Source organism: Ruditapes philippinarum, unplaced genomic scaffold (genome assembly GCF_026571515.1).
Source record: "Ruditapes philippinarum isolate M1 unplaced genomic scaffold, ASM2657151v2 ctg875_1_1_1_1, whole genome shotgun sequence".
Taxonomy (NCBI): Eukaryota; Metazoa; Mollusca; class Bivalvia; order Venerida; family Veneridae; genus Ruditapes; species Ruditapes philippinarum.
The window spans coordinates 1-144,179 of NW_026861939.1; the positions used below are offsets into that span (position 1 = coordinate 1).

A 144,179-nucleotide genomic window follows, 5' to 3' on the forward strand; every position below is an offset into this window, starting at 1 on the left:
ACCCGCAGTTATTGTTCCATTCAGATGGGAGGTTCGGCGTGCGATTGTTCTATATCAATATTACCTGGGAAGTGAAAGGCCGACTTGAATTGAAAAACTGACTAAAAATATAAACATATCTATCAATTCTTTCTTCTATTAATTTATATTCTTTATATTCATGTATCTATGCCAATGTTCTAAAATAAATACAATGTACCAAATTTTATTATCAAATTAAAAATGACTTTCAGCGGACAAAAAACTGCATACAAGTTGTTTACAGTCAAATCTGTGTTAAAGACCGCCGTCGAATAAAGACCACCCTGTAAATATAGACCACTCTTTGGCAAACCTCAATTGATGAAAATACAACAAACTCCGAATAAAGACCACTTGTTTATAAAGGTCATATACATGGTCTCTCCTTCGGATGACTTATATTCACAGGTTTGGCTGTATATATAAGAAACTTGTGTTGAACTGGACAGTAGATCATTTAATTGGCCACAAACAATTCATACCAATCACACATTCTGTGATAAAAGTTAAGGTTTTATACCTTTATGTGTAGATAAAAAGGTAAAGGTAAAGGTCTTGTTTATTATAGTGTCACCCCTACTGAAAGGGCCAGCCATTTTGACTTATGAGACACCTTTTGGTTGCATACCATGTACCTCCCAATTCCTACCACTATGCCAGGCGCCAGGCGGGTAGAAATCGGTAACCATTCATTTTAACTACCTCGCGGCTCACGAAGCGACCATTTCGGAACGAGTCCCACGAGAAACATTCATCCTTCAATTAACGCTCCCCGTGGGGCTCGAACCTTCGACCTCCAGATCTGAAGGCGGACGCCTTAACCACTAGGCCAACGGTAGATTTATCAGTCTTTTCACTAAATGAATAGCAATTTTTAGAATAACACAGTTCAGTGGTCCTTGCATGATTCAAACTCTCGGTGGTGACAGTAGTCAAAGAATCGTAACTTAAACCACTTAGTCACAGAAGTCATACTAGTTCTAACCAGAGTCGCGCAGTGTATATTTTATATATAGTCTGCACAATCTCCATTAAAACGAGCTATCCAACTACCTTAAGGAACGTTGGTGGTTCTACTCGGGTGTTTGCTCGTGATTGTAATAATCGTAAGGTCTTCCTGCACCAAGAAAGCCGGACATTGGCTGTACGGCATGTGTCAATGCATATGTCTTTAAACTCCACCAAACCATATAATAGGATCTCCACTGAGGTCCTAAAACTAAAATCAGTTGTTTTATTTTAATTTCGTACAAAGATTAAGCTGGGGCACTTAAAACAGACAGATATGCGAAAGTAATTAAGTAATATATTCAGAAATAAATTTTAAATCGTATTTAATGCTATTCATACCCCGATTTTTAAAAATGTAAAGCTTTGCAAAATTGTGTCATTTAAAAAAATTAGAATAATTATTCTAGAAAAAATACGGATTGAGCGCTTGATGAAATTTTGCACACAAGTTATTGGCCTAGACCTAATTTTTAACGACTGGTCACTTGGATCCAGCAGGGTATAGTTGAAAGAAAACATTGGTACAGTAGATATTAACTTAGAAAGATTTTAACATGACATTGTCTAAATCTTTACTTTGGGAAGAAATATTATAGTTGTTGTACAGAGGTAATTGCTCTTCCAATGGTCGCTTTTCAGAGGTTATATACATGTTTATACACTTTCAATAAATGAAAAATAACAAGCTCATTAAATATATCATATTTTTATTCCAAATAAATGCCCAAAATAAAGCCATCAATTTACATACAATTCGAGACCTAGAGAATAAAAATAACATATACATGTAAACCGTATAATGATGTAAACCATAAAATAAAATTTATCCAAAACAAAAACATTAAGTAAACTGTGTTTTCTAAAAACACAAAAGCTCAAATTTGATAATAAATAACAAATTTAAATCATAGTGAAATTTACTGAATTTTATCAAATTATACTTTTTTAATATAACAAACAAGATAGTACTTATGAATTTTAAAGTGAGCTTTACTACAATAGCTTAAACACTGTCATATCTAGCCACTGGAATATCATAACATAACATTCTTAGACTAAGACTCTTAAAAACAAGCAAGTACTCCATTTGTAAATGTGACGGCTTATTCGATCAATCTTATTAAAACCAGCTTCTAATTTACGAGTGTTAACAAACAAGTGTGGACAGACGACAGACATTTAACGATCCTAAAAGCTCACCCTGAGCTAGCTCAGGTGAGCTAAATATGTAATTAGGGTGGGTCAATGACTTTATTTTACATAACATACCACTATATAATACTATTATAACTACAATATATTAAAACACTAGTCAAACATGAACAAACTGCCTTAGTCTTTATTAATGGTGTTCACATGACTCATAGACATACTGTTTCAAAATTCCCTGAATTTTGCTTAAATTTTAAATTCTGCAAAAAATTTCAATAATTCCCGCCATAAAAAAAATTATTTCCCTGACTATGGAAACCTTACAAAATATTTATATAAGAGATGAACAATTTACCACATTCAAACCTTTAGGATCATCAGATACTTGTGCACACCAAATGGGGCCTTCAACCTTGACCTCTGTCAGGTAACGGGAAAATATCATATTCCTTGTAAGTAAGTAATTTATGCATTAACAAACAAGCTAAGGGTTTGATGTGGAAAAAACAATTGTGACTAGCTTTATTTTCTTCAACAATACATGTTCTTATTTCTGATTAATATTGTGAAACATCAACAAAAAGATTACAACACAAATACAACAAGCAATTATCATAGTATTGCAAGCAATCCATAAGTCCCCTACTGGTAAGAGCCAAAGCAACATTCTGAAGGGCCATTGGCCATTCACTTAGGTTCCTATTTTAAGTAAATTTGTTGAAAAAGTTCTTTAAAAGTGATCACAGGAAACAGTTTTTATGTACAGACAGACGGACTGAAGGACACTCTAAAGTTATTTTTTAAACATCCCTGTAATCAAAATATAACCTTTTTTAAAATCCTATCATGATTGAAGAAGTTGGAGTAAAAATTACCAATTTCTCAAAAAAAAATCTAAGTTCAAAAGGGGCATAATTCTGGAAATAGTCTTGGTAGAGTATTGAACACTCACAAATGTTGAGTGACAATAAGAAACATTTACATGAAGTTTGAAGTAGATACATTCAGAAAAAGAAGTTATTAAAAAAACAATGTTTTTTTTCATGAAAATTTTAAGTTCAAGGGAGATAATTCTGATAAATTTTGTGCTAGAGTTGTAAACCTTATCACATATGATGTGGTTGATGACAAGCAATTTATATATAAAGTTTGAAGAAAATACCTTAAGAAATAAAGAACTTATAGTGAAAAAACTTAAAAACTAGAATCAGAAATCTTGAAATTCAGTCTATTTGTTGCCATAGCAACCAGAATTTTCAACATAGGAAGATAAGAAAAGAATGTGCATAATTTCTATACTGCCATCTACCCATATGTCAAGTTTCATAGACATATTTTCAGTACTTTTTGTGTTATCACTGGATCCAGGTTATGTGTAAAATTTGCCATATTTTCAGTCTATTTGTTGCCATAGCAACCAGAATTTTCAACATAGGAAGGAAAGAAAAAGACGTGCATAATCTCCATACTGCCATCTATCCATATATCAAGTTTCATAAAAATATTTTCAGTACTTTTTGCGTTATCGCAGGATCCAGGTTATGTGTAAAATTTGCCATATTTTCAGTCTATTTGTTGCCATAGCAACCAGAATTTTCAACATAGGAAGAAAAGAAAAAGACGAGCATAATCTCCATACTACCATCTATCCATATATCAAGTTTCATTAAAATATTTTCAGTACTTTTTGTGTTATCGCGGGATCCATTTTGTGGACGGACGGACTGACGGACGGATAGACGGACGGACGGACTGACGGATGGACAGACAGACAGAAGGACAGACGGACGGAGGGTAAACCTAAAGTCCCCTCCGGTAAACCGGTAGGGGACTAAAAATAAGCTATCCTATCACATGTACTTCTATATCTACTGGCATCAAGCACTTATCTGTAAAATGTCTTCAAGTACTAATCTTAAGAATATCTCAACTGGCATCAAGCATTAATCTGTAAACTGTCTTCAAGTACTAATCTTAAGAATATCTCAACTGGCATCAAGCACTTATCTGTAAAATGTCTTCAAGTACTAATCTTAAGAATATCTCAACTGGCATCAAGCACTTATCTGTAAAATGTCTTCAAGTACTAATCTTAAGAATATCTCAACTGGCATCAAGCATTAATCTGTAAACTGTCTTCAAGTACTAATCTTAAGAATATCTCAACTGGCATCAAGCACTTATCTGTAAACTGTCTTCAAACACTAATCTTAAGAATTTCAATCACAACTGGCACCTAGTAATTATCTGTAAATGTTTTTCAAACACTTATCTTAAGAATAACTATCTCATTTGGCATCAAGCACTTATCTGTAACTGTCTTCAAACACTAATCTTAAGAATAGCTATCTCAACTGACATCAAGCACTTATCTGCAGATACAACATCAAAAACTAGCAAGTAAGTAAACCTTATCAAATTACAACAAACACTAATCTATAAGCACAAATTAATCTGTAAGTAAAACTGTATCAACTGGCACCAAACACCAATCTGTAAGTGTAGCTTAATATATAAGTACAACTATATGAACTAAGCACTAATCTGTAAGAATAACTTAATCTGTAAGAATAACTTTATCAAACACTAATATGCAGGTAAAACATATCAACAGGCATCAAATAACATTCAATAGATACAACTTAATCAACTGAAATCAAAAACTAATGTATATGTTAAACTGTCTCAACTTAAATCAAACATATGTCTGTAGGTACAAGTTTATCAGCTGTATATGCTTGCTTATATAACACATAAATGTTTGAAAATTACAAATACATGTACCATAAAAGAAGGCAAATACATAAATACCTAATTAATCAATTCTCAATAAACAATATGTATAACTAAAACACATAATACAATATGTAATTTTTTGGTGGGTGTTTAATAACATGCCCTGTTAAGAGCATTTGACTCTGGCTCCTTTTTATTTTCAGATAAATCTACAGTCCAGGAGATGAAGTGAGATTTCAACATGTAAACATAAATTCATGTTTTTGTTTCATGACATTGAAGAAAATCTTCACATAGTGCCTTACAAATATATTTACATGTTGTTACTTAAGCAGATAATATAAATTATTTAAATTTAACTGACTTAGAGTAAATACAAAGAAAAACAAAATATAAAGACTGGTGCAATCCAAATCCTGAGTAAAATTAAAGACAGCGTACATGTAATTGTATTAATAGCCATATATTCCAAAGTGTTTCAAATATAAAATGCAAGGGAGATAATTTACCCTTAACCTTAACATAAGTTCTCCACAGCAGCCCCAAAAATAAAACTGTTTTATCTTCAGTGAAGAAATCAACAATATTGATTAGTTTCTTGTTAAAAGAAAGGTTACTGTGTAAGTGGATATTTCCGAATGTCAAAAGTTAGCAAATCTAAAGTAACAAACATTTTGCCCATGGAAATATTAGCAGATCATCAATCTCCGAGTAGTGTGAGAACTAAAAACAGGTTGAGAGATATTAATGCTGGAGGAAATTTTAGCGATTTACATCCATTAGCAAAATTCCTTTATTTCCACATCGCTAACTGAATCACTTACACAGTAAATGATCATTTACATGAATACTGTTCAGTTGGAGGTAGATTTTTATTATCTTTTTTTTTTTTCTTTCAAAAATTTCTAATTTCAATACACATAATATTTTCCCCAATTTTAACCAGATTTTTTTTGCCAAATTAGATGGAAAAAGATTCTGGCAGCTTAATTTTAGCATAGTTATATCACATAACGACAGTTATAAATTTAGAGCAAATACGACAGTTCTAAATTAAGAGCAAATCAGTCAAGTAACCAGTTCTGGTACAGGACCAGTTCCGGTTTCTTCAATGCCACTTTCATTGAAATATTTCTAGCATTTGAATTTTTTGTGGATTATATAATGCCATGTGTATCTTACCATTTGTTCGCAGCTCTGTTTCTTATAAATTGTTGGTTTTCTAGAAATAACTAGACCTATCACTGAAGGTGATTAATACCCCCACCAGCAACTGTGACTTTTTGAAAAAAAAGTAGTCTGAAGAAAAATTTGAACACAAACTATCAACTGTGTACAAAGAAATATTTCAATTAATTGTAACCCCAACTGGGGTCTCCAAATAAGCTTGCTTTTCACAAAGTTTGATTACAATATCTCATTCCTAACTCTAGTTATTGTCCGGAAACCATTTTTCTATTTTTAGTAACACTGTAACGGTGACCTTGACCCTAAGGGGTCCAAATGCAATACCAACCCAGGTCTTCATATAAGCTTGCTATACACCAAGTTTGATTACAATATCTCATTCCTAACTCAAGTTATTGTCCGAAAACCATTTTTCTATTTTTAGTATCGGTGACCTTGACCCCAAGGAGTCCAAATGCATTACCAACCCAGGTCTTCATATAAGCTTGTTATACACCAAGTTTGATAACAATATCTCATTCCTTACTGTACTTATTGTTCGGAAACCATTTTTCTATTTTTAGTAACGGTGACCTTGACTTTGACCCCAGGGGGTCTAAATGCAATACCAACCCAGGTCTTCATATAAGCTTGCTATACACCAAGTTTGATAACAATATCTCATTCCTAACTCTAGTTATTGTCCGGAAACCATTTTTCTATTTTTAGTAACGGTGACCTTGACCTTGACCCCAGGGGGTCCAAATGCAATACCAACCCAGGTCTTCATATAAGCCTGCTATACACTAAGTTTGATAACAATATCTCATTCCTAACTCTAGTTATTGTCCGGAAACCATTTTTCTATTTTTAGTAACAGTGACCTTGACCTTGACCCCAGGGGGTCCAAATGCAATACCAACCGGAGTTGCCACATAAGGTTGCTATATACCAAGTTTGATTACAATACCTCATTCCAAACTCAAGTTATCGTCCGGAAACCATGATGTGGACCGACCGACGGACCGACCGACCAACCGACCGACAAGCTGACTCCTATATACCCCCCCTAAACTTCGTTTGTGGGGGTATAATGACATTAAACGAGTCGGAACAAGTCATGTGCCGAACTGGACCACTGATAGTACATGTTCATTATACAAAACCTAACAAGTTAATAAACAATTCATATAAAGCCCAACACCCATAATAATACAAAATCAGAGGTAAAAAGAACAACAGCCCTGCATGTGGTGTTAATACTTATCTGTAAAAAGGGCAACAACCACTAGTATCAATTACCAACTTTAAGAAAAACTTTAAGTTGATAAAAGGAGCATAACTCTAAAGATAAAGCTTTCAGAATAATGCCCCTTGTTTCACAACTGCACCTTTTCATAATTAGCAAATATTCCAAGTTTCATATTGATAACTTTTAAATAAAACGTTTGAATAATTGGCTACATAAAAGTTTTTGCATGAATACAACAACAACGAAATAGTGGACATAATAACTAAACCTTTTTTCAAAACTGACGAGCTGACTGGGATGAAAAAAACTGCGTAAAACGGCAATAATTATTAAAATCAATTTTGCTACAATATGAAACAAACTTAAAATGTCTTCAAATTATTTTTTGTTTATTTGATTGCCACAGGCTGTTTGTATTTTCTCCACAGTGGCTGGTGAATCTAGTTCGAAATAACCGTGTAGACCAATCTGGGAACGTGCTTCTTGAACTGCGTCCTTCAAGGCTGATATTACTGACATTGCCAAAAGCAAAGGAGGCTCTCCAACTCCCTATAAAAGATACATGTATATAAAAAGTAATATATCTTGCTGTAAGTACTGGCAAAAACAATATTTTCAAACATAAAAAATTATGATTCCCCAAATGATATGTAAATTATGTATGAACAAGCATTTGATAGTATTGCGGGCAATACAGTAGTCCCCTACCGGTCCCTCAAAAAAGTTCTTTAATTGTCATACACTCCTGTGTATTGCCATTTATAATGAATTTGAGGATGAAGTCTGTATTTGAAAATATCGACCACAAAACATAATAAAATAAGTTTGTCTATATCACAGTAATGTGTTAAGTTTCCATGCTTAGTAAGGAAATTATGTTTATACAACCTTGTCATATTATTACGATGTGGGATTTTAAAGTAAATCCTATAAGGATTAAAGAAGTTGGAGTGAAAATACCAGTTTCTCAAAAAAAAATCTAAGTTCAAGAGGGACATAATTCTGGAAATAGTCTTGCTAGAGTATTTAACCTTCTCAAAAATGTCGAGTGATAATAAGAAACATATATATGAAGTTTGAAGTAGATACATTAGGAAATAAAGAAGTTATTTAAAAAAGACAACATTTTTTCCCCTAAAAAATCTAAGTTCAAGGGAGGTAATACTGATATTTTTTGTGCTAGAGTTATAAACCTTGTCACATATGATGTGGTTGATGACCAGAAACTTATATTTAAAGTTTGAAGTAAACACCTGAAGAAATAAAGAACATATAGTGAAAAAGCTGAAAAATTTAAATCAGAAATCTTGAAATTCAGGCTATTTGTTGCCATAGCAACCAGAATTTTCAACATAAGAAGAAAAGAAAAAGATGTGCATAATCTCCAGACTGCCATCTACCCATATTTCAAGTTTCATAAAAATATTTTCAGTACTTTTTGAGTTATCACTGGATCCAGTTTATGTGTTAAATTTGCCATATTTTCAGACTATTTGTTGCCATAGCAACCAGAATTTTCAACATAGGAAGAAAAAAAAAAGACGTGCATAATCTCCATACTGCCATCTATCCATATATCAAGTTTCATAAAAATATTTTCAGTACTTTTTGCGTTATCGCGGGATCCAGTTTTGTGGACTGATGGACTGACAGACAGACGGACAGACAGACGGACGGACGGAGGGTAAACCTAAAGTCCCCTCCGGTTAAACCGGTAGGGGACTAATAATACAAGAGCTATTTCCAGTACTTACAGCTTTTCCTGGCCTCTTACCAGTACTCTCCAGTTGACCCAGACTTTCTTTAACCAGTACTTAAGCCATCTGATTTTCTGTTAGTAGCTGCATATATTATTCAAGTATAATTTGTCAGCTAAACAAATTATTACAAATAAGTACCTGAATCCACCATGTTTAATGATTTACTGATAAACAATTTCCTAATGTATTAGTCGACCCTTTCAAACCAATGGCACAAACATATTATTTTTAAATTTGTATAGTATATAGAGTGAAAGCCTTGGATAAATTCCTTCAATTGAAATGACATTATGACAATCCAAGTCTAATGTTGAGTGCACAGGTAAAATTCATAGTAACTTAAAGTATCTATAGAAACATAACTAATTCAACTCCAGTTGACAGCTATAAAAAAAGAGTGTAAAGTCACTTTTGTATGTGATTGATTGAAGAAAGTTAATAAAATTTCACCTTAGAAGAATAAGCAGTTGTCACATAGTTATGGTTCTTGAAGAGTGTCACATTAAACTTTCTCGGAATACTTCTCACATTCGGTATCTTGTAACTCAGTGGACTACAGTTCCGTATCTTTCCTGTGGCATCAGGCTCGATGTCCTCTGTTGTCACCATACCAAGGCCCTAAATAACAGAAATGATACATTAATATGGATGTAACAATTTCCTACTATGATTATTAATAATATTTTATTTTAGTTTGATTGTGTGGGAAGAATCCGTTCTAAGAAGCAACAAGTACTAAGCAATAAGTGTAAAGTTTCTTGCTCACAGAAACAACAACTTGTCCCTGACTGGATTTGAACCCATGAGGCCAACAATCCTTATATTACTTGTCTGATGTATTTACCAATCCTTGGCTTACAAAGGTTGGGGAGGGGAGAGGGGCCTTCATAATAACCAATTCTGTATATATCCATCAATCACCCTTTATATTTCTATATGATTTTTTTTTAATAATAATTATAATGATAATGCAAATACATTTCTCGAACTCTAGACAGCTTAACCTGTTTGTATACTTTATCACATATACACCATGAAGACTGAAGCATCATTTACAGAAATAACAATGATTTCTACATCAGAGACTGTTATCTATGTGCGCATAAACTTTGTTACAGAGTTCAGTTCATGGCAAATTTTTTGATTAGAATATCATTCCAAAGAATATGATGACTTTGTACTTGAATTACTTTTAATTGCACAGCACTTTAACATCTGTGGATACCTTCTTTATCTGTAATTTTCTCCCACTTTTTGAAGAAAACAGTCTAAAGTTGCTGGTTTTTTATTTATGAACTTATTATCAATTACAATTTGCAAAATCATTAGTTAGTTATGCAAGTTATTGACTGGATATATGGGGAGAATATAGCCTTGCTGACATAAATATAATACTCAGATAGCGCCTGACTACATATAACAAATATAGGCTAGCATCTTTCGTCATATTTATCTCATTTATAGGCTATATTCTCCTGTATACATCACCTGCAACTTTTATAACCAATAATAATAGACATGGCCTTTATGGGAGCGGTGGACTAATGGTTAAGGTGTTTGCCTCACAACCAAGGGATCATGGGTTCAAGCCCTAATTGGGTCACGACCATGTTTCTTCGTATGACACCAGTACTGGCTGCTTCCAGGAAGCGGACTTGAAAGTGATTTCACAAGTTGTCATTTTTTCCACACAATGTTCAATTCCATTTTAAGTAATGAACAATTAAGAATGAATATGTGTTGTTAATTAAATACTCAAATATTTTTTCAGGTACTTTCAGCATTGCAGATAAACTGAGTGAGATAAGATACTGAGTTACCTGTATGAAACCACCCTCAAGATAAGATAGTGAGTTACCTGTATAAAACCACCCTCAATCTGTCCAACATCTATAGCTGGATTCAAACTTTTACCAACATCAAATACTATATCAGCTTGCAATACCTATAAATAGAGCTAAGTTTCAATAACAAACATAAAGGACAATAAGAATACATTTTAATACGAATACAGTAAACTCCACTTATAACAATATCACATACAATGATATACAGCTGAAAACAATGCTGTTGCCATGGTCCCGATTCTTGTTTTTTTCAAATTGGTTGCTTCTCCAATGTAACGATTCCCATGCATATTGTTATAAGCAGAGTTTACTTGCTGATAACATGGTCCCAACCCTTTTTTCAAATTGGTAACCTCTTGGATATTACAATATACCTGAATCTCATTATAAACAGAGTTTACTGTATGCTGAAATAAGACCATTATTTTGATGATTTTTTTTTTATTTCTATAGGATTTAACCCCTAAAGTGATGAAATCTTGAATGCTTGAATTTGTACTCAAGGTCTTCTTTCACCTTTTAAAGTCACCCTATGTTTCTGTGATTTATAAAACTTAAAACAATAAAATTCCTGAAACAGCATGTAAATAGTTCAACCTAGGACTGTATACTAAATTGTAAATGTTTCCAGTCCTACCTGGTTTTCCCCAGTAAGTACATCAATTTCCACTTCTGTACAGCAGACACCATATGTATAATAATCATAATTCCATCCTGTCCTTTTGTTTCTGTTCCAGTTCACATCTTTTTCTTTCCTTGAAAATAACAGCAAAAACAAATCTAAGTGACTGCATCAACCCCTAGAGTGTAAAATTGTTGTACCACTTGTATTTCTCCTCTAGAATGTATGAAATACAGTATAATCCCTGAAATGTGGCTCTCTGTGGACCAATAACTTCTTTACAACTACAATATCATTTCTTCCCAAAGAAAAAATTTCCACTATATTTTACCTCTGTAGAGCAACACCTCTGAAATAGCAACCAAAATATTTGTCTCCTGAAGGGTATTGCTCTACAGAGGTTACACTACATGTATATACATGTAGTATAAATGTCTATCATTCAGCAAAGCAGCGTTATTTTCACACAATACTTAGTATTCACTCCCAAGGGACACAACTCTGCTTGTCCTGTTTTAACTGTAAATTAATTATACTATCAAGATATCTAAATAAATTATCAAAAAGTTCTCATTTGTGGCTATTTGCTGTGAATTATCATTTTGCCCTGTTTAAATTTGCTCGGTTTAAATTCGTAAGATAATATGATGTTTTTCCAAATCTGATCTGTAATAATCTTATCTGAAAAGCAAAAGCTGTAAGTAGGACAGTGCGTTGGACTATTCTCAGTGCTTGATAGCAAAACAGCCTGGATATTGTAGAATTTTCTAAGGTCAAAAAACGACCATAATTCTGTCAAAGTCCATGTTAGAGTTATGGGACTTAGAATGTGAACTCCTATTATGATATTATGTAAGTGTGTGAAGTTTCAATCAATTCCCTTCAGTAGTTTTGGTAATACCAACTTGCAAGCAAAAACTTAACCAAAGTGTGACACCAACACCTTGGCAAGTACAATAGCTCTACCTACTATTCTTTGAATAATAAATGGGAAAACATCTTAATGCACAGAAATGAGTATATAATGAGGTATAATCATGTGTGCAAATGGAAAAAATGTGATTAAAAATCAGCTGTACAAACTGCTTAATAATGCAAAAATTTAACAGATACAGAACCAAAAATCAAGTTTTTGAAAAACCTACCTAGAAAAACCAGTGGCAACCAGTTTTACCCTGTTAAAGTAGGCCTTCTTGACCTGAAACACAGCATGTCAGGCAAACTTTAATATCAGAAATAAACACAGAATAACAAGAACTATAATAAAATTAATGAAAATTGAAACATCTGAGGAATTAAATTGTGTACAACTGACAGATAATTAAAATCTCTATTCCAGGTGTATTTTCTGTGATCAGTTTGAACCCACAGCACTCAAGTACAAGTGATTACATATAATCTATTGCTCTACCAAGTAGGCCAAAATCATTAACACTTGTAAGTCTGTAATTGTATAAAAACATACCAGTGCAGGCCAAGCCAGGCCTGGATGCTTTGTCCTCACAGGTTCAAGTCTCTCTGACAGAATATTGCAAGCATCCTGAAATGTTTAAAGGTAGACAATACATGTAAAATATCTATTTCTATTTCCTTATTTTAGTTTTATTACAATGAAAGCAGTAACGTATCTTGATTAATGAAACAGCTCACCAGGTTAGAGCAGTCTTAAAAATATCTTTGTTTCCCCTTTCGAAACCAAACTTGGTAAATGGGGGTAGTACAATGTATTGATTTTTGGTTGTAAAGCAGGGGGAGAGGGGAGACTAACACATATTTAATTTAATACCTTACTTCATTATTTTGTTAAAATTTCACAGTTCTGCCAGTACAGAGTTCTAAGATTTAACACTGTATTTAACTTCTCTAGACCAACACCTCTCTACAACAACCAAAATATTCACCCTCCAAAGGTGTTGCATACGGTATTGCTCTGAAAAGGTTGTACTGTAATACAAGGCATTAATTGTTCACCAGCTCTTGAGGTGCAAAATCACAAAAACCATTAACCATAACCCTTGAAAATTTGTTTCGAGGACTTTTTACTTTGTTTAAATTTGAAGTTCAAAAAATCTCATTCTTTAACACTAAAAGTAAATGATAGCTGTCAGTTTAATATGCTTGATTGAAAAAAAAGGCCACGCTCTTTCCCATTGCACTGTAGGACCCGCAACATAATTGTCATGTGAGCTTCAAGTCTGATACATAAGTATACAGCAAATTAACATTTTAACCTTTAACATACTGTCAGCAACAGATTTTACCCATGCCTACAGTGCAGACCAATTTAAGCTGCACAACTTTGACGTCTGATCAGGGTCTGCACTGTTCACTTCTCAGTTAGTCATTTGAATGTTTGTTTGGTTTAACACAGCACATAAGGGGCATGAAAGATGATCTTGGCTAACCTTGGGTGTACAAACTTCAAAGCAACACCAGGAATCAAAACCACCTCACCTGCTGGAATTAACAGCTCTATATACTCCAGGTTTCGAACCCATTTAGACACTATCTTACAATCATGCAAAAAAGTTCCCTAACAATGATAATGGTCTTGTCTAGATTGTAAGATGGATGTTTCCATTTAAAAAACATAGTGTGGGAAAGGTAAATATACATACAAGAACGGCAGGAGCATAGATGTCAGTACCCATACTGCCCCCTGTGAGTGTAGCATTAGGAATCTTCTCTGTGCTGGTATCATTTGTGTAGATCAGTTCAACTGGTATACCAAGTGCTCTTGATGCTACCTGTACAAATAAAACAAGAGCTGTCAGTAGGACAGCGTGCTCAACTAATCTCAGTGATTAATTGTTAAACAAGATCATGGATAATGTAGAATTTTCTAGTTTCAAAAAGGGCCATAATACTGTCAAAATCCATGTACGATTTATGGGACTTGGAAAGCAACTTTCAACCCATTCCCTTAAATAGTTTTGAAGATACAATCTTGCACGCAAAAACTTAACCGAAGTATGACACAGACGCGACACCTTCGCGAGTACAATACTTTTTCTTATTCTTTAAAAAGTCGAGCTGCCATTGACCATAACAAAATAATTCCTCATATAAATATATAATGACCCTGACATTTTCCACACTAAAGCACACACAATTACATAGAACTTTAACTTAGTTCAATTACAATGAAAATTTTACATGTTTAAAATTAATATAAACTCTGTACATTGATTTATTAATGCATACACAAGAATAAAATGCTCCTCTTGTTGAAGCTGTTGTCAAGTGTACATGATATTTTATGGTGATACAGAACAATAATTATAGTCTAAATTCCTTAGGATACATGAGTGTAATCATATATCACATCTATCTTACTTTATACAGTCAAAAGTCTTTGAACTTTTTTAATTTTTATTCTAACAATACCTGTATAAGTTTTGTATTCAGTCCCTGTCCCATTTCAACTCCGCCATGAGCCAAGAACACTGAACCATCTGTGTAAATGTTCACAATGGCTGTCCCCTGAAATAATTGTCAACTTAATTTGATGGGCTGGATAAGATAAACACTTAACATGCTAAATTTCTAAAAGAATCCACCCTGATCTGAATTGGGAAAAGTCCATTCAAAATTGCAAGGATTTTTAATATCAAAACACACACACAAAAAACTTAGCTACCAACAGTATAAAGTCTGGTCAGAATGCACTGATATGCAGTCTTGCCTAGCACTATACTGGTTGCAATAAGGCTAATCATTTAAACCTCCAGCATGTTAAGGGTTAAAAGCAATCCATTGTTACTGATATAAATATTGTAATCATATATTTTTTTATATCAACCAAGGCAAAATCTAGTTTGATACTGACAAATTTATGTAAACAACACTTTTTTTCAAGCTAAGAATCACTTCAATAGCTCATAGTCTTATTAGTTTATACAAAATTTATTTTAGTTTGTGTTTGAAGCTATAATAAGCTTTATATTGAAAGACTCTCAAATCCACTCCTGGAACCAAGCAGTACAGAGCAATGAATGTAAAGTTTCTTCCTAAAGGAAACAATGGCTTGGCTCTGACTAGGTCCGAACCCCACATTCTTTAGATTACTAGCCTTATTGTTACTAGGAAAAATGTCTAAAACCCATTGACAAAGTATTACCATTGTTAGGACAATTTTTTTAAAACAATTACCATACCATAACCAAGAAAAGATAGGTAAAAATCCTTGACATACCATTGCTGAGAAAAAAAAAAAAAAAAAAAACAAGAAATGTCGAACGACACATATGCCCCCCTTTCTAGCCCTTGACTCACATTATTGGTAATTTTGTTAGAGAAACTTGCCATAAATGGGTACATTGAAGTATTCAATTATGGAAAAAAGAAAAATAATGAAGACTTTGCAATGAATAGTTTTCAAGATAATGAGACATTTAAGGCCCCTGTGACCTTGACCTTTGACCTAGTGACCACAAAATCTAAAGGGGTCACTTACTAGTTATGACCAATCAATATTAGAAATATGAAGACTTTGTGATGAATAGTTTTCAAGATAATAAGCGGAAACTATTCTCACATTTAAGGCCCCTGTGATCTAGTGACCCCAAAAGCAATACGGATCATCTGTTGGTTATGACCAATCACTATGTGAAATATGAAGACTTTTTGATAATTTACTTGCAAGATAATGAACTGAAATCCTCTACCATTCAAAGACCCTGTGACCTGGTGACCCCAAAATCAATAGGGGTCATCTACTAGTTATGACCAATCAATATGTGAAATATGAAGACTTTGTGACAAATAGTAACCAAGATAATAAGCGGAAATCATATTTACATTCAAGGCCTCTGTGACCTTGATCTTTGGCCTAGTGACCCCAAAATCAATAAGGGTCATCTACTAAATATGACTAATTAATATGTGAAATATGACGGCTTTGTGATGAATTGTAACCAAGATAATGAGCGGAAACCATTCTGACATTTAAGACCCCTGTGACCTTGACCTTTGACCTAGTGACCCAAAGTCAAAAGGGGTCATGTACTAGTTATGACCAATCAGTATGTGAAATATTTAGACTTTGCAAAGAAATCTTTTCATGATAAATCAGCAGAAACCATTCAGACTTTAAAGGCCCCTGTGACATTGAACCTTGACCTAGTGACCCCAAAATCAATAGGGGTCATCTAATAGTTATGACCAATTTATATGTGAAGTATGAAGACTTTGTGATAAATAGTGACCATGATAATAAGCAGAAATCATATTACCATTCAAGGCCCCTGTGACCTTGAACTCTGACCTAGTGACCCCAAAATCAATAGGGGTAATCCTCTAGTTATGACCAATCAATGTGTGAAATATGACGACTTTGTGATAAATAGTAACCAAGATAATAAGCGGAAATCATATTATCATTCAATGCCCCTGTGACCTTGACCTTTGACCTAGTGACCCCAAAATCTATAGGGGTAATATACTACTTATGACCAATCTATATGTGAAAGATGAAGACTTTGTGGTCAATACTTTTCAAGATAATCAGCAGAAACCATTTTGACATTTCAGACGCCTGTGATCTTGACCTTTGACCTAGTGACCCCAAAATCAATAGGGGTCATCTACTAGCAACTACACCATAATGTAGTAAAGACTTTGTATCTTTGTCAACTACACCATAATGTAGTAAAGACTTTGTATCTTTGTCAACTACACCAAAATGTAGAAAAGACTTTGTATCTTTGTCAACTACACCATAATGTAGAAAAGACTTTGTATCTTTGTCAACTACACCATAATGTAGTAAAAACTTTGTATCTTTGTCAACTACACCATAATGTAGAAAAGACTTTGTATCTTTGTCAACTACACCATAATGTAGAAAAGACTTTGTATCTTTGTCAACTACACCATAAAGTAGAAAAGACTTTGTATCTTTGTCAACTACACCATAATGTAGAAAAGACTTTGTATCTTTGTCAACTACACCATAATGTAGAAAAGACTTTGTATCTTTGTCAACTACACCATAATGTAGAAAAGACTTTGTATCTTTGTCAACTACACCATAATGTAGAAAAGACTTTGTATCTAAGACAATAAGAACTCCAACATAATGTGTTTTTTTTCCTAAAATAATGTATGGAAAAACTCTTACATAATCTAGAAAAAACTCTGTCTATCATTTACCTGATTAAGGAAAACAGCTGGAAAACCTACTCCAAACTTCTCTGTGGTCATTGCGATACCTCTCTTCTTAAATTTATTATCTCTGAAATATAATATAGTCAAACCTGTGAGCAAAGGCCACCCAAAGGAGAGTCTTTATCATGAATTTATTTATTTCATTTTACCAATGAAGGGTTGTCAAAAGTGACCCTTATTTGCATGGTTACCTTTATTCAAAGATGGTCTTTTACAAAGGTTTGACTGCAATAATGTGTTTTTACAAGTGGTCTTTGAAAACATTTAAACTTTACCTTTAACTCTTGTAACCCAAGCAATAATTAAGTAAGATAGGCTAACAGCATAGAGCCAGGTTTTGCCTGAATTTCATCCTATCAAAACAAGCTCAATGCTGTTCCCCACTTAGTTTTAACATTTAAATCTCAAGTTCCCTTCAATTTGATAGGTCCATATTCAAAGGAGGGTAAGAGATGATTATTTATGGAGTTGTATTTCAAGTCATGTCATAGGGTGTAATCAATTATAATATATTTGGTTGTTTTTTTCATAAGGTACTGAAGTAAGATATGGCCTGACCAGTATTCCGTACCTTTTCCTCAATACTTTCAAAGGTCATATGGAGACATTCCAGTATAACTGGGGGAGAAAAACCTCAAGAGCCCCTAATGCAATTATATTTCAGTCATAGGCACCTGATTAGAACCACTGACCTTCCATAAGCTAGCTGGATAGCTTCCCTGGCATTAAAAATGCAAAATTTCTTTCAAGAATCAAACATACAGCGGTGAAAAGTGATTTAAAGTCAACAACCATAACCACTCAGCAAAGGAAGGTCCAAACCCCAAATTCAAAGAGTGACAAGTTAATTTCATAGTTTAAGATATTGTCATTCAGGCAGAAGATCTGTAAAATTGACTGTACAAAATGAACTAGAAACCAATATGTTGATGATAACTTTGCAACCTTTGTGCTAACAATAAAGGGGAGCAAAATCTTCACAGAAAAAACAAAGTATATTATGAATAGCATGATAACATCTATGTAACCTCCCTTTAATATTACGAAATCATTATACATACCTGTTGAAGGCCTTCACACTTTTCAGCCTCTCTTCATATTTACTGTCCTCTTTACATTTAGCCCACAGATCTCTAACAGTGCAATTCTCAAGTTTTAAACCATGTGGATTTGTATCCCCTTCTTTATACATATTTACTTCCCTCACCTTAAAACAAAATGAACATGTACAATATCAATTTTGATGTATAACCCTTTTCATTATAAACTGTAATAGTAATTTCATGTTAAAGGCCCATTTTGCCACTAAAATGCTATTATTTTTATTTCTAAATAGTTTTTTATTTTTTGGTTTCCTACCATAGTTTCCAAAAAGCTACTTATTTGTCAATTACCTGAACCATCTTTGACTTTCGTTGCTTTTTGGTTATAAGTATGTTTATACTGGTTAAGTATTTTGTACAGGAGTTTACATTTTGCTAATTTTCTGAGGAATAAGTTCACATTTAGCACTATATACTTTTTTCAGGTTATAAGCATCCAACATGCTGTAAAACCATTATTCCAATGTAACAGTTATAAAACTCATGTTTGCCCTTTTTTTAAAAAGGAAAAAATATTCATTTTGAGGCATTTTGTGCCTTTAATCATATCAGGCCTTTAAATATGATATCTTACAATCAAAAGTATACATAGAAATTTTCTAAACCTACCGATTTTCTTTAATTTGAAGTAACTATCTTTAACACAACATTATTTACATAATAAATGTAGCACCTTCACTAACTTATACATTATCAGACCATGAAATTAGTTGGTACAACTTTCTAAGTACCAGTACATTAATTCACAAACATTACTAGGTGACATTATGTTGTTTATTTTCGCTGTCAAGTTTAGTTGAATTAGTAATATATCTATAATAACAGTGACTGACATACATTTGATTATGAAAAGACTGCAACACTCTTTTTTCAGTATTGACAGTTACCGGTGCATTCTTTACAATATTTATAGAAATTTACCTTGGTCACGTGGTTTGTTATTTTTTCATAGTAAAATATAAAATTAAACACTAATACAGCACAATGTCATGTCATTGTTAACTGACCATTTACACTTGGATGGACATAATGTCACTTTAACAATGTCATATAATGACAAATATTTAGTGCTAGTGCGATAAAAGAAGAACTTTGCAATTACTCTCTTGTGTTGTCAGTGAACAACAGACTTCCCGTTAATTACTTCAGAATCCTAATTTATGCTAAAATTCTGCATCCAGAGACCATGATTTGCCAATCAAATGTTCCCGTCATGAAGAACATATGAGACGCGTCACAACAAAACCAACATAATGGGTTTGCGACCAGCATGGATCCAGACCAGCCTGCGCATCTGGCAGTCTGATCAGGATCCATGCTATTTGCTTATAAACTCTATAACAAGTAGAGAAACTGATAGTGAACAGCATGGATCCTGATCAGACTGCGCGGATGCGCAGGCTGGTCTGGATCCATGCTGGTCGCAAACCCACTATGTTGGTTTTGTCGTCACACGGCTCATATAATAACTATACCTGTTCTTGACTGATGCCGAGGGTACAGGCAATATTAAATAGAACATCTTCCATTATAAGTACCCCCTGTGGGCCTCCAAATCCACGGAATGACGTATTCGACATGATGTTTGTCCTACAGCTATAACCCTCGATTTTTACATTCTCGATTTTATAACCACTGTCAAAGTTATCTACTGATACTCCTATTACCTGGAAATAGTATAATTTCTAATAAAACAATCATTTACACCTAAGTTAAAGACAGTAAATAAGCAGTGATAATATACACTTTTTGTATCATTAAAATGTATGAACTTATATATTTTTCAGAATCTTTTTTCTTTTTTTTTTTTTTTTTTTTTGAAATTTATCTGCCTTTCAAAAAAGGTTTCCTGTGTACATCACCACAAGTCTGTCTATGAAAATGGAATAAAACATTTCTTCATTGTACAATCTTATTGAATTTCAAAAAAAATATATAGCTTTTCTCTGTATCTTTGATACAGTGTTTAACCAATAAAAACTCTAAATAATTTATGAATGGTTCAAAAACTTTAAATTCAAAAGTTTGTTCTTGAAAGTCAAGGTCATTCTGTGACAATCGTGCTTTATATATATTTTCAAGAGGTATGTTGTTGTGGGTGTTGTCCATGGTCAAGTGGTTGAAGTTGTTGACTGAACGACTTGCCCTTTGCAGTGGTTGGTTCGAATCCTGTCAGGGACTTTGGATTCTTTCATGTTACTTACAGAAAATCGGTGGTTCTACATAGATGCTCACTTGTGACTGAAATAAAGCATAGAGTGAATCTGAGGTATTCCTCTGCCAATAAAGCTTAAAAGTAGCCTTATGACCGTAACGATGTTTGTGGGACAACAAAAATAAACAGGTTTTTTGTTGCACCTCTGTAATGAAGGCTCTTGTTAATTTCATGGCCAAAGATGTTTTAAGATGTTACTTTTTGTTATGTTATTTTGTGTGTGTGGGGTTGGGGTGGAGGGTTACATTGCACTAACACATTATAAGTCATATGGTGACTTTTCAGCTTTAATAGTAGAGAGACTTCAGGTGCCCTTCCATGTTGGAATTGGAACCCAAAGCAGTGTAGGAGTCAACAACCTTCACCACTCAGGCACTGGTGTAAAAAAAGAAATTAGGTCCTACCTGTGACCCCAGAAGATGTTCTAACTATAGAGATAAAAAGAACATTTACAGACATGTTGGAAACAATAAGCCGTTGATACATATAGAACATGTAGGAACATAAAAATAAGGGATAAAAAAGACATCAAACCTCCACAGAATTGTCCAGTGAGTGTCCTCCTTGATTGTATAGCTTCAAATCTAATGCTTTCATTTTCCCTTCCTTATTGAATCCTACCTGTTTTTAATATATGAAATTTAATGTAACATTATGCTCATTTTTTCCCACTGTCAAGTTCAGATGAATTTGTAATATACAAATGTATTCAAACGATAGCCTATTATAATGGTGATTGACCAATAATGGATAATCAACATTTTTTAGGATGAAATATAAAACAACATTAGATGTAATAACAAAAAAGACAGCCTTGCTCTTTTTTTTTATCTCTAAATGTTTAATATTTCATTTATTTTTTCTTCATTATTCTTTTCAAGAGACAAACCTTATATTTTCCAAGGAAAGGATGACGTTTGCCAGAAATCTCCATGTCGATCTCCCGCGGTAACACACATCGCACGGGGCGTTTATATCTGTTACGTAAAAAAAAATGAGCCGCGTCACGACAAAACCAACATAATGGGTTTGCGACCAGACCAGCAGTCTGATCAGGATCCATGTTGTTCACTTACAAACCCTATAACAAATAGTGAAACTGATAGCGAACAGCATGGATCCTGATCAGACTGCGCGGATGGGCAGGCTGGTCTTGATCCATGCTGGTCACAAACCCATTATGTTGGTTTTGTAGTGACGCGGCTCAAAAAGTGTAATCTTGCAACTTATAATTAATGCAGGGTTTTTAATTATGCAAACTAGGCCAAGATTTTGGATCACTTGCTATCTTACCACTTTGTGTTCGAATCTTGTAAAGTGTAATAGCGTGTTTGCTATGATTTGAGTTTAATGAGATAGATCCTTGCTAATATGGCTTGTGATGTACATCTGTACCTACACCAGTAAAATTAAAAAGTTGTAACATGGCATGTACAGTGTTATTGTGGCTTTAGTTATTAAGCACCTGTCTTACATAGGTGTAATTCTAAAATATTTTTATCAAGGCTTTTCAAACTGCTTATACAATCAGATGCTTAAACACAATTGGATTAATTCAGATTTCATAAAAGGAATAAAAAGCTGAGTAAATCGCAATTTCTTATCTAACCTCGATAATGGTAAAATCATAAGTTGTAAACCAGCAAACAGAAATCTTACTTGTGTGCTGCTATAGCAACTGGCACAGCAACCATTGCATTTCTTGTATCTTTCCCGCCAAAACTTCCACCAAGTCGTCTGATCCTGACATTCACTTTATGCTTGGGAACATTTATGGCTTCACATAAAGTCCCCTGTTTCAAAGAAAAGAAAATTATCTTAAATCATGGTTCATAACAAAAGCTGACAGTAGAAGCATGCTCAACTAATCTCAGTGCTTCATAGTAAAAAAATCAAAAGCCTGGATAATGTAGAATTTTCTAAGTTAAACAAGGGCTATAATTCTGTCAAAATACATGTTAAGAGTTATAGGGTTTGGCTTCTAATCTGCTTTCAAATAAGTGTATAAAGTTTCAACTTATTCCCTTCAGTAGTGTTGTAAACCTGATATCAGTGAAATTTTATGATAGTGATTATTTCCTTTATACAACAACAACAACAACTATTTCATACACTTGTGACAATTTTGGATAATTAAAGTAGTACCATTTTTAAATACCTTTGATATAATTTGTTATAATTTGATGTTTTTATAAAAGCCACTTATCATGTGTCAATTATGCACAGTATCAATCAATATACCAGGGTCATAAAGAAACATCACATGCCTGGGGCTATGTCCAGCCAGTGTCTTTTAGCTACTGTGTTAAAGTCTTATCTGTTTGTTAAGTGTTAATTACAATTGACCCATTTAAGTATAATTACCACATTGTACATATTCATTTGTGATGCATACATTATGCCTACTTATGTTGTCTGCTAGTTTAATAATAGTTACATGTCAGAATAAGTTATCATTCTTATTAATCTATGCATATTTTATTCTTTTTAATGTTAAGAAGAGTCATGATTTTGTATGTATTTTGCATTTTATTATTATTGCATTTGGTTATAATATTACTATAACAACCAGCCATATTTGATGTGATAAAACCTGCAAGGGTTAATGTTTAGACCAGAATTCAAAACACTTAATACTTACTTTTCCATCATGAAACTTATATCATAAGAAAGGGAATTTTATGTAGATTATGATTCCATGCTTTATATTTTATTTTATTGTATGAGTTTAAAGATACACAAGTTATTTAAATTTATTTGTTTAGAATTAAAGGGGTGGAGCCTAATTGTTATGTAAACAATGCCTTAGGTGTCAATCAGCTGTCAATCTAAAATAGGGCAAACTCCTAATAGGGCTTATCAGCCAATCAATTTTGCTGTTTTATGTGTTAATATGTTAAACTAATTTTAATTGGCCTGTGCAAATTAGCCAGTAACAATTCTTCTCAAGACCATTATAAAAAGGGGCTGCACAGGGCTTATAGCTCAACTTCTCCAAATCCCTCCAGAGGCGTGCACGTTGCGGAGAAGGCACACGGCAGGTCAAGGTCAAGTCATCTTAAGTACCAGAGGTGATTGGTTGACCTGTCGTGACTAACTCTGGAGGGTTGGCGCTAACGAGAGCCGTTTTTGTTATCGTCCAGTATGGAGCTTGATGCCTGGCCAGTATTGTCGTACTCCTCTACCACCAACGAACGAAGAATAGGCTTCAGGAAGATTCAGCTTGAAAAAGACGTCCCCGATGTGACTACCCTAGTGGACCGGCACGGATGCTATATTCTCGGACAGATGGTTATACCGGCGCCGAGTATAAATAAACTTAAACTGACTGACGGGGTTATAGCTCAATTAGGGGCCTCCGTAGCCGAGTGGTTAAAGTCGTTGACTTGAGATCACAGGTCCCTCACCACTGTAGGTTCGATCCTCACTCGGGTCGAAATCTTTCATGTGAGGAAGCCATCCAGCTGGCTTACGGAAGGTCGGTGGTTCTACCCAGGTGCCCGCTCGTGCCTGAAATAATGCCCGGAGGGGCACCTGGGGTCTTCCTCCACCAATAAAGCTGGAAAAAAAATTGACGAAAAATCTCGGCGGGACGCTCTAGGATGACCCGACTTGAGTGTACGGTCGCCCATATGGGCTTTCCGGCGGCGACCTTAAATAAACGCATCAAAAAAAAAAAAAAAAAAAAATTATAGCTCAATCGGTTAGAGCGCGAGACTTGTAATCTCGACATTGTGGGTTCGATTCCCGGGCTGGCCAACTAAATTACTAATCAGTCTTTCGGATGAGACTTTAAATCGAGGTCCCGTGTATGGGTGCTTAAACACTTGGCACGCTAAAGAACCAGGAGAAGCTTCTGGAATTGGGGCATCTTTCTGTATCTGTAATTGCACTATCCTCCGAAAAATAAAATGACTAATACTCTTCTGGAGGGCTCGCCCATATGGGCAACCGGTGGCGAGTATAAATAAACGCAAATACACACACACACTTATCAGAGTATCTTCTCACTTCCCCTCGGAGCGTGCACGTCGCTGAGAAGGCACAGGGCACCGGCAGAGGATGGAAGATTCGAGTTATAATCGTTTAAGGCGGCTGTTTAGTGATGTTAGCTGCCGGTGTCCTGACTAATGCCGAGGGGAGTGGCCCTACAAAGTAGGCTGAGACGACGAGGATGGTGTACTAGGGTGCGTGAGCCCCTAGTACAGATAGACAGCTTGTAAGGCAGGCCTATAGCTGGCATCAACAGCCCTTTTCAGGGCTAAAAACACCTTTCCTATTGTCACAGGTTACTGTACATTTAGGTTCTCATTGACCGCCGTACAGTGACCTACTTTTCGGCTCAAAATTCATATCTTTGGCTATTACTCCGTGGAAATTGCATGGAGGTAAATTATCACCATTTTGTGCTTCAAAATTAACTCTTTAAGGACATGACTGGTGACATGTCCGGGGTCCGTACTTGACAGCGCAAGCTGCATTTTGTGCCCGAAAGGGCGGATGGACCCTCATTAAGCTTTAACTACATACATACTTATCAGAGTATCAGGAGAGAGAAGAACAGACTAAGATTAACTGTGGAATTTTTGCTGTATAATTACTTTGGTAATTGATTTAATATTAACATTTAATTTGGACACTTAGATAATTTACAATCTTACAGATTTTGGACAATCATTTTGAATTTAATGTACTGTCTTGAACATCAATGTTTTAGAACTTCAACTTGAATAAATGAATATGTTGATCTTTATTCTACTGCTGATGATTATGAACTTTATACTGAATTTGGTCATTTTTGGAACTGCTTTAACAGGAATTGGACTTTACATTTACTTTTATGTATGGGATCAACCATGTATTAGTTTTAACTGTGGAATTGTATGCAGATATTAGATATAAACTATAAAGGCTGGCATATTTTACAATGTACTGATTTTAAATTGACACTTCTTATGAATATTTACACTTGAATAATAAATAGTGAAAACTGTACGTGTGTGAAGTCGTAATTGCAACCAGTTGTGAGGAAATTTGGTTCCTGGCAAACCATACAACAAGCCAGTGGTGTCGGCTCCTGACAGATATACATAACGCCCAAAACTATAATTTGAAAGAACCCCGTAAGCTTGGCGGAACCGCGAAAACCCAGGTTTACGACAGTAGTTTTGGAGATATCAACTTGCATTTAACAAATAGTAAAGCTGAAAATAGTTTCTTACAAAAACCAAAAATTATTAGAACACGCACACCCTTATAATGATGTGCACATTCCAAAAAACAGAAGACAGAGAAAATAATGGGTAATTTCTTTAAAAAAAAAAAGAGAAAAAGATAATTTCTTCAAAGCATAACAAAATTGACGGTAGATTGCTCTAAAACATGCATCTGAGAGAAAACACTAATATCTCTGACACATTATAAAAAAATTATCTATAAAATGGCGATATTTTTAACATGTCTATATACTGACCTGACAGATAAAATGGCAATATCTACAACATGTGTAGATATTGACCTGACAGATAAAATGGAGATATCTACAACATGTGTAGATACTGACCTGACAGATAAAATGGCGATATTTTTAACATGTGTAGATATTGACCTGACAGATAAAATGGCAATATTTTTAACAAATGTACATACTGACCTGACAGATAAAATGGCAATATTTTTAACATGTGTAGATACTGACCTGACAAATAAAATGGCGATATTTTTAACATGTGTAGATACTGATCTGACAGATAAAATGGCAATATTTTTAACATGTGTAGATACTGACCTGGCATATAAAATGGCGATATTTTTAACATGTGTAGATACTGATCTGACAGATAAAATGGTGATATTTTTAACATGTGTAGATACTGACCTGACAAATAAAATGGCAATATTTTTAACATGTGTAGATATTGACCTGACAGATAAAATGGCAATATTTTTAACAAATGTACATACTGACCGAACAGATAAAATTGCGATATTTTTAACATGTGTAGATACTGACCTGAGATATAAAATGGCGATATTTTAAACATGTGTAGATACTGACCTGGCATATAAAATGGCGATATTTTTAAAATGTGTAGATACTGATCTGACAGATAAAATGGCGATATTTTTAACATGTGTAGATACTGACCTGACAAATAAAATGGCAATATTTTTAACATGTGTAGATATTGACCTGACAGATAAAATGGCAATATTTTAAACATGTGTAGATACTGACCTGGCATATAAAATGGCGATATTTTTAAAATGTGTAGATACTGATCTGACAGATAAAATGGCGATATTTTTAACATGTGTAGATACTGACCTGACAAATAAAATGGCAATATTTTTAACATGTGTAGATACTGACCTGGCAGATAAAATGGCAATATTTTCAACATGTGTCTATACTGACCTGTAAGTTCATAAGGTGTTGTGCTGTACAATAGATCTCCAGTTCATTATTCTCTATTTTAGGAATGGCGTACGCAGCATGTGGCTCCATATAGAAATGTTCTTGATGTCCAGTCCTATATTCCCCTGTTATAATAATCATTCTGTTAAATTTAATGTTAGAGGATATTTGTTTTGCATGTAAGATTGTTGAAATATATTTCATAGAGTGAAAACCAAAGTTTCTATTCATTACATGCTTTCTAGGGGTTCTCAACAATCTTTAATGAGTTTTTGCTATGTAACAACAAGCCGTCTTATTCATTATGATGTCACATTGTTTTTGTTGAAAAATAGTTCTGTAAAATTTTCCGAATTTTGTAACATTTTTAAAATGATACTCATGCGCTTCTCATTATCCAACACATTTTACTCACAAGTGTATTTGTGACAATATTTCCACTTATTTAAGATTTATTCTATTCATCCATATTCAGATATAGTCTCGCTACAGTGAAAATTAAATTTGAGCCACGTCATGACAAAACCAACATAATGGGTTTGCGACCAGCATGGATCCGCGCAGTCTGATCAGGATCCATGCTGTTCGCTATCAGTTTCTCTACTTGTTATAGGGTTTGTAAGCGAACAGCATGGATCCTGATCAGACTGCGCGGATGCGCAGGCTGGTCTGGATCCATGCTGGTCGCAAACCAATTACATGTATGTTGGTTTTGTCATGACGCGGCTCATTTTATAATTTCATTGAGAAATCATTTTGTATCAATTGTATTAAAGTTGCATGCCTCCAGATGAGCTGAAAAAATCAATTTATATGTTGCATGCAAAGAATTACTGATTTTGCGTATTTATCACCGTAATTCCACAGCAAGATTAATGCAGTATTGAGTAAGGACTTTTTCTTTGCATATTCTAACATGTATTTGATTTATATGGATTGAAATTGATATTTGCAATGTATATATTTAAATACATTTTCAAAATTTTCATGAAAATAAGCATGAATCTGGATGCATGCTTCTTCAACATGTTGCTGTTGCAAAACAGAAACTGTTCCAACTGTATAAGATTAGCCAGTAAGTATCATTCTTAACCATTGCTAGCATTGAGATACAGTTTTGCAAAAAAACAGCTGTAACTCCTTCTTTATGTCTTATCATTTACAACTAAGCACTGAAAATGGTTTATTTGAAAATAAGAATATCCCTTAAACCTAAAATAAGTTTTATTCCACAATTAGTTATATGATTTTTTGAAACTTTTAGCTAACCTCACCAAAAAGTAACAATTGTGATAAACTTTCCTATTTTGTTAAATTTAATTACCCTAAACATTTCTTTTTTAACAAGACCTGTCAGAAGGACAGTCTGTTCAACTACTCTCAGTAAACTGTCAAAATCCATGTTAGAGATATCAGGTTTGGATAGTGACCTCTTATTATGCTCTCAAATAAGCGTATGAAGTTTAAGCCTCTTCCCTTCAGTAGTTTTGGAGATACCAACTTTAACCCAAAAACTTTAATAAAGTGTAACACTGACACCAACACCAACACTAGAGTCAGTGTGAATACAATAGCTCTTCCAATTCTTCAATAGTCAAGCTTAAAACATGTCCTAGCATTAAACATATAGAAATAAGCCAGGCATATTCAAAATACACATGACGCTTTATTAAATAATCAAAATTACCATTCACAACATGATCAGACTCCTGAAATCCTTTCTCTATGTCCCCTTCCAGCTGGTGGGCACATGGAGCACCTTCATAGAAACTCTGTGCTTCAATTGCATCCTGGGAAAGCAAGCATAATTTCAAAGACATACTATACTGTTCCAACTTAACTTGTTGACAAGACTTGTCGGGCTTAAAATCACTTTGATTCTTTGCCTGTCTATCATTAGCTGTTATGATTTTACAATCAAAATACTAAAATAAAGAAGTAACAATGAAGTATAGAGTCTGCTCAGAGCACAAAGGATGTGCAGCCTGGGATAGCTCTTTGTCTGTCCCATTGCACACAATCCATCAAATAAGACTATCGTTCAGTTCAAAACCGTTTTTTTCCCAGCGGAATTTCTAGGCATCTTATTAAACCCTAAGCCTGCTACAAGCAAATGAGCCGCGTCATGACAAAACCAACATAGTGCGTTTGCGACCAGCATGGATCCAGACCAGCCTGCGCATCCGCGCAGTCTGATCAGGATCCATGCTGTTCGCTTACAAACTCTATAACAATTATGTAAACTGATAGCGATGCTTTTTGTATGCACAGTTCACATTTAATGAAACAATACAAATATATGAGCCTTGTCACGACAAAACCAACATAGTGCGTTTGCGACCAGCATGGATCCAGACCAGCCTGCACATACGCGCAGTCTGATCAGGATCTATGCTGTTTGCTATCAGTTTCTCTACTTGTAATAGGGTTGGTAAGCGAACAGAATGAATCCTGATCAGACTGCGCAGATGCGCAGGCTGGTTTGGATCCATGCTGGTCGCAAACCCATTAAGTTGGTTTTGTCGTGACGCAGCTCAAATGTTTCTACCCTTGCAGCCAGTGCAGACCAAGATCAGCCAGCACTTCTATGCAGACTGATACTGGTATGCACTGTTTGCTATTTAGTCCGTCAGCACACATTCTGAATTTTTCTCTAAAAATGATAAATGGATTTGAGCAGACTGAAAGAAGGACAAGTCCAATGAAGATTTTTAGAGTGATAAAGGTAAAAAAAAAGAAACAACACATTAAAATATATCAACAAAAAGTACCTCAATAGTAAGAATTGGTTTGAGATCCTCATATTCTATTTTCACAAGATATGTTGCTTTTCTTGCAACTTCCCTATTCTCTGCTAATATAGCTCCTATTGGCTGGCCTATACACAACACCTGTAAAAAATAAAAAAATTTATTAACAGGGATTGTTAAATAAAGTTATCATTTAAGCTGGGTTACCAACACAGTAGAAGTCATAATTATGGCGACCCTCCAGGTGCCTCTCCATGCATTTGTTACTTTCTTCGTTCAGTTTTGTTAATATTTTACTTTTTAATTTTAAACATTTTCATGAAAATTAGCATGAATTTGGAAGAATGATGCTTTAAAGATTTTGATATTAAAATTGAGTTCTATTATATTGTAATCTTGTAAACATGTGACTCAATAAGCATTTATTTTTGTAATCATAAAATAAATTCAAATTTATATACGAATATGAGAATCTTTCAACGCTGCCGGTACAGACTGGAATGTCTGTTTCCGGTGGTAACATGGCTCTGCCGAATTTCAGTGAAGAGTTACACAGGAGCTAGACATTCCCATCTATTAGGACAGCGGGTATTTGATTCATACAGCAAAATGACGTCATCCTAAAAATGCACTTCCTTTATAAAAGGTCTTCAGGAATGGCATCATTTTTTAAAGCATGTGACTTTTCTTATACAAAATATGTAAGACAGGTTTTTCTAGCACCAGTTTAAACAGTAAATAATCCTGTCTAATATGCAAGAAAAAAAAATCTACCTCCTTAGATGCAAAGATTTCTTCAGTCTTTTTAATGGGTCCCCACAGATTTGAACCTGGGACATCTCTATGATCAATGTAACTGTGCACACCCTCCATCTTCAATGCCGCACTGGGATCCACACTCAGAATTTTAGCATGAGCTCTACGGCTTAAGACAAGGCTTAGAAACAACTCACCTAGGTTCAAGACCCAAAATCATCTTTTAAATTATCATTTTGTGCAATACCATCACTTTATCTTGAAAATTATAATAAATTAGTTATATTGATGATAAACTTCAAAACCTAATAATTTTCAACCTGGCTTTCAACATGAACAACACTGGGCTTTAATGTTGAAAGTTTTATTGTTTTGTTGTTTTTTTAAATAAAGTAATCTGAAACAATGCTTATGATTTTAAGAACAGTTAAACATGCACTTACAACTATATCCATACTAAATACATGTATATGAATAAAAAAAAACGTTAAAATATGCTTTTATTTCAGTTTTCCTCTTATTCAATTGTACAGCAAACTAACTTTTAGAAAACTCTCCTAGAGAAATCTTATGCCTTCATTGAATACCACTCTTCCTTGTTCAAGGACTTAGGTGATTTTTTTTACATATTGTAAGAGGGAATCATTTTGTCTTATTCCCAAACAATTCAGAATTTCACTTGACAACAATCAAGTTTGAAAGCCACTCTAATTACATCTGCTATTGTCACAAAAATCTTATCTAGAACAATAAATTGATGACATAACAAATATTAACCTTTAATATATTATCTCAGTTTGAAAGCCACCCTAATTACATTTTAAGCTGTTGACACTAAAAAAATCATCAAAAAGTTAATAGATGAAATAATATTCATTACCCCTTATTATGATTTCAGTCAGAAACTGGTGTAAAAGATTACCTTCCATTCTGGGCATATCATCTGTATACACTGCCTCCCCTGACACCACAGCCTCTGATGATACATTTGGTATAGGTCGACCTAATGCATCGTCCTCTGATTGACCCGGCTCTGTACAGGCATCATAGAATTGTGTGGAGGAGCAGGGTTCAAGTGTGAGTGGATCAAGACATGCGGTACCTGGCCCAGATTGACCCTATAAGGGAAATGTTTGATTTAATACATTCATTATGGAAATGTTTGACTTACATAAATGGCCATTAAGAAGACCTCTCTATTCTTTAACATAACTAAAAACAGAAAAATAAGTATGTATGCAAGATGTAAGTATTTTCATGAAAGAGATTATTTTCAAATGAAATTACAATAGCTTAATAGGTTTTAAAAGATGTACACATATGTATTTGAATGTTCTTTCCATCCAAAAATAGATTTTATTGAGTTTCTTACATGTTCAATATTTTTCAACAAGGAAAACATATAAATTGTAATAACAGAATTATTTATATTTTCATTTTTACAATAGTGCCAATGCAATGCAGTGTATGAAAAGGACATCGGTAGAAACATTAACTAGGAAAATTTCTAGTTGCTAAAAAAAAATCAATTTCTTAAAATTCTTATGCAGCAATAGGTATAAAAACTAGAGGATGCTTTTGTAAAAAAGCGCATGTCTCCCCCACTGCACTGTGACCTTGACCTTTGACCTACTGACCCCAAAAACAATAGGGATCATCTGCTCTATAAGACCAATCATCCTATGAAGTTTGAGGGCTGTAGGTCAAAAGGAACTCTAGTTATCATCCGGAAACGAGAAATTGACCAACGGTCACTGTGACCTTGACCTTTGACCTACTGACCCCAAAAACAATAGGGATCATCTGCTCTATAAGACCAATCATCCTATGAAGTTTGAGGGCTGTAGGTCAAAAGGAACTCTAGTTATCATCCGAAAACGAGAAATTGACCAACGGTCACTGTGACCTTGACCTTGAACTACTGACCCCAAAAACTATAGGGATCATCTGCTCAATAAGACCAATCATCCTATGAAGTTTGAGGGCTGTAGGTCTAGAGGAACTCTAGTTATCATCCGGAAACGAGAAATTGACCAACGGTCAGTGTGACCTTGACCTTTGACCTACTGACCCCAAAAACAATAGGATCATCAGCTCTATAAGACCAATCATCCTATGAAGTTTGAGGGCTGTAGGTCAAAAGGAACTCTAGTTATCATCCGGAAACGAGAAATTGACCAACGGTCAGTGTGACCTTGACCTTGACCTACTGACCCCAAAAAACAATAGGGATCATCTGCTCTATAAGACCAATCATCCTATGAAGTTTGAGGTCTGTAGGTCAAAAGGAACTCTAGTTATCATCCGGAAACGAGAAATTGACCAACGGTCACTGTGACCTTGACCTTTGAACTACTGACCCCAAAAACAATAGGGATCATCTGCTCAATAAGACCAATCATCCTATGAAGTTTGAGGTCTGTAGGTCTAAAGGAACTCTAGTTATCATCCCGGAAACGAGAAAATTGACCAACGGTCAGTGTGACCTTGGACCTTTGACCTACTGACCCCAAAAAACATAGGGATCATCAGCTCTATAAGACCAATCATCCTATGAAGTTTGAGGGCTGTAGGTCAAAAGGAACTCTAGTTATCGTCCGGAAACGAAGAATGGACGGACGGACTGACGGACTGACGGACGGACGGACGGACGGACGGACTGACGGACAGGGCAAAAACAATATGTCTCCCCCCGAGGTGGGGGAGACATAATTAAATAAATCATTATCTACATTTGTAGGATATTAAAAAAGAAATATAATGTAGGATATACCAAATCTGTTTTGACTTGATTGTAGAATTTGAAGAAGAAAGCTGTTGCCACGGAGAGCTTGTAGTTGTCAACAGGCTTGCCATTGTCAGACGCAAAATCTTCTGACAAACTGACAATAACATCTTGAAGCAAGTCATCATCCCAAGTCCTGAAAGTTTTAAATACAACTGTATATTGCTCGGTTTTATCACATTTAGTCACAGTCTACAATCAGTGTCATTTAGTCACAGTCTACAATCAGTGTCATTTAGTCACAGTCTACAATCAGTGTCATTTAGTCACAGTCTACAATCAGTGTATCAGTGTGGCGGGAAATTTACAAGACTTTAAGTGTCGACTGTTCTCTGGAACTTCAGGCCAAACGAATCAGTTTAACTCTAAATCTGCTGGAACTGAGAGCGATTAGCCTTTGTAACCAGCATAGAGCCAGCTGGTTTGCACTTCCATGTAGTCTTAAGGCCAGCCTACACATCCATGCAGTCTGACCAGACTCTATACTGTTGGTAGCTCAATTTTGTATTTTGATACTGAAATCCTTTAATTTTTGTATGAACTGTTCCCAATTCAAACCAGGGAAAATCCATTACACAAATTCAGCTGGTTTAAAGTTAATGTGTAATTTTACTATTTCATCATTTGAAGCAGCAGAATGCTAAAGATGAATATGTCAATGTCTGCATGGTTTTGTATAATGTAAAAGATGTTATGTAATAAATCCTTATGAAATAATACCATGCTTACCTCCCCACTGCTAACTTCATTGTCTTTCTTGCCAAAACTGCTTTGTCGGCTATCCCTCCAAAACAAATCCTGAATTAGTAAAAGGGAAACAATTTAGACTGTACCTCATTTGTACATTTGAAGAGGGTGGTCAGTTTTAAACATAGTTTTCTTACATTTGAATGATTTGATTGTGAAACAATTTCTTGTAATTTATGAGCATGGAACTAATGATTGCTGGTGTCAAATAAAGAAATCTGGTTGTGACCCAATTAAGCTCTAACCCATAACCTCTGTTAAGAGGCAGAAACTTTAACCACTTGACCATCACTCCACCTCATGGAAGGTTGATTAACTTGTTTGGTTGTTCCTGTACTGATGACCATCAGATCTCAATGAATACAGATATAGAGACGTCAAAATTGATAATATATGCCAAGTTTTAATAGATGTTGAACAATTTAGTACATAGAACAAATTATTCTCGGTTGAGAGCATTTTACTGGATTTTTTTTTGCTTGCCTGAGTTGGCTTCATACAAGAAATGTTCAAATGTTACCTAAGTTTTTCCACCGTCCTTTTATCTGACAATGTCACAACAAGTCCACAGTTAATGATGGCCAATGAGAATGTCCTTCTCTGTGCTTGTTTGAAGAACTTACTCTTGGATATATTACCCTAAAAAGAAAACAAACAAGAGCTGTTAGAAGGACAGCATGCTCAACTATTCTCAGTGCTTGATAGTAAAACAAGAGCCTGGATAATGTAGAATTTTCTAATTTCAAAAAAGGGTTAAATTCTGTCAATATCCATGCTAGAGTTATGTGCTGTACATAGTGACCTCCTATTTTTCTCTCAAGTTGTGTTTAGATTTAACCCATTCTCTTTAGTAGTTTTGGAGATACCAACTTGCATTCAAAAACCTTAACTTTGTGTTTTAAGGGATTTCAATGACAAAATGGAAAATTGATCTGCCAACAGTAAAGAGTGTTGTCAGACTACATGGATGTGCAGGATGACCTGGCTCTATACTGGCCGCAAAGGCTAATCACTTTCATTTCCAGCAGGTTAAGGGTAAAATTTTACAACTATGTGTATGAACATTCAGAGGGAAGCATAAAGATGGGTGTTTTAATTTTTGTTTTAATTTGTTGAAACTTGTGTAGAAATGAAACAAATATTCTGTACCTGACCACTGTTTGGGATGCACACTGATTTAATGACCTCATTTTCCTGCACACAAAGTCCTTCAATTCCGACTATTCTCTCACCATTAGCTGAAATATCAATAAGATGCCTGACATACTAAATTTTTAATATCATTAATAATAGGTTCACAGCGCATATAGTTTTCATATTCTCTTAGGCTTTGGTTGTATATATGTTTATAAATCATTTTCTACAAAAAAAGGATAAAATACATAAAAATAAAATATTCATGCAACAATAGTCTATTGAAACAAGCATTTGATAGTATTGCGGGCAATACAGTAGTCCCCTACCGGTCCCTCAAAAAGTTCTTTAATTGTCATACACTCCTGTGTATTGCCATTTATAATGAATTTGAGGATGAAGTCTGTATTTGAAAATATCAACCACAAAACATAATAAAATAAGTTTGTCTATATCACAGTAATGTGTTAAGTTTCCATGCTTAGTAAGGAAATTAGTTTATACAACCTTGTCATATTATTACGATGTGGGATTTTTAAGTAAATCCTATAAGGAATGAAGAAGTTGGAGTAATAAATACCAGTTTCTCGAAAAAAAATCTAAGTTCAAGGGGGACATAATTCTGGAAATAGTCTTGCTAGAGTATTTAACCTTCTCAAAAATGTCGAGTGATAATAAGAAACATATATATGAAGTTTGAAGTAGATACATTAGGAAATAAAGAAGTTATTTAAAAAGACAACATTTTTTCCCCTAAAAAATCTAAGTTCAAGGGAGGTAATTCTGAAAAAATTTGTGCTAGAGTTGTAAACCTTGTCACATATGATGTGGTTGATGACAAGCAACTTATATTTAAAGTTTGAAGAAAATACCTTAAGAAACAAGCAATTATCATAGTATTGCAAGCAATCCATAAGTCCCCTACCGGTAAGAGCCCAAGCAAAATTCTGAAGGTTCACTTATGTTCCTATTTTAAGTAAATTTGTTGAAAAAGTTCTTTAAAAGTGATCACAGGAAACAGTTTTTATGTACAGACAGACGGACTGAAGGACACTCTAAAGTTATTTTTTAAACATCCCTGTTATCAAAATATAACATTTTTAAAATCCTATCATGATTGAAGAAGTTGGAGTAAAAATTACCAATTTCTCAAAAAAAAGTCTAAGTTCAAAAGGGGCATAATTCTGGAAATAGCCTTGCTAGAGTATTGAACACTCACAAATGTTGAGTGACAATAACAAACATTTATACGAAGTTTGAAGTAGATACATTCAGAAAAAGAAGTTATTAAAAAAAACAATGTTTTTTTCATGAAAATTTTAAGTTCAAGGGAGGTAATTCTGATAAATTTTGTGCTAGAGTTGTAAACCTTGTCACATATGATGTGGTTGATGACAAGCAACTTATATTTAAAGTTTGAAGAAAATACCTTAAGAAATAAAGAACTTAGAGTGAAAAAACTTAAAAACTAGAATCAGAAATCTTGAAATTCAGCCTATTTGTTGCCATAGCAACCAGAATTTTCAACATAGGAAGATAAAAAAGGATGTGCATAATTTCCATACTGCCATCTACCCATATGTCAAGTTTCATAAACATATTTTCAGTACTTTTTGTGTTATGACTGGATCCAGGTTATGTGTAAAATTTGCCATATTTTCAGTCTATTTGTTGCCATAGCAACCAGAATTTTCAACACAGGAAGAAAAGAAAAAGACGTGCATAATCTCCATACTGCCATCTATCCATATATCAAGTTTCATAAAAATATTTTCAGTACTTTTTGCGTTATCGCGGGATCCAGGTTATGTGTAAAATTTGCCATATTTTCAGCCTATTTGTTGCCATAGCAACCAGAATTTTCAACATAGGAAGAAAAGAAAAAGACGTGCATAATCTCCATACTGCCATCTATGCATATATCAAGTTTCATTAAAATATTTTCAGTACTTTTTGCGTTATCGCGGGATCCAGTTTTGTGGACTGACGGACGGACAGACGGACGGACTGACGGACGGTAAACCTAAAGTCCCCACCGGTAAACCGGTAGGGGACTAATAAAGATTTTTAAAATAATTTTTTATCATTCCACAGAAATTCAGCAGATTACCTGAAATCAGACACACACTGGCATCCAACGCTGTAAACAGTGTGATAATATCTGAGTTGGACCTTCCTGACAGTATACTTCCACTCAATGTCTGAAATATATAATACATGATAAATACATGTACAATGTTTAATAACATTAACCTATACAACTCCTGGATGAAAGGTGTCCCGGGAAGCAGTCTAGAGCTTATGGCATGTTTGCCTTACAACATACAGTGTTGACTATACCAGCAGTACATAGCTATAAATTACTCCCTGAATTTCTGTCTATATACTACTGCCTGATCAATCTTATAAAGCTGATATTGGAATCGCTAAAACTTACAATGGAGAGTTTGGAATTCAATGTTTGTCAAGTCCATTTCACAAATAGACAAGTTAATGGGAAACAAGTAATCAAAGCTTATTATTAAAGCAATGTATTCAACAACAATGTGATATTTTTTGAATTCTAACATGCTCAAAAATACAAAAGATAAAGTCATACAAGAATAAACTCTGTCACACCAACTCAATTCATCATCAAGCATGTAAATGACTTTGATTGTCCCCTTTCACATACGTGCCATGTCCCCGATGTCCGGGACTATCCTGAAAATCAGGTGACTGTCAAGGAGGCGTCCCGGAGATGATTTAGCTCCTAGTAAAAATTTTATACAATCTCCTTTGCAGTGAGAAATAATATATTTGTATGCAAATTTACCTAGAAATCATGGCATATGCGCCTTTCACTATGAAATAAATCACACTAATAGAATGTACGATTTATCTAAATCTTACAGCCACATTCCTAATTTGATCTGCTCCATATCTCCCTACCATCTCCTCTAGTGCTGTAAAATATTCTCTTTTATTTTCTAGAAAAAAAATTACAGTAAAACAGGTTAAAATCTAAATATTATTTTGAAAGCTTTCTTCTTCATATAAGATATACAATACAGTATTCATAACGCTCATCTTTGGGTAATATACTTTTATTTCAAATATTTATTGAAATCTGGCAAATGCTTACTGGATAATTCTAATTTGAATATGTGAATGTATCAAATTTCAGCATAATATATCGTTAAACCACTCTTGAATTCACTTCCTGGAATGATCCCTGGGATGAGAAAATTAATAAACACCTAAACAACTTAAGGCTACAACCACCACTTTTTTATTTCCAAGTCTTTTTCTCCATAATACAAATTTAAAGTGGTATAAGATTAAAAATCTTAACCTATTGGTAAACAATAAAATAAAGAAAAACTCATAAACATGCAGAAAAATTCAATTTACCTGGAATTTCATTCTTCATTCGTTGTAAATGTTGGCCTAATTCAGTCACTGTCACAGCGGCACCAAAGCTGACGCCATCATCTGTTACACTGACCTGCTTTAACTCTTCTATATTACCCCCATATAGTAATATAGGTGACTTGTTGAATTTCCCTAGCTTAATTGATAAAGCTGAAATAATTGAATATACCTAAATCAATTAACTAATCAATTACTTATAATTGATTTTTTAAAATTCATCTTTGTATAATTAACGGTAAATCATATCATTGCTCAATAAGCTAGTTTTCTTGTAATTGTTTTCAGACATGATACCTCCAACAGCTTTCTCATATGTACACACAACCAAGCTGTTAGTTGTTTTTATAAATATTTCATTAATGTTAAATTAACCAATTGCATATAATACAAGAGCAACAAGCAAGCAGGAGCCACATTTGACTTTTTCTTATTTCACAAGGCAAACACATCAGAGGAAGAACATAATTTTGTCTACTGTATTGGAGTAAAATTTCATTTTTGACCCATTTACAGATCAAGGTCATTCTTGAATATCTTAATCTGGAGATTGTACAGGAAAACTTCCATACCTGCTGTTGTATTTCCCATGATTACAGGGGCTTGTGGGTATTTTGTCTTCAAGGCAAGAAGTTCTGACAAACTAGATGGAGAGGCCCAACTCCAACTTGGACCCTCAAAATATACAGACTTTGTGTACTCAGAACTAGTCTGTAAAAAAAAGACTTACAAGGGAAATCAAGATTTACACATAAAACTTATGTGGTTATTTTGATTTGTTCTCATTAATTTCACTATATGGAGAAAAAAGACCTTGAAGGTCAAGGTCATAAAGAGGTTAAGGTCATATTGATTTTTGCTTTTGAAGGCTCTAGTTAACAGAATGAAGCTGCTATGACAAGGTTTAGTGGTATATTGTTATAAGCAAAATTGTTGTCAGCAAAATCATTATTTATATGTGCCAGGTATTTTGTTATAAGCAAAATTTTTATACATAGTATATCGCATTAAGCGAAATCATTACAAGTGGTATATCGTAATAAGCGAAATCATTATAAGTGGAGTTTACTGTATGCAAATTACCTGCAGTTCTGGTGGGAATATTGGTACTTGAGAAGAGCTGCATGCTGGATTCTCAACCTCTGCTTCCTAAAATAAACATACAAGATTAACCAATATTGGCTTGAATCTCAGCAATACAATACAATACAATATTTTTACTGGTAACATATAATGTGCTGGTCAAAAGAACAAATAATACAAGAAATATTGTATAAATCTGAAACTATCTAATTTTATTACTTTTCTTTACAGTTATGTACGTAATTAACAATGCTATGTAAGTTGGTTTGAAATATCTTAATATCTCTCTCTCTGAGACTGTATTAAGAGACTCACTGTCATATGTGACCTTATTCTTAAGGTTTCTTGGAAAAGCACATATCGCCACCTTAGTGCAGTAACGGGTTAACTCCTTATATAATTTCATGGGAGTCAACCCGTTACTGCACTGGTTGAGGATTTGTCAGTCTCTACTGTATTAAGATGATTATTAAGTTAACCAACCTGTAACCCCATGTAACACAGTGTGGATGTACTGGCTAGCAGTCTAGTAACTATTTCTAACAATAAAATAAGGAAAACATTCAACATAGAACAATTTGGAAAAATCAAAAAAATCAAGAAAATGAACTCTTTTACCTGAGTATCTGTCTGATTCTGATTCTTACAACAATTTTCTCCCATAGGGCAACATTCCTGTAAATATATAAATTGTTTATGTATTGTTCATGGTAATTAATTCAATCAAATAGTAGTTTTATGGAAAGCAAGAAAAGCAAAAACTATGTTTGTTGTGCTATGCCCAGATTGTGACCATGACCCTTGACCCTATGACCTTTAAGTGGATCTAGCAGGTAGAGGTAATTAAAGTATGTGCACATGTGAAGTTTGAAGGCTGTATGTGGAAAAACTTTTAAAAAATGCTATATTCAGGGTAAAATTTTTGTGAAAAACAAACAAACCAAATAGAACATAATATGTTCTTCTGACGATTCACAAATCATGAATCAAATAAAAGATAACCTAATCGTTATATGGAAAAAGAAATTACAATGTTGTTTTCAACTTTCAGCTGAAAATAAATATTATCACACATATTATTCAAAAGTTATTTAGCTTAAAATGCCTTTGTCTTTTAGACTAAATTTTTAGATTTTGCATATACATGTGCAATTCCAGAAGCTTTTCCTCAGGTTCTTTAGTGTGCCAAGTGTTTAAGCACTCATATATGAAACCTTGATTTAAGTCTTATCCAAAAGACTGATAAGTAATTTGATAATATGTACTGATCACGATCCAGCGATCGTGAGTTTAACAATTTCATGAACCATATTGTCAAGGTCTGGAATAGCAAATATCTGAGTATCTGAGCAATCATAACAGTCATACTGTTTGGAGAGATAACCAGTAAACACTCAATCACAGATTTTTTGAAATATCTTAATTATCTTTATGGATATGTATAAGTTTGACACACCTAAACAAACTTTGGTTTAAAGATTTTATGCAACACTACAAAAAATACATGTACATGTATTTGAAAGAGGTATACAAAACATGGTATGATAAAGCCACCACTTTAAGTTTTCTTTGATAAAACAAGAGCCATGTCAACATGGCCATCCCCCGCCGAATGTGTTTGCTCATTGGAAGAATGTATATGTAGTAGAGCAGAATAATTCCATTTTAAGAGGTCTTTTGGTAATGAAAACTGATGGCTATAGTGATTACAGATTTGAAACCTATGTGAATACTGATGACTGAAAATAACAAAGGGCAATAACTGAAAAATAATGCAGGGTAGGTTATCATTCTTGTGTGCTGCATCCCTCCTCAGTAAAATCTATCCACCTATGAAGTTTCAAGTTGATACCTCAAATACTTTTTGAGAAAAAAATTGAATTGAAAAATTAAGTATGAAAAATAACAAAGGGCAATAACTCAAAAATTATAAAAGGTACAGTTATCATTCTTGTGCACTGCACACCTCCTGAGTGAGATCTATGCACCTATGAAGTTTCATTTTGATATCTCAAAGGCTTTTTGAGTTATGCTCTGGACAAAAATTAATTTTGAAAAATAACAAAGGGCAATAACTCAAAAATAATGCAGGGTAGAGTTATCATTCTTTAGCACTGCACTCCTCCTCAATGAGATCCATCCACCTATGAAGTTTCAAGTTGATACCTCAAATACTTTTTGAGATAAGCTCTGGACAAAATAGCATGAAAAAAACAACAAAGGGCAATAACTCAAAAAATGTATAGGGAAGAGTTATCATTCTTGCGCACAACATTCCTCCTCAATAAGATCTATCCTTCTATGACATTTGATGTTGATATCTCACACTTTTTGAGTTATGCTCCACTCAGGTGAAAAATTAGGTATGAAAAATAACAAAGGGCAATAACTCAAAAATTATGAAAGGAAGAGTTATCATTCTTGTGCACTGCACACCTCCTGAGTGAGATCTATGCACCTATGAAGTTTCATGTTAATATCTCATAGGCTTTTGGAGTTATGCTCTGGACAAAAATCAATTTTGAAAAATAACAAAGGGCAATAACTCAAAAATCATGCAAGGTAGAGTTATCATTCTTGTCCACTGCACTCCTCCTCAATGAGGTCTATCCACCTATGAAGTTTCAAGTTGATAACTCAAATACTTTTAGAGATATGCTCCGGACAAAAATTTCGGACGGAAGGACGGACGGAAGGACGGAAGGCCGGACGGACGGAGACTATTTCTATATCCTCCGCCGAAAAATTCCTCCGCCGAAAATTTTCGGCGGGGGATAAATAAATAACTGAAAAATCAAACATTAATTTCTACATTTCATATTTTAAGATATTCTTTATTGGTATCTTAATATTTGGTCTAATAAAAGAATGTTTTAAGCAGTTTTTAGAAAACAAAAAGTTAATTCAGGTCCACATAATTACATTAAAAATTTATAAAATTTGAAAAGACCATCAGAGTCGGTCCTGCTCTTATATTTATAAGTCACCTTGAAAGAAAGTTTAAACATAATCTTGTTAACCAAAAGTCTGGGATATCTATGTGTTAAGGTTATCCCCCCAACAAGTATAAAGTAATCAGGACATACACTTTATTATAGTCTCTTTATCTCTTACAAGGAGTGAACAATAAAATAAGTACTAAAATAAGTATTTGAAATTCTATATCTACGACTAGATTTGAAACTTAGAATGTTAAAGCAGCATGCTGCCAGGTTTACGATAAAATTTTAGCACTTTGAAACCCAAGAAAAAATATGCAAAAACAATCCTGTGCAAGCTAGCCTGGTGACAAAATTGTATTGCCTGTCTAAATCTACATCCGCTTTCATTTAATAGTATCAGAATGATTACCTTAGTAAATGGCTCTAGAGCTTGAAGGATAGGTCTGTAACCTGTACAACGGCAGAGATTACCTGAAATACATAAAACAATGGCAGAAATTCATCACCAAAGTTTCTCAATGAAAATCTATCAATACCACTACAAAGGTGTGTCTATTTATAAAATAAAAACCCACCTTGATGCAAAAATATATTAAAAGTGTTTATCATGATGAAATTTCAAGAATTTTGAAAAAATAACCTTGAAAGTCAATGTCATTTAGGGGTCAAGGTTGTAGTTTAAAAACTACAAATTCATGGTTGAGAATATTAATATGTAAACATGTATATTGTTTCTATGTTTGACAGCTCTATTTTACAAAATTAAGATATGCTGCCCAATTTAAAGACAGAAAAGAACAAAATGCCCTTTCCAATTTGTCCCCTTTCAATCTATCATAATGCTACTTTTAACCACTATTGTGTTTCTGTGTAATCACTATTGTCCATCTGTGAAAATACTATTGTCTATCTGTAACTTCATTACATTAATCTTACCTTCGAGGGCTCTCTCAACTTCATCTTTGGAGGGACAGGGATTGTTCCTGAGGAGTGCAAATGCAGACATAACAAACCCAGGTGTACAAAATCCACATTGTAATGCATGAGACTCTATCATCCTTTTCTGTAACAAGAAACAAACATTTACACCAAATTAAGAACCATATCCTTCATAATATACAATTAACAATATACTTTTTAGCTTCATTTTTGAAGAATTGGGACAGCTGTTGTAGTCTCACCCAGGCAATGGCATGGGCACCACACTTTGGTTTAAAATTTTTAAATGTAATTTGGTATCTCTAGAACTACTGAATGGAATGGGTTGAAGCTTCACACTTATATGAGAGCATAAAAGTAGGTATCAGTAACTTTAATGTGGATTTTGACAGAATTTCTTAAAAAATTCTACCTTATCAAGGCTCTTGTCTTACTATCAAGCACTAAGAATAATCAAGTACGCTTTATTTTTAAGGACAGACAGGTCTTGTTTATGTAAGCACTGGTATATTTAGATCATATATGAAACGTGTATACAACAGTTACATATAGACAAAAACAAGACATGCCTTAACGGGCAGAATGTCAGGACTATATTTATAGAATATAGTCTGTGAGACTGTCACCTTACTTACTTGTCCACAAAGGCAACCAACGACTGATGGGAAAGAGCCAAAATCTAAGTGCATTATTTGTCCTCATAAAATATAAGTGCATCAAATATAATAAAATCTTCCTGTATCATTTGAGTTGTATTAATGTACCTGAATCATTTGAGTTGTATTAAAGTACCTGAATCATTTGAGTTGTATTAAAGTACCTGAATCATTTGAGTTGTATTAAAGTACCTGTATCATTTGAGTTGTATTAAAGTACCTGTATCATTTGAGTTGTATTAAAGTACCTGAATCATTTGAGTTGTATTAAAGTACCTGAATCATTTGAGTTGTATTAAAGTACCTGAATCATTTGAGTTGTATTAAAGTACCTGTATCATTTGAGTTGTATTAAAGTACCTGAATCATTTGAGTTGTATTAAAGTACCTGAATCATTTGAGTTGTATTAAAGTACCTGAATCATTTGAGTTGTATAAAAGTACCTGCATCATTTGAGTTGTATTAAAGTACCTGAATCATTTGAGTTGTATAAAAGTACCTGTATCATTTGAGTTGTATTAATGTACCTGCATCATTTGAGTTGTATTTAAGTACCTGTATCATTTGAGTTGTATTAATGTACCTGAATCATTTGAGTTGTATTAAAGTACCTGTATCATTTGAGTTGTATTAAAGTACCTGAATCATTTGAGTTGTATAAAAGTACCTGCATCATTTGAGTTGTATTAAAGTTCATACAAACCTGTATCTCATGTAATCCAGTGTTGGGTTTGCCAACTCCCTCAACTGTTGTAATAGCCAGACCGTGAGCTGCACATAATGGAAACAAGCAAGCATTCATTGTATAGTGTCTACCGAATGTCAAGGCCATTCATAACAAGAACATCATAAAGTTTCAATGAAATATACCTTTATTAGTATTAAAGTAAAGGACCATAAATGAAAACTTAACCTTAAAAGAGCTTCAACAACTCTGACACTGACATATACGATTGGGTGACGACAATTGTCAAGTGAGATTAAAAAAGTGTTGAAGCACCACAGCAAATACTATATTTCGGTATATATCAGGAAAGGCTCTTCAATGATTTCTTCAATGATTAAATGCTTAAATGCTAAAATTTCGCCTTTTTACCTGCCGAAATGCACTTTAAAGATGTCTAATTCATCTCCTTACACTTGTTTATATACGATCATGAATGCAAAAATGTAAGGATCGGCAAAAAGTAGTACTTTTCTACTTTGTGATCATGATTTCTGCTAGAGGTACTGCTGCAACAGTGACTTAAATCGCACATTATCACCCATATTATCACCCCATACTGTCCTGGAGGAAAGGTGAGGTTGCCAGGGTTACAACTCCTTAGTACAATACACAGATTTGGTAAAAGTAAAGGTAAAATGATTCAAACATGTTAAAAAATCCTTGCAAAAACTGTTGAATACTAAACAGTAAAAGATACACTATCTTTCCAGATTTGCCCTGAAACTTGGACACCATGACAGTGCAGGAGCCACACCCTCCATGACCACACCCTTCTTTCGTCCCCGGGAGCAGCACTGATTATCTAGTCAAGGATATGTAATACAGAAGCAAGGATACATGTATATTGCACAATTATACATTGAATTAAATCACCATGTTCCAGATCAATCAAATGAGTTTTTAAAATATCTGACTTATTTAACATCAAAGGAAATATACAGCATAAATATTCACAAAATTGATATTTTTGTTTTGTTTGGTTTTATTGAGCATTAACACAATTAAGGTTATATGGTTCTGAAACAGGAAAGAAGATTTTGACTCAGGTGTTATAAACTTAAAGAAACACTGGGGTCAAAACCACCTTGAACCCATTTAGTCCTCTTACTATCATAAGAGGAAAACAGTGGCTGTAATTCTGACGCCTCATGAGACCTTTAAAGGCAACTCCTCAACCATAGGGGGAGAGTGAAATTTTGAATGTAAATTTGTACTAGACCTGTCATTGATTTTGTTTAAAGCTTAGCAATGATTTATATATCTTCATAATTTCTAGACATTCAATTAATTAATCAAAATTATGGATTTTTTCAAATGTATATCTATTATTGATCAACAGAAAAATATTGATGATACATCGATATTGTTTATATTGATGATAGCTCTAATTTGTACTATAATGCACAATATGACAGCATTTTCTAATACCAAATTCTACTCTGTTACTAATGGAGTTATAAAAATTTCTGAAAAGTCTTCCTGATAAGTTACATACATATATTCTTACAAGATGTACAAAGTTGGTGCAACAGAAATATATACATGTAACTGAATTCTATGAAAGACAAAAGATAAAATGAAAAAATACATCATCAGGAGTTAAAAAATGTTTGTTACACTTATGAACAAGTTATCTGCCCTTTAAAAGACCTAAAACCTCAAATTCAAGAGCAGATAACCCTAATTTTTTATGGCTTAATATGTTCCTATTATAATTATTCTAAGATCATGCAAAGTTTTCATAAATTCTTATACACATTTTGTATTCTTTTTATTATCATAATGTACCTGTAATTTTTCACCTTTTAAACACCTTATTTGTACATCATGCAGCCTTTTTACTCTTGAGGCCAATTAAACACAAATAGAGGAGGAATGGTGCTCTGCCTTGAGGTTTTAAGATAAACTCTTACACTGTTGGAAACAAAAGTGATTTGCCAGCAGTATAGAGCCAGGCCAGCCTGCACTGATTCATCCAGCCTGACCATTTTCTACAGTTGTATACTGTTGGCACTTGTTTAATTTTTATATCTTGATATTGAAATCCCTTAAAATTTGAATGGACTGTTCCATGTTTAACTAGAACTGCCACTGTCATGGCATGAATACCCCCGCATACCACTTTGTCAGAAGCTTTTTTTAAGTCAAGGCCCCTGTGACCTTGAACTTTGACCCAGTGACCTCAAAATCAAAAGGGGTCATCTACTAATCACGACTAACCTCCATGCCAAATTGAAATCCCTTAAAATTTGAATGGACTGTTCCATGTTTAACTAGAACTGCCACTGTCATGGCATGAATACCCCCGCATACCACTTTGTCAGAAGCTTTTTTTAAGTCAAGGCCCCTGTGACCTTGAACTTTGACCCTGTGACCTCAAAATCAATAGGGGTCATCTATAAATCACAACTAACCTCCATGCCAAATATGAAGACTGTGGGTCAAAGGAATCTCAAGTTATTGGGGGGACAAGCTTTTTTTAGTCAAGGCCCCTGTGACCTTTGACCCAGTGACCTCAAAATCAAATGGGGTCATCTACTAATCACGACTAACCTCCATGCCAAATATGAAGACTGTGGGTCAAAGGAATCTCAAGTTATTGGGTGGACAAGCTTTTTAAAGTCAAGGCCCTGTGACCTTGACCTTTGACCCAGTGATCCCAAAATCGTAAGGGGTCATCTACTAATGACTAACCTCCATTCCAAATATGAAGACTGTGGGCCAAAGGAATCTCAAGTTAATTGGGCGGACAAGGAAAAACCGACAGACGGACGGGGAGACGGACGGACGGCCGAACCGCCGGACAAGCTGATTCCAGTATATCCCCCTTACAATTTTTTTTTTTACTTCGTTGTGCGGGGGTATAAAGACAGGCAAATCCATTACACAAATTCCGCAGGTTAAATGTTTATTCAAATCATGTCAAATCAGTATGACTATCACTCATCTATATATATGCTCATAAAAATGTTTTTCACTAAAAGTATAATCTTAAATTCATTATGTAGGGCATGACGGAATACTTTAAATATACAATCATGCATGCATGTAATTTTTCATATAATTTCATCATTTTATTGGTAAATCTCATTATCTATATATATGCTCATAAAAATGTTTTTCACTAAAAGTATAATCTTAAATTCATTATGTAGGGCATGACGGAATACTTTAAATATACAATCATGCATGCATGTAACTTTTCATATAATTTCATCATTTTATTGGTAAATCTCATTTCTCAACCAGTCTCCCATTCCCCCATCCCTCTTAACACACTTTGATGAACTGTTGATAAATTTGTTTTAAAAAAAAATGAAATGCTACAATTTAGTTACATGTAATAGGTTCTAAACATCTTGCCCACATAGGAATTATTACAATCCAGGTTAAGTAAATACTCAAGTTCTTCATCTTATCTAAACAAATTCTGTTACGAGCGTTTTTATGCATTCATATTATGCAGTTTCCTAAAATTAGTTATCAAATATGTCACCTCATGATAGCAAATTGCATGTTGCAGCTATTGTGTAGTAGGAGACACAAAAATAGTAAACAAGCTAAAAAACATTTTCTATTCAAGGGCCATAACTCATTCAACTGGTAACCTATGTAATATGAGCAAGTAGTCTTGAGGTACCAATCAATCCTGTAAAGTTTCATTGAAACTGCATTGGTGGTAAAAGAGAAGTAAGTCCAAACAAACCTTATTAATACCTTTTTCATTCAAGGGCCATAACTCGGCCGAAAATCATTTAAGCCAAAAACCTGTGTAATAAGTGCAAGCACTTACTTACCAATCAATCCTGTAAAGCTTCATTGAAATTGCAATAGTGGTATCCACACAAACTTTAAAAATAACAAGATATGTTTGTAAAATATGTATGCCCCCTATCAGCAGCGATTTAGTCATGTGATCAGGTTATTATGCACAACTTCTGACCCAGTGAACAAAATATGACACTGACTCCTTGACCCCAAAATCAATAGGGGTCATTTACTGGTCATGACCAATCACCATACCAAGTTTGAAGTTCCTAGGCCTAAGCGTTCTTTAGTTATTGATCGGACACCGTTTTTACTTACAAGGTCAATGTGACCTTGACCTTTGACCCCTTGACCCCAAAATCAATAGGGGTCATCTGCTGGTCATGACCAATCACCATACAAAGTTTGAAGTTCCTAGGCCTAAGCATTCTTTAGTTATTGATCGGGAACCGTTTTATTTACAAGGTCAATGTGACCTTGACCTTTGACCCCTTGACCCAAAAACAATAGGGGTCATCTGCTGGTCATGGCCAATCACCATAGCAAGTTTGAAGTTCCTAGGCCAAAGCGTTCTTTAGTTATTGATCGGAAACTGTTTTTACTTACAAGGTCAATGTGACCTTGACCTTTGACCCCTTGACCCAAAAATCAACAGGGGTCATCTGCTGGTCATGACCAATCACCATACAAAGTTTGAAGTGCCTAGGCCTAAGCATTCTTTAGTTATTGATCGGGAACCGTTTTACTTACAAGGTCAATGTGACCTTGACCTTTGACCCCTTGACCCAAAAATCAATAGGGGTCATGGCCAATCCCCATACCAAGTTTGAAGTTCCTAGGCCTAAGGGTTCTTTAGTTATCACTCGGAAATCATTTGGTCTACGGACTGACAGACAGACAAATGCAAAGCAATATACCCCCTCTTCCTTGAAGTGGGGGCATAAAAATCATTACAGGGCCATTACTCTGACAAAAATCATTGAACCACAAAATACCGATGATATGCACAATAAGACTTGGTACTGATCGCTCCTGTGAAGTCTGGATGAAACTGCACCAATAATGTTTGAGATGTAATCCAGACAAGTTTTGTAACAAATTTTATTCATTTTTAGTCACATAAAGTCCCCCAAAAAAACCACAAATAAAAATGGAGTGAATTAAACAAAATGTACTGTTTACCTATTGTTCTCCAAGTCACACAGTCAGTGTTCGTACAGACAGACAGACAGGCAGACAGAAAGATGATAGAGAAGTAATCCCTATATGCTGCCACTTTTCTGTAGAAGAGGCACAAAATTATTTGAAAGGATTTTGAGAGAGTAAAAAAAAAAATTTTTTAATCTTTTTCACAAAAAAAAACTGTGTGCATCTCATTTTGGCAAAAAACTGAGGACACTTAAACTTTTTGAGGATTTAAATGTAAAACAGTCTGATATAATCTTTTCAAGCTTATGTAACTTTGCACAAAAAACAGTGTTCTACATAATTATATCTCTGTTTACATAACATAATATATTTTACTATCACTATCTTACAGTGCATTTAACTAGCTTATTCATCATAATATATCCTGGTTCGAAGACTGCAATTCATTGCCCAGTTTCTGTGACCTTTTGAAAACTATAAAAAGATATTTTAAAGCAGCACGCCTCCAGATTCATGCTAATATACACATAATCAATTGCACTTACAACCCACGTAAATTACTAAAAAGAAGACAAACATGCAAAAATAGCCCTCACTGCATTAGTCACGCAGTAGAAATATAGTTATAAATACTGTAATCAGTCATTAATCACACATAATATGTAAATTATTACTTGAATTTTAAATATTTTTACTTTTCCTAAAATCTTAGTGCATAAAAATTTTCTCAAGTTTGATTTTATTGAAATATTTTCGCTCATCTGGAAGCATGCAGCTTTAAAGGGTATAAAGCTATATGTAATGAAATATTTCTTTTAAATAAATGGTGAAATTGTGTTGTTCAAATCAGCTAAAGATGTTTTTTGGAGTTTTTATATAGACATGTAGGCAAAATTAAAACTGTTCCATAGATACAGATAACTCACAAATGAGAACAATGACCCCAATTTTTTTCTGCTTAAAATGTTTCTGTTATCAAATTCTAACAACATGGCAAGTTTAAAGAAATTCTAATCAACTGTTTTTATTTTGCCTATATGTCTATATGAAATTAACTCTCGAAAATGTCTTTCAGGGTCATTCTCAAAAAAGGTCTTAGCATAGAATGTCTCTTTTATTTAACAAACATGGATATTGTATGTAAACAGATTACTGTGTTTCGCAATAAAATAATTTAGTAATGCTGTGATTCAAATTAAGTATAGGGTAAATTAATTTTAACTGTTAAGCAATGCTTTTTGCATGCACAGTTCACTTTTAATGAAACAATACAAACAATAAATGAGCCAAGTCATGACAAAACCAACATAATGGGTTTGCGACCAGCATGGATCCAGACCAGCCTGCCCATCTGTGCTGGTATGGATCCATGCTGGGCGCAAACACACAATGTTGGTTTTGTCATGACACAGCTCAATTATTTCTTTCATACAGGTATTTTGAAATTATTCTTTGTCAGAACCAAGCAATAAAATTTGTAAACTACAGGCAGCAGGCATACAGCTTAGCTATGTTTCAAACTGTTTATTTTATAGGGACTGAAACAGTTGATGAAAGCATAAGGAAATGGCCAGCAAATACTGATACTGTGTAACTGCATAACACTCCTCCCAGAAACCCAACTTTGAAAGCATTTTCTTACATACTGCTTTTTACAGTAACAGTGAGGATACCAGTATATGATCTTGCATTCAAACAATTGAATTAATTTTATGCATGAATAACAACAACAATTTTCTCCTTCTTTAAATAACCATTACATCATAAAATGACTTGTCTTTGTCTTATCTGGACAAAATCATATTTAGGGAAATTTTCAAAATGTATACCAACAAAAATTATACAAAATGTATACATGCATCATGCAAACAACAAGGGCATAAAAGGATACATTTTCTTCGAAGATACTGAAGAAGGGTTGCTTCTCCATCTGGTTTTGGCTCAACCACCTGAAAGGATAAATTTATCCTTGGTACAGAAGAATCCAGGTCTATTAAAGGGACTCCACTGAGGTTTTTTGACATGACAGGACTGGAAATAATTCTTTGAGATTATTACTCCATTTGATGAAGATCTACAATAATAACTTATGTGCAAAATTTCAGATCATTAGCTCGCTCCGTTTTTCCAGGATAATTATTATAGTGAAAAATGACCCAAAAATTGAAAAGCGTTTAAACGTTTTTCACTCACATAGGACTTAGAATAGCACGACATACAATTTTTAATGTATTTCTTGTATATTTCTTAGTTATTTATTATTTATATTGCTGTTTTAAGTGCTCATGTTGATCTATGTGAAAAATTAAACTTTTATATTTTTAGCGTTAAAAACCTCAGTTGAGTTCCTTTAACAGTGACAATATTCAACGAGCTGTTAGATGCAGGACACACACTGGACTAATAAATGCTAATTCATTTACAGTTAAGAAAACAAGCAACTTAAAAAAACAAAACAAAATACTTAAGTTTTTTCAGATTTGTACATCATTCTATTACATCAAGAAAATAAAAAGCTCTCAAAAAAGTTCATTTTTTTTTTTGGCACCACAATGTAACATAACATGCATGTCAATTGAAATGGCAAACAGAAAATATCAACAGTAATTTCTGTGCTGTATAGGATAAGAGGGCCAAGATGGCCCTTGATCGCTCACCTGACCCATCCAACTCATCTGAGCAATTACTTAAACAAGCATTCTGACCAAGGTTTGATGACAGTTGAGTGAAAAATGTGACAACTAGAGTGTTAACAAGGTTATTCCTATTTGGGCAGAGTGACCTAGTTTTTGACCCAAGGTGACCCATATTTGAACTTAAAAACAAACTCGCAGACCAATTTCCAGGATATTTGGATGACATTAGTAGCCACTTAATAAAGGTAACAAGAATTTTCTATTTTTAGCTCCTGTGACCTTGTTTTTCATCAGAGATGACCCATGTTTGAGTCATCCAAGTAATTTTCTTAGACAAGCATCTTGACCAAATTTGATGACAAATGAGTCAAAAATGTGACCACTAGAGTGTTAACAATGATTTTTCCTATTTGGGCAGTGTGACCAAGTTTTTGACCCGATGTGACCAATATTTGAACTTGACCTAGAAATCATCAAAACAAATTTTCTGACCATTTTCCAGGATATATGGATCAAATCAGTAGTCACAGGAGTGTTAACAAGGTATCCAAGATAAACCCATGTTCGAACTCATCTGAGCAATTACTTACACAAGCAAGTTTCATGCCTGCTAGTCATAATCAGAATTGATTGTTAAGCAGTATGATGTAGATGTAGATATAATTGAGTAAAAAATGTGACCACTAGAGTGTTAACAAACAATTTATGTGGAAGGACAACAGACGTACGACAGACAATGTATATGATGGACATTCAACAATCCTAAAAGCGCAACTTGAGCTTGCTCTGGTATGCTAAAAGACAACAATGAAATCTGAAGTAAACCCCTTCAGTGACAAACATGATATTTATAAGAAAAAATAACTTATTAAAGCAAAGTCATAGTAGAAATTACTTTCTTTTTTTTTACTATTAATGACTAGCCTATTTAATTAAGCGTGAACAGTTTGACCCATGTTACAGACTGTTTTTTTATACTGTCAAACTGTTGGTAAAAGTAATAAACCTAACAAAAAAATATCTTGATGTCTTTTTGGCAAGTCTAATTAGTTTGACTTTAACTAATAATGACAATATTTTACGTAAATTTTCATGAAAATTAGCATAAATGCTGCTTTTTAAAGTATCTGGGGTGATAAACAATATCATAAAACAATTAATGATACGCTCTAAATACAAATCTTTTATAAAGACTCTATCATGCATACATACTATATTGATACATATGTAATATTTCATTCAAATATACAAATTATATGTACACATGTAATCATTATTAAATAAAGGACATAATATATTATGATAAAATGTAGTCAGTAACAAGCTTAAGGCAACTTTTGAAATTATCATTTTAGATCTATTCTTTACACAATTATATCAACTTTTGAAATTATCATTTTAGATCTACATGTATAATAGGCCTAGATTTCTTTACACAATTATGTAAGACATTTAATCAATAATTCTTATTAAACTGTTTAATTAATAAATTTAGCAAATTCATAAGAAACAAATGTTAGGGGTATACCTTACTCCCGTTCACGAAAAAAATCAAGTCATTTGGTTGTGCACACATTGTTAAACCATCTGTCACTTAGTAGGCCTTGTCAGTGGTAGAATCAGGGTCAGTATCATTTTCCTGCAGTGGTTACTTCCCCTAACTTGTGTCTACGTATCAATTTCATTTATGAATTTAATATTTTCTGTCTATTGTACTTTAGTTTTTTTTAAGCATACGATCATAATTTTACTTCGATGGATTAGAACTAATATACAAAGGTTGTTATTTTGTTGAATTCTATCTGTTTGATGCCTCCATCCATATTGAAGTGTGATGACAGCGATAAATAAACTAAACAGTGGTAAATAGATTATACGGACCAAACAAATATGGCGGAGAAGAGAGGCAGTTCGAAATCGAGGAATTATTTTGTATGAAAATTTCCCCTATGCATGCACTTACAGGATTATCTTCTTGTTTTATATAATCAGTAGTAAATTCATAGCATTTCTGTTAATTATACCATTCTTGTTCGTTTTGTCAAATGCTTGTTTTCTTCTCTTAAACGTCAAAACGAGTCCAGTTTAGACATGTCAACAAAGATGGTTATCACTGGCCGGGTAGCATGCATTAGATTAAAATCGTTAATGATTTGTGGTTCAGGTTTTAATGATGTTTAAGGTCAGTGTCAGATAATTTCAGTTCAAAAATGATTGCAAGTCATAAACATGTGACATTATATTGCGATTAATAAGATTAATAAGAACTTTAAAAATCAGCAAATAACCATTATTTTATAATTAAGAAGATAAAAATATATGCAGGTAAAATCACAAGTTAACTATAGCAGTAACGGTCTTTCGGTATTTTAATGTTTTAGTCTCTAGACTTTTACATAGCAGTAAAATATTTTCATATTGAATATATTACAAAATATTGAATCTAGTTAAGCAGACCCCCATACTATGGAAGTTGGAACATTTTTTTCCCAGAATTCCCTTTTTGTCATAAAACCAGGAATTTTAATTCCCTTGATTTAAAATGATTTCACAGTAATTCATGATTTAACTTAAATCTACCACTAATTTTTGATTTATGTGTCCCACTAATATTTGCTGCTAGCATAATTACCGGTATAATCAAAAGCTAAAGCAAATGATATTTAGAAATTAGATAGTTAAGCCTGTTATGTATACACTTTAACGCATATAGTGTAGCTGTGTAATAAAGACTGCAATGATTCTGCATTTTGGAGTTAGAATTTTGATTATTGGTTTGCTATGCAATTGATTTGAATTTGATTATTCAGGCTGAAAATACATTATTTTTCTCATAGAAAAACGTTTCCATACAATGAAAATTACTTTTAAAAATTTAATGTCAAATACAGACTATATAATACAGGCCAATATTTTGGGTAATTCACAGTCCTCCATGTCTAACAACAATCAACAGTGCTATAGACTGACATTACAAACATTTTGACTGGAGAACTGAGAACATATATCCAATAAAAGTAATGCTTGGTTATTAATTATAAAAAAAACAAACAAATTTATAAATTGCAGTTCGGCATGATTGGGAATAGGAATAAGTGTTCCACTCCTTAAGAGGAAACAAACTAGTTGTTTTTGTTTTACTTCATTACTTTCAATGTTTAATTCTGTAGCCCACAGATGACATAGACAGTATGGATGCAAATGCTGACTCTGTCTCCGACAATGAAGAATATACCAGTGTGCGATCAAGCAAGGTAACAAGAATGACATAATAAATTTCAAGATTAAGGTGGAGGTGTTTTGTTTATTGAATACTGACAGATGCTAGGGGCGTCCGTGGCCGAGTGGTTAAGGTCGTTGACTTCAAATCACTTGGTGGATGTGGGTTTGAATCCCTACAGGGACTTTGGATTCTTTTATGTGAGGAAGCTATCCAACTAGCTTACAGAACATTGGTGGTTCTACTAAGGTGCCCGTTTGTGCCTGAAATAATGCACAGAAGGGCACCTTAGGTCTTCCTCTACAGGCATTAAAGCTGGAACATTGCCACATGACCTAAATTGTGTTGGTGTGACGTAAAACCCAATCAAACAAACAAACTGACAGATCCTAACTGGTTACCATTGTAACTTAACTATGAGACATTTTTTCCCAATTCATAATCATTGTCTTATAAGCCAATCAAGAAAATCCAAGGAAAAATAACATAAGGGGTTATGTTAAATCAAGATAAAAAGATTATGCAATGTATAAACTTTATAAAGCTGTATTTGCCAGAATCTCTTAGGGTAATTAAGGGAACTCCACTGAGGTAAAAAACCTAAATACATAAATTTCTTACAAAATATGAACATATTATTATGCCGTTATTGAAAGAAGGTTTCTAACTGTTTAGCAATGATTTTTTGCATTTGCCATTGGTTTCTTCATGAAAATCCAACATTCTTTCAATGAGATAGTTTGGAATTATTTTCCGTCAAAAATAAAACAACAAAAATGTGGATATAAAGCTTTATACACTTTAACTTTTAGTAGGTGTAGCAATGTGTAATCTGTCTTAGAATTTTATGTACAGGTATATTATCATTCTTTCACTTTTTATTACCTTACTCTGTTATAAGTAATAGAAAGAGCACCGAAACACAAGGTTATCTGATTTGTATGAGGGGGCGTAGCCCCCGAGTATTAATCAGATTACCAAGTGTTTTGGTGTTCTTTCTCTTTTGTATCATAGTCAAACATAAAAACACATTCCCTGTTGTCACAATATGAAACCCCGGCAAAAATGAACCAATGAACGAACATCTGAATATGATATTTCTGTTGCTTTCCCTTTCTCTGCCGTCACAATATGTAAACCCCAGCAAAAATGAGCCAATCAATGGGCATGCTCTGGAGTGCGGGTAACTAATACCCGCACTCCAGTTAACGCACTGTGCATGTATATGTATACGATTTAACCCTGGCACATTTTCAACAGAAAGGTCTCCAAACTATGATACAACTATTTTTGTCAAGGTACAAATAAATATTCCACCTGACCAAAAACAAACAGTATGGTTTTATACTTTTAAAATAATAGATATAAGATTTATCAGTATTTCAAAACATTTTATTTGCAGACAGGTTATTAGATTTATTTAGATATTTAAAGTTACTTTGGTATTGCGCTGCTTTCATAGTATCCATCATGCATTACAAAATTTCGTTAGCCATAGATTGCTTTTAATAGTTTATTAGAAAAATTTAATACTTTGCTTTATACTGTTGTTAAGTAGTCTCAGTCTTATAGGTAAACTTCTTAAATTGTGCATGACTTATTTTTGTGTATACATTATATTTTGTTATATTTTACTTTACAAAAAGTGAGGTAGTGGAGGCAATACACTGTACAGTCAAATTTGATTAAAGCTGCACGCCTCCAGATGAGCCAAAATATTTCAATAAATTCAAACCTGAAAAAAATGTACTAAAATTTTAGGAAAAGTAAAAAGATTGAAAACTGTAGTAATAATTTACATGTTATATGCGATTAGTGACCGATTTTTCAGTATTTATAACTATATTTCTACTGTGTTACTAATGCAGTTAGGGCTTTTTTTTGCATATATTTTGATCTCTTTTTTGGTAACTTACATGGGTTGTAAGTGCCATTGATAATGTGTTAATTGCATTCTTTTGGTAACTTAAGAATATTATACTGTTAAAAAACATTTTCAAATTTTCATGAAAATTAGCATGAATCTGGAGGCATGCTGCTTTAAGGGTTCACACCTGAATAGCAGCCTATCTGTCCAAGTCCGCCATCTTTACAGAGTTCTTAATGTGTTTCTGTTTTTGCCATTTTGGGAATGGGCTAGGGTTAATTTTATTTGAGATTTTTGAGTCAGTAAATAAGATAAACTGAGAAAATAACTAACAAACAAGCAAGATTTCCGTATATAATGTAAACAATTTAGTTTTTATATTGTGAATAAAGGGTCTTTCCAGCTCTATATGTACCTACAACACTGGAAAACAGCATACAACGTCAGCAAGCTTGTAAAAAGCTGTGACTTTCTGAACTCTTGTTTCCTAGGTTTTTTTCTTCATATAATGCAATTCAAGTTACCTTGAAATTCAGTTGTCATCATGTTTATTTTCTAGGACAAGAAATCTGATGATTGGTCAACTGTAAATAAGAAGCTGAGAGAGCATGGACTACAGCCACTCAAGTTTCAACACCCAGCTGATATTCATCATACCTCAGGTAACCTCAGTGCTGTCAGATTAGGCCTGGACACTTTTTATAATACCATGAAAAAAAACAGTGAATTTATCCCATACCCTGCTACATATTTAGGTAGACTATTTCAAGCATATGGAGAGCTGTTTTACTCTACATTTTTGCATGCTAGTTGGTATTTCCACAACTACTGAAGGAAATGGGTTGAAACTTCATACAATAATTGTCAATTATTTGAGAGCATAATAGCAGGTCACTGTCTATAGCCTATTACTGTAACATGGATTTTGACACGACTATGGCCATATAAGCTTAAAAAAATTCTACATTATCCAGGCTCATGTGCAGCCACTGTGAATAGTCAAGCACACTGCCTTGCCTACAGCTGTTGTTATAATGGGCTATCTCTATTTTTGTTAAACCTTTATACTGCTTGTTGGCAATAGGTTCTGTTTATGTGACCAGTGCATACTAAGAACAGCTAGCACAACTGTTCTGTCTGATCATGGTCCAAACTGTTGGCTATTCAGTCTGTACGTATTTTGCCTAAATTTTCCCTAATAACAAGGAATGGTTTTGTCCAAAGCCTATAAATTTAACAAGGAGTTGACAGAATTTTTAATTTTTTTTATACCCCGCCGAAAATTTTCGGCGGAGGATATAGAAATAGTCTCCGTCCGTCCGACCTTCCGTCCGTCCATCCGTCCGTCCTTCCGTCCGACATTTTTGTCCGCAGCATATCTCTAAAAGTATTTGAGTTATCAAATTGAAACTTCATAGGTTGATAGACCTCATTGAGGAGGAGTGCAGTGCACAAGAATGATAACTCTACCTTGCATGATTTTTGAGTTATTGCCCTTTGTTATTTTTCAAAATTGATTTTTGTCCAGAGCATAACTCCAAAAGCCTATGAGATATTAACATGAAACTTCATAGATGCATAGATCTCACTCAGGAGGTGTGCAGTGCACAAGAATGATAACTCTACCTTTCATAATTTTTGAGTTATTGCCCTTTGTTATTTTTCATACCTAATTTTTCACCTGAGTGGAGCATAACTTAAAAAGTGTTTGAGATATCAATATGAAATGTCATAGGTGGATAGATCTTATTGAGGAGGAATGTTGTGTGCAAGAATGATAACTCTTCCCTTTACAATTTTTGAGTTATTGCCCTTTGTTTTTTTTCATGCTATTTTGTCCAGAGCTTATCTCAAAAAGTATTTAAGGTATCAACTTGAAACTTCAAAGGTGGATGGATCTCATTGAGGAGGAGTGCAGTGCTTAAGAATGATAACTCTACTCTGCATTATTTTGAGTTATTGCCCTTTGTTATTTTTCAAAATTAATTTTTGTCCAGAGCATAACTCAAAAAGCCTTTGAGATATAAAAATGAAACTTCATAGGTGCATAGATCTCACTCAGGAGGTGTGCACTGCACAAGAATGATAACTCTACCTTTTATAATTTTTGAGTTATTGCCCTTTGTTCTTTTTCATACTTAATTTTTCAATTCAATTTTTTTCTCAAAAAGTATTTGAAGGTATCAACTTGAAACTTCATAGGTGGATAGATTTTACTGAGGAGGGATGCAGCACACAAGAATGATAACCTACCCTGCATTATTTTTCAGTAATTGCCCTTTGTTATTTTCAGCCATCAGTATTCATATAGGTTTCAAATCTGTAATCACTATAGCCATCAGTTTTCATTACCAAAAGACCTCTTAAAATGGAATTATTCCGCTCTACTACATATACATTCTTCCAATGAGCAAACACATTCGGCGGGGGATGGCCATGTTGACATGGCTCTTGTTAACTTAGCAAATTCTGCATTATCCAGGATCTTGTTATACTTTTAAGCACTAAGAATAGTCAAGACGGCTGTGCTTCTGACAGCTCTTGTTTGAAACTTAACAACTTCTAAAAGGTTACTATAATTTTATCTCAATGAATGGCTTAACATGACACCTTTCTTTTTAGGTTCAATGACATGCCTGGATAGCAATAATAACAAGATGGCGAGAGAGAACTTCTTGTCACTGATGTCAGACTGTGATCACAGACAAACACTTGTACAGGACCTCATTACTAAAAATAACCAGCTTAAGTAAGTTGAATAGAAATCATTTTGCATGTATCTTTTTGGTTTCTCTAACTTATCGATAAAAAGTTCAGCATATAAATATCTAGCAAGGACTCTTTTTTTGTTGAAACATGATTTTTTTTTTTAAACTGAAATGTACTACCTCATCTTAAAGTGACATTATGCTCTCATTTTTTCACTGTCAACCTTAGATAAATTAGTTGTATATTTCAAAAGATTGACTATTTTAATTTATTTAAAGATGATTGAACACTGATTGATTATCACAAATGTTAAGAGTAAAATATGAAATCTGACTGATATATAAAAGACGGTCCTGCTTTTTTTTTTATAAATCGAACAATACCAGTAATTTTCAAAGGATATTCCTTTATTTAAATGTGAGGGTGAGGTTTATTATAAAATTGAAAACAAATATGACAAAATGTCAATTTTTTTTTAACTTTACCTGAACACTCATCATTTACTGTGGGACAGAAATAATGTCACTTTAAATAGATAAATTAAATATTCGGTTATGTCTACAGTCAAATGAATTGTGCACTATTACTTTTATCATTGCAGAGAAGATTTGGACAGGCAAACAGAACTCACAGAAAAATACTTCAGTAAAATGAAGGATCTGAAAATCATGCTGGAAAGTTCAAGAGCAAGGGTCAAGGTCAGTGTCATTGTAATTTCATGACCTTTTGTAAAATGGAGTCCAGGACACAATTAGATTTTTTTGCTATATTCACACAAGTAAATGATTTATTCTTCTGTATTTAGCATGGATCAGTCCAGATTCATGCAGATTACATGAAAATTACGTAAACTTTTCTACATAGCCATAACTAATGTTTACAGTTTAGAAAAACAAAGTGAGTGTTTTAAGCTAGCCTTGTGACTCTAAAAAAGTCTTTTCATTTAGTATTGACTTCCATTGTGAATTTGCTTGACATTCTTATTGTCTTGTACATTTAATGGTTTACAATTAAATATTTGCAGGAATTAGAGTCTGACGAACCTGGAAGGTCACAGACAGATGATATCTGGGACAGTACCGAGCGTGTAAAGAACACAAGGTCAGCTGTCGTGGCCAAGAATAAGGATCTGGAATATAAATGCAAACAACAAGAGAGAGAACTGGAAAGATTAAAAGAAAAACTGCATAACATGTCTCAACAGGTAATATATGTAGTACCGTATTTGTATGAAAATCATGAAAAAGATACTTGGTGATATTTTCTAAAGTGTAATGTTTATAATACATGTATGTCTACCGTAAAGCTTGTGAAAAATGCGAAGCAGCATACACACTTAAATGAGTTTGGTTCTTCTTTCAATGGCTAGTGAATTAGACAGTTGTCTAGTGGTAGGCGGGGACATCTGTGGCGGAATGGTTAAGGGGGTACTTGAAGTCTTCCTCATCAATAATGCTGAAAAGTTGCCTGATGACCTTTTTTATGTCATTATATGGATGCGAAGTTAAACCAAACCGAACAAAAGAAAATGGATTTGACCTTTACTAGGGTTATGTCCACACTTTTTAATAAAACTTTGGTAAAACTTAGTCCTGCAAGGGAGTAAAAACTATTTGCATTACAACCAAACATTGATTAATATGTTTAATCATTGTATGAGGAGACTTTACTCTAAAATTAATTTTGTATAGAATTAAATGTTGAAATATTTTACATTAAAAAGATTAATGGAATCTATGTTTTTTTCCTATGTAGGATGAAAGACGCAATAAGAGAGTAGCAGAAGTATTTCAGGAATTTCGACGTAGAACGGCTCGCGCTCATCATACTATGGATGACAAACTTTTGGATGTGATTGATACATATGAGCGACAGTTACAAAATTTGCAGAGAGATTTAGAAATGTACAGGTACTCCTTTTACATGGTGCTTTTTAATAGGCAATACATGCCTTGAACTTGATGAATTACCATAACTTTTATTAAACGAATCTACATCTACATCAGTTTAAATCTTTCAATCACTAGGTAACTAATGTATATACATTTAGGACAAATTAAAATATCATGGTTTGGAGTGGCTTTACTGAGATTAGCGTTATAACGGAGAGCGATATATCGAGGCTACAGTTTATGTGAAAAGTATCGATTATAATATATTACTATATTACAGATCTGGTGGAGATATGGAAAGATCTGAAGGTTCTGGAGATGAGGGTTCATCATTCTATTCTGTATCCAAGGAACAAGACACCACTGGCAACTTTAAAAAACTAGTCAGGGTAAGCTGGCTGATTCATGATGATAAAATTTGGTCAACTTATTACCACTATATCTACAATATCTACCACTGTTAATTCTTCATTGACTGATAATTTATTAAAGGAAATGCTTTAAATCGTTTAAAATTGATTGTTTTCAAAAATCTTTACTGCTCAACCCACACCCCAGTTGAATCCTGCCAGACTTAGGATTCTTTAGGATTCTTTCATGTGATTCTTTCATATCCAGCTAGCTGAAGGAATTTTGGTGGTTCTATTCAGGTGTCTGCTCATGCCTAAAATTATGCACAGAGGAACACCTAAGGTCTTCCTCCTCCAGTAAAGCTAGAAAGTCACCATATGATTAGTTACAATAAACCCAACTTAAACAATAAAAAAATCTTTGAATGTAATGCTGTCTATTGTAAGAGGAATTGATATATGAATTTATTAATTAAGAAGCTCTCAGACTTATTAAATCCCTTGGTCTGCAGGCTCAAACTTTAATTTGTCTTTATGTTTCAGCAGATATTAAAGCACAATAATGAAAGTCACATTTATCCTTTGTTTTCAACTACCAAGTGTCGTGTTTCATGTTATGATATGTTTACAGGCCTATGAGAAGCAAATAAAGGAATTGAATAAACAAGTGAAAAAACTGGAAGAGGAGAAAGAGCTCATTAAACTTGATGTTGGTGCTAGGTAATTTTGTCTTCTTTATTCTAAGATAGAAAGTACACTTTTATGGGGGGAAAGATGAAGAAAGTTGAGATTAAAAATGCCGTAATCAATAATCTGATATCATATCTCAAAGGTGGCTTGCAGGCAGATACTTTGTACTTTGAGTAGGTGGAGTGTACCTGTCTTGAATGCAGCAAATGGGTTAAGGAAAACAAATTGGCTTGAAAACAGTAGATATATAAAGCTCAAAAATACAAAATAAACACAAATTTTAATCAAGCACTGTATAAACATGTGGATAAAATAGGTATTAATTCTTCAGTATTGAGAACTATATTGTACACCTCGTCTTATAAGATCACAAAAGTTAGAAAAAATTCAAATCTTTTCTGAGAGAGTCAAAGTTAAATACAGATGGTTTGAATGTAAATTGAAACCTAGACCTATAGGCAATCTGTCATATAAGAAAGTAGATACAGTATAAACATGTTTATAATTACAAACAGTTCAGAGAATGTTATTTAAAAAAAGAACATCTTTGAATATATGACTTTATTGTATTTTCAGACCTGAGGTAAAAGATTACAGAGTTGCACAGTTACGAATGAAGAAGTTAGAGAAATTACTTGCATTACACAACATCAGGTAATTCAACACAGCACGTTTTCTAATTTCTTTGTAGAAAAGAGGCCTGACAGGGGTGACAAAGTCAATTATTTTCTGTATTGCCCAGGTTGTCCCACAGACTGAAATAGATTTATAAAGTTTTCTCAAATTTATTTTATAAATATCATATAGACAAGTAAAGAATTGATTTCAAGTCAAAATCAGATCTTACCCATGTCATGAAGTGAAATCTTCAACATTGAGGTTGGGCGGGTTTATGAAATGACTTTCATTTACTCGAAAAAGATTATTCTTCAAATGCTATAAATCTTTTGACTCATATGGCTAGAACTTTTGGATAGCAATACGGGCCTTCATGGCTGACCACTGTCTATATATTTGGAATCACCCTCAAAATGGCAGCCAGGTGAGGTGAAAATTGTTATGTGAAACGCATCTATTAAAATGTATCTCCAAAACTACATGTGTATATGATAAAAGATTTAATACTTTTCTGCTTTGTATAGCATACCTGGTGAGAAGTTAAAAACAGACCCCTACAGATTGAAAAGGAAGTTCAGCACCAGACTAGAAGATCTTGATTACATCCCTTTAGATCTATGTCATCAATATCTCAAGGTATAGTTGTCTCCCTTAAAATACAAATAACTTCAATCATTAAATACTTATGAGAACATATAAAACTTATCCTTTTATCTGAAGTGAGGATTTAAACAAATATAGAAATGTTAGATATTACAGATTACTTTGATTTCATGAATGTTCGATCGGAAACAAGTGATTGATGGTGAACATGAGAAATTTACCCTATTAACTGATAAATGTCTGTGAGGTGAACTCTGAAATACGCCCATACTTGAATACATAGAAGGGGCACCTTAGTTGACCATGACTCGTAAAAAAATTTAAGTTTAAAGTGTATCCTCCTGAAAGATATCCTTTCACAAGTCCACTCATAACATTACCTATTAAAACTATGTACTAAAAATGTGCTGTGTAACAATATTAATTAAAATAGTAGAGTTACAGATTTGAAATAATTATTGGTTTATATTATGTATAATAATTTCTTTTGTTTTGGCAGGACATTGGTACTGAGTTAAAGGTGAAAGATTTAGAGACAGTTATCCCTAGAATACAAAGGGTAACAAAAGAATTGGAAGAAGTTCATAAATATGAACAGGTGAGCAAAATTTATATAGGCTATTTTTATGCCCCCGGGCATATAGTAATTGAAGGGCATATAGTAATTGAACCGTCCGTCCATCCGTCTGTCTGTCTGTACATACGAGGTTAACCTAGAACAGCAAGTTCTACCTGTACCAATGGCTTCTAAGTTTACACACTTACTAATTAGTACAAAGTACATGATCTGGGCAAGTTACATAACTCTGGCTTTCATATTTACCAAGTTATTGCCCTTTTCAGCACTTAGAAAATGAATAATGGTTAACCTAAAACGGCAAGTTGGAAATATCTTAAGTTCTATCTATACTAATGGCTTTATAATTTCCACACTTACTTATCAATACAAAGTACATGATATTGCCAAGTTATATAACTGTGTCATCCATATTTCTCAATTATTTCCCTTTTTTCACCTTGAAAAATTTTAATAGGGCCTTGTCTGGTTAACCTATTTCGGCAAGTTGGATTTATCTTAAATTTCTCCTACTTGCTTTATTTCTTTAATGATATCTTTCATATTTAGTAGGTGGATAACTTTGATGGTCCTCTAATTTTTTGTGGAGTAAGCGGTCTCTAGGGTCAAGGTCAAGGTCACTGGTTTAAAAAATAAATATAAACATTTTTGCTCATACAGCCTTTATTTTTTAGTTGATGTCTTAGTTAAATACAAACATGCCAAGGGAAGTCCTCCTTCTTTGGGTGTAGTAAGGGGCCATTTGGGTCAAGGTTAAAGTTACCAATGTCAAAGTCACCAATGTTAAAAATAGATTTTTATGCCCCCACAATGTGGGAGCATATAGCGTTGCACTTGTCCGTCTGTCAGTCCGTCCGTACGTCCAGAAATCTTGTGAACGCAACTCCTCTTAAACCGGATGGCAGATTTTGCTTAAACTTACAGGGATGAACAACCTTAATGTGTAGATGGTAGTAAAGGAAGGAATTTTCGCTGCGACCAAATTTAACAGAATTATGGCCCTTTGTTGATTTTTTTCACTATATACTATGTAGAAATTTTGTGAACGCAACTCCTCTTAAACCGCATGGCAGATTTTGCTTAAACTTACAGGGATGAACAACCTTAATGTGTAGATGGTAGTAAAGGAAGGAATTTTTGCTGCGACCAAATTTAACAGAATTATGGCCCTTTGTTGATTTTTTCACTATATATTATGTAGAAATTTTGTGAACGCAACTCCTCTTAAACCGCATGGCAGATTTTGCTTAAACTTACAGGGATGAACAACCTTAAGGTGAAGATGGTAGTAAAGGAAGGAATTTTCGCTGCGACCAAATTTTACAGAATTATGGCCCTTTGTTGATTTTTTCACTATATACTATGTAGAAATTTTGTGAATGCAACTCCTCTTAAACCGGATGGCAGATTTTGCTTAAACTTCCAAGGATGAACAACCTTTATGTGTAGATGGCAGTAAAGGAAGGAATTTTTGCTGCAACCAAATTTAACAGAATTATGGCCCTTTGTTGTTTTTTTCATTATATACTATGTAGAAATTTTGTGAATGCAACTCCTGTTAAACCGGATGGCAGATTTTGCTTAAACTTTCAGGGATTAACAACCTTAATTTGTAGATGGTAGTAAAGGTAGGAATTTTTGCTGCGACCAAATTTAACAGAATTATGGCCCTTTGTTGATTTTTAGTTTTCAACTTGTGGCACATGTAGTCCAAAAAATATTTGACCTAGAGTCATAAGATTGACAGAACAGTGGCGTGTGGGGGCATCCGTGTCCTATGGACACATTTCTAGTTACAGGTGTATTGACCTTATTCTATAGACAGATGTTAATTATAATTGATAGAAACATAAACTTTGATGGAGTTAGTGGTCAGTTGGGTCAAGGTCACCAGTGCTAAAAATAGATTTTTATACATTTGCTCATACAGCCTTTATTAAGTGACAGATATATTTTATATTTGGTAGGAAGATAACTTGCATAGTATTCATCCTTTTGATTGGGGTAGGGATCAGTGGGTCAAGGTCACTTGTGCTATAAATAGATTTTTACACTTTTGCCCATACAGCTTTTATTTATTGACAGATGTATTTCATATTTGGTAGGAAGATAACTTGCATGGTATTCTTCCTTTGGATGGAGTAAGGGGTCAATTGGGTCAAGGTCACTAGTGCTAAAAATAGATTTTTACACTTTTGCCCATACAGCCTTTATTTATTGACAGATGTATTTCATATTTGGTAGGAAGATAACTTACATGGTATTCTTCTTTTGGATAGAGTTAGGGGTCAGTTTGGGCAAGGTCACCAGTGCTCAAAATAGATTTTTACACTTTTGCCCATACAGCCTTTATTTGATGACAGATGTATTTCATATTTGGTACTAGGAAGATAACTTGCATGAAATGAATATTTTTCAACTTTCAAGTCAGAGCAATGACTTGGCAACTTATATTTTTCACAATTACAAAATGCCATGACTTTGTCAAGCTATATAACTTGTGTTTACAATTTTTTGGCAATTTTTCTGTCCATAACTGAGTGAATGGGTAAACATTTTTTGAAATATTGCTACTGACAAGAATCTGAGCCGGGGGCATTTGTGTTTAACAAACACGTTCTTGTTTCTTTTGTACTTGCTATGCTATGCATTGATGTAAAATTAATTATCAAAGTAAGCATTAAAAGTAATTAATGAAAATAGCTTAAAAATTGTTCTTCAAAACCTTTTTCTAGCTCACCTATTCAAAGAATAGGGAAAGTTCTTGTATTCCTCTAGGCATTGGCGTTTGCGTCACACTTTGGTAAAGTTTTTACATGCAGGTTGGTATCTTCAAAACTAAGGAAAGAATGTGTTGAAACTTTACACACTTATTTGAGAGCATAATAAGAGGTCTCTATCCAAGGCCCTTAACTCTAACGTTGATTTTGAAAGAATTATGGCCCTTTTAGAACTTAGGAAATTCTACATTAATTGCTCTTGTTTTAGTATCGAGCACTTGTGTCCTTTTGACAGCTCTTTTTATGAATGAAAAATAAAGTGGTAGCATCAGTTGTTTAGTCACATAATACTTCTAGTAATATACTGTTACTAGAAAAAACCCAATCATTTCTATATTTAAACATGATCGCCTTTGTTATCTTTTACCAGGAATGCTTGAATATTTTTTCCTCACTAACCAGATAGAAAAATCCATAAATGTTACTAAAAATAGCAGTGTTCTCAATGGAATTAATCACCATCAGGTTGGATTTTCCTATCCTCTAACTCAATGATAGATTCTATTATTCACATATTTGAACTTGTAAATAAAACGTATTTGAAACAGAAGTATGTTAACATGGTATATTTCAGTTCTGTCGTACAGTACAGGAGGTTGTGAATAGCTTAGCAGATAACAAGCGTAAGGAGAAACTAGGTGGCACTAAACGCAGTCACCTGTCCTCGGATACCCTCAACCATCTTGTTACTGTCATAGAAAACTGGAAAGAAGATGAAGAAGGCCTGCAGGCAAGTAAATGATACAGCATTTTAGTGACAAATTTTCAATACTATCGTAGAAAAAAAGTGGAGCAATTTCCATGACCCTCTTACCAGCTTCGGTGTTACCCTATTTGTTAAGGTCCTTTTTCTCAGAAACTAAAAAAGCTGTGACTTCAAACTTGGTATACATTTCAATTGTCATAAAAGGATGCCATTTTAAAAGGTAGTTAATTCAAAAATTATTTTTGGCAAAGTAATGCCCTATTTTGATTTCACTTAACTATCCAGCACTGTGAAAAGTGGAGCATGCTGTCTGCAGACTGGTTTTGTTTTTTTATGTCTATTGAGATGTCATTCTGCAAAAAGAATCATAGGATTTCATTTCTTTTCGATAACATAGTATATTTTGTGTACTGGCAAATTTCCATTAACATAGTGGAGAAACAAATTTCATAGAGGAGAAACAGGTAGAAATAGAGTGTAAACAATTTGAAATTAAATAATTGCATAGGGTGTTGGGGCATCTCCACCTGTTAAGCACATATGACCGCTTTAATGTCTCAGTGTGAATTAAAACCTAAACCAAAAAAAAAGAAGAAATTAAAAAGGTAAATATAAAAAAAGGATTATTATTATTTAACACAGAGGTTATACCAGTCAAAAATGTTTACAACAAATTTATAAAACTGTAAAAAAATCTTGACTTATATAAAAATGACTTCAAAAATATCCACCAGTCTTGTACGCTGTCTGACTGCTTTTTTTTTTAAACAATTGAATTTAATTAGAAAAATCTGATGAGAAATTTGAGTATGTTATTATATCAATTTTTGCATACAGGAGCTACAGATGTCTATAAACAGGCTAGGAGATAGATGCGCCCCCTGGTTGAAGATACGTCTAGTAGGGGAGCCAACTATGTCACAGATTACCTCAGCAGTTGATAAAATTGTATATGATGATGGTGTAGAGGAACAGGTTTGTATTTTTTTTTCACTGTATAGTCAAACCTGTGTAAAAGACCACCTCTGAATAAAGACCACCTTGTAAATAAAGACCAATCTTTAACAAAACTTTATTCATAAAAGTACAACAGAGTAAACTCTGAATAAAATTCTTTGGGCTGTGAAGGTCATTTCTGGTCTCTCATTTGGTTGGCTTTTATTCACAGGAGTTGACTGTATCATATCCACTTTATAGCCATAATATTGATAAGTTTAGCTGGTAACCTGCAAGGATCAACTGATTCCACTCATGCAGCCAGTGCAGACCAATATCAGGGTGCACATCTGTGACTTCCAGTTATAGTCTGAAGTCGTGCTTAGTCTGTATATATTTTGATTTTTTTTTTTAAACTGTTGAATGTTTTTGTCTAGACTGAAAAATGGACAAGTCTATTTAAGATATTTAACTAGGTATGGTTAAATTGTTATATTTAAATTTGTTTTTACAGGATGATCTCTATTAAATATTCTTTTCAGTTTGCCTCATTGTCGTGTTTAAGGGAAACTGTGATTAAATGGATACCTTAAGTGTTTATTCACCCTGATTTTATGCCATCACTTAGGGGTGGGGGCATAAAGATTTGCACTTGTCTGACTGTCGCGCTTTTTGTTCATTGACTGACAAACAATTGGAATGTGGCAGTATCCGTGCTATGTGGACACATTTCGACTTTCTACGTAGATTCTATATGCAATGATAATATCGATAAATAATTTAAAGAAAACATATTGTTTGTCTAACTTCAGTTTTTTTCCAGCCTTGCAAAGACTTCAACATGCATTTCTTGTGCTTACAATGTAGATCTTAATATCATTATTTCATGGAAGTTGGCACTACCAAATAGGTTAGAATTTTTAAAAAATCATTAGCTATTTTGTGTTGAAAAAAAAATTAATAGAACTTTTGTTCTCTTTGCCACTAATCATCTAAATCATATACATTCATTTTTCCAGGCTGGTCAGGAGCACCCCAATAGGTCAGTGTTAGAGAACATTGTCTCGCATTTCCAGACGTTATTTGATGTACCTAACATCTCTGGAGTGTTCCCTAGAATGAACCAGATCTTTACAAAGCTAGGAGAGGTGCATAATGTCCTCAATACACTCAAAAATCTTCTTGGACTAGGTAAACGATTTTTCTATGCTAGCACTTTCTACTAGAAAACTTATGTTTTAATTTTTAAGTCTTCCCACTCTATCAATATGATTGCTTTTGGTCTGTCTGTCTGTCTGTCTGTCTGTTTGTTTGTCAGTGCTCACAGTTTGTCACAAAACTTTTTTGTTCTTGGCCATGACATGAAAGTCCTTCACCTTACTTCCTCCAATGTTTACTCAGTGACCAGGGATCTATGCATAATTTATCCTCTTTAGTTGATTGTGGAACAAAACACAGTGGTGTCTTTAAGAATCAATACAGTACAAACTTTAATGAAACATGAGCCTGACCTCTTTTGCAATTGTGCAACTAAAGCTTTCAGTTAGAATAAATATGACACAATATTATTTATTTGATCACTTCTAGGTAAAGATGTGAAGTCCTCGGCTATTGTAGACAGTGTTGGACGTCTGGTCCAGCAACACAACACAACTACCGTACAACATCTAAAAAACCTACTCCAAACTGAAGACCTTGATGGGTAAGTTGATTCTTAAATTGTTCTGCAATAAAAAGAAGATACTGTTTTCTTACTACAGTAGGGGGTCAATTCTTTGGGATGAGAGGCCCTCACATTTACCACCAGGTCACCTCTCACATTAAATTCTTGAAGTCAATTATGATGTCAATTACCTAATCTACTGAATTTTGTTCAGCACATTTTGGTTATCAGTTTTTAGAATGAATTTACATATATATGAAAATTATGATCGATTCTGTCTCAAGTATTGTAGAATATATCAATTGATGGACATATATGAGCCACGTCATGACAAAACCAACATAATGGGTTTGCGACCAGCATGGATCCAGACCAGCCTGCGCATGCGCGCAGTCTGATCAGGATCCATGCTGTTCGCTATCAGTTTCTCTACTTGTAATAGGGTTTGTAAGCGAACAGCATGGATCCTGATCAGACTGCGCGGTGGGCACAGGCTGGTCTGGATCCATGCTGGTCGCAAACCCATTATGTTGGTTTTGTCATGACGCGTCTCATATTATTATTTATGTATTCTATCTGTTTACAGTGTAATTAGAAGGTTACAGGAGCATCAAGAATTTTTCCCAGCCTTCTATGAAATTATGAATAAATTGATAGAAATTTTAGGTATGTTTCCTTGTATCTTTAAATTGTCTTTATAACTATTCTGTATATATTTGTGTCTGAGAATTTTCACTTAACTTTTATATATTTGATATACAAAAAAATAAGAATAATAGATATTGGTTAGTGATAACTTGATAATCTATTAACAGAAAAATGCTCTTGGTTTAAACATAGTGAAAAAATCCACAATAATTATGACATTATGTTTTTTCTGAATGTCGTTTGTATTAATTTGATAAATAATTTTACAAAAATGATCTGCCAGTTACTTAAATCTAGTAGCTATGTTTGAATTTTTGAATTACTAAAAACACCTCAAAAGCAGGGCCAATATTTTGTTATCAGTAGTCAATTAGTTTGAAGAAATTGACATACAATATTGTCTTAGCTTATTAACTTATTAATGTTTGATGATTGTTGTCACTTATTTTCCAGATGTAAGAAGAATGGACCAAGTTATCCCAGCAGTAAGAGCGCTCAAACTCCTTGCCAATTAAGGACAGTAACTCAGGACATCAGACTTATTATCTCCCTTTAGCTATTATATACAATTTTATCAAAGGGGAGTAACTTTGGATTTTACTATTTATAACCCCTAAGAGAGTTGTCTCCCACACACTGCAGCAACTAAAGGCATTTATATTGTGAAGAGAACATTTTTTTTCATTTTTAAACATTAAAAGTGTTCCTTGTCAGTGATATTTTATATATCCCAGGCCTTATTCTTTACTCTTCCACGCCTAAAATGTAGGCCAGAAAAATTCTATGTTAATGAAATCAATTCTTCATGAATATTAGTTTTGTACTATGACTATTGTATACAAAAAGATCTGAGTATTCTTTTGGCATTTTGGCATAGTTTTATAGTTGTAAAAAGGTTTAAAGTGACATTATGCCCATTCAAGCGAAAATGGTGGGTGAAGGTCAAAGTGAAAATAACTTTTGATTTTAACATAATTATCTTAAATTTTTAAGTCTAGGTCATATGTGTGTAAGAAAGAATCTACATGACTCGCAGAAATTTTTAAAAATATCCCTCGAAATAATTATATCTGTAATTTTCAATTGATAACAAGAGTGGGGAAGACTTTTTACATTTAATGCAGTTGTTAAATTTTATCCTAAACATTTTTCATTAGCAATTATTTGCCAATGACTGTTATAATAGTCAATTCTTTTTAATATATAGCCAACTCAGCTCAACTCTACAACAGAAAAATGTGCATAATGTCACTTAAAGATTACAAAAAATGAGCATAATGTCACTTTAATAATACCATGTCACTTTAAGATTATGAGTCTTAACAAAATATCAAATGTGCTGTGGAAACTTGTCTTTTTTGACATATTTTCTGTGATATTTTTAATGGCAGCAAGTCATTCATTTATGTATGTATATTTATTGTTTTTTCTTCATGTTATATGTATGCTTTTAATTAATAAGTTTTGAATATTTTTTCTTGTTTTAACAGATAAGTTTGTTTTTAGATTACTCTGTGTTAGTAGTAAGATATCTGTATTGTTTTGCAGAGGTGTTTGTGAACATAATTTGATGTAAATGTTTTCATAGATTGATTGTCAAATACAAAGAAATAGTTTAATTTCAACAAAAATACCGCAATAAAAAGGAATAGTTTTAATTCAACAAAAATATTGTTAAAAAAAGAAAGAAATAGTTTTAATTGAACAAAAATACAGTTAACAACAAACAAATATTTTAGTTCAACAAAAAGTACTGTAAAATACAAAGAACTGCTTTGAATACAACAAAAATACTGTAAAATACAAAGAAATAGTTTTTATTCAACAAATATAGTGTAAAATACAAAGAAATAGTTTTTATTCAACAAATATAGTGTAAAATACAAAGAAATAGTTTTAATTAAACAAAAAAAATTGTAAGATGGACTATAGTATTTCTTCTTTTAAATCAAGATATATGGTTCAAATATTATTATCATAAGCTGCCCAAATTTATCAAGAGCCATGCCTCTTAGTGTGCCTCAATTTAATTACAACTGTGGAACCTGGAAATTCTACTAATGTGCTTATTTAATAGATAGAATATAATTATAGAGATGCTAGACAAACATTACTGCCTTATTTATTTTGTAAATAAAAAAAACTCATTATTATTAAAACGATATTTTGCAATAATTTACTTAAAACTGAACAGCTAGATTATTTTGAAAATAGTAGAGTATTTTACAAGAAGATTAATTTTTGTGAATTATTTCTTCCTTTTTATTAAGCAATTTTGCTTAGAATTTTGATATTCGTCCAGTAGGGACAACCTTTATTTGCAATTTGAACAGAGATTTCTTTTTTCTTCTTTTTTTTTTTTTTTGAAGCTTAACCCTTAACCTGCGGGAACCAAAAGTGGTTAGCCTTACCCATTAGTACACAGCCAGGTCATTGTCGAATACCCATGGTTGATTAACATATAATATATAATATAAGTAATGTACATAAATATGTTAATTGATAAATGTTAATGATTCGGTCTTGGTCATCCGACGATGACAAGCCAGGTAAGCTTGCACAACTGTGCAGTCTGGCTGGGCTCTATACTGTGTTGTTAGGTCAATTTTTCTATTTTGATATTGAAACCCCTTATACTGAACTGTTCCAAATTCAAAGCTGGATAAGTCTATTATACAATTTCCGTGGGTTTAGGATTAACTTTTGCAATTATTGTTTTGATCTCCTTGTATTTCTATAGTTTGTTTTGACTTCTTTATAAATTGAGCCGCGTCACGACAAAACCAACATAGTGCCTTTGCGACCAGCATGGATCCAGACCAGCCTGCACCTCCGCACAGTCTGATCAGGATCCATGCTGTTCGCTTACAAACCCTATAACAAGTAGTGAAACTGATAGCGAACAGCATGGATCCTGATCAGACTGCGCGGATGCGCAGGCTGGTCTAGATCCGTGCTGGTCACAAACGCACTATGTTTGTTTTGACTTCTTTATAAATTTTTCTCCTGTTATAAGCCCATAAAGAATGAAGTTTGTATAACTTCAGCAATTTGTAATGCAAAATTAGTTTAAACTATTACAGTTTATGTATGTAAAGTTGATATTATTTTAGTATGTCAGTAAAAAAGTCAAAGGTCATTTCTATTAATAGGTTGATGTAAATTTAAGTCAAGGCATTTTGTATAGAAACAGGTCTTGGACAGTAGTTTAAGACCATAATAAATGTAACTACACTGACAAGCAAAAAAAAGTATGCACAATCAAATTGAAATATATTCTGCATTAACTAGTTGTACAGAAAAAAAATATGATCCCTTTTTTGAGTGCATGCTTTCTTTTACATGTAAATGCAACATATGCAATTTAATTCTAACTAATCACTAAATCATCCAGCCTTGAAATTAGCAGCATTTTTGTATGTTTTTATGATAATAATAAAGATATAAAAAAACTAGTTTGTTTGTTTTAAAACCATAAGCAAATGAGTCGCAGAACTGGCAAAGATTAATATTTCCTGATTAAACTTTTCAGTTACAATTTGATTATATGTGAACCCTAAGTATGCTTCATATCTTAAATGGACTTGTCTGTATTTCAATCTGGACAAAACCATGAATCATATTAAGGGAGAATTTCAAATTAGTAATCACTTCATAATAGGAGTACAGACCTTATTCAGACCGCACTGATGTGCTGGCAGATCTTAGTTTGCATGCACTGGTCACATGTGTAGATTCAGTCATCTCCAGTATATGTTAAAATTGCTTACAATCAAAGTTTAATCTAGGACACGGGTGCCCCCCACTCCACCGATTTGTCAATCTTATGTCTCTAGGTCAAATTTTTTTTTTTGGCTACATGTGCCCAAGTTGAAAACTAAAATCTTTTATTAAGTAAAGGGCAAATACTGAATAAATCCACAAGAAAACCCCAAGGTGCATAAGTACACATGCTGACCAACATTCCTGTAAGGTTTCATGACTATAGGTCAAATACTTTTTTAATGTCTTGCGACACAAGTTGAAAATTGGAAATTTTTATTAATTCAAGGGCAATAACTCTAAAAATACTAAATATATCCACACAAAAATACCCATGTGCACAACTACACATGTTGATCAACATTCCTGTAAGGTTTCATGACTAGGTCAAATATTTTTTGAGTTACATGCGACACAAGATGAAAATTGTAAACTTTTACTAAGTTAAGGCCAATAACTCTAAAAATACTGTCCACAATAAAATACCAAGGTGCACAACTACACATGCTGAGCAACATTCTTGTAAGGTTTCATGACTCTATGTCAAATACATTTTTAGTTATGTGCGACACAAGTTGAAAATTGGAAATTTTTACTAAGTCAAGCACAATAAGTCTAAAAATACTAAAAATATCCACATGAAAACCCAAGTGCACAACTACACATGCTGAGCAACATTCTTGTAAGGTTTCATGACTCTAGGTCAAATACTTTTTCAGTTATGTGCGACACTAGTTGAAAATTGGAATTTTTACAGAGTCAAGGGCAATAACTCTAAAAATACTAAAAATATCCACACAAAATTACCAAGGTGCACAAATACACATGCTGAGCAACATTCTTGTAAGGTTTCAAGACTCTAGGTCAAATACTTTTTAGTTACATGCGATACAAGTTGAAAATTGCAATTTTTTACTAAGTCAAGGGCAATAACTCTAAAAATACTTAATATATCCACATGAAAATACCCAGGTGCACAACTTCACATGCTGATCAACATTCCTGTAAGGTTTCATGACTAGGTAAAATATTTTTTGAGTTACATGTGACACAAGTTGAAAATTGCAAATTTTTACTTATTCAAGGGCAATAACTCTAAAAAAACTACATATATCCACATTAAAATACCAAGGTGTACAACTTCACAGGCTGGTCAACATTCCTGTAAGGTTTCATGACTAGGTCAATCACTTTTTGAGCTACGTGTGACACAAAAAGGAACGGATGGCTGGAAGGACGGACGGACATACTCACAAAATGGTACTTATAAATGCCCCCTATAGTGGAGGCACATAAAGAAAAATCTAGAAAAACACAGTTGAAAATATTTGACACATTTTAAGGTTGTTAATTTAGATCACATGTTCCCCTATGTATTGTTTCATGTTCAAGGCAGGGCACATGTAACATGAACACTGCAGGTTATGGGTTAATGCCAGTGGTTCTATCCAAATTTTTGTTGTTGTTTTTTTCTCTTTCTTTTTTTTTTCTCCACATGTGAAGTATTAGAGTAGCAATATTATCACATCGCTTTAGATTGACGTAAATACCAAATTGGAAAATAGTAATGACAAAGCCATCTTAGCTTCCAAGAACTTTAATAAACACCATTATCAGTTTTAAGGAATAATAGGGGGTAATATGTTTTAAAAAGGATGTATCTAAATTCTGGAACTATATTTTTCAAAATTTTATTCTGATTAATAAACTAACTAATGAGACATTGAACATAACAGAGGTACATTCTGTTAAATGCAAACATTAGATATACAACCTTATGTCTAACAATACAAATAGGAATCTTATTCCGAGACTTTAGATTTGGCACAAAAATAGGTATGTTATTTTATACAACAAAATGTAAACCGATGATAAAACAATGAAATGGTGATAAACAATGTAAATTTTAAAAATTATTCTTAAGCCTGTAAGCTTTCCTACATTTAAGCATTACATATTAGAATATATATTCTATTTATGCAAGAAAAAAAAACATGTCATGAAAAAATATTAGGTATGAAAACTGACAATCTGAACACAATACTGCAATACAGAAAAAATTCAAAATCGAAGATTATTTTCAGTAAAAAATATCACATGTGATAAGAGGTCATGTTTCCATAGAAACAAGGTCACTATATATAGAGGGAGAATAACATTTAAACAAGATATGTTTTTAAAACATGTATGCCCCCTATCGGCAGCCAATAAGTCATGTGACCAGGTTATTATGCATGACTAGTGAACAAAAAATTAATAAGGGTTATCTACTGGTAATGACTAGTCACAAGGTAATAATTATTGTGACTGCAGCAATTTAAGTAATTACAAATTTGTTTTTTTTTTGGTTTATGTCACATTGATACAGTATAGGTCATATAATGACATCAGCTTTACTGGTGGAGGAAGACCTCAGGTGCCCGTGCATTATTTCAGGCACAAACGGGCACCTGAGTAGAACCACGGACGTTCCGTAAGCTAGCTGGATAGCTTCCTCCCATGAAAGAAACCAAAGTCCCTGTCAGGATTCGAACCCACAGTGGTTGTTGAGTCAGTTGTTGAGTCAGAAACTGATTTAAGTACAAGGTCAATATGATACTGACCCCTTGACCCCAAAATCAATAGGGGTCATCTACTGGTCATGACCAATCATTATATAAAGTTTGAAGTTCCTAGTCCTAAGCGTTCTTAGTTATTGTGGGGAAACTGTTTTTACCAACAAGGTCAATGTGACCTTGACCTTTCACCCCTTGAACCCAAAATCAATAGGGGTCAGCTGCTGGTCATGACCAATCATCATACCAAGTTTGAAGTTCCTAGGGCTGAGCGTTCTTTAGTTATTGATCGGAAACCGTTTTTACTTACAAGGTCAATGTGACCTTGACCTTTGACCCCAAAATCAATAGGGGTCAGCTGCTGGTCATGACCAATCATCATACCAAGTTTGAAGTTCCTAGGCCTAAGCGTTCTTAGTTATAGAGCGGAAACCGTTTTTACTTACAAGGTCAATGTGACCTTGACCCCTTGACCCCATAATCAATAGGGATCAGCTGCTGGTCATGACCAATCACCATACCAAGTTATAAGTTCCTAGGCCTAACAGTTCTTAAGTTAGCACTCGGAAACCATTTGGTCTATGGACCGACAGACAGACAAATGCAAAGCAATAATTACCCCCTCTTCTTTGAAGTGGGGGTATAACAAACACAATTAGAATTCAAGACCATACATATGAACAGGTATTAAAAAAAAATCGTTTTTTATGTTACCAAATAAATACAGTAAACCCTTTTTTGTTACTTTATCAAAGTTCTTCTATAACCAAATACAGTTACACCTGTAACTGAATTTATCAATGTAACAAAAGTTAATCTAGAACTGAATACAGTAACACCTGTTATTGAATTTTATTAAAGAAACCAAAGTTAATCTATAACTGAAAACAGTTACTCCTTATCCTGAATTTTATCAATGTTACTAAAGATTTGCTTCAAATAAATACAGTTAAACCTGTTATTGAAATTTATCAAAGTTATCAAAGTTCTTCTAGAAATGAATACAGTAACACATGTTAATGAATTTTATCAAAGTTATCAAGTTCTTCTAACACTGAATACAGTTACACAAATTATTCAATTTCATCACTCAATACATTTAAACCTGTCTATAATGACCAGTGTTGGATAAATTCAAACTGTTGTTCAGAATGGGAATGTCAAAACAGCTAATTTTGTAGCTGTGAGTATAAATGGAGAAAAGAAATCAAATGTTGACCTTAAATGTAAGGTTTTCTATATGTGATCTTTATTCACAGGTGATCTTTTTGCACAGGTTTCACTATGAAATTAAAACAATCTGCTATGAAAATAAATCTAAATCATCATCACCACCTTGCGTATTTTCTTGAATATATTTCATTATATCATCTTCAGTGATATCAACTACAGCACTTGTGTCTTTTTTACTCTCATTTGCATTGGCTGTTGAGTCAGTTATATCATTATCTGATTTAGTGGCAATACTTGGTTTATTTGGCATTCCTGGTTTACTTGGAATTCCTGGTTTATTTGGAATTCCTGGTTTACTTGGAATTCCTGGTTTATTTGGAATTCCTGGTTTACTTGGAACTCCTGGTTTACTTGGGAGTCCTGGTTTATTAGGAAGTCCCGGTTTATTAGGAAGTCCCGGTTTATTTGGAATTCCTGGTTTAGTAGGAGTGTCTGGTTTTGTTGGACTTGCACCAGGTTTAGGTTTCAGTCCTGGTTTGGGGTTTAAATCAGGTTTACTTCCAATATCCGGCTTTTTTCTCAAAGCAGGTTTAGGTCTTACTTTCTCCTTTGCTGTAGTATCAGTCAATAATTCTGTTTCTGCTGTAACACTGTCAAAATCACTAACTATTGTACTGTCATTTTCTTTAGTTTTAATTGGTTCTTCTCCCTTTGGAATGGATGGTTTATCTTCTGTTTCAGGTTTGGATTGTACTGGTTCAGCTTTCTCTTCTTCTTCTTCTTCAGCCTTTGGTTCTGAATCTGTAACATCTAGTTTAGGATCGTCATTAACTTGCTCCACTGATTCACTATCTTCTGGTTTAAGTGACATCTTCATAATTTTGTCTAAATCATCATCAACACTGAAATAGACAAATGCATGCAATGATTTTCTAACCCTTATTGTGAGCATGGACAAGTCCAGTTTTGTATTGGAACAGTTCATTGTAAATATATAAGGTCAAATATCAATTTGCAAAATGCTGGCAAGCCAATATCTCAATCAGCATTCAAAGTTTTAACAAGAGCTGTCAGCAGGACAGCATGCTCAACTATTCTCTTACTTGATTCTCAACTTAATATTTAGTGAAAACAAGAGCCTGGATAATGTAGAATTTCATGTAGAAAAGTTCAAAAAGGGTCATAATTCTGCCAAACCCTTGTTAGAGTAATAAGCCTTGGACAGTAACCTCTTATTGTATTTTAAAATAAGTCTGTGAAGTTTCAACCTATTCCCTTTAATTAACCAACTTACACGCAAAAACTTCACCAAAGAATAGTCATGTTTAAAATGCTGTTACACTGTTTTTGGTTTTTTATTTTACATTCTTGCAGATTAAATAACCAACAAATACCGGTAACTGGGAATTTCAATAAAATCCTACCTGCCAGGTATTAGAATCATTTAACAAGGAGCTTATTAATACAATGTTAAAAATACTTATTCACTTATTCTAATTTAAAACACAAAATACGGACAAGTAAAAAAAACTACCAGTAAATAACATTGGTCTTTTTTAACTTGCTGTATATTTAATATCATTTTACCTGAAAAGGTCATCATTGCTTTCCTCATTATCTTCATCTGGCTGCATGGATGTGACCTTGACCTCTGACCTTGACCCAGTTATAAATAGGTCATCTCCTTCACCATCCTCCAATGCTCCACTTAAGTCTGGCTCATCAAATATCTTTAAATCACCTACATAATAATTATAATTCTTGTCTATTAAAACATTTAAGACAAACTTGTGTGAGTAACCCTTACAATACTGGAACCATAAGTTAACAGTTATTTTTACTTGTGAAAGCCTTAATTTATTCTAAACCCTTACCACCCTAAATATCATAAAAGGTCATGTCCATCTTTCAATCTGGATGAAACCAATCGTCATTTTTAGGGGTAATTTCTGAAAATATGTACTGACTGAATAGGAAACAGTGCAGACCATGATCATTGCACATATCAGTCCTAGCTTCACATCCATGCCATTTGACCTTGGCCTGCACTAGTAGCATGAGTAGAATTGATTGCCATCATCAGACGAAGAGTTAGTAACAATAAAATATCATGTTAATTAATAAACCATAATTAAGAGTGTTTGTGATGAAATAAGACACCTGCTTTGACGGTTTTCGTTTTTATCTAAGGCAACAGATGTGCCAACAAAAACAACTAATTTAGCTAAGATGTAATAGTCAAGGGGGATGTTTTAATCTACATGTTAAAAATACAACCAATTTTAACAGCATTTTAATGAATAATACGGATCGCCATTATCTATAAACTAGAGGATGCTTTTGTAAAAAAGCGCATGTCTCCCCCACTGCTGAGAATAATTGTGAATGGAAACAGGAATGGAAATGGAGATAAGATAATGTAAATACCCGGTAGTCACTTCAATGAAGGCTGTCTATGGATGGTTTCTATTGTTAAGGTTGTATGAGAAGATGCTTCCTAAACTGTTTGTTTTTAACCAGGTATTCAATTTTGAAAATCCTGGTTATTCAATCAGCGTATGGCAGGCGGGCGTCAAACGAAATTGCACTTGATGGTCATATCATATATAGTTTCACAAATGAAATTAAATGAAATTGTGTCTGCTCCATAATTCTTCAAACCTTTAAAGGATTTTGATGATACTTGAAACAAACGTTCATATTGTCAGATTTTTTTACACTATTGAAAGACAACTCAAATTACAATGTATGTATCATCCGGAAAGGAGAAATTAACCAACGGTCGCTGTGACCTTTGACCTACTGACCATTAAAACAATAGGGATCATTTGATTAATAAGACCAATCATCCTATGAAGTTTGAGGGTTGTAGGTCAAAAGGAACTCTAGTTATCATCCGGAAATGAGAAATTGACCAACGGTCACTGTGACCTTGACCTTTGACCTACTGACCCCAAAAACAATAGGGATCATCTGCTCTATAAGACCAATCATCCTATGAAGTTTGAGGGCTGTAGGTCAAAAGGAACTCTAGTTATCATCCGGAAACGAGAAATTGACCAACGGTCACTGTGACCTTGACCTTTGAACTACTGACCCCAAAAACAATAGGGATCATCTGCTCAATAAGACCAATCATTCTATGAAGTTTGAGGTCTGTAGATCTAAAGGAACTCTAGTTATCATCCGGAAACGAGAAATTGACCAACGGTCAGTGTGACCTTGACCTTTGACCTACTGACCCCAAAAACAATAGGGATCATCAGCTCTATAAGACCAATCATCCTATGAAGTTTGAGGGCTGTAGGTCAAAAGGAACTCTAGTTATCATCCGGAAACGAGAAATTGACCAACGGTCACTGTGACCTTGACCTTTGAACTACTGACCCCAAAAACAATAGGGATCATCTGCTCAATAAGACCATTCATCCTATGAAGTTTGAGAGCTGTAGGTCAAAAGGAACTCTAGTTATCGTCCGGAAACGAAGAATGGACGGATGGACTGACCGACTGACAGACGGACGGACTGACGGACGGACAGGGCAAAAACAATATGTCTCCCCCCGAGGTGGGGGAGACATAATAATGTAAACCTTGTGTTTTACCATTTAAATTAGTGTCGGTTGAAATATCCTCAGTACCAAACAAATCATTATCATCATCATCAGCGTTTTTGTCATAATCTTCATCATCAAATAAATTTCTGCAATCATAAATGTAGAAACTTAAATATATAAAAATTTAGATATAGGAATTTGATACCATACATGATCAGATGATATTCTTTTGCTGATATTTCTTTGTTAATATTTTTCACTGATATTTCTTTGCAGGTATCTCTACTTATTTTTACTTGCATTTATAAAAAAAATATTGTACTTTATCTTTACTATTTTTTTTCCCGGCAAACCCTGTTACATTCGGTTATGCTTCCTTTCAAATCGGACACTTTTATCTAAAACAAATTCCCAGACCAAAATAAGGAAAAAGAGGCATAATAATGTGAAAATCCCCGAAATGAAAAAAATTGATGTTAGTTAACAACATTATGCAAAATATGTAATTCTAAACAAGGATGTCAATCAGTCTTCTTCATTTCATGACATGTAGATGTAAGGGGATGCACTTATGCATATTGTTACAATAGGAAATACTACTTTATTACATTAAATCAATTAAGAACTTAATGTTTCAAGTGCTTTAATAGGTTCAAGTATCTGTAATTAAAGTGTTAAACACTTGAAAGTGGTAAATCAACTAATTACACTCAAGAGTGATTTCAATTCTCAGAAGACCTATGATTAATGGATGTATTACTTTTCTTTGTTTTTAGTAATTTTAAGTCCTTTAGTATTTCCCATTAAATGTACTTGTTTTTATAGCAAAATGGTGATGTGACTCCTCTTATTGTTTCAACTTATTTCAATTTTCAAAAGTTCTCAGAGGTAGATCTGTACCAATTTCCAAAAGGTTGAGAAAAAAACAACATATAGCTTATTGTCTATGATGGATTTCCCTCGTTTTGACTTAAAACTACTCCACTGGAACAAAACTTACTTTCTCCACAAGAAATTGTCAACTACCCCACTGAATGACTGCACATCAGGAGTGGTGGAATACTATACTATAACAAGCTCTTTTAAAACAAAATCATGCCAGAAATACATGTATTATAATGTGCTACACCTGTGAATCTACAAGTCCTCCAAGCTTCCCAGACTGAGATAAATGCCACAAACCAGATTTGCTGCTTAATAATGACCTTCACATTAGGTAAACTTACTCATCATCTTCATTGTTATCTTTATTTGATGCATCCCCAGCTTCTGGTTTATCTGTTACTTCATCAGAGTTATCATCTTTGTTGACCTTTGATTCTGAGACCTCCATCTTTCTCAACTTCCCTGCCTTCATGGCACTCACACCTAAAATAAAACTTAATATGTGAGTCTCCATGTCATTTTAAATAATTTTGAAAAAAAAGCGTTGTTTCACTTTTCTGCATTAAAAAAAATCATATAAGAATCTTAAACCTGCTGCAGCTACAGACCACTGGGTTGCGTTTCATGGCAAGTCCTAAGTCTCTTATATGTCTTAAGACCAAAACTGAGACAAATTTCATTTCAAAGAAAATGTCACTACTTATGACTCCTATGTTCAGACTCTTCAATTTTTGAATAACCATGCAGACAAACATTTAGTTATTCACACATTGCGGATTAAAGGGTGATATATTGTATTTTGTAATTTTCCTCAGAAGAATATGAATTAAATAAAAGTCTAAAACTTTTACTGAAGATGAATATTTTTTAAAGAAACAAGCTTAAGTTAGTCTTAACTTTGTCATATGTCCTAAGACTTTGGATATACTTAAGACTTTCTATGAAACACAGTCCAGAATATCTGCTTGAGGGTCACTGTTCTTCAGAGTTTTCACAAAACATTTACCAAGGGCTAGAAATTCCCATCTGTGAATTGACAGCCGGTGTTATATTAACTTTTACTTGCATATTGCATATACATATAAATCATAGTTAAGAAAGAAATCATGAGACCAAAAAATTTCATGCCACATTTTTTTCTAATAGTCATTTAAAACAATTGTGACTAAATGTCTTACATGGGGATGTAAGATTTTTACTAGCATTTAACATGTCAGCATTTAATGGTTTAAAGACTTATTCATGAATCAACTAAAACTCAACAACACACCCTAGATTTTTATAATGGACTTAACTTACTTTGAATTTAGAACAGTCCACTATTAACATATGGGATTCTGAAATTACTTAATCTGACAGCACAGACATGAGTCTAAACTAATAGCATAGGCATTTAAGCTGCAAAAATTCAAAGAAGTAAATAATTTAAAAAATGTATGCTATACACCGAGTGGGAGAAGTTATGTTGCTCACAATGGAACAAAGGTTAAAGGTAAGTATTTTGTTTTAAATATTTCATTTAAAACTCTATCAATAAATATTTACAATTCAGTGACTGATAAGCATTATATTCAAGCAGATTATAACCATGTGACCTGCATGCAAACCGAGATCAGCTGGCATATCCTTGCTGTTTGACCTTGGTCAGTGCACTGTTTGCTTTTCAGTCAGTATATATATTCTTAAACTTTTCCTAAAATGGATGAATGGTTTTGTCAAGATTGAAAGATGTCTTATGAATATTTTTAGTTGATAACAGTTGCGTGACCTCCTGCTTACAAGCTAAACTGACAACTCTCTTCAACACTGGGCCAAAGAATTTATTCCCTGAGGTTGTACTTTTAATTATGAAGGTAAGTTTACACTCAACCATATCACATCCTCTCTTCAGAAAGTCATTATTGATAACACCAAAATGACTTATTTTCAAGTCAGGAACCATTTCCAAAACCATTCGTTTTAAACAAGAAGCCATTTCAGTTTTTCAAACAAACTCCAGGAGTATGCGCTAACCCCCTCTTATGAACATTTTTAGCGTGTAACAGAAAAGATCCTGCTGTGACTGAGATTCGCTGTAGCTGGCACTTAAAGTCTCAACCTGCCATTTACCAGCTTAAGTAACAAACCTCTAGACCATTGAAACACAGAGTTTATTCCCTAAATCACTTGTCAGAGGTAGTACTTACAGTTATGAAGATAAGTGTGAACTCAACTGTAACAGATGGCGAAATATTTACTATGGTAAAGGACTTATGTCATAAGCATGACTCAATATTGTTTTCAGCATTAAAAAGATAAACAAATTACCTAGGAATTCCAAAAGAATTGGATCTGTACAAAGTTTAGGTGTCGAAGCCAAATATCTCAGAAAATGATCCAAATTATTTCTCCGCTCTTTAGCAATACTGTCATTCATCATTAACACTTTCTTCGGAAGCTGAGGAAAAGCAGTCCCACTGTATTTTGTGTTAAATTTACTGTGAATTTCTTCAAAGTCATTAAGCTTTTTCATTACCTAGAAAACAAATGAAATATAAAACTCTTTTTTCAGAAGAAATAATCTGTATTTCCTTTCTTATAATATAAAAAGAAATTAGCAACCGAATTGCCTGAGACCAAATTCCCTTATTCTGCTCAAATGAGATGTAAATTAAAAAAAAAAAAACTTTATTGACGAAACCATTAAGTGCATTAAACAAATTAAAAATCAATTCATCACTTCCAACATTTTCATAAATTTTTGAAATCTGCAAAAACATATCAAACTGGGTTTCTATGGCTGTTGAAGTATTCCTTAAAGACGGGCTTGAATATGATTTCTTAGTAGTTTACTGTAAATACAACATTTCGTAATCACTTGTATTGTTTTACATTTTAAACCTTTAACCTGATGTACACAAAAGTGATCAAACTTTGCCATAAGTATAGAGCCACACCAGCCATCACATCCCTGCAGTCTGATCAGGGTCTATACCATTGGCAGATGGACTTTAACTTTGAATCTCGATATCCCCAATATTAAAGTGCAAAAAATATATCTTGGATAATTTATTAAAAAAACACTTTCAATGGGTTTAAAGGGTTCAATGCAAGGATTGCATTATTTTATACTACATGTATAACTTACTGTAAACTGGACATTATCTGCTTCCTTGTGTTTTGCTGACTTAAAGTATGACAGATTTGATACAACCATCACTTGGTATTCATAGGAAGATCCCAGCATCCCTTTTGTCTCCTTGTATGATGTCACTGATAAATCTATCCCAGTGTCCTTATTCTTCAGTTCTCTACAAAACATAGAAATGTCTTTTGCTTTTAACATGTATCATTTAATATATTTTGAAATTTTTGATACTTAAGATCATCTATATGTGTTTTACAGATATCAATGTATGTTTTGAATATTAACCCATATGCGATCAGTGCAAACCTAGATCAGCCAGCACATCCTGTACTTCAATTATTGTTACATGATCTGATTAATTTGCTACTTAAATATGCTCACAGATTTATACAAATTTAATAAGTAAAACAGTGATTATTGAAAAAATGGATGCTTAATCAGTAGAGGACTTCATAAAGCTAGAGGAGCATTAAGTGAAGGGAGCTTTAAGTTAAAAAAAGCATTATAATAAGGAGCATTAATTAAGTTAAAAGAGCATTTAGTTTGAAAAGTATTAATAATTAGAGCAGCATAAAGCAATAAGTTAGAGGAGCATTAAGTTAGAAGAGTTTTAAATTAAAAGCATTAAGTTAGAAAGACATTAAATTACAGGAGCATTTATAATAATAAGTTAAGAAAGTTAAAGAACCATTAATTCCAGCATACAGACATAAAAATTACACTTGATGCAAGTATTTGATAACTTTGTTCACAACAAACATGCACAGTTAAAGATCATTTAGACAAACCAGGTTTGCAAATTTAAGTCCTTAATTGAAAGACTTCGCATTTTCTTTTTTTCCGGTTTTACATTATGATAAAATGCAGAGTTGATTACTGCTAACATACATGTAGCTTTAAATAGCTCTAAATCTATTTATATCTGAATACTGCCAACCGCACAATATCTATAATCATATGCAGGAAAAATCAATAATTCCAATCGTCCATGCAGACCAATTCAGTGTCTAAAATCAACAGATCAATTAATATCCCAGATACAGTATTAATTTATATATGAGTGTTTTGACTGTCTACACATGCTGTCACAACATACAGCGCCTTTAAGAATATAATGTTTTACCTGACTGTGACAGTGGCACGTGCCATGATTAAAGTTGCTTCTGTTATAACTCTTTTTTTATATGTTGCAAACACGCCCACTCGAAATTCAGTTTCAGTTTAACATGGTTGGTCACATGACAGATCACATGACTTATTTACAGACGCTTTAAAATAAGAATCAAGCCTTTTAGGAAAGAGGCAAACAACGAATCAAAAAGACTTTTACAAAGCATTGTCCAATCAAATCTACCGTTACAACTAGGTTGGCGACTTGTTTACATCATGGCCGCCGATATGTAACTTTAAAGATATCGAAATTTACATATTAAAACAGTTTTAAAAAAATCGGTATTTTCAGGATAAAAAGGTATTGATTAAATAAAATGACTACAATTGCCTTTTCATTATCCTTCTTTAAGGTTGTAGAACATTTGTTTTGTTTTTACCGACATCTTACAAATTGTCAGGGTGTCAAGAATCCGGACGATAATCATCATGATCTGATGATAATGACATGAATAAGTGGTTACCCCTCCACATATTTTTCAAAAATAAAAACCAAAAGCATAAATTATCTCATCAAAGATATAGAGTACATACATTAAATTAGCAATCAATATCGGTGTTAGCTTTTAAATTATATGAAATTATAGGCAATATACTACTCCCCGCGGGTACCGCGTCCTTGCCTATTCCGATGTAATAGGAAATTTGTTTCTTTACACATTGAGTGCCACCAAATACTGTTTCCAACATTATAGTGAAAGTGGAAGTGCTGCTTTTTGTGAATTTGGATAGAAATTGTTAGAAATTTCTTCATTTCAAATAAATTCTGTCATTGATAGGAAAATCCAAAGCTGCCAGTGTGTGCTGAAAAAACTTCTTTATTTTACCCCATATTTAACGGTTAAACTTATTATTTCATATTCCGACACGTGAAGGTGGTCTGCTGAAACTGTAGTGACAGCATATTCTGTTACAAAAAATTATACTGAAGCCAAAAAGGGCCATCAATTAACATACCTATGAATGGGAAAGTCGTTTAAAATGTTAAAATAATTGTTCATTTTGTGTTTTAAAAGTGTTATTCGGTATTTCATGCACCGCTTCCATTTTTGGATCAACACCTCAACAATTATTATTGAGCCGAAAAGTTGTGACAAGGATTTACATTACAAGGATCGGACACTCTCGTTTAGCTTAAAGTTAAAGTCTCGTCGCGCGCATGCGCGGAATCGCACATCGGATAAAGGTGGACAGAATGACAGATGGCGGAACGCGCGGAGTGCGAAATTTGACAGATGTTCACAAGAGTATGTGGTGTTATTGCAGCTTAGATTGTGAAAAATTATACACATATGAATGTATTGATACAGTATTATTTTGTGTCGCTAAAGTATTAATATATGAAAATATGTCGATAGAACGATGCAACGCTTAGTTATAAAAGTACCTAATTTAAAAAATATTCGCCTATTGTTTAGGCATACTCTCTACACTTTGACACCCTTTTACTTCAAGCACAAATTATTACCGCGATTCAGATTAAGATAATTCTTTTTTACATGGTTTAATGGGTGCATTGCAAAAAAAAATGTTTCTTGATTGCTTAAAAACTTTTAAAGAAATTCATGTTTGAAATTTGTCTTTAATATTTCTGTGAATTATTTTCAAATGATTTGTACATTTTTTATTCAATTACCTGTATATTAGTATAAATGTAGTAAATATTCTACTAATTAGTGTATTAAATATGTTTTTCAGATCATTCTAGACAAGCGTTCATAATTATAGATGAATTCATTAGATTGGCAAGGAAGAAACTTTTATTGGCATACAGAACAGCTGTTTTTATAATTTATTTTTTATTTTGAAACAGATTTTTTTCATAGTTATCCATTACAATTCATGTCAAATGATATATTTGTCATATGTTTATTTTCATTATTTTTCAAAGAAAGGGCTAAACAAATTTAGGCCATCCTTAAAAAAATGTTTGTTTGCAGTAACCCGACCCAGAATTTCCAAGGTGGGTCTGAGGTAGGTCAATTGTTTTTGTTTTTTTATTCAACTGTACTCCCAAATAAACATGGAATTTCAAAATGCTGGACAATTATATGCTTTGATAATCTGGTAACAATTAATAAATTGATAACTGAATTCTAATTTAATAAGACCTACATTTTATTTCTTCTATTAACCTTTAAAAGAACGAAAACAAAGCACAAGGCATATTTTCTGATTCAAAAAAAATTTTTTTTTATCCAGACCATGAAAAAAAAATTTGAGTAGGGGCAAATTTTGTGAGTCGGTCGCGTTACTGCAAACAAACATTTTTTTAAGGATGGCCTTAGTTGTATATTTTCTATTTCATTTATAAATGTTAATAAAGAAAATAGATTTACATTGTATTTAATATATAAAGACCGCGCACATACAAAATATACATTGGAATTCTATTTGTTTTTGAAGATTGAGTGTTGCAATTATCACATGTAACCTGGTAATGAAAGTTTGAAAATAAAGTTTTTCAATTATCACTTGTTACCTTGTGATCAACCTCCTTCAAAAGTACAAAACTTCAAAGAAATTTAAGCGATGTGTAAAAAATAATCAAAAGTTACTTTTATTCTCAAACTGTAAAGATTTTTATTGTTTTTCTAGCGTTACATTAAAAAGTATCAGAAATATCTTTCTACGGGCATTCAAATAAAAAGAATAATTAAAGTATACGAGTGACATTAAAAACTGGCAGGAATCGAGACAGCCACACGAGAGTACTTTTAAAACTGTTACGATGATTGTCTACTTCACTGCATCGACTTTTGAAAACTGATTTACAAAAAATAATAATGATATAAATGATGAATGAAATTTAAATATTCTATGAAAATGGCAATATTAAAATCTCGGCAATATTTTGTGATAAAAAAAATGAATAAATTTTCTTCACGTGTTGAGCGAATTGTAAAGCCCGCAATACATTACCCGTAAAACAATTGTGCGTTAATAAATTTGACTGCATAACCCAATAAATCTTTAATATTGCGTCATTGATCATCTGTGAATAACTTACATCGGCTTCTTTTTATACGCCCGTTTGAAAAACGGGACGTATTATGGGAACGCCCCGGGCGGGCGGGCGGCGTCCAATTTTGTCCGGAGCATATCTCCTACATGTATGGAGGGATTTTAATGAAACTTCATAGAAATGCTCACCACTATGAGGAGCAGTGTCGCGCACATGAACCAGGTCTCTAGGTCAAAGGTCAAGGTCACACTTAGAGCTCTTTGAAAAATGCTTGTCCGGAGCAAAACTTCCACATGTATAGAGGGATTTCAATATTACTTGGCACAAATGTTCACCATTGTGAGGTGGAGTGTCGCGCGCAAGATTCAGGTCCTTGTGGCCAAGGTCAAGGTCACACATAGAGGTCAAAGTTCAGATAAAAATATGAAGATGTGTATATGGACCATTTAGTCATCATTTATTGAGGGATTGTAACACAAATGGTCATTATCAAGACTATGGCTGTGATACATATAATTTAGGTCAATATATACAAGGTCAAGGTCACTAAAGATGATGAAATATCCAGATTTTGTCCGGAGCATATCTCCTACACGCATGGAGGGATTTTAATGAAATTTCATAGAAATGTTCACCATTATGAGAAGCCATGTCACGCACATGAACTAGGTCTCTAGGTCAAAGGTCAAGGTCACACTTAGAGCTCATTGAAAAACGCTTGTCCGGAGCAAAACTTCCACATGCATAGAGGGATTTCAATATAACTTGGCACAAATGTTCACCATTGTGAGGCGGAGTGTCGCGCACAAAATTCAGGTCCCTGCAGCCAAGGTCAAGGTCACACATAGAGGTCAAAGTTTAGATAAAAATATGAAGATGTGTATAGGGACGATTTAATCATCATTTATTGAGGGATTGTAACACAAATGGTCATTATCATGACTACGGCTGTGACACATGTACTTTAGGTCAATATATGCAAGGTCAAGGTCACTAAAGATGATGAAATATCCAGATTTTGTCTGGAGCATATCTCCTACATGTATGGAAGAATTTTTTTAATACTTTATGGAAATGTTCACCACCATGATATGTATTGCTCCATGCATGATCCAGGTCTCCAGGTCAAAGGTCAAGGTCACACTTAGAGCTCATTGAAAAACGCTTGTCCGGAGCAAAACTTCTACATTCATAGGGGGATTTCTATATAACTTGGCACAAATGTTCACCATTGTGAGGCTGAGTGTCGCACGCAAAATTCAGATCCCTGCGACCAAAGTCAAGGTTACACATAGAGGTCAAAGTTCAGATAAAAATTTGAAGATGTGTATAGGGACCATTTAGTCATCATTTATTGATGGATTGTAGCACAAATGGTAACTATCATGACTACAGGTGTGACACATTTAATTTAGGTTAATATTTGCAAGGTCAAGGTCACTGGAGATGATTAAATATCCAGATGTTGTTCGGAGCATATTTTCTACATGCATGGAGGAATTTTAATGTTACTTTATAGAATTGTTCACCACCATGAGACGTAGTGCCCTGCACATGAACCAAGTCTCTAGGTCAAAGGTGAAGGTCACAGTTAGAGCTCATAGAAAAACGCTTGTCTGGAGCAAAACTTCTACATGCATAGAGGGATTTCAATATAACTTGGCACAAATGTTCATCATTGTGAGGCTGAGTGCCGTGCATAAAATTCAGGTCCCTGCGACCAAGGTCAAGGTCACACATCCTGTGCATGTCTTCCCTACTGATTTGTTTTAAGGTTCATTTAACAACACAGTGCCAAGAATAAAAACTTGCTTGCTAGATAACACTTATCCATAATGCCCCCATCTCCATCTAAAGCTTTCGTAAACGGGCGTATTTTGTGACTATGGCACCCTTGTTTATTTTGAAATTGAATTTATTATGTTACCATAATAATAAATTTCAAATACCTGCTTTTTTATATAAAAAATGTAAATTTACCGCGAATTTCGTCAAGTTAATTTTTTAATCGTCGTTGCGGACAGATAAACTGTACCTTTAAAAAATAAATTAGATATTTGAATTAAACAAGGATTTTTCTTCAAAATAAATTTTAAATTTCCAAAATCGGATAACAAATGGAAAAGCTATATGGTATTTTGTAAAGTAGGTGTCCGTTGCGAACGGGCATTTACGCATAGCGCCGGTAAATTATCGATCAATGTACCTTTATCAGGTGCACGACAAGATATTTAAGCATTTATATAGGGTTAACTGGGAGTGTCCGATCCCTGTAATATAAATCCGTGGTTGTGATTGCTTCATTTGCCTTTGACTTCCCCGTATTAGTTTTGGCTTCCTTAACTAAATTATGCGTCGCTTTTGGCTAGATTTTAGAATTTGTCTGCAGCTATTTTAACATTTCACCCAGTTTCATTTTTTCAGTATTTATTTTCTCTACAAAATCTTATTCCAATGTTAGGGTTTATATGGGTCAGGGTTATATATAATACATCAAGTGTTATGGGCTAGGGTTAGGATTTTAAAACATAGATTTTGCTGCAGACAGATCCTAAAAGTGCTCCATCACTTTTATTTTGACGCTCATTATGCAAACAACAGGTCTAGCATGTACTATAAAACCTGTTTGCTGAAGTCTCTCTAGCTAAGCCTTTATAAGATACATTCAGTGTATCCCATTTTTATACAGTGACACGAAGGGTACACTTAAGACAAAGCCATAGGGAAAGTCCACCAATAATTACATTCAGTCATCAATCTATCTTTCATTATTGTCAAAAATCTCGCGGGGACGTTGACATGTCAATCGCAGCATGCCATAGAGTAAAACTGAAGCAATTAGCCCTACAAAAGTATATATGATTATAATAATAATCATTAATTCATGTAATATCTATCAACATATTAAAAACTGATTTTAAACATAAAGTACCAAATAATTTCTGATAGGTAAAAACTTAAGCACTTTGCCCTGCATCTTGCTGAAATGATTACATTATTCAGATCTTTACAGTCTTTTGGCTGTGAGAAATTCTTTTCTTCCTAAAGGTAATTTTTTGACTTTCATGTTTTTATGTTTTATATCATTTAAGTCTAAAAAGGTTAAAGAAAAGAAATTTAATTATGTGTATGAAATCATGTCTTAAAAGATGTACCAATATGTACATGTCTGCACTGTGACAGGCTAAAATGTGTGTTACACTGGTATTTTCCTAAACTTAAACACAGCAACAAATAAAATTGTTAAAAAACAGCATAGAAAGTTTTGGAAGCCATTATACCTATACCTAAATGTTGTAGAACACTATGCACTGGATTGTTGGTAAAAAAAAATGGCCTGAGGAAAAGTAAACTTTAGGTATAGTGAAACAAAAAATAAAGAATCAAGTCAATGTAAGGTATAGTTATTACACATACTGACCTGATAACTATTGAACCTTAGATTTAAAGTATAACTAAAACATGGTATTCTGTGAATTTATCTTAGTAGCTAGCCTGTAACTAAGTCAGGATCCCACTTCTTGAATCTAGCTTGTGAAAAGTAAGCAGTCAATTTACCTCATTTTCTAAAAATGAAATTATTGAATTTCAAATGGAACATTTTTTTTATTCCGTCACACTGGGGATAAAGAATTGCCTACATATTAATAATTTTTTTTTATTTTACTTTTAAAAAGTTCTATCAATTGGGTTTGTAAAAGCTAATTTAGACTAGCAGATATTGCCAGCCTCTAGCTCAAAATGCTTGTAGTTAGATATGGCCCTGAAATATTTTATTATGACTTGGCATTTACCACAGTTTACTGCCACTTTAAAAGTGAAGTTTTATGGCAAAGTAAAGGAATGTAAAATAACATCAAAGTCTTAACAACACTCATATATAAATGATAAGAAAACTAGTTATTTGATAAGAATCAGGGAAATAATATTATGATTGACTAAATTAGTAACTTTACAAGTTAAAATCTAAAATAAAACAAAACAAAATAAGTGTCTCCTTTAGATCATCTTATATAGATCACAATATCAAGTGAAAAAAGTTTGAAGACCTGCCAACAAGTTTGTTGCAATTCTTCTTTAAAAAAAAATTAACTGGTCAACATATTTGGTATTTGATCTAGTCAAGACCTTTGCTTCAGTCATTTTGCCAGAAGCTCTGAATACATGTGTCTCATTTCTGACTGTCTTAATATTAATTTGCCAAACCAAAAGTGAAACTTCAACATAACTTTATTTTATTCAGATGGGTAGCAGCTCTGGTAAACCAAAGGTTGAGGATAACCAAACCAGCAACAGTGGGAGACAGGATGACCCAAAGTCTTCTAACCAATCAACAAGTAACAAGCAGCAGGGAGGACCAGTGGAGGACAAATCATCATCAGACAAAAAAGTTACTGCAACAGCAACCAATGAAAAACAAGTCAAAACCTCCACAGATAAAAAGGACACTTTGACCGGAAGCAATACAGAGAAAGTCGATACTGTTGTTGACAAAAGGATTGTTGAAGAAGAAAAACCCAAAGAGACAGAGAAGAAAGTAGAAACAGGTAATTCACAGGGAAAAGAGGAACCAAAAGACAATGCAGCAGATGGTCTTAAGAATGGAAAGGAAGTTGGAAACATAAAGTATGAACCCAAGTCAGAAAATTTGATTGAAGAAGTGTTGATTGATGAAGGTCCAAAGGAACAGTTGAAGTTTGACTGTGCTGTAAAGTCTGCTTGTCTTTTGGTATGTGATGCAAATGTCTACACTATGTCTTTTTTCAAACATTTATTAGCTCCACTATCAATGAATGAGGACAGTTAAATATTGTACTCACCCAGGTGTCAGCATCACACTTTAGTTACATTTTTGTGTGCAAGTTTGTATCTCCAAACCTGCTGAAGGGGATTGGTTGAAACTTTACACATTCATTTGAGAGCATAAAAGGACTGTCACTGTCAAAGGCCTTTAACAAAAACATTAATTTTGACATAATTATGGCCCTTTTTTAACTTCTTTAAATTCTACAACATCCAGGCTTATGTTAGCAGCTGTCCTGTCGACAGCTCTTCTTATTGATATGATTTATTTAGTATAAATTTAACTTACCTTAGTTGTATTTCTTTTTCAGATTTTAGATTTTTGTTAAGTTGCTTTAGCTAAGGCATATTAAAAAAGGTTTTCAATTTTGTATCAATTATGAATATCTTAATCTCTTTGAAAGTAATGCACATTCAGAAAATAAAATGGAGAATAATTTTTTTATCTTTATACCAGGTTAAGCCAGAAAGTGTTTACAAGTGTATCACAAAGAATGTGACAAAGTTACAGTTAATGAGAGCTCTACCTCAGCATTTCTCTCTACCAGACATGCTTAGCAAACTGGATAATCTGAAGGTAAGTAATACTATTGGAGCACTGCTCGACTGAATTTAATAGGGCATGGTTTGCAATACAAATTCTGCCCACTTCTTGTAATGCTTAAGCCATTAAAACAAATTAAAAAGAGGACATTTATTAGGCTTCCTGAAATACAGTTGAAGTCATTTATAAGAACAAATCTTTGGAAACAAAAAAGTAACATGTTGACAAGACAGTCACCTTAGTGCAATAAGTGATTAAATGCTATTAAATTTAGAAGCACTTATTGCGTTATTGCGTTAGTGTCAATAATTTAGTGGTGATACAAGAAGCAATGGTATAAAAAAAGTACTTTTGTCATACAACATTGATTTTACATGAAATTGACGAAGGTCATCCAAAAATGAATGAGAGTTAGTATGTAACTTTTGATTGAAAAAAACATAAAGCCATAAAACTTGACACATAACTAAATTAACTCTCTGCACGTAAGAGCACTTGATGGGAAGCATCACAACATTATGTCAGTTTTGATGATATCATCTCAAACAAGGGGCGTCCAAGGCCGAGTGGTTAAGGTCGTTGACTTCAAACCACTTGCCCCTCACCGCTGTGGGTTCGCATCCCAACAGGGACTTTGGATTCTTTCATGTGAGGGAGCTATCCAGCTAGCTTACGGAACGTCGGTGGTTCTACTCAGGTGCCCGTTCGTGCCTGAAATAATGCACGGAAGGGCACCTGAGGTCTTCCTTCATCAGTAAAGCTGGAACGTCGCGATATGACCTATACTGTGTCGATGTGACGTAAAACCCAAAACAAACAAAAACATCTCAAACAGTGTAATGGCGGACAATGCTGACAGTGCTGACGTGTGAAGAAATTTATGCATATATAAAGGTAGAGAGTAGGCGGAGAAATTATTTTATTGACAACAGTCATCAGTTAAAGTCATCAGAATGATTTCCTCATGTATTATTTAATGCAGTTTAAGATCATTATATGATATTCTATTGCAGGATTTGGATCTTTCATACAACAACATGGGACCTCAGTGTTTCAGGTCTGTTTGTCTGGCGATGTGCCGAAACTCTACGATATTAAGTTTAAATCTTGCTGATAATAAAGCAGACACAGATTCAGCTGTAAGTTGAAGTTTATATATTAATGACAGTCTTAACCAACTGTTAAAGTGTTGTAATGTTAAGTCTTTTTAAGTTCTGAATGTCAGTGGTGAAAAAATTCAGTGGGGTTTTTTATCTTCCATTCCATTCTTTACAATAATTATACAGTATTGTATAATTGAACCTGCATAACTGGTTATCATTAGTATTTATACTTGTAAATTATTAAAGAAATGTAGACTTGCCAATGTAAAGAAAAGCTGGACTTTAATACAATGTATGTAATTCACCTTAAGCTAAATGTGATTAAAACTTTAAGCTTGCTTGAACCATTCTGTAGTACACCTCCTAGAAATGAGTGTACTAATGTCATACCAGGAAATATGGTTGTGACCCCAGTAAGGCTTATACTTCTATGTTGAGAGACCAACAGCATAACCACTTGACCACCACGATTATAAGGCACCTTTGATTGTTATGATTTTATGATAATTTACTGATAAATTTTTATTTTGATACATTTACTTTTTGCTACTGATTTATTACATGCTTATGGCTGTAATAATACTAATCATGTGCTATAACTGTCATGGTAACTAATTATCTGTTTTAATATTGTTTTAACAACATACATGTACTTCAGGACTGTATAGGCAAGATGTTGGAGGAAAACAGCACTTTACAATACTTAGATGTATCCAGCAACTATCTCGGAAAAGATTACTTCTCTCGTAAAGTAGGACCTACTTTAAAAACAAATACTGCACTGAAAACTTTAAGGTAATTTGAGCCAAATCACGACAAAACCAACATAGTGGGTTTGTGACCATCATGGATCCAGACCAGCCTGCGCATCCGCGTAGTCTGATCAGGATCAATGCTGTTCGCTTACCAACTCTTTTACAAATAGAGAAATTGATAGCGAACAGCATGGATCCTGATCAGACTGCGCGGATGTGCAGGCTGGTCTGGATCCATGCTGGTAGCAAACCCATTATGTTGGTTTTGTCGTGACGCGGCTCAAATTTTTGCGGATGATATTATGGTAAAGCTTGTTTTGATTTTGATTTACCTGTTAATGTTTTTGGTAAATATCAATATAGGGTATAGAAGTAACGTTTAGATGGAGGATTTATCAAGTATCTATTAGTCTAAATTAGACTTGTCAAAGAGACATTAAGATAACTTTGGACTGTGATGTCTTTTTTCCTATTGTTTGACAGTAGGAAAAAACAGTCCGTAGAATGGCTCAAACCATTTACTCTGAATTATATAGGCTGTTTCAGTATGTACTCTTTAAGCCCATTACCTGCTGAATTTCTCAAATGGACTTGTCCAGTTTTCATTTTTGGAACTATCCATTATCAATTTTGGGGGTATCAAGATGAAAAATTTGAAGCAGGTCAGTCAACAGTATAGAGCCTAGTCAGACTGCAGGGATGTGTAGGATAGCCTGGTTTTTATATTGATGGCAAAGGCCAATCACTTTTGGTTCCAACAGTTGATAGGAGAATATATATAAAAAAAAAAACATATATAGTAAAAGTGCATTTTTTTCAGTCTTTGTAATGTTTAAAGCACATTCCTTTGAAAAATAAAACTGTAAAACATGTTCGTTCATTGTCATATTTAATATTATATATTTGATTTCATATACATGCATACAAATCTAGGTGTGATAGCATTGGATCGACTGATGTCCGGCTCCTAATTGATGGTTTACAGTCTAATACAAGTCTTACAGAGTTAGACATGAGTAATAATGACATATCTGACAAAGTTGGCTTTGGTAAAGGTCTGGGAGAATGTCTTAAGGTAAGTACAGGGTCCCTATTATAACATTGCTTTTATCCCCCATTCACCATAGTGCCGGGCTTTGAACTTTGTACTGCTAATGGCTGTTATGGATTTCCATATGAAAGTGTTAAAATTAATCAGAGATTCAGACTATGGTACAAAACACATGATCTGTTACTTTCTCTTTAAAGAACACATGATCTGTTACTTTCCCCTTACAGAACATATGATTTGTTACTTTCCCTTTACAAAACACATGATCTGTTACTTTCCCTTTACAGAACACATGATCTGTTACTTTCCCTTTACAGAACATATGATTTGTTATTTTTCCCATTACAAAACACATGATCTGTTACTTTCCCTTTACAGAACACATGATCTGTTACTTTTCCTTTACAGAACATATGATTTGTCACTTTCCCATTACAAAACACATGATCTGTTACTTTCCCTTTACAGAACATATGATTTGTTACTTTCCCTTTACAAAACACATGATCTGTTACTTTCCCTTTACAGAACACATGATCTGTTACTTTCACTCTACAGAACAAATGATCTGTTAAGTTCCCTTTACAAAACACATGATCTGTTACTTTCCCTTTACAGAACACATGATCTGTTACTTTCACTCTACAGAACATATGATCTGTTACTTTTTCTTTACAAGACATATGATCTGTTACTTTCCCTTTACAGAACACATGTTCTGTTACTTTCTCTTTACAGAACATATGATTTGTTACTTTCCCTTTATAAAACACATGATCTGTTACTTCCCCTTTACAGAACACATGATCTGTTACTTTCCCTTTACAGAACATATGATTTGTTACTTTCCCTTTACAAAACACATGATCTGTTTCTTTCCCTTTACAGAACATATGATTTGTTACTTTCCCTTTACAGAACACATGATCTGTCACTTTCCCTTTACAGAACACATGATCTGTTTCTTTCCCTTTACAGAACATATGATTTGTTACTTTCCCTTTACAGAACACATGATCTGTTTCTTTCCCTTTACAGAACATATGATTTGTTACTTTCCCTTTACAAAACACATGATCTGTTACTTTCCCTTTACAAACACATGGTCTGTTTCTTTCCCTTTACAGAACATATGATTTGTTATTTTTCCCTTTACAGAACACATGATCTGTTACTTTCCCTTTACAGAACACATGATCTGTTTCTTTCCCTTTACAGAACACATGATCTGTTACTTCCCCTTTACAGAACACATGATCTGTTACTTTCCCTTTACAGAACATATGACCTGTTACTTTCCCTTTACAAAACACATGATCTGTTACTTTCCCTTTACAGAACACATGATCTGTTACTTTCCCTTTACAGAACACATGATCTGTTACTTTCCCTTTACAAAACACATGATCTGTTACTTTCCCTTTACAGAACACATGATCTGTTACTTTCCCTTTACAGAACACATGATCTGTTACTTTCCCTGTACAGAACACATGATCTTTTACTTTTCCTTTACAGAACATATGATGTGTTACTTTCCCTTTAAAAAACACATGATCTGTTACTTTCCCTTTACAGAACACTGATCTGTTACATATAACGTCTCATTGTGTCTTGTAATTTCTAGAGATCTGACTGTGTTCTAACGACTATTTCACTGAGTCGGTGCAGCCTTAATGCAGCAGCCATCACTGAGATAGAGAAAGGGCTGCAGGAAAACAAATCTTTGTGTGAGCTTAATCTAACAGGAGCTGAGGTAATTACATTTTTTATTTGAGAGAAAGTTCAAAGAAAGTATACTAAACATGTGGAATGAATGTATACCCAATTGTGAGAGCTTAACCTAACAGGAGGTCAGGTTGAAATCTTCACAGATAAGATTTAGTTGAATAGGATGTGAGTCTTAAAACAGATTAGGCTTATTTGGTCAGGAATTGAGGATAATTCCCATATAGATAAGACTTTGTGTTACATTGTTGAATGTTTGGCATATATCCTCCAAGTTAGAGCTTAGTTGGCGAGGATGTCAGATAAATATCCAAGCAATTACACCATTGTTTACTAAGATGTGAGGCATTTGTATTTGACCAAAAACGAAAATTTTGTTGAAATGCATAGCATGTGTAAGCATATATTTATATTCACGATTTAGTCCTATGTTTTGGACTATTTTCAATTCACCAAAAAATCCAAAAAATGTCAAAACATAAGTAAAATAGTGCATGAATGAAAATTAAGGTAACATTTTTAGTGAATTGAGTGATTAAACATCTTCATGATACTTTCCATTATTTCAAGACTAAGCCCAACAACTATCCATGGCACGCCAAAACTGCTAAGTAAAAAACAACTCAATGTCAGATTTTCCTTTTTCTTGTTATTCCAAAATCAAAAATATAAATTTGTGTTTAATAATAAGTGGTAATATCAATATCAAATAAATGATGCATCCTCATTCACTAATAGAAATATAAACATGATTGGCAATAATTGGCCGCAATTAGGTAATTGACTTCCTTTGATCATCAATTATACAAGATAATTGTCATAAGGAAGTGAATAATCAAGGACAGAAAAACCCAGGCTGCCAGGGACCAGATGGTGTATAAGTGAAATGCATGTCATTAAAAATATTTGCCTATGAATTTAGGTTTCCAAATCTCCGCTCTATATATTAGAGCTCCTTTATTATTTTATTTCCATATCTCCGCTCTATCAATTAGAGCTCCTTAAAAAATTAAGTTTCCATGTCTCCGCTCTATTTATTAGAGCTCATGTATCCTTTTAATCCTATTTTCCAGTCTCCAGCTGGGTCTACCTGTTCCGAGCGGACCCAACATTTTTAAGTTTAGGCAGAAATAAGGCAGCCTCCCCCCAGAATTGGTCATCACCCAATAATACAATGTATTTTAAGTGCCATATTAAGGGGAGAAGCTCACCAATAACTGATTATAAGTTATGTTATGAAGTTTTAGCAAGTATATGTACAAATGTAGAGCCAGTTTTAGACACCATCCAATCCCCAGCAGCCCAGAATTTTCCACCTTGATAGAAAAACATTGCGACGCCTAAATATGAAGCTGTTTAAAAACACAGTGCTATCGGACTGGGCTGGAAAAATTGTAATTGATTGTCTCAGGGTTGTAATGTTACTTTAATTCTCTGATGGACTGTTCATTCTCACTCAGGTGTCATTCCCTATTGTTTATTTATTTTTATTCTGATTTCAACTGTGAAGGATGTTTGCACTAACAAAGTTACACATGATGATAAACTATGACATCTCTTGCTCAGATTCCAAAGTGTTTCAATCAAGCTGTTCTTTTCACTTCATCACGGCAGTAAACTGTCATGTCCATATATTGAAACATCTCATCAGTCTTTAAGCATTTCGCCAGCCCATTTGTGATAGCAAACTTCATCATTCTGAAAATGAAAACTAGACCAGCAGAAGAAAGAACAAACTTTCAAAAGAAAAATTGATATACACAAAGGGGCATAACAGTTAAGTACATGACAATATTTTTGTGGGTGTGGCGGGTGGGCGACTTTTTGTTTTAAAATAATTCAGAGTTGAAGCTGCTGCTAAGCATGGAATTGAGAAGGGGAGATAATCATAAATCTACTTCCTGTCAAAGATTACAAGAAAGACAACTGTGTTTCAATTCCCCAATATAGAAATACCTGATTATCCCCCTTTCCATTGGAACTTTGCTGAAATAAACAAGGCATTATTGCAAATATGCAATAAGCCCAATTATTTCAAGACTAAGCCCAACAACTATCCATGGCACGCCAAAACTGCTAAGTAAAAAACAACTCAATGTCAGATTTTCCTTTTTCTTGTTATTCCAAAATCAAAAATATAAATTTGTGTTTAATAATAAGTGGTAATATCAATATCAAATAAATGATGCATCCTCATTCACTAATAGAAATATAAACATGATTGGCAATAATTGGCCGCAATTAGGTAATTGACTTCCTTTGATCATCAATTATACAAGATAATTGTCATAAGGAAGTGAATAATCAAGGACAGAAAAACCCAGGCTGCCAGGGGACCAGATGGTGTATAAGTGAAATGCATGTCATTAAAAATATTTGCCTATGAATTTAGGTTTCCAAATCTCCGCTCTTATATATATTAGAGCTCCTTTATTATTTTTATTTCCATATCTCCGCTCTATCAATTAGAGCTCCTTAAAAATTAACTTTCCATGTCTCCGCTCTATTTATTAGAGCTCATGTATCCTTTTAATCCTATTTTCCAGTCTCCAGCTGGGTCTTACCTGTTCCGAGCGACCCAACATTTTTAAGTTTAGGCAGAAATAAGGCAGCCTCCCCCCAGAATTGGTCATCACCCAATAATACAATGTATTTTAAGTGCCATATTAAGGGGAGAAGCTCACCAATAACTGATTATAAGTTATGTTATGAAGTTTTAGCAAGTATTATGTACAAATGTAGAGCCAGTTTTAGACACCATCCAATCCCCAGCAGCCCAGAATTTTCCGCCACAACAAATTTGTTAAAAATTTGTCCCCCAAATTCTGAATAGACGAGCATATCTGCACTTAATAAAAAAAATTTTAATGTTCAATATATTTTAAGTTCGTATCCCCTAAGAATTTTTCTATTTGCTTCACCTATAGCCAAAAATATACATTTCTTTCCCTACAGTGGACAGGTGAACGTTGTCTGAATGGAAAAACCCTGGTGTTGCCATATCGATAGATTTCATGTTCAAAACACGTCCTTTTGGGTGCTGCAATGTAAACTTTGATAATGCCCTGTTAATGTTATTTCTTTTTTTGTTCATGGCTGCATTATCTTGAGACCGCCAAGACAAACGAGGTAAAATAAAAGTCCAGACAATAAAAAGGAATTTTGAAAAATTTGATAAATTAGAAAATTGTAATCTCTGCTTTAAGAAGTCGCACATTTTTGCACTGATTTGTGGGTTGCATATATTGTTTCCTCCAATGTTGATAAATATCAATTTAGGGGGTCTTGCCTTGATCATTCCATATTTGAATTTTTTTGATGCAGGCCCTCAAACCCCAAAAGGCCACTTGTTACCAACAACCAGTCTATGCGTCAAGTTGTGGGAAGCTTCTTCTATCATGCCTTCAATAAAACTGTTCACTGGTCCACCTTACAATTACTAGAGTCACCCACAATCCATATGTCTGCAAGTAATTCAAAATATCGTGTTTGAAAAATTTTTACAATCTTATATATTCTAGAGAAAGGCCTTTGATGACCCCACCGACCCAGTAATTTTATTTTTCTCATCAGAGTAACCCTGTACAGCTAAAATCTGTTGCACGACCTATGCGAAAACTATGGGTTTTAAACACAGAAATGTCTAACCCCAGCATGTTGACATGCTTTGGACAGAACCGCAGAAAACTGATACCTTGTAAGTGGGGATGCATTTTCGTGACAGAAAAACTGAACAGCTCTGGAAGGCATAACTTCCATAAAACGACGTAGTGAATCAATGCATTGCCTTGTGTCGGCACTATATGGAAGTCTTATGACCACAGGTCTCCCTGTTTGCCTAGTCTTAGTAACACGCAAGCGGATGGAAACAGCATTAGAACTTTCTAATGAAATGTCTGACCTGCTTAAGGCCCTTTGACTACCCATATGCTGACACACAACAACCTCGCTAACTCTCAATAAACAGAAATATGACAATGAGAAAAACAGCCGTGAACAGTAAAACCTCGAATTGCGAGGAGCAAACACTGTGAAGTGCCAAACAAATTTTGTCTAGCAATTTGCTAGTAATGGGAGCTCTATAATCCCTTGATTGCCTAAGGCGATTACACCCCTCAAGCATTTTTTTTGATAACAAAGTTTTGTGAAGGATCTATTAGACCATTAATCTTGTGAAGAAAAACTCACACCTGAAATATATAACCTAATTGTTGAGGGGAGTAACTCCTTTCGAAACAATACGAGATATAGAGAACCAAATGCTTGATTGGTACCGGCCATTATTTTAGGTAAATCGTAGTTAGATCTAAAATGACAAAAACTGTTCAAAGCTGTTTTGTAAGACAGTCTTGTATTTACTGAAAGACTACTTTGAATTAAACTAATAGCTCTTTTGTGAAGATCTGCCATAGTTGGCATGGAAACTTGCATGGGTCTGGATCTGCCTCTGGAGCAAGTTTTTGCGAAATCGTTCTTCATCTGCAAAACGAGATAAACATATCAGTGATTGAATTATGAATACCCCTCAACATGCTCTGCTTTTACCACAATGTTGAGCTGCAAACATTTTTTAAAGTTAAATTACGTAACAATACCCATCACCATGGTTGACCTTGATGTCATTTTTATTTTATGTGGATCATACAGACATATTGTCTGTTCTAAAATTTATCTTTTTTTTTTTAAAGTCTCACCCCAAAATAAAAATTGCCGCCACAATCGGGAAAAGTTTCTAGTACTGTAATGTCTGCCGTGTACCCTTGTGAGTGCCAGAAGTCTGGCCATTTTTCAAAGTGGCCCATTGACCCCCAAAATAGATGCCAAAAAACCTAAAAACCCTGGCCACCAGCAACTTATTCAGTAAAGAGTTGTACATCTTCATTGGTAGACCAAAATCTATCTTGAAATACTTTAACACCATTAAACCCCTGGAAAAATGTTTTCCACATTAACATGTCTAACCTCATTTTTCCTTTATTTATTCTAAGATGATTTATGTTTGGGGTTTTTTATTTAAACCACAGATTTAGTTTAACCAAACCTTTCAAAACAAAAGACGCCCCGGGGGAAAATAGCTCACATGGCCCAAAATTTTGACTGCCTATCAACTTGCATTTTTTTAGATGCACTTTTCTTTTATCAAAAAAAGAATTTAAAGGAATTTTCCCAAATATTATCATTTATTTTTTAAAACAGGCAATCGAAAAAAACCTTAAATTTTTGGGGGGTTTAAGTTCCCAGTCCTAAGAAAAATAAAATTTTTTGGGACCCTTTTTGTTTTCTTCCCCCGCAAGTGGTACATTTAAAATTTCCTCATGGATTCAATGAAATTTTCCATTAATGATTTGGTTCATTTGTTTTCCCATCTAAAACCCCACCCAAAAGTCTCACAGATAGTGTAAAATTTTTTTGATTTTTTTTCCCTTTTTTAACTACAAACTCTAGAAAAAACCCGGGAAAACTTTTTTAAAACATTAAAAACTTATAAGCCCCCCAAATGGGAAGACATTTTTTAAAAAAATACCATCCCCAAAATTTAAAACCCCGCTGATCAAAGTCTGCTTTGGGAATGCATTTTAAAAGAAAAAGCACTTTGATTCCCGGTTTTAAAAAGGTTTTTTCCCAAATTTGGGGCCTAAATTTTTAACCAGTTAACAGCTCAAAGCCTTTTTTATTTTCTGAAAAGAAACATTTTTTTGGAATTTTTAATAAAGTCCCTTTTAAGGGGCTTTTACCTCAGGGTATGATTTAAAAAGAAAGAAAAAACCACAAACCCTCCATTGAAATTTTTTGGGAGAAATTGGGTTTTTTGGGAGAGACCCAAATCGGAGATTAACTTAAAGTTTTAAAATAGGCTGGTACTTTAAAAAGGGCCTTCAAATGGTTTAAGGGGTTTTTTCTTTAAACAATTTTTTTCCCCGTACCAAAATTTCCCGGGAAAAATTTTTTCTGCCCGACCTTAAATTTTTTTGAATCCCCTAGCCCTTTTTTTGACCTTCATTTTCCAGTGAAAAAACCCTAAAGGGAATTTCCCTTTTTTTTTTTAAAGAAAAACTTTGGCCCCATTTTTTGTATCCAACTAATTTCCTTTCAAGCTGAAAATTTTTATTTGGGGGGGCCCAAATTTTAAAAATAGAAGGGGTATTAGTACGTTTTTACCTCTTTAATAAACCCTTGATGGGGTTTTCCCGTTTGACTGTGGTTTGGGCCTCGGGAAAAGAAACCACGAAAGGAGGGGTTTTAAGCTATTGGAAAATTTTTTGGTTCCCTTGTTTGCCTTACATTTTCCCAAAGACCCTCTGTTGAGTAAAGCATATAGAAAGAATGTGGGGGTATCGACAAATTTACCCCCTTTACAAATAGCCCCTTATTGAAGTCAATACATGGGGGCTTGGATTGATTTTGCTTTTGCTGGCATATTATCCGAGTGCTTTTATGTGTTCTAGCAGCGCCTGAAAAACACCGCAGCCAAAGGTCAGAATTTATTGATGACCAAAGGCATAAATTCTGTTGCCTGTCTTAGTCTCTGAATTGCTCGTCATATGTACGCCAAAAGGTACCACCAAAATTGCTTGCAGCCTCCCTAATGACATACATATAATGCAAAATGTCCTGGGTATGTTCTTGATGAGCACTTAGATTAGATGCTACTAAACACTAAAAGGCATCAGACCATTTTTCTATGGAACTGATCTTATCTGTTTTGTACCCTTGGCCTGTGTAACAAGATTCAAGGAATTATCCAAGCCTAAAGTTACACCAGCATCAAACATATCTAATTCAACTGGGCCTTTAATCAAACTGGAAAAATTAACATATTCATTTTGCTTTATTTTGTTTTTAAGGATTCAGGTACATGGGAGCCCAGTTTGTCCCGCCACACCTAATCTTTCTAGGCTTATCATCAAAAACTTCATTTATTGTTCCTTCATTTTCATGATACTCCCCTGTGTTTAGATTGTCATTTTCATTTGATAGAGGTAACATTAAGGACTTTGAAATAATTTCCTCAAAGTCAATAACCTTACCCTGTTGTGGAGCCTGCTCCTCAAGAATGTTCACTCTTTCCCCATCTCCTCTATCCTGAAGTGCCTCAGAGGCCTTCCTCTTCCTCCCTGCTCCCTTTCCTCTTCCAGGCATTTTTGGAATTTCTTAGATTTATTTCGATTTTTTGTTTTAAAACAATTCAGAGTGGAAGCTGCTGCTAAGCATGGAATTGAGAAGGGCAGATAATCATAAATCTACTTCCTGTCATAGATTACAAGAAAGACAACTGTGTTTCAATTCCCCAATATAGAAATACCTGATTATCCCCCTTTCCATTGGAACTTTGCTGAAATAAACAAGGCATTATTGCAAATATGCAATAAGCCCAATTATTATCTGTGTTGATCTAAGTTAAAAAATTAGAAAATAATTATTTAATGTATTTACAGTTAGACAGTTTGGGTCAGCTGGTCAGCCTGATAGTGACTGCAGCCAAACATCCGTGTATGAGAAATCTCAGTCTAGATAGTGTGACATCCAAATCTACAAACATAAATGCAGGTATTATTTTGACTTATGCATCATTTCTTAATATTGATTCTTTTTTATGTAGAACAGTGTTGCTGCAAAAGTATGGACCAATAGGTGTGCAAATTGTTTTTTTTCTTTTTTCTGCAGTAACTTGATAAACTAGCAATTGAAGCTGATGCTAACATTTTTATTGCCAATTTTTTTATACTTCAGGATATTTTTAACCAGGTTATCAAATGGAAAACTCAGGTTTTAAAAAGTATGAATGTCATTGAGCAGCTTGGCATGAATTTTTCTTCGGTGAGACACTTGCCACATATTCAAAAAATTTTAATCACATTTTCACAGAAACTTTGTTATCATGTGCCCTGTTGGGATTTTCTTTATCATATTAGCAGAATTATGATATTGGCAAAAAACCTGTTTAAATTTTTTAGCTTGACTATTTGAAAAGAAAAATAGGGCGAGCTATTGTATTCAGCAAGGCATTGGTGTCACACTTCATTTCTGTTTTTGCTTACAAGTAAGTACTTCCAAAAGGGAATGGGTTGAAATTTCACTCACTTACTTTAGAGTGTAATCCAAGGCTCATAACTCTAACATAAATTTTGACAGAGTTATAGCCAGTTTTGAACTTAGTAAATTCTAAATTTTCCAAGCTTATAGCCATTTTCATGTTTTTATGCTGATTTTTGCTTGTATTCAATTTTTTAGTTTCCTCCGTTTCAGAATATCCACAGTGTGAAACAACATCATCTCTACAAGTATTAAGTTTGAACACTTGCGGTCTTGTTGATGGTGTATTTACCTCCATTGAGAAGAGCTGTCAAGGGAAGTTACTCTGTCTAGTAGAGATTGACCTGACCAGTAATGAGAATCTCTCATTACAGAGTTTAGATAGTCTTGCTAAGATTACAACTGGTATGTGCTCCTGCTTTGTTTTTCTGCTGATTTGTCACATTTCAGAGTACAAATGTACAAAAATTTACATATGCTATGCATCAGTGTTGATGTTAAAGCATTTTTCAAGATTCATTAAGATAATTCAAACTTTATTTGTACTCAATTGTTGGGTCAAAATTTTTGTAACTGTTCTTTTCATAGAAACCTACAAAGAAACTTAACAATACTTGTTCACTCTAAAAATAAGTGATTTGGAAAGGAAAGGTAATTCTTCTGATTGGTGTTCCTCTGAGGTGAAAATCCTAAAAATATATACATGTACGGTAATTTGAATTTCTTGCATAGATCACTTAAAAATGGGAAATCTGAAAAAAAAAATTCTTGCATTGATAACTTAAAATGGAAAAATCTGCAAAAGTTATATACTTGGAGTTAAATTGAAAATAAAATTTTGCACTATTTTTTCCAGGTTTGAGTGAAATGACTGTTGCAAATCTTTTCAAATTTTGCTCATTTTACACAATGAAAAAAACACGCAAACAGAGTGAGGAAATGATCTGGAATTCTGGGTCCAGACCTTCATCAAATGATACCCAAAAGAAATATTTTAAGTCCTTCAAGTCAAAAAACCTTGACAGACAGTGTTTTACAACAGTAACATGTGGTACCAGAAACTTTACCAGGGCCCAGTAATTATTGTGAACCATGCAACATTACAAGATCCACTACCTTATAATACACACACTTTTTTCTGAATCTTATACACATTTCATTCAATATTCTAAGTATAATAATAATGTTCTATGATAAACTAGATGAAGACGGGCAGAGTCAATTAAGAAGACTTAGGTATGGAGCGAACAAAGGAGACAACTTGGTAGAGAAACTTACACAGTTCCCTAACTTGCATTATCTGAATCTCAGACTGTGTCATTTTTCTGATAAGGAAGTAGATATAAGACAATTAGGTAAGTCAAATAAAAGGATAAATAATCTTTAACCTATTGTCTACAACTGATTCTAACCATGCAACAAGTGCTGACCAAGATCGGCCTGCACACCCATAATTCTGAAAGCTATATTTTTAGATTTATGCCCCTTTGTAATTTAGAATTTTTGTCAAAAATGGTTATTTTAGCAAAAGGGGTTAATTTGGCATGCTGTCACTTTGCTGTGCTCTTGTTGTACCTTTTACTGAAACAAATATTAAGGAAATTTTTGAAGATAGTTGCTGTCAATCTAATCAGTGGACAGGATATATTTTAGCTACAGACAGTTGTGTAAAAACCTCTTTCTAAACTATATAATATATGAGCCGCGTCATGACAAAACCAACGTAATGGGGTTGCGACCAGCATGGATCCAGGCCAGCCTGCGCATCCGCGCAGTCTGATCAGGATCCATGCTGTTGTTATCAGTTTATTTACTTGCTATAGGGTCTGTAAGCAAACAGCATGGATCCTGATCAGACTGCACGGATGCGCAGACTGGTCTGGATCCATGCTGGTCGCAAACGCACTATGTTGGTTTTGTCGTGACGTGGCTCATATATACCTGAAGAAATGTATTAAGATTACTCATACAGTATAATTTGGACAATTTGTTTTTCCAGCTTCTAACAGTAGCATTCAGATTTGTAGGAATAGCCAAACCTTGCCAATTATAGAATTTGATATTACAGTACAAAATTAATGTATATATTTTAATGTTGCTAGGGAAACACTTATCAGAGCCATCATGCAGTGTGTCAACAGTTATTCTGGATGGATTGAAACTATCCAGTACAACTACAATCAAAGATCTACTTGGTAAGTAGATGTTAAAATTGAATGGTTTAATTTCTCTTATACAACATTATACAACACTTGCATAATTTAATGTCTAAGTCATTAAATAACTTGCTATGTATTTTTATTTGTATTTTACTACGAAAGAAAGAATAAGTTTATTATTTTACTATACGAAAGAAAAAAGAATACCAAATAAATTCAAATAGCAAATTTATTTTGTACGAGCATACGCTGCAATTCAGCTTGTATCATAGCTTTTATACAAGTCAAATAGATCAATAAAATATATAATGGAGGTAATGGCCGCTCTGAATAACCAGTCGAGGTATCTCGCCTGATTCCTATAAACATGTACCTAATGCAGCGAAATAGCAAGAAAGCCAGACGTGTCGCGCTAATATTTCATTTCAAGCTTATTAAATAAAAACACATGTGCCATACTGAAACCATTTAACATTGGCTACCGGGTAACCAGAACCGAATGCCAAATAGTTTACCGGCTAATGCAATTAATGAAAAACTTGCTAATTTTAATACAGGCAAATTACAGGCATATACATCACATGCGCATCTCTGTGTCACAACGACGGTGCCAGTAGCCAAGATAACAAACGGAAAAGCCATTCCTGGGTAACCAGACATGACTCCCATCCATCAAATTAACCACTGCATAGGGGAGAAGCAACTCATTGTTTAACACCAGGTCGAAAAGCAATAGCAACACACTACCACTGAACAAACTGCAATAACAAACGCAATGGGTGTCCAATCGCAACAAATTTCACCCAACTCTGGGTAAAAACATATAGCCGGAGTTGTTTATAACGCAATCTGGTGTATCATAGACAGTTCTACAGTGATGATCACAAACACGAGTGGGATATCCATTAATATTCATGACCACCATGGTAGCAAGTGTAATGGAAAAGCGTAACACCATAATGAACTCGGGCTAGCGAAGCAAAAACGCAAAGCAACTGTGGTTTCACCAAGTACTGTGGGCAAGACACACTTGACCCAGTCCATAACATGAACTAGATGTACTACAATGACGGTGCCAGTACCCAAAAATGGTAGTCTCAACAGAAACGATAGACATCTACCACCATAGACACTGCATAAGGATGGTGCAACATTGTAAAGTACATGGGTCGTTTTAGCAACATAGCAATATGCAATACCGATTCAACCCCGCAATCAGGGGAATCAACCCGACCTGAAAATGCGCTCATGTGATTATGTATAATTATATATATATAAATATAGATACACCGGCACCAGTGTCATTCCGTAACAGCGGCTTGTCACCGGGTACCCAGGAAAAACAGCTGCCACTTAATGAACCACTGAGTAAAAACAATATAACGCTGCCTGTTTCTACTAAATACCTTATGCCAAAAATTTCTCAAATTACTGCTGGTAACCGACAAGTCTGACTCCCTTATAACAATTACAAAAGAGCGACTAAAATGTAATATTAAAGAAAATTATTTGCACCTAATAAAATTCCTATTGTGTAACTTGTAGCACGCATACAATCGCGAATCACACAGTAATGTAAGTTTAATGTCAACAAAAACTTAGCGAATGTAAAGGAAATAGACACTGAGGCACGGAAATATAAATTCAACTGTTTTTCAAAAATGGAGAAAAGTCACTACATCAAGTCCATCAAGCGCTGAACACAAACGCAAAGCTATTTACAAGTCCATGATAAAACGCCAAATCCTTGGTCACATCTGGTAAATGTGTATGCTGTATATGATGTAGTGTAGTTGAAACATGATGGAGCATACTCCCATCTACGTGCAGCATCCGTACCAACAGTGTCCACAACATATCTACAACATAAAACTACGAAGAAACAGTCAATGTGCTCTTTAAAGGTTAACTGTACTACAAGAATGATGTGAATAAACATTCAAAATATCTTATAAAAGTCCTGGCTATTAGGAACTTAGAAACAATGGGGTGTGGTGGGTGGGTAGAATTCTCGTAAAGGTACTACTATAAGTCTGAATGCGTTGTCGAAAGCAAGTGGGAGAATTGCGCGATTTTCACGTATTTATAGCAATGTAACTGTAAACGACTGTAGCTCAGTTTATGTACGTATGTGTAATGACATACTTAATAGAAACGGGTACCAATATTAATGTAATACACGGACTATTTCTTTCTCGAAAATAAATTGAATTATTTTGAATGAAAATAATTATTATTATTTTACTATACGAAAGAAAAAAGAATACCAAATAAATTCAAATAGCAAATTTATTTTGTACGAGCATACGCTGCAATTCAGCTTGTATCATAGCTTTTATACAAGTCAAATAGATCAATAAAATATATAATGGAGGTAATGGCCGCTCTGAATAACCAGTCGAGGTATCTCGCCTGATTCCTATAAACATGTACCTAATGCAGCGAAACAGCAAGAAAGCCAGACGTGTCGCGCTAATATTTAATTTCAAGCTTATTAAATAAAAACACATGTGCCATACTGAAACCATTTAACATTGGCTACCGGGTAACCAGAACCGAATGCCAAATAGTTTACCGGCTAATGCAAAAAAATGTGACACATCTGACTTCTTCCATGAATAAATTTTCGCCACAATAAATTGATTAATTTTACTTCTCCTAAAATAAATTTTCGCCACAATAAATTGATTAATTTATCCCCCAAATTTATTCATACTATTTTTTTTTTATTAAAGAGGCCGGTAACAACTTCCCAGGTCTATACATGGCGTGATCCTAAATGCTTGACAATAGCATCCTTAATATAATCTAGATAGAATTCCAAACCTACTGTATTGAGATGTACGCCATCATCTCGAAAAAAGGCCGTGGCTGCATCAATATCAGGTATAATGATATCACTTAAGCCTGATGACGTAACAATTTTTCTGGCTAGACGATTAAGGCGTTTTCTTTTCATTTCGATAGGTCGATATCCCCTAATAGCACCTGACCAATTTTGACGTTGTAAGATATCAACCCAGATTATCACAGTATGAGGAAAGGCTTCCCTTAAATATGCAATTTCTTGTTCAATTAAAAGTCGTAGTTGTACTGTATTGACCGACACAAGGTCGTTACCACCTAAATGAATAAAAATAATAGAAGGTGGAGAAGAAAACAACACCTGCATTTCTATTAGGCGTCTAAAACCACCCCATCTGAGGCCTCTCTCTGCCCACCAGGCAATGGACACATCCTTCAAGCCCAAATTCTCCTTAGCCGCATTCTTTGCATAATTCCCGGCCCAGTATGGGATTGAATCCCCCAGAATCCAAACATCTAAATATAAATAGACCAGAAAAAATAAATAATTTGACATGAACAGTGTTAAAAAGTGCCTTTGAGATACAGCTAATTATGTCTTATTAAAAAGGCTTAAGCTCGAATGTAGTTATTGAAACACCCAGAATTCCAGCGTCCTAACTGTTTAATTGTTTCCGCTGAATAACCCAATGATGCAAGATCAGTAGCTCTACCAATTCTAAAACTATGACTTTTATATGGTGCCACGAGCGTAGAATTAAAACGGATGGATTTTGATAAGACTGATGAAAACTGAGACCTAGTTACGACCGTACCATTTTTGTGACAAAACAATGAACCTTGGACATTCGGTCTACATACTAAGTAATTCTCTAGCGCCTCTACAGGGCAAGGTAGTGAAGTCTGTCTCGGTAATTTTAAGCAAACTGGTTTACCTCTCTGATTAGTTTTAAAATGCCTAAGACGAACCATTAAATAATTGTTGTTATGTGTAAAAGACACATCATTTTCTTGTAAAGAATTCTCACAATGGTTAATACTAGTCGCCACCAATTCACTCACACGGAAAAGACCAAAATATGCAAGAACAAAAATCGATGTAAAAAGTTTCACCTCAAAATTATCGTAACAAACCATAGGTAAAGAATTGCAGATGTTAACTAAAACTGATAGAGTTATAGGAGCACGGTTGTCAAGCGAGATTCTACTTCTATGGCAGCCTTCTAATAATTTTCTGATGATAAAAACTTCCTTTATGTCGTAAAAACCATTAAGTTTATGGTAATAATTGATCCCTGCCAAGTACGTTGTGATTGACTTAGGTGACAGACCTTTCTCAAAGCAAAATGATAAAAACAAAATAATATGTTTTACAGGAATCGGTGATTGCTTTTCCATCCCATATTGTGACCGAAATTTCTCAAAGGCTGATAAAGAAGTATTGTATGTTGACCTTGAGTTGGCCGCTATTCCAGAGTGAATAAGCTTTCCGGCTCTAAACTGAAGATGTGCCAAAGGAAGGGTGGGACCAAGCAAGGTATTTCGTCGGCGTTTGGAGCTAACTCTCGAAACCTGGTCAACTGAAACCGAGATAAAGCGTCACATATATTGTTTTGGCAACCGGGGACATGCGAAGCCTTAATCAAAATATTGAGCTTTAAACAACGTAATGTTAACACTCTAACAATACACATTACCATTTCAGATTTAGAAGTTAATTTATTCAATATATGCACCACTGCAAAATTATCACAGTTGAACCGTATCTTTTTATTTTTAAGCTCATAACCCCATATATATAGTGCCGCTAAGATGGGAAAAAGCTCCAAAACCGTTATATCCTCTGTTATGCCCAATTCATGCCATACTTCCTGCCACTTAGCATGACACCAATGACCTTGAAAATATACCCCAAAACCTAAGTTTTTGCCACCCGCACTATCAGAAAACAACTGAACATCATCGTTTGACACCCAAAATCGGTCATGAAAAACGGAAACCCCATTAAATTGTTTCAGAAAATATAGCCACATAGTTAAATCTAAACAAATATCTTTTTTTACTCTGATATGGTGATGTGGTTTATTTAAGCCACAAATTGAATTGATTAAACGACGAATGAAGGGTCGTCCTACTATGACTGCTCTACAGCAAAAATTTAACGAGCCTATTAACGATTGCATTTTCTTAAGTGTTGTTTTCTTATTTGACAGACATTCCTGAATTTTCTTTGTTACTTCTAGAACTTTAAGCTCAGGTATACGCACGCACATTTGGTTTGTATCTAATTCTAAGCCTAAAAAAGTCAACACTTCCGTCGGACCCTCCGTTTTGTCTTCGGCCAAAGGTACGCCAAGCTCAGACATTGTATCTTTAAAAGTTTTAAGCGCATGCGCACATGTTTCCTTAGATCTGTCCCCTCCTAAAAAATCATCTAAATAATGCAACAATTTCGCAGAAGTTAGATTTCTCTTAACAGAAAACTCTAAAAACCGTGCAAATCTTTCAAATGTGATACAACTTATAGAAGCCCCAAAAGGTAGGGCCTTATCAAAGTAATAATTCTCGTCAAAATAAAAACCTAACAATTCAAAATCACCCGGCTTAATAGGAATAATACGGTATGCACTTTTGATGTCCGTCTTGAATAATTGACAGTTATGACCTAGATCTTGAACCATTTTGACTGCGTCATCAAAGCTTGTGTATTGCACAGTGCATAACGCTGGATCAATATGGTCATTAACCGATTCGCCTGGCGGGAATGACAAATGATGAATCATTCTGTATTCACCAGGCACTTTTTTCGGCACTAAACCAATTGGTGATACAATTAAATTTTTGATTGGTCTTTCCTTAAATGGGCCAGCGATGCGGCCTGCGGAAAGCTCTTTACTTATTTGAGACTTTATTATCTCTGGATTAAGTGAAGTAGAACGCAAGTTTTTTGAGTCACGTGGAGCACGTGGACCTGAATACTGAATAGAAAAGCCGTTTTTAAACCCACTTAATAAAAACGAAGCTTCAACTTGATCGTAATATTTTAATAATTTCCGTAAAACTGAAAGTTTGACAGGTGATTTTGCTAAACAAAAAATATCAGAATTAACTTCATCTAACGAACTAAGGCCGGATTTTTTTGTGCTATCAATTTTTTCTCCCATTTTTAGAGTCGCCTCTTCTGTAGAATGGACTGGCACGAAAGGATTTTTGCGGGGGCGTTACAGACTCGCTTGACAGCTTATTCTTAAACTGATTAAAACTGCCACTTGTTGATGACTGATTTTTAGTGCACGCAAATTCTGGATGAGGAGCCGCGCACGTGTTACACACGTGGGCAAATTTACAATTTCGCCATGAGCAACTACCTCTATTGAAGTCATTACACGGGTATCTAACGGAACTTGATGGAGCTTTGGAAGGGGGGCGCAATTGCATGCAGCGCCACCACAAATCATTATTAATTTTTGACCATGAGGCGGGTGAAATAGCTTGACGGAGGCGAAACTGTTCGTCGTAGGTCCGCCATGCGACGCCTCCCTGACGTAAAGCGCATTCTCTTATGTTGAACATATAGTGCAACATTTCATACATTTTATCTGCGTGTGCCGACAGATAAACAGACATGTATATTATAAAGGCGTTTGTCCATTTTTCTATGTCAAATATCGATTCCTTACATTCTTTCTGGGCAGTTTCAATTTGACCATTTGCATTTAAGCGAAATACACTGCCTGAACAAAACTCGGACAGCTCAACAGCCCCTTTGAGCAAAAGGGCTAGGTTAATATATTCACCCTTGCAAATTTGTTGCTTAAGGGAGCTTGGAACATGTGCCGCAATATCATCGTCTGCTATGCGGACCATGGTTAACGGTGGCGTAGTTACCACATTGTTTGCCGAATTTAAACCCGTGCTGGCCTTTCGCGGGCCTGAAAGCGGGAGTTCTAAAATATTTTGCGCACCACACCCCTCATTACTATTACTTAAATTTGAGCTTGGAATAATCTGAGACTCTTTAAGAATTTGTTCAAAGTCTATAATGTTTGACCTACCGGCTTCGTTCTGCAACATGCGCTCATCAACGGAGTCCTCCAACGTTAACGCTGTAGAAGCTGGTCTCTTTCGGCCTCTCGTTGTTCTAGCATTACTATCCTCTTCCTGAGGAGAAGGCAATGTTACAGCTCTCCTGCGACCACGTGGCATAGCGTTACACAGCAAATTAGAATTCTCGTAAAGGTACTACTATAAGTCTGAATGCGTTGTCGAAAGCAAGTGGGAGAATTGCGCGATTTTCACGTATTTATAGCAATGTAACTGTAAACGACTGTAGCTCAGTTTATGTACGTATGTGTAATGACATACTTAATAGAAACGGGTACCAATATTAATGTAATACACGGACTATTTCTTTCTCGAAAATAAATTGAATTATTTTGAATGAAAATAATTATTATTATTTAAGACTAGAATATTAATTTTAATTGATATTGTGTTATGAATTATGTCTGGAAAAAAATTGTGTGTATTGTGTTCTTGACAAAGTAGATATCATGTTATTGCCACACATGACTGTAATACTATATGAGCCGCGTCATGACAAAACCAACATAGTGGGTTTGCGACCAGCATGGATCCAGACCAGCCTGCGCGACTGCGCAGTCTGAACAGGATCCATGCTGTTCGCTATCAGTTTCTCTACTTGTAATAGAGTTGGTAAGTGAACAGCATGGATCCTGATTAGACTGCGCGGATGCGCAGGCTGGTCTGGATCCATGCTGGTCGCAAACCTATTATGTTGGTTTTGTCTTGACACGGCTCATATATATCATGTTTTATGTGTATGGGTTGGTCGCCTTACTATACAATTAATTTTTTTAATGAATTTGAATTTCATGTTGCTCACAGTATAGGCTGACTTAGTATTGACTTGTCTTTGAGACATAGAAAAGTCATTCTAACTGCCTGCTAACCTTCCAAGGGTTTGATAAGAATATACCATTTTGAGAAAAAAATATTCATTTATCACTAATTCTAGTCCAACTTATTAGATTATTTAAAGAGACATGGAGATAATTTTTTGCATGGGCAGTGTCTTTTTTCGAAAGTTTGACAATAAGAAAAAAATGCCTTTAAAATGTTCAAATCGTTCAGGTCAATTTAATAAAGCTATGATAAATCATATTTATCTATTTGTTTAATTTTATTTAGTAAAATTTTGCATTGATTTAGATAATAAATAATGTGTAACACAGCTTTAATTAGAAAATATTATGAGCCTGGTCAATTTACATGGCTGTTCCAGCGGGCCTGGCTCCCGGCTCTATACTTGCAACATAGATCACTAAGTCTCATTGTCAATGTAGGGTGCAAAGGAATGATATTTTTAATTTCTTTAATACTAGTGAATCCAAAGACAAGTAAACTGACGACCTTGAGTCTTGGTGGCTGTTCATTGGATGACAATGACCTTTCACCTTTATGTAATGCAATCAAAGATGGTCTACAGTTAAGTATGCTGAAGTTGTCAGCCAATCGGATTACAGATGAGGGACTGACCAAACTTGTGGAAGCTTTATTAAAGAATAAAACAAACCCGCTAGCAGTGCTGGACCTATCTACTAACAGGGTAAACAGACTTTATTTCTTCTTTTTCTATGGGATATAAATTTTAAGATTGTAGTTCACTATTCAAGACACATAATTGTAGCATTATGACTGAATTATAGCCCTTTGTGAACTTCTAGGTTTAAGATTTTTGTGCAAGTTATATCTACAAAGGCTTGAAATTTGGTTTACATGTCTGACACTTTAGACTGGTCTTTATTTAACAAAGATGTTTCTATCCCTAGACAATCTTATAAAACAATACTTCACACAGGTATTTCTCAAATGGACTTGTCCATGTTCAATTTTTAGAACTATCCATTATCAAATTTATGAGTGTCAAGATGAAAATTAATAATAATAAGTCGCCAGCAACCTGTTTACACTACACAGAAGTGCTAGCTGGCCAGGCTCTATACTTGTGGCAAAGGCTAACAACTATTGATCCTTGCATTGCAAAACTAAATTTATGTTTCTATGCTCATGTTTTGAAAATATTTCTTCTTTTATAGATTGAAACAGAAGGAGCAAAATCATTATCAAAATTATTTACCTCCAAGTCAAAATTACACAGTCTTAATGTCAGTTCAAATAACATAGGTAAGTGTTTTATGTATTTTATTTGATGTTTTTTCACTCCCATTAATGTGACTTTTGTAACCCATATTCCAATTTCTGAAATAGATTTGTTAAGTTGAAAATTTAGCTCAACTTTTCACAGAATAAGGAAAGCTATTGACCCTGGTGTTGGCATGGCTGTCACACTTTGGTTAAGTTTTTGTGTATAAGTTGATATCTCTAAACTACTGAAGGGCATTCTGGTTGAAACTTCACACACTTGTTCTCTGTGATTATCTAACATTATGGGCACAGGTCTCATAACTCTGAGTTACCTATTGAGAGAGTTAAAGAGTTATGCTACTTTTCTTACTGTCAAGGACTTGAGAATAGTGGAGTGTGTTGTCTTACGGACAGCTGTTGTTGGGTTATGAAGAATAAAATTGATATTAACCAACTATTAATTTATTTTTTAGCTCGACTATTCGATAAGAATAAGTAGAGCTATTGTAGTCACCCGAGCGTCGGCGTCAGCGTAACCACTTATGTTAAAGTTTTTGTAATACCTCAAATATTTTCAAAGTCCATTGACATATGGCTTTGAAACTTTGCACACTTGTTCACCATCATGACCCCAACCTGTAGACAGGAGGAGATAACTGTATCAAGCATTTTGACAGAATTGTACCCCTTTTCTGACTTAGAATTTACGTTAAAGTTTGCATACCACCTCAGATATTTTCATATACTATTGACATCTGGCTTTGAAACAAGTTGAAATTTTATACTCTTCTTTTAGAGCATAATAGGACTCTCTTCAAGGCCTATAACAGTAACATGGATTTAAAGGAAAATTTGGCCCTTTTGTTAACTTAGAAAATTTTACATTATCAAGGCTCTTTTACTATCAAGCACTAAGAATAGTCGAGCGTTGCTGTCCTACCGACAGCTCTTGTTTATTGGAATATTGTTTGTTTTTAATTGAAGTATTATGAACTTGTCTGACCATATTTATATATATTAAGATTATAGGATGCTTACAAAATGTACCTAAAAAGGTTTAAACATGTTCTTTTCTATGAACATGTACTTTTTTATGCAATAATGTTTTAGTTTAAATAATACTAAATAATGTTTTGAATTGAAGTGATAAAATGTACCTAAAAAGGTTAAAAAAGTCTTTATTATGATTATCATTTATGATCTATTTTGTAGGGAAAGATGGGTTACTATCCCTGGCATCAGTTGTGGCGGGGAAGTCCCCATTACAGACCTTGCACGCCCAGGATCAAAGTGCAAAACAAGAAGATGCCAATATGGCTGAAATCTTTTCAAAACTAGCTACCAGTCTAGGTATCATATCTGTTCTATATCTTTCATTAGTCCTTAACCTGTTGAATTTCTGTAATGGATTTGCCCAACTTTGAAATGGAACAGTCTATTCAATGTTTAAGGGAATTTGTTTTCAAAATACAAAAAACAATAATAAAGAAGGAATAGTTTTCATCAAAGGAATTTTAAAAGATTAACTTTTTGCAGTGTTTTCATTGCTCTCAAGTAATCTCTCTTGTGAGAATTTCATGTTTTCTTTTGTACAAATCGCTACTTTATAAATATCCATACAGTTTACATAAATTTTTATCTATAGCAGTACTTACATATTTATTATTCTATAATTGTATTATTATATATGCACATGTAGGTTACAAGATACAGATGGATGGCGATAAAGTGAAGCCTGGGTGTAGTGATTTACCCTCAAACCTGCCAGATGGTCTCCTTGTGAACCTTACACTAATGGGAGGTTATGCAGGTATGATTTCATCAACAAAGAGAGGCTACTCTTTCATTAAAAAAATTGTTTAGGGAACTATTTTTATCTGTATTTTCTTGCTTACTAAGAGAATTCACTTGAAATTTTGAATTATCTTTTCATCATCCTAACTGCAATATTTTATATACTGTAACAAGGGTATCTCTTGCAACATTCCTACAAAATAATTTTTTTGAGCTTTTAAGCTGAACTATTGGAAGAATAGGAAGAGCTATTGTATCAGGTGTTTACTTTGGTGTCACACTTCCACATTTTGATTAAGTTTTTGTGTGCAAGTTGGTACTCCAAAACTACTGAAGGGAATGGGTTGAAACTTCACACATTTATTTGAGAGCATAATAGGAGGTCGCTGTTAAAGGCCTGTAACTCTAACATGGGTTTTGACAGAATTATGACCCTTTTTGAACTAAGAAAATTCTATATTATCCAGGCTCTTGTTTTACTATCAAACACTGAGAATAGTCGCGCATGCTGTCCTACTGACAGCTCTTGTTATTTATTCTATATTAACTAGGAAATGTTGGCCAGGCCATAGACAGTAGATGTATCAGGACTGATTATATAGATGAAAGACTTCCAAGTCTCTCATTCCACAATATCATGCAAATATGCTGCTTTCTACAGGGAAAAAGTAAGTATAATGCATTTAGTATGTAATATTAACACCTTTGATTCCTTCTTGACATATCTGTATGGTAAATTTTCGATAGTCTTAAGTTGATTAGAATAGATAATAAAGTACAGTAGAACTTCGGTAAGTCGAAGTTGGAGGGACCTGCGTAAAAACTTCGACACATCGGGACTTCGACTCATGAATCGGTCTGAATTTCATGACAAAATTTCAACCCGTGACTAGCCCTTATTATAAGATATATAATGTAACCTATTTCATGTTTTTCTTTCATTCAGTAATCTGATATTTTACATTATACAATGATAAATATGACATGTTTAGTTACTTTTCACGGCTAATGATTTGGACTCCCTGTTGACGTGACATATACAATAAAGTTACAAAAGGCGAACAATACAAAAGGGCAATAACTAAAACAGCTTATAGTAAATATTTCGCGTGTGGTTTTCACGCGACACCGGGTCACGGAAATACTCAAATGATAGTTCTTACTGTTTACATGTACTTTCAAATACCGCTACGGCAATTAAATAGTAATGATTAGAGCATTTTTCACACATTTAAACGCATACAAAGACTATTTGAACACTCGGCTGTGTAATTAACACCTTTCCCTAAAGTTGATCGGAAGTCGTCTTCTCGGCCAGAAAAGGTGTGAAAATGTCTTGAGATCGAAGGTGTCAAAATAACCGAAAAACTTCGACTTATTTGTGGTAAATTGTACTAGATTTATTATATACGGACCACAAAAAAACTTCGACACATCAAAAAACTCGACACATAATATCTCGACTCATACATAGGTTTTTATAAGGAATATATAAGGGAAAAAATCGGGACTTTCATTTTACTTCGACACATTGAGAAAATCGGCTAATCGAAGTTCGACTCATAGAAGTTCTACTGTATTTGAATGATGATAAAAGTTAATTAGAAGTAATAACAGATAACAAATGTTAAGAAATGAATGCATCTGCCATAAGTAAAAGGTTAAATTTTATCAGGAAGAAGTGTTATGTTTTAGAAGTGATCTGTCTTCAGTAAGAAGTGTTTTCTCTTGACTATGAAGTTATCTGCCTTTAGTAAAAAGTTATTTATACTGAGGAAGTTACTTGACCTGTGTAAGTAGTTATGTATTTTGAATAAGAAGTTATCTTTCTTGAGTAAGAAGTTATTAGAGCAAAGAGCTATCTATATTGTCAGTATGAGGTTATCAGGTAGAGTTTTTCTGTATTGAGTATGATGGTAATTTTCTCAAATAAGAAGTTAACTGAATAAGGAAGGAGTTATCAATTTTGAGTAAGAAGTAATTTGAATATGAATTTTATCTTCAGAATATTGAAAGTTTGATGTGAAATTATTGTTAAACATGTAAAATGTAAGTTACAACTTTTCTAATATAAATGTTACCTATTAAGGTACAGATAAGTGTGTCTGGTCTGAGAAGGAATGGGATATGATAACTGGTGCCGACAGACCAACTACAGATGCACCATCTTGGCTTAAGGTAACTGTTTACAGACGCTTTTCACATAGCATGTATTATCTCCCCTGGCCCTATTTTGAGGGTCATTCCCAATATATTTATGCCTCTGATAATACCAAAATTATTCCCAATTCTATCATTTTCATGTAACCTGATAAAAATCTTTAAGATATTGGTACTATCATAACGTTTTCTTTCACAAATAAAAAAAGAGTTTGACAATTTACATGAATAAGCTGATAAAGCTTTTTTCATATTTTGTCAATTATATTATATACAATGTACATGTAGAATATTAACCACATCATTGGCTGCCACTTTTGGCAAAGGAGGTAAAAATTGTAAAGATTGGGAGCTATGTTTTTTAATTCAACAAAAAAACATTCTGTTTTTACTTTTGTTGGACAATTTTGAATTTTTTTAAGAGAGAAAAATGGTAGAATTCACTTTACTGATACACAGTCATTGCCCAACTCTGAAATCTAAATATCGCGTCATTTTTTATTAAAATGAGTGGAAAAACCGGGGTTTGGGGGCAATAGCCATAAATTGAAACAGATAAACAATGAAACAATAAACAAAAATGAATAGCTTTACACAAATAATCAGCTGTTGCTTATATAAAGTGAGCTATTACAGGAACTTCCTGTCTATTTCTAGCTACCGGAAAGTGCATTTGTCCCAGAAAATAGATTTTACAAATTTGATGATTACTTTTATTGCTATTATATATATTTATATTTATATCAGAAATCATTTTGTCAAGTTATAATGTATGTTACCATTTGACATTTATTTGTTGTATTTTTTTATAAATTAGGTCATATGATTTATGAAGAATAGCGTAAATTTAAATCTTTAACAGCTTAAGGTAAATGTCAGTTAGTTATCTATAGCAGGGGTATAATTAGACTTTTGTTTTCATGTTGATTTCAGTTACCAGCAGAAAGAGACCGTTGTATTTATATTAGTAACCTACCTGGTACAGCAACACTACAGAAAATAGAGGCAATTCTAGAGATGGATGCAGACTGTAGTGTTGATGAAACTTGCTTAATGAAGGTACTGTATATAGCTCAAAATGTTTAGGCACTCGTGTTAAAACCTGTACATGTATATCTTATTGTACTTGAAATGTCACTATCTTTCAAAATTTCTTTTTATATACATTTCTTTCTCACATTTTTGTTGTTGATCAGTTTAACTATGGTACATAAATCTGAAATAAATGGTTTGTTTCCACCAATAGTATGTGAGGTCATTATATGATGTCATGATTAATAACATGATAGATGACATAGTGTGTGATGACATCAAATTTCATGATATCATGAGTAATGACATCACATTTCATGACATCATGATTAATGACATCACATTTATAGACATCATGATTGATGACATAACATTTAATGACATCATGATTGATGACATAACATTTAATGACATCATGATTGATGACATAACATTTAATGACATCATGATTGATGACATCATGTTTAATAACATCATGATTGATAACATCAAATTTCATTACATCATGATTGATGACATCAGTATTAGATTACAGTATTGACATTATGCAACTCTTATGTGCATTTAGGACCCAGTAACAAGAGGTGTAAATGGTGTTGGCTGGTCTATGATGAGTGATCAGGAATCTGTTACCAAGGCGATAGACTATTTCAACAGTGGAGAGGTAAGGTTTTTCCTTCTATTTTATGTCTGCCATGACTAAGAGGTCAAGGTCACTTACCTTCATCTCTATGGGTTTGAATCACTGCCAGGAACATTGAATTATTTTATGTTAGGAAACTGTCAGTCTTGCTTTAAACAGTCAATAGTTCTCAATGGTAGGGCTGTTATTGTTGGACAATTTTGTATAGATATATTGAAAGTCCAATACTGGCCATGTACCAATATATCAAAGTAAATAACTAGTACAGCGGAAATCGTTTAAATATACATGCTTTATTAGGCTTCACAAATACATATGTTACTTTCAAGACCCATAACTTTAACAGGGATTTTGACAGAATTATGACCCTTTTTCAACATTTTGATTCTGCAGTATCCATACTCTTGTATTACTGAGAATAATCGAGCACACCATTGTACAGACATCTCTAGTTTTTTGTGTTATTAATTCTGAGAATTTTAGCATTGACTGAGTTGTTCATTTGTCAAAAAATGAGTACAATATAATTATAATCCTCAGAAACTTGTTTGTCTATATTCTTGCTTTGCTATCACAGGCGAAGATGTTTGGTCAAGCTTTCATGATGTCAGAGGTCAAAGTTCAAGTGGATAATGAAGCAAGTACAGAAATAGAGCAGAAAGCTTTGTAAGTAAAACTATAAGTTTTGTTGATTGTGCATAGTCAGAGGTGTCCAGTGCGCAGTTGACTTCTTATCATTTGCCCTTTGAATTTCTGCAGGAATGTTGGAATTTTTTTAAATGACAAAGTTGTCTAGTTAGCGTACAGAAAGAAAGTTTTTCTACCAAGTGTATTTTTTGCACAAGTTAAGCTTAAATATTGCTATGTAATTGAACTTTTGCAATAGAAGTGTTAATTTAACCTCCACCTAAAATATCCTGTATCTTATCATTGTGCTGGTCAGGGTCTATTCCACCGGCAAAGGCTAATCACTGTGTATATTTGAGTTTATTAATACTTGCGGGACCTCCAGAAGAGTGTAAGTATTAGTCATTTTAGATTTTGGAGGATAGTGCGCAATACAGAAAGATGCTCCATTGCTAGAAACTTCTCCTAGTTCTTTAGTGTGCCATGTCTTTAAGCACTCTTACATGGGACCTCAATTTAAAGTCCCATCAAAAAGACTATTTAGTAATCTTAGTTGGCCAGCTAGGGAATTGAACCCACAATGTTGAGACTGCAAGTCTTACACTGTAACCGTTTGAGCTATATTGACTGTTCTGATCAATGTTTTGATTTGAGACTAATAAACGGATCTAATTGGAGCAAGGGGAAGGTTAAGTTAACTTATTTTGGTCACAGAACAAGGTGAAGGTTAAAAACTTGTACATTTATCTGATTACAGAGCTGACAGGGAGACTAGACAGAAATTAAGAGCGAAACAAGAGGCCGAACATAAAACACTGATTATAAACACAACCGAGGCAACGTGGAAACGACATGCATACCGACTCGCTCATCCGGCATACGCAGATGGTCGTATATGGTAGAAACTTGTACAGTAACATGCCGCAGAACTGTTCAACGATACAGTGAAATCTGTGTCAAACTCCATTTCTTAATAATAGACTAAAATTAATATATCAATATACAATAAGTGAAAAGATAATTATACGTCAACACCAGGGCTGTTTATATTATTTCATATCTACCGGTTATAACCTACCGTAAGGTCTTCATCAGGATAAATTTTGACAGAAATTTTGGCCTGAAGTATTAAAAATATATAGTATGGTAAGTCACATAACTAAACAAAAAAAGTAACAAAAATTCTAAAAATAGAATGAGATTTGGCTTGGTGCCAGAATGTTGTTAAGTATATGTGTAATAATTAAATTAATGAAGATACTATAGTTTTACCGAGTCCAAAATACTGATATTATTAATATAGAAAATTTGTTACTGACCATTATTAGAACCAAGCTGAAGTTCCTCTCTGTGTAAAAAAAAAGGTTGAACTTTCCTGGCCAAATGCCAAAAATTTACCACCGCTTAAACAACATAAGAAAATTCAGAATTTTTTAATATTATGTGCACAAAATGTCTGGCCCTTTGATCTGAAAGTTATTTGATTATTTTCATGCTTGAGATAAAAGATTCAAGTAGATTTGTCTGTGATAAAGTAAAATACAGTATTATTTATTCTAATATACAAATGTATTTATATATATATTATTTCTTTATAATTTTATATTGTTGATCATTGTTATTAATATTTTTCAAAAATAAACTTGTCTTCAGCTATTGTCTTGTTGTTCTGTAGTAAAACCTTTTTTGATAATTTGTATCAATATTTGGGCTTTTGTTGAAGCAATATTAGGGCTTAAATGTGTCAGTTTGTATTTGATAGAATTCATTTTTGCATGTGCATGTTTCTAAATTCTGTTGTTGGCAATGTAAGTAAGTAAATAATGTATTCTAGTGACCTGTGCATTCGTATAATACAAAACAAGTGTTTACAAAGTTAAACGTGCACCTGACCCCATGTGCCTATAAGTCACCTCAACATTTAAACTCATTACATCATGCAACTTGAGCAAACGATGTAGTGGAAAAGAAAATGAAAATTGGCATTTATCATATACCCGTGCCGATTTTTTGCGACTCCGTAAAAACGGTATTGCATGACCGTGCATATAATTTGACGTGACGCCATTTGCGTTATATAAACATAGTGTAAAGAGGCGCATAATGTTAGCGTTACAAAATAGTTGCTTCATTGAAAAAATGCTTCTTTTTCACTTTAAACACTTTATTTTGGATATATGATAAATAGAATATTATATTCGTGAAAGTTTAATACTGAATTTTTTTAACTCGTTGAATAAAATAATATGCTCGCAGGGGATAACTATTTAACTCGTTCAATAAATGCATTCAAAATCCTCTATTTATAGAACAATATTATACAGTTTCAAAAAGATTGGTCCTAGTTTTATACGAGGGGCATATTTTAGTTAGTGGCAACAACTCCATTTAACCATGATTTGCACGTGAAAGTACATGTATAATATACCGTTGGAAAGATTATTGATTTTTCAAAGCTACAGTTTATTTTCCACAATTTGCACGTGCAATAATTTTTTGTATACTGGTTGTAAACATGAGTGAATTGCATTGTGATTTGAGAGATATTGCAAAATTATTGGGTTATAGGGTAAATGCGCGTCAGAAATAAAAACGGATCCGAGAAAATGCCCTTCCATATGGTACAGTTGCCAGGTGGGTGTCAATGTTTAAGGAAGGTAGAACTAATGTTAAGGATGATCCGGGCGGCCATTTTTCTTTAACTCTGAAGAAGACATAAGCACTGTCAAAGCCAAAGTTGATGAAGATGCAAGATATATCTTGGAGGAGATAAGTGACATATCTGGCCTTAGTGCGTCATATGTGTTTTCCATATTGAAAGAAAAATTTAATTTAAAATAAAGGAAAGTATTTGCTTACTTCTGACCAGAAAAGGAAGCGGCTTGAAAAAGCCTGGGCCTTATTGACTATGTTCAAAGATCGACACGCTAGACGCCTGAGAGAAATTGTCACAGGGTATGAAACGTGGCTTTTTTTTAGCCCGACAATAAACTCAGAAACAAAATGTGGGTAGCTGAAAAAGCTATTTTTTGAAAATGATTGATTATAGTGGCCCATGCAGTTGTGCCTGAAAGGTGTTGTGTAACTGGAACATTTTACCGAGACAATGTTCTCATTGCTGTAGTTAATCAATACATTACACAGAATTCAATGTCCGGGGTGCGCAGGATAAAATTACTCCATGATAATGCACCTGCGCACCGGTCAGCCTTAGTTCAAGCTTATTTAGAGGAGTAGGTAATTGAGGATTTGTTATATTTCGCTTTAAAGTCTTGACCATAGGAATTCGGGAACGGGACCGCACATTGTGGCGCTTATTTTCGATTGTGTTACGGTTTTGTTTAAAATGTTTCTCCTACATCTAAATATCTTTTAGTATTATCCGAGTGTATGACTTCAAAGAATATAATTATTATCAATTTGGACACAATTTGTTACTTTTAAAATTGGTCCAATTTCACGGTATACAAATGTATACCGTAAATTTGACTTATTTTTTTAACTAGCAGACTATATATTAAATTGAGATTATATTATAAAATAATTATCCTTTTCACTCACTCGGATAATATGAAAAGAGATTCAAAGGTCGGACAAACAATATGTTAAGGTGGTACGGATTCGGATTAATGCGCCGCAATATGCGGTCCCGTTCCCGAGTTCCTATGGTCCTGACCTCATGGTTAATTCCATAAATATAATATTGCCTTCGCGATCGCCGGTTCCAAACCTGCAGTGTCGTCGGAAGCCCTCTTTACCAGTGTACAAACAGTATACCCAAAGAACAGTTCTAAAACGCTTTTTTCGGAATAGATTCTGAGACTGGAAAAATGTGTAGAGGTCTACACATGGTCTATGATGAATATTTTAAAGGACTCTACTTATCATTTTTCACAAGTATGACTTATTCATAAGAACGCGCTGCCGTTGCCACTAATTAAAATATGCCTCTCGTGAACATGTGCAATCTATTTGAAGGGACTCCACTGAGGATTATTGAGATGCATAGACAAGAAATACTTTTTTTCGAGATTTGTATACCAATAGATGAAAATCTATACAAATAACTTGTGTGCAAATTTTTAAATAATTCACTCACTCAGTTTTCCCGGAATTGTCATTTTTATTGCACAAAAAGACCTAAAACTGAAAATCGTTTAATTTTAATGCATTACTCGGATCAGGCTAACAACTGCACTTTCGATCCATTTTCAGTTTTATTCTAAGGACATTTCTTTATTATAATTTTCCATATTTTCCTCTTTTAAATGCACAAGGTTTTTATATATTGTAAGATTTTCCAGAGTTATTTTTTTATACTTTAGTACCTCGGTAAACCTTTCAGTTATCAAGGAGGACAATAACAGTATCGCGACTTTTCTTCAAGGCCACATTTTCCTTCTTTGTCGTTCCCATATGTTAAGTGTTTTGATATAAATTTCCTGTTATTTAATTGTTTATTCACGCACTTTAGCAAGTTGAAGGTATGTTGCTAATGTGAGAATCACATTTCCTGACCACCAGTGGTACCTCTGGCCGATTATTAGTCATTGAGAATGATAGCAACATTCACCTCTACTATTTTATTTTTTAGCTCACCTGAGCTGGTTTAGCGTGAGCTTTTTGGATCTTTGAATGTCCGTCGCACGTCGTCTGTCGTCCGTTCACATCGTGTTCGTTAACACTCGAGTGGTCACATTTTGTCATCGAACTTGGTCAGAATGCTTGTCTAGGTAATTTCTTGGTCGAGTTCGAACATGGGTCATCTAGGATGAAAAATTAGGTCACAGGAGCCAAAAGTAGAAAAATCTTCTTAACACTCTATAGTGGCTACTGTTTGAGTCCAAATATCAAGGATATTGGTCAGAAAGATTGTTTGATGATTTCTAGCTCAAATTCGAATATGGGTCATCTGGGGTCAAAAACTAGGTCACACAGCCCAAATATGGAAAAACCTTGTTTACATTAGCAGTAAAACAGGTGCAGATATGAATGTAATTATACCAGTTGAAGATTATGACATTAAATCTGCTTTCTATTCATAGCTAACAATATTAATTGTTCCTTGTCATTTAGAGCCGAGATTTAATAGTATAATCAGATAAAAGATTAAAGGGCTATCATGGCCCTCTTCTAATAAAAGGGAGAGCTATCCTCGCCCGGATGTCGGTGTCGGCGTCTGCGTCACACTTAAATTTTGGTTGTTTTTCATACCAACTCACTTATTTCTTACACCCTTTGAGGTAATGCTATGAAACTTAAGATATTTTTTGTGACCATCGTCCCACTTTCACACAAGAGGACATAACTCTTTTTCTGGATTTTTAGAGAAGATTATGCTCTATTTTTCAAGTTAAAGTTTCAGTTAACTTTTCAGTACCACCCCACTCTTAATAAATTTTCTTTTACTCTTTCAGGCATTTCTTTTGAAACTTGAAAGCAGTAACGCATATACATCCCGACTGTTAGTGGCAATCATCTCTACTTCCAAGCAAGTACTTAAAATAGGCGAGCGAGCTGTCTTATGGGCAGCTCTTGTATACAATCATAACGTACAATCCTTTTCCATTATCATAGATTTCCGTGATGGTGACTTTTCCGAATAATATTATGTGAAGTAAAATCGGCGCGTGTATACATACTTAGTTAATATAACATACAATATAAGACAAGCCCGGATCCAAATGAGATTTGCCTTTTATGTTATAAAATCTAATATAATATCAAGGTCCGGATAATAATTTCGCACTTGAGATATTTACTGATTTGAAATGATTTAAAATTGAAATCGGAAATGACCAATAATAAGACGGATCACAAGAGTAAGACGCTGTAATCTGATATTATAATAATACTATAGAGGTACATTGTATACTTGAAAAATGTCTAATATGTTAATATATGTTGTTTCTTCTTCTTTTTTTTTTCTTTTTTTTTTTTTTTTTTGGGGGGGGGGGGGGGTTGTAGCAGGGTCTGTGTTGGGGGGACGGGGAAGGGGGGGGGGTAGTATCAGATCAAAGCTACTTACCCCCTGTGGGGCGGATGCCATGAACTCTTACCACTCTCGGTAAACAATATCGGAATTGACAATTAATTTTGCTATGAAAAAAATATGACCGTCATGGTTTGTTTTGCATTTTTCTTTTGCAATGTTCATTTACTAATTAAAAGTATTCTGGCAAAGTGGAACACAACGATTTTATCTTGTGCAATTTAATAATTCATTTAATTGTGTTGCAATCAATTGTACCTGTTGTATTATATATGCCTGTTATCACTAACGAGTAAAACCGTGAGCGTTTTAATTGCATTTGGTGAATGCTTAATAGACAGAAAAAGTATCGTTTTACAATGTAGTTCCCACGTAAATGTCACTGTAAACGAACGCTTAACTTTTAATTGTTATATTATCTCATTTGACACGATTGTGTCATCCGATCTTATTTCACCTTTAGCTTTGTATTGAATAATTTTATTTGTATATCTTAATTACTTTTAGTTGAAGCATGTGTCAAATCAGAGCCCACCGCTACTGTTACACACTGTATTACCGGCACCAGTGATGACAGATTACTATAGTGATGACAGAAATTTGAAAATTACCCCTGCTTTTTCTAAACCAAAGTTCTTATCAATTAAGAGTATTAAATGCCATAATTGCAGAAAGTACCTCCTTACTATGACTTAAAATTTAGGAGTTAACCTAATGATAATGAGTTTCATTTTACGACTCTTTTATCACGAGTAAGTTTCTAGATGCGGTGGTTGAACTGTGGCTCTGGTAAATTCAATGTGGCTTTCTGCGAAAACTACGTACACCATCACTAAGTTAAAAGAGTATTTAAAGTTGTTCTATAAAAATAACGCATAATAGCCGAATCAGGAGATATTTGAAAGACCCTGGTGACTCCTAATAAGGAGAAACAAAAAGAACTAATCAGAACTTTATACCCTAAATAAGTAGTTTTAAAAGCCGTATTAGAAGAAATTATGGACTGATTATGAGGAGAAAAACATTAACGACACTGTATTTCCTAATAAGAAGTTTTATTAGAGTTCTGAGAAGAAACCAAAACCTAATTAGGAGTTTGGTTGTTCAAATAAGGAGTTTTATTTCTGTTAATAAAGCTTTTATACGTCCTAATTACGGCATAGAAAGACTTAATTGTTTCTCCTAGTTAGGAACAGAACAAAGCTGTCCCAAATTAGGAAGTCGTAATTGGGAGTAACAAAAGTTTAGTTGGGGTTTTTCTATACTATTTAGGATTTAAAAAATGTCCTAATTAGGCTTTTGTAACACGAAGTCCTTATTTGGCTTTATAACTCCTTTGTGACAAATAAAAACCAAGTCCTTATTAGGCTTTTAAACTACTTATTACGAGATAGTTATTAGAATATAAATAATTGGCACTTCAAAAATGTTGTTTTATAAGATATTTTCGATCGTGCGACTACATACACGCATCGAGGAAAGTTTGGAAAACATGTGACCGTGCGAGCACATGCACGCATCACAGGATTCCATCACAGGGACAAAAATCCGTCCGCCCCTTTTTCAAAGGGCAGACTTTCAAAATATGCAATTTCCTTATGGTTATTGATAAGGATGCTATTTTTTGTAGATATTGTAGATATGTCTTAAGTTGGTATATATACCAATACAAATATGCAAACCAAGCGAGTAAGCAGTTTTCGTTTCTTTAAGTTTGCTATGAAAATTTAAACAGTTCATATATAATTTCTACGGAAATCTTGAGTTTCAAGTTTTTTCTATTGTTCATTTTATTTATATATTAGAATTATTGTATCTCTGTGAAACGCGAACGTTCCATAAACGTTTTATTCGCATTAGATGTTGGAGATATTGTTCACACTTTGCTTGCAAATATTGATCTGAGGGCATTCTTGCAAAATTGCACATTGAATCTCTTAACTAGCTTTGTATACTCGATACTCGACTTATCCTACTTGTAAAAGAAAATGCAGTGCCATGGGCTGAAAAAATATAAAAGAAATAAATAAAAAATATAAAAAGATATCTTGAGCAGCTTATTCAAGTCATCTGATCGGTTAGGTTGTTCCTCTCACTGTTCAGTTGTTTACAATGTAAAATCGCACTGAATTGGTCGACTTCGTACGTTTAATGTGTCCCATTAAAAGTCTTTTTTGTTGCACCTATTGCAATGATAGCTCTTGTATCTTGAGAAAATATTGCAACTAAAAGTTTAAAGGCCAATGTCAATCATTTCAATTCGATTTTTCATTACATGGAAATATAAAGAATAACCCAATGTCTATAAGAACTCAAACAGTGAGTGACATTACAGATAAGGCTTACTACATACTTAGGAGAAATATAATACAAATGAAAGTCAAATTAAATTCTCAAATGTGGAAAAAGATACGATACGAATAAGGACATAAATAAAAGAGTAATCTTCAGAACGTTTTTATCTAACGGTATCCTTGAAAATGCATTTCTGCCTACAACAGCAGCATTTTCGCTTCGACCGGGCTAGTTTGGACGCCTGTAACACTGTCAAGCAAAGACATACTCGGTTGACATTTTGCATGCGTTACCCAAAATTATGTTTTCGTATGCGTTTAGTGAGAAATCACTTCATTTACTTCAAACTTGATATATTTTTAACAAAACCCGACCATTTTCAAGTGTCTTTTTTACCCTCTCAAAATATGTTTGTTTGTTTCATTTTACGCCTTTTTCAACAGTATTTCAGTCATATAGGCGGGTAGTTTCCTAACCATCGTTCCTGGAGAGTTACACCAGTACTAGACTACCTTCCTCCGCGCTAAACTACCAAAGCATCTTCCGGGGATCGAACCCACTATGCAATGTAATCTGGAAACGAGTCCAAAATAACCGGTATAGTATATTCAGTCAATATACAGTAAGACTATCGCAATGACATTGACCTTATTTCCAATATTTAAAAATACTAACCAAGTCTAGTAATTGGTAAATTTAAGACTACCGTACGAAAGACCGGTAGGGCCATTCCAACTTCATGAATTCCCGATTTCATCTTCATGAATTCACAATTTTAACTTCGTGAATTCACGTTTTCAACATACGGAATTCACGAATTCACGATTTTCAGCTTCATGAATTCCCGATTTCATCTTCATGTATTCACGAATTCACGATTTCAACTTCACTGACGTTGAAATTGTGAATTCGTGAAGTTGAAATCGCGAATTCATGAATTTGAAATCGTGAATTCGTGAAATTGAAATCGGGGATTCATAACAATGAAATCGGAAATTTGCAGTTGAAATGTCCCCACCGGTCTTTCGTAATAATTCTGTCATCAATGCTGCAGTCTGTCATCACTAACGCCGGTTATATGGTGTGATTAAAAGCGCATCAGTATTTTTAGTTCGTAGAAGTAATAATGGATTTAGAGCATGTTACATTTGAACAACGTAGTGAATGAAAATAGAGGATATTGAATGAGTGTAGTTTAATACTAAATTTATTGATCGAGTTGAATAAAATCATATTATGCGAGCCTCTCATAAAAAATGAACATAAATGATTTTTTGATGCAACTCTAGTTATGCAAAATTCCGTATGTATCAAACTCTGGTGCCCTGCAAGATGAATTAAAGTACATAACAAGAAAAGCATTGATGCAAAGCATCAAAGGGCGTCCAAGCAAGAAATGCAGCAGGTGAAGATGAACTAGTAGATAAATGATTATAAACTTTTCAATGGTTAATTGGTTTTTACCAGAATTGTATATCACTTATGAATGAACGGACGAAAGACATTGTTCATTATTAACTTTGATTGGAGATATTGGAGATCAAATATAACTTGTTATTTCTTTATGATCGTGGTTATTAATAGCAACGGATATACATGTATACATAACATAACATAACATAATCTTTATTTGGCATAAAATAGCATGAGCATACATATAGCCAATATACTTTCAATATCATATGAAAAGGGATAAACGTGTTACAAACATTGTACAATATTTAACAATTTACAGAAGAATGGTACAAAACAACAATTAATACTGAACAGAATAGAACAATAATTTAACTTCTTAAAAGTTATATACTTTCAGTTTATTTTATTCTAAATATTTTGTAATTCTCTTTTTTGAAATGCAAAGTATAAATATTTTGATAGATTGATAATTTCTTTAGGATTTCTACTTGTCATCAGTAATTCGAATTTTTTAATAGTAGGCCACCTACAAAAATATGGTTTTAGATACTGTTTCCTTAAGTTATAGTAATTTGGGCAAATAAGGAGGAAATGAAACTCATTTTCAATTACATTCATAGTACATTTTTGGCATTTTCTTTCTTATACAATCATTTATAATCCATATGTGTAATGCATGATCAACACCACACTTGTGTAATTGTCCCTTATTATGTTATCTGACGCTATTAGCGAAGACCCCCTCTAAAGGTATCTGTTCACACTTACTAACAATATGACACTGGTTACATTACCATGTTGATCATGTTGAGCATAATTGTTTATTGTACAATAATTGTAATATCTAATTTAATAAAAAAAATACAGATTTAATGAATATTGTTTTCTTTTCTTTTTTGTGTTTTATGTGCTATTTTAATACTGAGTTTTTACGTTTACTACTATTTCAAGAATTCAATTGTCATATTGACCGACGATTATAAGTCAAAACGTAACTGGAAAAAGTCAGTAAATTATGGTTTAATCTTTCAATATATAATATTGTTTATTCTTAAACCATATACATGTACATTTGTATTTTTCTTTATCGTTTTTTGAATTATCAATCAATCAATTGAATAATTCATAAAATCTAATTTGTAACTTTGAATAATTCCTCGGCATCGATCTTTACTAAACACGAATAACAAATTAAAAATAAAATGTTTCAAAGTTGATAGTGTCATATTAATACCATAAAAATGTACCTTTCTCAATTATTGTACATATTTATTGTTTTTATCTCATATAGATAAAATAAAACATGCTATTGTTGTTGTTGGGATTTGTTTGTTCGAATTGTATGTTTATGTATAATAATAATCAATAAATTTGAGTTGATCTGTGTTTATTAATTATTGTAACCAAACTAAGTGATGAAAAAAAACTTATATAACTGTAAAATATGTGTTCTGTTTCTGTAACGATATCAAACATCTACTCCAAAACCGGGAGAGACGCCGGACAATAGACGTGTGGTACTATTCGCCGGTCGCTAGTAAATTCCGGAGAGACCGGGAATTACCGATAGGAGTACATCCCTCTATAAATAGATTTTCGGAAATATTTAGGTCATCAACTATCATCAATTCTATTCAGCTTTCGGATACATGTACCATAATAACCCACTGTGTACAACAAATGATAAATAAAAAATACCCCGAAGAGCGCGATTTATTGACGGAAAAGGTTATTTCATTTGAAAATGTTTGCATTGCGAAATTCTCCAGTTCGCTATTCCATTGTATATATCGCGACATTTTCATTTTTAATTTAATAATGAAGCACCCTCATACTGATCGTAATGAAATCGGGGCTTTTTATTAAATGTCCGACTAAAAGGCTCGAGAAATTTGGTTTTTTTTGTTTCCGGGGGGGCCCTTTTCCAACAAAATTTTCTGATTTTTCCATTAAGAGGGCGCCCCCCCCTTCGGCGCGGACGCCAATAAAAATAAACTTTATAAGGGGAAAACCATACAGATATACAGTCGATTTAGATTTGGCAAAGATCAGGAAAATACCACAGAGCTTTGCACGCCCTTTTGATTTGTTTTCTGATCGGCAGATCAGAAAATTTTTAATGCTGACATTTCCTTTCCCTGAAAAACAGAATTTTCCCACAGAAACCCTAACAACAAAGGTGTTCTCAAAAAACAGCTTTTAAAACTTCGATTGTTAAGGGAAAGAAATATTTTTTTTGTTACAAGTATACCAAAAACAAATTTTACAACGGAGCATTCAAAGTTTAAAAAGTACCGTTGGTTTAAATAAAAATTTTTAAATTTCCCCAATTACCCCGGTGAAAAATGAAATGTTTATTTTAGCGTTTGTCGTTTTACCAAATTCCCTCAGAGCGTTTTACAATTAGAATTTTTTGTTTTTTATTCAGGCTTTTTTGGGTTAAAAAATTTTTCGGGGTCCCAAAAGGGTCCCCCGCGCTCGTTTGGGGCGTAAAGGGGGTTTTGGGGTTAAAACCCCAGTCGAGGAAAACCCTTTTTTTTTTTTAAGGGAAGAAAGCCAGATTGCAAGGAAAAAAGGATAAAGCCCGTGGCTGCAAAAAAATGAACTTTAAATAAATTTGTTTGCAAACTAAGTCTTTGCATATTTTCCGTAGTATAAAACTAAAACTGTTAAAGTAAAAACCCAAAACGATCGCTCCCCTTCTCGGTGCAGGGAAAGGTAAACTATAGGTAAAAAAGAAATTAAACTAATACTAAGGAAAATACATAACGATTATACAGACGATTTAGATTGGCAAATAAAGATCAGTAAAATACACAACAGTTGTTGCAGCCCCTTTTTTATTTAAAAATGTAACAGTCAAAAGTATTTTGCATTTCATTTCCCAATCTTGTTAATTTTCCATCTCTTTTAAGAAAGTACTTTGACAGTTCCCATCAAGGGATTTGATTTTGTTTAAAAATTCACCAGCGAACAAAATTATGTCAATTTAAAAACAGCTACTTCGATAGGTCACACAAATGTTATCCATTGTATTTGCAACGTATATAAAGCAACACCGAAGGTCTTTTTTTTTAAAACACTTCTCGCTATATAGTTGACACAATGATTTAATGTACATGGGTATAACAATATTGGGAACGCTAACTGACAAGTGGACACTCACATGAATTAAAGTATGTCTAAACAACATACAATTTGATTGTCAAAGAATACTCGACATGTGACAAAAAAAGTATTGATGAGTAGCTTCCGCCAAATGACAATTTACTCGACAGGTGAAAAAGATAGTATGAATAAACAAAATTGACAGATTTTAGAAAGCTACTTGACAGATGGCTAAAAAGGAAAGAAAAGAAAGAAATAAAAACAATACCAAGTAATCATCAGCGTTGGTAGCCACGGCTGAAAATAAGATAATAATTTTACACCATATAGGACGATAACGCAGTCCTGTATTTACAGAAAAAAACAAGAGAACTTTAGTATTTTTTTTATACGTAATAAGAAAACAAGATCTTCGTCGTTGTCATCATTTTAGTTTATTGTTTATATAGCACATTCTGCATACAGGATGAAGAAATCGGTCAAAGGGAATTAACTTTAATCACGTAAACGATTCACTTGTTTGTGAAAACAATATGTTTTCTTTTTTGAAAATAAGTGAATGGTCATTTGGCCCGCGGCTGCATAAGACAGTCCTGGTTTGGAATACTGCGTAGGGGTCTGGATTGTTGTTTGAGGCATAGAACTATATGACCGTTTAGATGTAGTTGAGTATCCTTGGCTTTTGCTTAAATGCTGAGCATGTGTTTTTAATCCTTTTCCGGCCACGGAAGATTTAACCAATAGCGGTAGTTTATATTGCAATTGCGTAGCAGAAAATCCCTGTGATGCATATTTTCACTTCAAAAGACCACGCTTTTTCACATTTGACTTGTCTTTTACACGACAGGATGCCAACATGTCTGCGTTCTTTTTCGTCAAAATCTTCGTTGACATGAATCTTATGTTCTTTCAGGTGTTTTGACCTGTTGAAAATTTTTTTTTTGTTTGCGTCTTACAAAAACTATAATTGGCCTATGCTTGCCGACTTTGTATTTTCCAAGTCTGTGGCTGATGTCAATATCTGCTTTCTGCAGAACAAGATCTGATTTGCTTTTTATTGTGTCTAATAATTTTCGCAATCGTCCGTAATGCCATAGATTCGAACACTATTTCTGCGACTGTATTGTTTGGACTCATTTTTCAAATTTTTCACAGCAAAATTCATCTCTTTTTTATTCTTTCGTATAGTGACTGATCTTTTTCTTTGAGTTCATTTATAATTAAATTCTTTTGTTCTAGTTTTTCAATTGTCTGAGCTTGTGTATGGACGTCATGTTCGAGAACCTGTACTCTCTTAGTCATTGCACTAAGGAAACTTTTTCATTTCATTCATTTTATCTCCGATAATTTTCTTTATGAAAGTTGTATTCATCTTTTGATAGGAGTGTTGATAATTGAAATACTGATGTCTGCCAGCTGCTTTTCAAATTTTGTTTTCGTATAAAGTTTCCTTTAAAACATGCAGAAGTATTATACACCGAGCTGTCGTCCATAATTGCAATTATTTTGGGCGTGCTATTAGATTTGAGGTTTTTGGATTACTGTGGCTTTACTTTTTAAGTTTTAGTCTTTTTAAACCTTTTTGTTTAAAAACTGGGTAAACAGGTTTGATTGTCAATATTGTCACTGGTATCTAATTCACTAGCAGTTGAAGAGCGTTTTAATGGATGGAATTCAAATAGTAGAAAGAAAACTATAATGTATAAACTCTATTACAGATACTATTTTTTAGCCAGCTAACACTGGGTATAACATCTATAACCTGTAGACTAAATCAATACATGTATTATCATTTATAAATTTAAAATGCAAGTCTCATCCATCATAACTGTAAGACTTTAAATACAGAAATACACATTATATCCATATACTAAGATACATATGTATGCACATTACATTAATAATTCCCAGTTTCCATTAAAAAATAAATATAACATCCTATTAACGTTTGTACTTGGATGGAATTCATAATCTTGTAGAAAGAAAACTATAATGTATAGTATAAAAGTAAATAATCTCAAATAGTCTGTATCATATGATAAAGATTGAGTTGTTGTGAGTGTCTAAACATTAAATGCATATCTCTTACAGTAACAAATACTGTCCTCTTGTAACCTTCCATTAGACTTTACTTTGACTTGTAACTAACTGCATATATATCAAGTGTTTAAAATTGATAACTTCAGGATGTTATCCTTCTCTGTTTTTAATATATGGACATGAGCCCTATATGCAAGCTTTAATTTTCTGCCTTTCATTTTTAACAAATGTTATTTTTATTAACAATTTATATACAAACACATAGAAAATAATAATTAGCTTCACGTAGTGATTAGAAGATTTCTGTAGGTATGTACTAACTGAACAAACTAGAAAAATCCAGTTCTAAGGTATATAAAGCCAGTAAAAAAATTTATCAATATTCATTCCTCAGGGCCTCTATGCTTTTGATGACCTTACAACTGGTAAATTTATACAACAACAATAGTAAGCATACCTAAGATAAGACAGAAAAGAAACAAATAATTTTAATGAACATGAGTTACTTCCCTTTAAAATATGAGAAAAACCTGAAACCCAAAAGAACACCCTAAACAGCAAATTATGAAATGTTGCAGGCTCAGTTTTATTGAGCCATGCAAGGTAATGGTAAAATATTCATTAAAAGTTAGATGGCCATGTGACAGCAGTAATTAAAGAAAATCAGCTTTCGACATCCGAATACTGGTAAACTTTGTAAAAACAATCATTTTGTACAATAGATAAACGTAATATGGATAAAATCAATAGGATAATCGTTTACAACAGTTTCATTACATATCCTAATACTCATTTGCAAGTGAACGTTCTTCTTGTAGGAATATTTTGAAAATATTTATAAATGAATGAAAAAGAATACGGCATCAATGTAGACCACAACGATATTCGAAATCCGGGTTTTAGTATTGCCAATAAAGCTAAAGGACAAGCTGTTAAACTGAGCCTGCAATTTCGTGAAAATAATATAACAATGCACATGCTTTTTACATAAAGTTATTAAATACAAATATAACAACATATTTGTTTACTTGATTTTTACGAATCAAAATAAAACTAATTAACACAACATGACATTAACTGCTAATAATAACAGCTCCTTTCATATGCCAAAATAGAAAGCATTCCATAAGAGACGACGCCGCTCACCGGCGTCACCAATAAATATCACACTGTTCAACAAAAGCATATTAAAGCCGATAGCGGCTCAGTCATGCGTGACCGCAAATTTTGTCAGGGACAGTAGACCCTCAGGCTATTTTGCGCTCACAAATTGCTCACAAAAAGTCTCTCCACACATTCAATTTCTAAAGGTTCAAGATAACCTCTTTATGCAACATTCAAATTCCAACTTACATATTTTAATAAAATTCCATATCCTTCATGAATGCAACAGTAACTCAATTATACGAATTTAACATTTACATCGCTATAAAAATCGTGACAGCTTTTAGCCAAAATACAACATTGTTTTGTTTAAATTTAACCGGTAGTCACCACCTTTCAACCGAATAGAAAAAATATTACCACACATTGATGGACAAAAGATTACTTCACATTGATAGACAAAAGATAACATCACATTGATGGACAAAAGATTACTTCACATTGATGGACAAAAGTTTACTTCACAATGATAGACAAAAGATTACTTCACAATGATAGACAAAAGATAACTCCACATCGATGGACAAAAGATTACTTTACATCGATGGACAAAAGATAACCTTGCATCGATGGACAAAAGATTACCTCGCATTGATGGACAAAAGATTACTTCACATTGATGGACAAAAGATTACTTCACAATGATAGACAAAAGATAACCCCACATCGATGGACAAAAGATTACTTCACATCGATGGACAAAAGATAACCTGGCATCGATGGACAAAAGATTACCTCGCATTGATGGAAGAAAGATAACCTCACATCGATTGACAAAAGATAACCTCACATTGATGGACAAACGATTACTTCACATTGATGGACAAAAGTTTACTTCACAATGATAGACAAAAGATTACTTCGCAATGATAGACAAAAGATAACTCCACATCGATGGACAAAAGATTACTTTACATCGATGGACAAAAGATAACCTTGCATCGATGGACAAAAGATTACCTCGCATTGATGGACAAAAGATTACTTCACATTGATGGACAAAAGATTACTTCACAATGATAGACAAAAGATAACCCCACATCGATGGACAAAAGATTACTTTACATCGATGGACAAAAGATAACCTGGCATCGATGGACAAAAGATTACCTCGTATTGATGGAAAAAAGATAACCTCACATCGATTGACAAAAGATAACCTCACATTGATGGACAAAAGATTACTTTACATCGATGGACAAAAGAATACATCGCATCGATGGACAAAAGATTACCTCACATTGATGGAAAAAAGATAACCTCACATCGATTGACAAAAGATAACCTCACATTGATGGACAAAAGATTACTTCACATTGATGGACAAAAGATTACAGATAGTAGTTTAA

General features: G+C 33.8%; 4 protein-coding genes across 4 annotated transcripts; 2 read left to right on the plus strand and 2 right to left on the minus strand.

The window, feature by feature from the left end:
- Window positions 1-1,983: 1,983 nt before the first annotated feature.
- LOC132717420 (xanthine dehydrogenase/oxidase-like) lies at window positions 1,984-54,593 on the minus strand. The gene is made up of 36 exons (XM_060700885.1): window positions 54,485-54,593; window positions 52,212-52,269; window positions 46,101-46,197; window positions 45,380-45,488; window positions 44,017-44,143; window positions 43,490-43,551; window positions 40,757-40,813; window positions 40,139-40,204; window positions 39,628-39,766; window positions 39,038-39,208; window positions 38,537-38,613; window positions 37,755-37,845; window positions 36,570-36,591; window positions 35,660-35,768; window positions 35,031-35,149; window positions 34,493-34,561; window positions 33,752-33,899; window positions 31,901-32,096; window positions 30,997-31,175; window positions 30,244-30,363; window positions 29,160-29,262; window positions 27,473-27,597; window positions 22,714-22,847; window positions 21,944-22,031; window positions 21,589-21,675; window positions 20,315-20,506; window positions 18,798-18,943; window positions 17,722-17,803; window positions 14,956-15,051; window positions 14,187-14,315; window positions 13,034-13,108; window positions 12,714-12,766; window positions 11,584-11,701; window positions 10,958-11,044; window positions 9,550-9,717; window positions 1,984-7,888 (listed from the first exon to the last, which is right to left on the minus strand). Exons 1-36 carry the CDS (start codon window positions 54,530-54,532, stop codon window positions 7,718-7,720), a joined length of 3,918 nt encoding a protein of 1,305 aa, XP_060556868.1. The 5' UTR covers window positions 54,533-54,593; the 3' UTR covers window positions 1,984-7,717.
- Window positions 54,594-54,614: 21 nt separating this feature from the next.
- On the plus strand, window positions 54,615-74,044 carry LOC132717421 (centrosomal protein of 70 kDa-like). The gene is made up of 18 exons (XM_060700886.1): window positions 54,615-54,888; window positions 56,127-56,210; window positions 58,603-58,705; window positions 60,666-60,792; window positions 61,354-61,450; window positions 61,777-61,956; window positions 62,508-62,662; window positions 62,925-63,033; window positions 63,626-63,714; window positions 64,261-64,338; window positions 64,827-64,938; window positions 65,405-65,503; window positions 68,837-68,992; window positions 69,806-69,943; window positions 70,924-71,095; window positions 71,492-71,606; window positions 72,154-72,233; window positions 72,669-74,044. Exons 1-18 carry the CDS (start codon window positions 54,847-54,849, stop codon window positions 72,728-72,730), a joined length of 1,998 nt encoding a protein of 665 aa, XP_060556869.1. The 5' UTR covers window positions 54,615-54,846; the 3' UTR covers window positions 72,731-74,044.
- A 5,181-nt stretch (window positions 74,045-79,225) lies between these two features.
- Window positions 79,226-88,555, minus strand: LOC132717424 (HCLS1-binding protein 3-like). The gene is made up of 7 exons (XM_060700890.1): window positions 88,398-88,555; window positions 87,275-87,437; window positions 86,455-86,662; window positions 84,489-84,630; window positions 83,311-83,408; window positions 81,293-81,446; window positions 79,226-80,607 (listed from the first exon to the last, which is right to left on the minus strand). Exons 1-7 carry the CDS (start codon window positions 88,421-88,423, stop codon window positions 79,836-79,838), a joined length of 1,563 nt encoding a protein of 520 aa, XP_060556873.1. The 5' UTR covers window positions 88,424-88,555; the 3' UTR covers window positions 79,226-79,835.
- A 74-nt stretch (window positions 88,556-88,629) lies between these two features.
- On the plus strand, window positions 88,630-128,365 carry LOC132717425 (uncharacterized). The gene is made up of 21 exons (XM_060700891.1): window positions 88,630-88,745; window positions 95,653-96,138; window positions 96,670-96,789; window positions 97,770-97,895; window positions 98,518-98,654; window positions 99,548-99,689; window positions 101,293-101,421; window positions 108,830-108,941; window positions 109,641-109,832; window positions 110,630-110,782; window positions 111,530-111,622; window positions 119,797-120,020; window positions 120,511-120,598; window positions 121,772-121,909; window positions 122,259-122,369; window positions 122,905-123,021; window positions 124,443-124,531; window positions 125,447-125,572; window positions 126,114-126,209; window positions 126,766-126,854; window positions 127,573-128,365. The coding sequence occupies exons 2-21, from the start codon at window positions 95,653-95,655 to the stop codon at window positions 127,715-127,717; spliced, it is 2,913 nt and encodes a 970-aa protein (XP_060556874.1). The 5' UTR covers window positions 88,630-88,745; the 3' UTR covers window positions 127,718-128,365.
- Window positions 128,366-144,179: the final 15,814 nt, after the last annotated feature.

Bases quoted from the DNA above. Each gene is read 5' to 3' on its own strand.
- LOC132717420 (XM_060700885.1), bottom strand. From the start codon at position 54,532: ATGTGTGCACAACCAAATGACTTGATTTTTTTCGTGAACGGGAGTAAG. The intron at 30,364-30,996 runs GTAGATTTTTTT...TATTTTTTACAG, and splicing joins AAATCTTTGCATCTAAGGAG to GTGTTGTGTATAGGCCAGCC. The intron at 21,676-21,943 runs GTTTGTCTCTTG...TATTAAAAACAG, and splicing joins CTTTCCTTGGAAAATATAAG to GTAGGATTCAATAAGGAAGG.
- LOC132717424 (XM_060700890.1), bottom strand. From the start codon at position 88,423: ATGGCACGTGCCACTGTCACAGTCAG. The intron at 84,631-86,454 runs GTAATTTGTTTA...GTTTTATTTTAG, and splicing joins AATTCTTTTGGAATTCCTAG to GTGTGAGTGCCATGAAGGCA. The intron at 81,447-83,310 runs GTAAAACACAAG...ATTATTATGTAG, and splicing joins AACCGACACTAATTTAAATG to GTGATTTAAAGATATTTGAT.
- LOC132717425 (XM_060700891.1), top strand. From the start codon at position 95,653: ATGGGTAGCAGCTCTGGTAAACCAAAGGTTGAGGATAACCAAACCAGC. The intron at 111,623-119,796 runs GTAAGTAGATGT...CTTTAATACTAG, and splicing joins TACAATCAAAGATCTACTTG to TGAATCCAAAGACAAGTAAA. The intron at 120,599-121,771 runs GTAAGTGTTTTA...TCTATTTTGTAG, and splicing joins TGTCAGTTCAAATAACATAG to GGAAAGATGGGTTACTATCC.
- LOC132717421 (XM_060700886.1), top strand. From the start codon at position 54,847: ATGGCGGAGAAGAGAGGCAGTTCGAAATCGAGGAATTATTTT. The intron at 61,451-61,776 runs GTCAGTGTCATT...AAATATTTGCAG, and splicing joins GTTCAAGAGCAAGGGTCAAG to GAATTAGAGTCTGACGAACC. The intron at 69,944-70,923 runs GTTTGTATTTTT...TCATTTTTCCAG, and splicing joins ATGATGGTGTAGAGGAACAG to GCTGGTCAGGAGCACCCCAA.